Source organism: Saimiri boliviensis, chromosome 4 (genome assembly GCF_048565385.1).
Source record: "Saimiri boliviensis isolate mSaiBol1 chromosome 4, mSaiBol1.pri, whole genome shotgun sequence".
Lineage (NCBI taxonomy): Eukaryota > Metazoa > Chordata > Mammalia > Primates > Cebidae > Saimiri > Saimiri boliviensis.
Window position 1 is genome coordinate 61544496 of NC_133452.1, and position 129910 is coordinate 61674405.

General features: G+C 40.3%; 1 protein-coding gene and 1 non-coding gene across 2 annotated transcripts; one reads left to right on the plus strand and one right to left on the minus strand.

The window, feature by feature from the left end:
• Positions 1 to 23704: 23704 nt before the first annotated feature.
• SEC63 (SEC63 homolog, protein translocation regulator) lies at positions 23705 to 109685 on the plus strand. Its single transcript, XM_039467516.2, has 21 exons — positions 23705 to 24042; positions 55686 to 55785; positions 60298 to 60412; positions 63338 to 63450; positions 68575 to 68636; positions 69233 to 69291; positions 70754 to 70804; positions 72943 to 73051; positions 75326 to 75420; positions 75520 to 75652; positions 77473 to 77565; positions 78882 to 79036; positions 80341 to 80488; positions 84516 to 84598; positions 89143 to 89202; positions 89353 to 89526; positions 93475 to 93633; positions 95329 to 95430; positions 105019 to 105117; positions 108361 to 108465; positions 109449 to 109685. The coding sequence occupies exons 1-21, from the start codon at positions 23919 to 23921 to the stop codon at positions 109590 to 109592; spliced, it is 2283 nt and encodes a 760-aa protein (XP_039323450.1). The 5' UTR covers positions 23705 to 23918; the 3' UTR covers positions 109593 to 109685.
• LOC120363441 (U6 spliceosomal RNA) lies at positions 55058 to 55164 on the minus strand. Its single transcript, XR_005578992.1, has one exon. It is a non-coding gene; the product is annotated as a U6 spliceosomal RNA (small nuclear RNA).
• Positions 109686 to 129910: the final 20225 nt, after the last annotated feature.

Genomic DNA, 129910 nt, shown 5'->3' on the forward strand with positions numbered 1-129910 from the left:
CAAACCATATCCCTCCCCCCACTTAAAAAATATCGCTCAATAATCATTTCCTTCATGAACACTTCCTAAGTCAGCTTCATGTGGTTCTGTCCTTGCGATCACACCCTGTTATCAATCAAGTGCGTAGAATACGTGTGGAACTCTAGGACAGTAGTCTGAATTGTCTTATTGAAATTATAGCACTAAGGGTGGAGGTGAGTTCTATTTTAAGTCACCCCAGGTAGGAGGTGGTTGGTTATAGATCAGCAATGATATTCAACAGAAATGATAGTAAAAACCTTAGAATTAGCAAATTATTCTCAAAGACTATTTTTTTAGGGAAAGTTTCTGTTGTTCTTCTGTAATAGAAGCAATCCATCTTTAAGATACAAATGCTTATTTTAATGTAATTTTCTTAATATTTGATGTTATCTTTTTATAGAATTTGAAATTTCAAGACTAATAAATGTGCAGATGCTAGCAAAACAAACAAACAAAAAAAAACACTGTGAGTGTCCTGTGCCCTGTGGCCGCTGCTGTTACTGTTTATACCGTCTGCCCTATTAGGGTCCAGCAATTCCAAGGACAAGAATGATGTCTTTTCATCACTTGTGACTGCCGGTGATTCTCAGGTGCAGCAGAGATAGAGAGACCTGAAAATGGGAATTTCCAAACAACTCTGTTTTCCGTAAGGTTTCCTAGACCAGACCTTGGGTTGGTCTGACCAGGTGCAGCCTCATCTTAGCAGCAGATTGTTCTCAGTATTCTCATCATGGGGGATCTTAGTGTGGGGGCGAGGAAGACGGACAGTAGCACTTCTTCTTCTTCTTCTTTTTTTTTTTTTTTTTGAGACTGAGTCTTGCTCTGTCGCCCAGGCTGGAGTGTAGTGGCACTATCTCAGCTCACTGCAACTTCCGCTTCCTGGGTTCGAGCAGTTCTCCTGCCTCAGGCTCCCAAGTAGCTGGGATTACAGGCATGCGCCACCATGCCCAGCTAATTATTTTGTATTTTTAGTAGAGATGGGGTTTCACCACATTGGCCAGGCTGGTTTCAAACTCCTGATCTCAAGCGATCTGCCCACCTCGACCTCCCAAAGTGCTGGGATTACAGGCATGAGCCACTGTGCCCAGCCAACAATAACACTTCTGAGTGCCCACCCGTGCCAGATACTGTGCGAAGAGCTTTACCTGCGGCATTTCACTGATGCTCCTAGCAATCTGATGCATTAGGAATTATCATTCCTGATTTTAAACTGCATTAGGAATCCAGGGGAATTTGTATCATCTGTCCTTGTCACTGAACGGGTCTTTCTGGCTCTAAAAAACATACATCCGGGAAGACATGTTTCTTTTTTTCTTTTTTGTTCTTTTAGTAGAGATGAGGTCTCACTGCATTGCCCAGGGTGGTCTCAAACCCCTGAGCTCAAGCAGTCCTCCCGCCTCTGCCTCCCAAAGTGTTGGGATTACAGGCTCCATTGCACGCAGCCAGGGAGGACATGTTTCTGAACAAGTGGTCCTTCTGGCAGAACGTCCCAATTAGAAACCAAAATCGGGACAGGTGCTCTGACAGTGGTGCACAGGCCAGGTTAAGTCTGAACGCAGGGGTCACTATGCCTGTGCCACAGGCTCTGCCACCTGTTTGCTTGTCTAGCCCTTGTGGGATAAGACTCTTCCTATAAGCGATTACTTTAAAATTTTTATTGAATATTTCCTTAAGAATTTGAAAGTCATTGAATCTCTCCTCCAGAAAGTCCATAAAAACATGAAATTTATGAACAACACCAGGGTGTTTGCAGACATAACACTCCTTCCTTAACTTCTATCTTATCAACTTCTTCTGACCTGTGTCTAGAGCCCCTGGTTTAGAGAGACCAACACGTTCTCCTTACTTCTTTCCAATGTTACAGAATCCAGAATATATCACAAGTATACTTTTGAGGACACTACCAATATTAGTTATGTTTCAAATGATGGGCTGTATCAGTCTTGAGTTATTTAAAGATGCAAAGCTTAGCTTAAAAATGGAGACCTGGCCATGTGCAGTGGCTCACACCTGTAATTCCAGCACTTTGGAAGACTGGAATGGGAGGAGGGCCTGAGCCCAGGAGTTTAAAACCACCCTGGGAAACATAGTGAGACCCTATCTCTACAAAAATAAAAAATAAAAAAAATTAGCTTGGGGTGGTGGCATGAGCCTGTAGTACCAGCTGCTCGGGAGGCTGAGACAGGAGGGTCGCTTGAACCCTGGAGGCAGAGGGTGCAGTGAGTCAAGATCTCGACACTGCAGAGTGAGACTCCGTCTCAAAATAAAATAAAATAAAATAAGAGACCTAAGAGAAAACCTAGAGTGTGAAACGACATTAGACAAAGGGCTTCTTGAGAAAATAAATTTAATTATTTTTTCTTCTGGTTGTGCCCTTATTAACCTTTTGTCGCTGCTATTGGTTTTAATCACAACACCATTATCCAGATTAGCCTTCATCCTGATTGTAGATAACACTCTTACTCTGTTTCAGCTTAACTTTTGGACGCACTGCAGCGGAGGCTGCTCTATTTACAAGATGAAGCACCTTTTCAAACAGCAGTCACTTCATTTTCCAGGAAAACTCTTCTCTTTGTAGTTAAGAAAGAAAAAGAGAAAAAAACAGGCAGGCCTTTTGAGGCTGAAGAGTGACCTCTCTCGGTGGAGAGATGGAAGAGCTTCCTTATCAAGCCAGTTTTAACTGGGACAGGAGACCAAGCATCCATAGGTCCAGAGTGTCTGTGAATCCCCTTAAGTTGCATGTAAAATTTGAGAATGTGAAATATGCATTTATCTAGAAAATGGTAGAGCTTTCGTCAGGTCCTCAAAGAATTCTTTGTTATTCAAGGTCCACAAAATTGGGCCCGTGCTTCTCAAAGTGTTTGAGCTCACAAGAGTTCCTGCAGCACAATCACCGGAGAGCTTGTTAAAAACTCAGATTCCAGGCCGGGCACTGTGGCTCATGCCTGTAATCCCAGCACTTTGGGAGGCCCAGGCGGGCAGATCACGAGGTCAAGAGATCGAGACCATCCTGGCTAAAAGGGGGAAACCCCGTCTCTACAGAAAATACAAAAATTAGCTGGGCCTGGTGGCACGTGCCTATAGTCCCAGCTACTCCGGAGGCTGAGGCGGAAGGATTACTTGAACCCGGGAGGCGGAGGTTGCAGTGAGCCGAGACTGCGCCACTGGGCTCTAGCCTGGCAACAGGGCAAGACTATGTCTCAAAACAAAAACAAAAACAAAAACAAAAACAAAAAACCCTCAGATTCCTGGCCAGGTGCAGTGGCTCATGCCTGAAATTCCAGCACTTTGGGAGGCCGACCCTGGCAGATCACTTGAGGTCAGGAGTTCTAGACCAGCCAGCCAACATATAGTGAAACTCCATCTCTACTAAAAAATATAAAAATTGGTATGGCATAGTGGCGCATGCCTGTAATCCCAGTTACTTGGGAGGTTGAGGCAGGAGAATTGCTTGAACCCGGAAGGCAGAGGTTGCAGAGAGCCAAGATCACCCCACTGCACTCCAGCCTTGGGCGACAAAGTGAGACTCTGTTTCAAAAACAAGAACAAATAAATAAACAAAAACACACCTCAGATTCTTGGGCCCCACACTAGATTTTCTGAATTAGTACCTCTAGGGATATAGTCTGGGATTCTAAATTTTTCACAGTTTCCCTGGTGATTTGCTTAAATTTCTGCATTAAATAGGAAGTTCCACATGTTTAACATCATCCGTTAAAATAAGATCAACAATTAATTATAGTGCAGGGAAGTGCTTACATTTACCCACATAGGCCTGGTTCCAATCTCAACTCATGTAACCTTGGCAAATTATAAATCTCACTGATCCTTAATTGCCTCATCTATAAATATGGGCTAAATAACTTATCTGTCTTAAGATAACATTGCCTAATACCAGAAATCCAAAAATGTTATCTATTGTTCATAGCTTCTCTTAAACACTGGACATTCCCCAAACTCTCCAGGTACAATGTTTGTCTATTTTTAAAAGTGTTTTATGAGGCTTTTTGTTTGGTAAAGGTATTGTCAAACAAAACAAAATGAAACAAAACAGGTTAATCATCTTCTACAATGAAATACCAGCCACAATTCAAGGGGTTTTTGTTACGCCATCAAATATATTTGAGCTGTATACTATAAACTAAAATTCTCTTTGTTTCAACCTAACAGAAAAATTAGCAATATTGGCCAGGCACAGTGGCTCACACCGGTAATCCCTGCACTTTGGGAGGCTGAGGTGGGCGGATCACAAGGTCAAGAGCTCGAGACCATCCTGGCCAACGCAGTGAAACCCCATCTCAACTAACATTCAAAAAATTAACTGGGCATGGTGGCACACACCTGTAGTCTCACTGCAGAGGTTGCAGTGTGAGCCAAAATTGCACCACTGCACTCCAGCCTAAGCAACTGAGTGAGACTCCATCTCAAAAAAACAAAAAACAAAAAACAAAAAACAACCAATATTAGCATTCTGTAGACTCGACCACTGGGAACTCAGAGCAATTTTAGCAAATGGAAAACATAGATACCAGTATTCACCAACAAGGACAAAGTCTTGCATTACCCTATTGAGAGTGTTTGATTTAATCAAACACCTACTCACTAGTAGGTCTCCAGAAGCAAAGAGGAAAAAAGAAGAAAAGAAATTCTTTTTTTTTTTTTTTTTTTTTTTGAGACGGAGTTTCGCTCTTGTCACCCAGGCTGGAGTGCAATGGCGCGATCTCGGCTCACCGCAACCTCCGCCTCCTGGGTTCAGGCAATTCTCCTGCCTCAGCCTCCTAATTTTTTTTTATTTTTAGTAGAGACGGGGTTTCACCTTGTTGTCCAGGTTGGTCTCGAACTCCTGACCTTGTGATCTGCCTGCCTCGGCCTCCCAAAGTGCTAGAATTACTGGTGTGAGCCACTGTCATTTTTTATATACCAAAGAAAATGTACCTTGGCTCAAGATGTAAGCAGTAAATCTAAAGGAAATATAATGCCTAAATAAAAAACAATTCTAATTCATCTTTACAAAAAAAACCTGAAGTTTCCATTTGTCTTTGTTTTTGTTGTTTTAGTTTTTTAAAATTACAGATGGGGTCTTGCTTCATTGCCCAGGCTGTTCTTGAACTCCTGGGCTCAAGGAATCCTCCCACCTCGGCTTCCCAAAGTGCTGAGATTACAGGTGTGAGTCACCACACCAGTAATTTCCATTTGATTATCTAAAGAATCTGAGAATTTGTCTTTGGTGACTTTTTTGAGATTAGACATTAATTCCAGTCACTGGTAGAAAATGTGTTTTTTTGGAGCACGAGAAATTGTTGTTCTGAGAACTGATATTCAAGAGGTAGAATACAGTGGTCTGCTTACCTCAAATTTATCATCTAATAATTATGATTCCTTAAAACAAAAAAAATTTGAGGCCAGGCGTGGTGGCTCACGCCTTTACTCCCAGCCCTTTGGGAGGCTGAGGCAAGCAGATCACCTGAGGTCAGGAGTTCGAGACCAGTCTGGCAGACATTGTGAAACCTGTCTCTACTAAAAATACAAAAAAAATTAAAATATGAACTGGGTGTGATGGTGGGCGGCCCCCGTAATCCCAGCTGCTAGGGAGGTGGAGGTTGCAGTGAGCTGAGATTGTGCCACTGCACGCCAGCCTGGCCCACAGAGCAAGACTCCACAACACCTTCCACACCCCCGCAAAAAAAGTTTTGTTGACTCCTGGTTTCAAGCAACCCTCCTGCCTGAGCCTCCCAAAGGGCTGGGATTACTTTGGTGCTCAGCTCATTTTATCATTTTTTTTTTTTTTTTTTTGAGGCAGAGTCTTACTCTGTTGCCCAGTCTGGAGTGCAGTGGCGCAATCCCAGCTCACTGCAACCTCTGCCTCCCAGGTTCAAGTGATTCTCCTGCCTCAACCTCCCGAGTAGCTGGGATTATAGGCGCCCGCCACCACACCCAGCTAATTTTTGTATTTTCAGTAGAGACAGCCTTTCACTGTGTTGGCCAGGATGGTCTCGATCTCCTGACCTCGTGATCCATCCACCTGGGCCTCCCAAAGTGCTGGGATTACAGGTGTGAGCCACCATGCCTGGTTTATGATTCTTAATACTATTCACCAAAATCTTCCTGAATAGGATAAACTCAGATTTTGTATTCCCTGATTGCCATCTGCTGGTAGTCCTCCATACTAGAAAATAAAAATTCCCAGGAAGACTGCAACAACCTGAATTGCTTGATTTAAGCAGTTCTTGCAAACTCAGAGAGAATATTTCTTTTTTTTCTTTTTCAGTTTGGGTTGTCACCAAGAGAATATTTCTTAAACTTTTTTTTCTATTTATTTTGAGACCAGGTTGTGAGACTGGCTAATTTTGTATTTTGGGTATAGATGGGGTTTCGCCATGATGCCCAGGCTGATCTCAAACTCCTGGGCTCAAGCTATGCACCCGCATTGGCCTCCCACAATCCACCCACCTCAGCCTCCCATAGTTCTGGGATTATAGGCATGAGCCACCACACTGGCCAGAGAATATTTTTAATGCCCTCGATGATACAAGAGAGTCGAAGGCAAGGTGAAGAAGGGACGTTAGATAATGATAACAATAGCAATTATGACAGCTAGCTTCATTCAGTCAACAAATATTTATTGAGTATCTACTATCCTGAATAGAGAGGTAAACAGGACAAAATCTCTTGTCTTCATGGAGATTTTAGGCAAACAAATCAATATGATATAAAGTAGTGCTAAGTGTTACTCAGAAAAATAAACCAGGGCAGGGAACTGGAAAGTGATGGCAGAAAGAGGCCACTTTTTAGATAGAGAGGCCGGAGGCGGGGCTTGGTGGCTCCTGCCTGTAATCCCAGCACTTTGGGAGGCCGAGGTTGGGCAGATCACCTGAGGTCAGGAGTTTGAAACCAGCCTGGCCAACACGATGAAACCTCATCTTTAAAAAAAAAAAAAAAAGAAAGGCCTGAAAGGCCTTTAGGAGGTGACATTTGCAGGTACACCTGAACAAAGCGGATTTTGTTGAATATTTGTTTCTTCCTTTTTTTTTTTTTTTTTTTTGACAGGGTCTCATTCTGTCATACATGCTGGAGAGCAATAGTGCAATCACTGCTCACTGCAGCCTCGACCTCCTGGGCTCAAGCGATCCTCCCATCTTAACCTCCTGAGTAGCTGGGACTGTAGGCATGGGTCACCATGCTTGGCTAATTTTTTTTTTTTTTTTTTGAGACGGAGTTTTACTCTTGTTGCCCAGGCTGGAGTGCAATGGCGCGATCTTGGCTCACCGCAACCTCCGCCTCCTGGGTTCAGGCAATTCTCCTGCTTCAGCCTCCTAAGTAGCTGGGATTACAGGCACGCGCCACCACGCCCAGCTAATTTTTTGTATTTTTAGTAGAGACGGGGTTTCACCATGTTGACCAGGATGGTCTCGATCTCTCGACCTCGTGATCCACCCGCCTCGGCCTCCTAAAGTGCTGGGATTACAGGCTTGAGCCACCGCGCCCGGCCTTGGCTAATTTTAAAATTGTTTTTATAGAAACAATGTCTCACTATATTGCCCAGGCTGGTCTCAAACACCTGGGCTCAAGCAATCCTCTCACTTCAGCCTCTTAAAGTGCTGGGATTGCAAGCGTGAGCCACTGTGCCCGGCCTGAATATTTATTTATGCAGGCACTGAGTCCACAGCTTCCCATGCAGCATATCATGTAATCCTCTCAACAACCTATGAGGCAGATGCTACTACTAGCCTCATTTACTGATGAGCAATTTGAAGAAGAGAAAGGTGGAGCTGGTATTCAAACATAGGCGCTGTCCATTTATAACACTATAACTTTTGAAAGCTCTTTCATGCAAATGAAATAACATATGCAGAAATGTTTTGTGGGTGATAAAGTGCTATGCAAATGTAAGTAATTATCACTATCTTAATGTAATCTGATTTGACCTAAATAGTGTCCCTGTAAAGGGGATAAAGTGTGTAATATTATAACATTTTGTAGACAATAAACACACGCAATTATGAAGTGCAAACTGACATGACTTGTCTAAGGTCACAAAGATAGTTCATGGCATATTCAGAATTAGAGCTTATGTTTTTAAGGAGCATTATTTTAAAGATGTGTACGTAGATCTCTTGAGATGTTCAATTATTATACTCAGTATTTTTCTTGCCAAGCTTATTTATAACTGCATTAATCATTGGAGTTAAAAACAGTTTAGGGGACAGGCATGATGCCTGTAATCCCAGAACTTTGGGAGGCCAATATGGGTGGATCGTGTGAGGTCAGGAGTTCGAGACCAGCCTGGCCGAGGTGGTGAAACCCCATCTCTACTAAAAATACAAAAGAGAATTAGTTGGGCGTGGTGGCACATGCATGTAGTCCCAGCTACTCAGGAGGCTGAGGCAGGAGAATCACTTGCAGGAGGTGGAGGTTGCAGTGAGATCTCACCACTGCCCTACAGCCTGGACGACAGAGCAAGACTCAATCTCAAAAAAAACAAAACAAAACAAAATACCTTAGGGTTCATAAATAAATCTTCAAAATATCCCTCCTTCGGTATCTTCAATTCCACTCACTCCACAGTTTCCTTCCTTCTCCTTCCCATCTTCTCCCCATTCCCTAACTCTCACAAACACTGACGCCCCTTGCATACACACTCCAGGAATTGGGGAGGAGCTGTCCAGGCTTCCCATTCCTCTTAATGTAAGGAAGAGGCATGTCTTTTTCTAACAGAATGAGATTGGATCATTATCTATCAAGATAGTCACAGTGCAGTTACTAGGAGAAATCTGGATGTCCTAAGGTGACCAGACAGGGTTTGAAAATCACTCTTGGCCAGGCGTTGTGGGTCACACCTGTAATCCCAGCATTTTGGGAGGCTGAAACAGGAGGATTGTTTGTGCCCAGGAGTTTGAAATCAGCCTGGGCAACATAGTGAGACCCTGTGTCTACAAAAAAGAAAAAAATTGGCCAGATATGATGGCACCTGCCTGTGGTCCCAGCTACTTGGGATCTGAGGTGGGAGGATCACTTGAGCCCAGGTGGCGGAGGCTACCATGAGCCATGATCACACCACTGCACTCCAGCCTGGGCAACAGAGTGAGACCCTGTTTCGAAAAGAAAGAAAGAAAAAGAACGAAAAATAAAATCATTCCTTAAGGTGATAAAATGTGCTTGATTTTAGATGCTGTATGTAGGTCAGAGGAAACTAGCAACATCCCCAAATGTAAGATCCAGTAATAACAAATGGTATCACTTCTTCTCTCCATCCATGGGACCAGAGCTTGGCCCCTCCCAGGCCATTAGGGGCCAACGCCAAAGCTGTGAGACTGTAAAAGTTCAGAAAACCCCTCAGTGGGGACTTGGTTTGTGATTGGTGACCGAGAGCAAAGTGGTTGGGTCAGGGTCTGAGGATATTTACCTTACCTTAAACCTCACCCACCCTGGCTCCCATCCGCAGTGAAGCTTGGTTCTGAACTTCTTTCCTAAATATTTGAGTAAATTACTACTTAAACCTTCCATAGGGATTGGACATAAGATTGTATCTAAAAATAAGACGGCCCCTTGGCAATCAGCCTGGGAACCTCTTGGCAGACCAGGAGGAGCCCAGCCGCAGCGTTGGGCAGGGGGATGATTTCTATAATGTTCCACCCAGGAGAGCTGCTAGAAGCATCCTGCAAGAGACAGAAAACAGACGGGCTGAGAGCACGTTTTAGAAACATGGCAGAAACACACATATTTTAAAAGAAAATAAACCAGGCTGGGCACAGTGTCTCATGCCCGTAATCCCAGCACTTTGGGAGGCCGAGGTGGGCAATTAGCTTGAGCCCAGGAGTTCCAGACAAGCCTGGGAAGCATGGCGAAACTGTATCACTACAAAAAATAAAAATAAACAAAAAGAAAGAAAAGAAAATGAGTCATGCATGGTGGTGTGGGCCTGTGGTCTCAGCTACTTGGGAGGCTGAGGTGGGAGAATCACCTGAGCCCAGGAAGTTGAGGCTGCAGTGGGCTGGGATCGTACCACTGCACTCCAACCCAGACCATAGAACGAGATCCTGTCTCAAAAACAAAACAAAACAAAAAACCCCTAGCAATCAGTTCTTCCTCAGTATCCTCCTCCCATGCCGCTTTCTCCAGCTGTCTTTCCTATTCCTTCCCTTCTGAGCACCTTCGCTCCTCCCTGTCTTTCCTTCCCCTTTTTACCTGACAAACTGGTTTCTCTACTCTTGATAAAGTCATCCACTGGTGGCATGTGTGTTCCAAAAATCTACTAGACCAGCATTTCCCAAGCGTGTTTTGGCAAAACACTAAACCCTTGTTGACTAGGCATGGTGGCTCACCCCATAAGCACTTTGGGAGGTCAAGGTGGTAGGATCCCTTGAGCCTAGAAGTTCAAGACCAACCTGGGCAACATAGTGAGACCCTGTCTCTACCAAAGGAAAAAGAAAGAAAGAAAAAATAATAATTTTAAAAAATAGTTATGCCAGCCGGGCACGGTGGCTCAAGCCTGTAATCCCAGCACTTCGGGAGGCTGAGGCGGGTGGATCACGAGGTTGAGAGATCGAGACCATCCTGGTCAACATGGTAAAACCTCGTCTCTACTAAAAATACCAAAAATTAGCTGGGCATGGTGGCGCGTGCCTGTAATCCCAGCTACTCAGGAGGCTGAGGCAGGAGAATTGCCTGAACCCAGGAAGCGGAGGTTGCGGTGAGCCGAGATCGCGCCATTGCACTCCAGCCTGGGTAACAAGAGCGAAACTCCGTCTCAAAAAAAAAAAAAAAAAAAAAAAAAAAAAAAAAAAAAAAATAGTTATGCCTATTTCGTTAAAAAAGGGAGGCAGTGGTCAAATAATTCGGCAAACCTCACCTCCTGTACTACATCTTAAAAATTCACATGCCTGTTAACATGTAAAGGATTTGGGGGTGTACTTCAATCTCCTCTTTTTCCCTTATTCTCTCTCTGCCTGATTCCAATTTAGGACGCTTCATCTGATACCTGCAGGTGAGGGATGGGTCACAGCAGCTGTAACACCGTGTAAATGACAGCCCCACAGTTCTCTTGCTCACTTATTTCTTAGGTTCCTCTATTGGAGATGGGACCCTATGGGAACTGAATAGCTCAGCTTCAAAATGCAATTCAAAACCGTTTTTTTCCCCTTTTTCTCTTTTCTTCCTAGTCTCAAGATGTAACCTTGAAGCTTACTGTAGAAACCCTTTCTTTTTCCTCCTTAGTCTTAGGATGTAGCCTTGAAATGTACTTTATTTGAAATACCGCACGTCCTCCTTTCTTACCATACACTCCCTTACACCATGCACATGTGTCTAACTGTGCTTGTATCTAATTATGTGTTTACTTAGAATTTCCAGGGTCTAACCTTGAGATAAACCAGACGTGGAGACCCAGCTGCAAAATGCCAGAGCCTGCCTCCAGGCTGTTAGTCTACATTGTTCAGAGGACACCAGCTCACAATGACAGCCACCAGGGAAACAAGAGACACAGACCTTGAATTCAGGCCTGCTCTCGCACACCTCCCATTCCCATTCCCCTTTTTAAGCCCACTCTCCAGCCTGAAGTTGGGAATGGTCTTTTAAAGTCATGAGCCTGGCTATTTTCCAACTGCTAGCATTTGAATAAAGCTGCTTTCCTTTCACCACATCTCACTTTCCTGCTTTCGTCGTCTGAGTGGCCAGCAGCGGGACTTGAGCCGGTCACACTGCGTCTGAAGCACCCTGGTCTGCCCTCATCACTGCTGTTGGAACTCATGTCTGGCAGGCACTGACACACAGCCTGAGCAAATGAACCTGAAATTAAGTTTTTTCTTCCCTTTTGTCCTCCGTATCCCTCTCCATTATATGAATGATATAGTCATAGAAGTTGCCTATAAAATCCAGAAAACGTAGTTCCAGCCTAGCTAATTCACCCAGTTATATGATTAAGATGATAATGATGGAGGAAGTTTGTAAAAGGCTTTGAAGGTCAGACTGAGACTCAGATATTCCTGGAGAGTGGAGGCTGGTAACCCCCTTTACCTTGTAGCTATTCACATTCACTGATTTGCAACAGAATTAAGGAAACCTCTGGATAAAATACTTGAACACTGTACCCGATTAAGGTTAAGACATATACAGACGTATCTGATTGACTAGGGGCCCCAGGTGTTTGGAGAATGAAATGGTCAGTTTGAAGAATCTGGCGCAGGGAACAGAATAGTGAGTGGACACAAAGATGAGCATGTAACTGTGAGAGGCGGCTCATGCCTGTAATCCCAGCACTTTGGGAAGCTGAGGTGGGAGGATGACTTGAGGTCAGGAGTTCGAGACCAGCCTGGCTAACATGGTGAAATTCCATCTCTACTAAAAATACAAGAATTAGACCAGCATGGTGATGGGTGCCTGTAATCCCAGCTACTCGGGAGGCTGAGGCAGGAGAATTGTTTGAGCCAGGGAGGCAGATGTTGCAGTGAGCTGAGATCATGCCACTGCACCCCAGCCTGGGTGACAGAGCAAGACTCCATTTCAGAAAAATAAAAAAATAAAAATATATAAAAATAAACAAAGATGAACATGTTTGTCTTGAAGTCAGAATGACTGGATTCAAACCCCACCTCTACTACTTACCACATATGTGACCCTGGGCCTATACCTTAGTCTTCCTAAACCTTCTTTCCCTCATGTGAAAAATCAATCCAGTTATAATTCCTACTTTATGGGGATATCCGAGGATGAAATCAGCTGAGCTAAGTACTCAGCAAATGTTCGTGTTATCAGCAACAAGTCTTTACCATCAGAGTGGTTAGTGAGCAGTCCGGATAGGGTGGATGTCTACACTGGAACTTCCGCTTCATTTGTGTAATCTGGGGAGAAAATGCCTATGTGTGTGAGGTGAAGGTTCTGAGACCTATTGATGCTCAAGGATCCTTTGTGTAGACTTCTCTCCTGCCACCTGTATTTCCACCCCAATTTCAGAGAATACACTACTGCCATCACCCCATTCTAGACAAACAACATAGGTAATACTTGGGCGTGTCGATTTCACAAGAGCAATGACATGGATTTCAACGAGCAAGATGCAAATGGTCTAGTATTCAGGCTTTGGCAACGTTGGTGGTGAGGGCAAGGGTAATGCCTCTCTGGGTTCTGCTGGTGTCAGGTGAAGATAGTTTAAAAGTGTTTTCCACACTCTTGATAAGACTTATTTGAAATACTTGCTAAAACCCTAACTACCAGGCCTCATTCCCAGCTCACTGCGTCAGGATTACCAAGGGCCTGACAGCTGTCATTTAACAAGCGCCCAGGTGCTCTGCCCCTTCTCATAGGAAGCCTTGGGAAGTACCGTTTTCAAAGACCAGTGGATTAGTAGCCCAAAAACTTGCCAGCAGTTGCCTGCTTTTGTCATCTTCCTGTCTCTGGAAGAGCACCTGATCCTCACCATCAGAAACTACATGGTTTTTAAAGGACAAAAATGGTTTCAGCATCATTCTACAGCCTTTTTTTTTTTTTTTTTTTTGGAGACATCTTGCTCTGTCACCCAGGCTAGAGTGCAGTGGCACAATCTTGGTTCACTGCAATCTCTGCCTCCTGGGTTCAAGCAATTCTCCTGCCTTAGCCTCCTGAGTAGCTGGGACTAGAGGCACCACCACCATGCCCGGCTAGTTTTTGTATTTTTAGTAGAGATGTGGTTTCACTATATTGGCCAGGCTGGTCTTGAACTCCTGACCTTGTGATCCGCTCACTTCGGCCTCCCAAAGTGCTGGGATTACAGGTGTGAGCCACTGCACCAGGCCTCATTCTGCAGCTTTCTTAAGGGAAATGTTTTCTTTTCAAATGCTCAGGCTAACTGTATTCTAGAACCGTGGCACATAGTCTCAATATTTAAGTAAATGAATGAATGAATGATTAAATAATTCTGAAAAGGAGCACCAGAATAGCTTGGAGGAAGGAACCAGAAAGCAGGCTGCCTCCTTGAAGTCCTTACTTTTGACCTTCTGTACATTCAAAAAATCATCATTCACACGTATCCAGCCAGTACATTATACTTTGCTTCAGTGAACTTGACATATGACCAACAGATAAGTTAGGAACTGATTATTCACTGAGCAAAGGATTATTTGATTCACAAAACCGATTCCCTAGAGCAGTGTGGTTTCCAGACTAGGAGCATCAGTATCACCTCGGAACTTGGTAGGAATGCAAAACTTGACCCTGAGGGCCTGAATCAGAAACTCTGGGTTGGGGCCTAACAATCAGCGTTTTAACAAGCTTTTCAGGTGATTGTCAGGCCACTAAATTTGAGAACTACTGCACCAGAGGAGTTTCTTAAATGAAAAGTTTTCCACCTGGTAATACAAAGAATGTTCAAGAACATGCTAAGGTGATCTTAGCTACATTTTATGATCAAGTTCTCCAATGCACCTGCAGAAAAGTTCTAGACTGTAGTTGCTTATTTGTTTAAGTATTTTACGTATCAATATGTATAATTTATTTATATTTCATATATTTCATATAAATAAATATATGGAATAAGAAAAAAAATCACAGTATTTTGCACACGATACTTTTTTTAGGAATACACTGAGCCATAATGTAAAATATATTTATTATGAATAATGGTCAAAAAAAAAAAAATGTGAGGCTGGGCACAGTGGCTCACACCTATAATCCCAGCACTTTGGGAGGCCAGAGGCAGGCGGATCACTTGAGGTCAGGTGTTCGAGACCAGCCTGACCAACATGGTGAAACCCTGTCTCTAACTAAAAATACAAAAATTAGCTGGGTGTGGTGGTGCATGCCTGTAATCCCAGCTACTTGGGAGGCTGAGGCAGGAGAATTGCTTGAACCGGGAGGTGGAGGTTGCAGTGAACCATGATTGTGGCACTGCATTCTAGCCTGGGTGACAGAGCAAGACTCTGACTTAAAAAACGAACAAACAAAACATAAATTAGTTGGGAGTGGTAGTGGGCACCTGTAGTTCCAGCTACTTGGAGGCTGAGGCAGAAGAATCACTGGAACCCAGAAGTCAAGAGTGCAGTGCAGTGAGCCGAGATCATACCACTGCATTCCAGCCTGGATGATAGTGCAAGACTCCGTCATAAATGAATGAATGAATGCATGCATGCATGCATGCATGCATGCTCTTGACTGCTGTGGTCCTGACTCAGATTCAAGCAGTGAGCTTTAGTTGGTTGGTTATTGTCTCATTTTTTTCCCCCCTGAGTGTCTGGGTTTTAGTGACAGGAGATGCAGGTACATGGCAGAATATTGAGACATCTATGCCAGACTACTAATACATGTGTAACTATACTCAACAATGGTTAAGAGTAATTCATTTAGTGCATATCTACCTACAAATAAAGTAAGACCACCTCAGTGAGAACAAACAGATGCTGTTTATTCAGAGCTTGTGATAGCAAGAGATTCTGCCACCGTTCCTTGTGTTTGGCAGACTCAGAGCCAGGCAGGGGAGTGGGGAAGCTTCAGAGTGAAAAAAAAGGGAAGGTTTCTGGTATGCTTAGATTGTAGGTCGTTGGCAAAGGGAAATTGGAGGCAGGCTAACTACAAGCAAGGCATATGTGATTAGTTTATGTGTGTTTGGCTGGTTGATCCTGATTTGGAAGTGGGGCAAAAAATTGGGAAGCTGAGAGTCACTGACCAAGTCCTGATGTTCTAGGCCAGTTGCTGCATGGGCTGTGGGTTGGCCCCCGGGACTGGTTGCTGTTAAGGTTGTGGGCTAGTGTTCTACTGTCATATAGATCTGTTCATTTTCTCACTAGCCATGAAAGCAAGACAGCAACTTAACCAGTAGGGCAAGTTTATTCATTAACACTTACGGTCTTTTGCCAAATTGTCAAAAAATCAGAAATTAAAATGAGAGCTGAAACTAGTCAATCTGTGGGTCAAAGTTTCCCTCCCTCCATCTGATTAGTCAACGTTGGCAGGGATGTGTTCACCACATTAATGTTACCAATGCACTTTTGGTGGACTGGAAATGCCCGTTGATGCTGAAACTTCTTGGCTAGTTATCAAACAGCTTTAGGGCAGATACTCTGATGAGTCTGTGCTAATCTTTTTTTTTTTTTTTTTTTTTTCCCCCAAGATGGAGTCTCACTCTATCGCCCAGGCTGGAGGGAAGTAGTGCGATCTCGGCTCATTGCAATCTCTGCCTCCCGGGTTCAAACAATTCTCCTGCCTCAGCCTCTCAAGTAGCTGGAATTACAAAGTGTGTGCCTCCATGCCTAATTTTTGTATTTTTAGTGGAGACGGGGTTTCATCCTGTTAGCCAGGCTGGTCTCAAACTCCTGACCTCGTGATCCGGCCACCTCAGACTCCCAAAGTGTTGGGATTACAAGCGTGAGTCACCGCACCCGGCCGAATCTGTGCTAATCTGACGTTAGCCTTCAGAGCTGGGAATGCGGTCCCGACTCCAGCTACACACTCCTGTGGAGTTAGGGGGATATATTTATGTTGCTTACAGTTACTTTCCTGTATAGTTGTTGCCACTGCCAGGAATACTCCTCCCCCTATGAGGCAAACTCATCTAGCTTTGTAACATTGTTGCAGCTCAGCTAAAGACAGGGTCCTTGCCCCCACAGCTACAGAAGTTTAGGCTTGCAGACGGTTTGCTGGGTGAATAAAGCAGGGTTTTATTGGTTGAAAAGGGGGAAAAAAAAAGTGGTAGAACAGGGACTCCCCGCAAAGCCACAGTCCCTGCAGGTGAATTTCCGCACTTCCCACCTCGCGTTTGAATCCCAGGTTCCTCACAGGAAAAGGAGGAGCCAGGCTTCTGTGGCTCCACCGCGGTGCGCGTTCCCAGTGCAGGCTGGTGGGAGTTTTGCCAGGGACCCCCTCCCACCTGGCTGTCTCAACAGGCAAGTGTGATCTATCTTGATTCACAATATGAATATATCCCATGGGGCCTGGCACCTGAGGTATGTAGGTCGTGGAGGAGAAGCTGTTTGAAATGTACTGAGTCAGAAACTATGAAAATTCTTCCACTTATCACATACTAAAATTATAAGCTAAGGATTTGGTTCTCTTGATTGAGCTTTAGTCAAATAGAAACGTACTCAATATGTCAGAGGCATTCGAACCAAAGCGACTCCATCTTGAATAGGGGCTAAGTAAAATGAGGCTGAGACCCGCTGGGCTGCATTCCCAGGAGATTAGGCATTCTTAGTCATGGGATGAGGTAGGTTGACACAAGGTGCAGGTCACGAAGACTCGGATGATAAAACGGGAGCAGTAAAGAAACCTGCCAAACCCACCCAAACCAAGACCGCAATGAAAGTGACCTCTGGTTGTCCTCCCTGCTCATTATTTGCTAATTATAATATATTAGCATGCTAAAAGACACTCCCACCTGTGCCATGACCACTTACAAATGCAATGGCAATGTTAGGAAGTTACCCTATATGGTCTAAAAAGGGAAGGAACCCTCAGTTCTAGGAACTCCCCACCCCAATCCTGGAAGACTCAGGAATAATCCACCCTTTGTTTAGCATATAATCAGGAAACAACCATAAGTATACTCAGTCAAGCAGTCCATGCCACTACTCTACGGAGTGGCTGTTTTTTTCACCCCAGTCCCTGCTGGCGAGGCCATTCTTTCATTTCTTTATGTCTTTAATAAACTCGCTTTCATTTTACTCTGTGGAATTGCCTTGAATTCTTTCTTCAAAGAGGTCTAAGAACTCTGTCTTGGGATCTGGATTGGGACCCCTTTCAGATAATATGCAGTGTAGACAATAACAAATGTCTCATATTTTAAAAAACAGAAAATCATGCAAACTAGAATTTATAAGAATTCTGTTTGTAGAAGACAAACTTTGATAGCAGTTAGAATATATTAGAAATAAATATTAACTTCTTTTCTCTCTCCCTCAAATATAACTTTTGTATATAATTTTAAAATCATAATTTATATAGTTTTTCCTTTCATACCTAGTCCCACAGATACATTCTTTTCCTTAATAGGAGACCTCTAATTTTACAAGCTTTAAGACCCACAGAATTTGTTTTTCAACAAAATGATTGACACAAGATAATTGTTATCTTCCCTGAAGCTTGTTTTAATCTTTACTGAGAGTTTTCTTTCTTCTTACTCAAATATATACCATTGAAATTTCCCAGAGTTAATTCTTGCATTTATTTATGACCACTCTCCCAAGTTACATTTTCATCTGGGTGGGAAATTTCAGTAAGTGCCATTTTATACCTTAATGTGTAGTGTCAATTATTTTTTCATTAAGCCCTTTACATATGCAGGTGTCTTAGTCTGTTTGTGCTGCTATACCAAAATACTGGACGCTGAGTAATTTATAAAGAACCAAAATTTATTTCTCATAGTTCTGGACGCTGGAAAGTTCAAGATCAAGGCATTGGCAGGTTCTGTGTCTAGTGACAGGCATGGACTCTGATTCCAAGATGCTGCCTCGTTGCTGCATCTTCCAGAGGGGAGAACTGCTGTAGCTTCATGGCTGAAGGCAGAAGGGCAAGACAGCCAAACACTGAACACTTCATGAAGTTTCTTATAAGGACTTTAATCCCATTTATGAGGGAGGAGCCTCATGGCCTAATCACCTCTTTTTTTTTTTTTTTTTTTTTTTGAGACGGAGTTTCGCTCTTGTTACCCAGGCTGGAGTGCAATGGCGCGATCTCAGCTCACCGCAACCTCCGCCTCCTGGGCTCAGGCAATTCTCCTGCCTCAGCCTCCTGAGTAGCTGGGATTACAGGCACGTGCCACCATGCCCAGCTAATTTTTTTGTATTTTTAGTAGAGACGGGGTTTCACCATGTTGACCAGGATGGTCTCGATCTCTCGACCTTGTGATCCACCCGCCTCGGCCTCCCAAAGTGCTGGGATTACAGGCTTGAGCCACCGCGCCCGGCTAATCACCTCTTAAAGACCCCACTTTTTTTTTTTTTTTTTTTTAGATGGAGTCTTGCTCTGTCACCCAGCCTGGAGTGCAGTGGCGTGATCTTGGCTCACTGCAACCTCGGCCTCCTGGGTTCAAGCAATTCTCCTGCCTCAGCCTCTCAAGTAGCTGGGACTACATGCGTGCACCACCACGTCTGGCTAATCTTTGTGTTTTTAGTAGAGACCCGGGTTTCACCATATTGGTCAGGCTGGTTTCGAACTCCTGACCTCGTGATCTGCCCACCTTGGCCTCCCAAAGTGCTGGGATTATGGGCATGAGCCACCGCGCCCGGCCGGCCCCACCTTTTAATACTATGACATTGGCAATTAAATTTCTGCATCTGAATTTTGGAGAGAACACATTCAAACTATAGCAGTTGGTAATGCATAAAATTAATTCATAAAGGATGACCTGAGTTTGTTGATGCACTTTTGACAACTGGCTTTAGTGTAATAAATTCTCAGCTTTATAATCACAAAAGCAGGGATAGAAAAAGAACAATAGGTTAGCCACAGTTTGTGCCTACAATCTCAGCACTTTGGGAGGCTGAGGCGGGAGAATGGCTTGAGTACAGGAATTCAAGACCAGCCTGGGCAACATAGCGAGGCGATGTCTCAAAACAAAACCAAACCCATAGAAAACAAAAAACAAAACAAACAACTTCCCCCTGCCACAATATTAACAAGTCCAACATACTCATAAAAAGAGAGAGGTCAAAACACAAGCCTGCTTCCAATACCAAAGGAAAACCACAGCCCTCAATTCCTCTTTTAGATTGTTTTCATGGCTGACCTTGAACTAGTGTTGCTGTTTTTCCTACTCATACCTCTCTTTACATTCTCCCCAGATATGAGACTGTGGTTTTGTTGGGTCTGAAGGGCCTTCATGGGTCAGGAAATGAAAGCATTGCAATGATTTAATACCTTTTATCTAGTCAAAGTTCCAACATGTAGGTCATGATTTGAAATTTCAATTGGAATAATGTTTTGGAAGATTTTTGTAAATCATAAGTGTTGTACAAACATGACTTTGTTGACGTTCCTGTTGTTATAAAGCAGGATTGGTTACTTTGTATCAGAAGAGATTTAGCCTCTTAATGAAAAAATCTTGGGTTTAATATTAAAGATAACATTAAAACTCGAGTTTAACCTTAAAGATAATTTTCTAGGCTTTGGCAGCAACGGTTATGATCTACTGTAGTATGGGGGAAGGCAAGAGACTGGAAATAACTGCATGTCCTTATTTAATCATGTTTTGGTTCCTTCCAGTTTCTTTGCAGCTAACTCCACCAGCAGATAATTAAATAATGTTGATTATGGCTACACAAATGTACTTTAGTATGTATAAATTTAAGTTAAAAACAGTAGTATAAAGATGACTGCCCAGGAGTGGTGGCTCATGCCTGTAATCACAACACTTTGGAAGGCTGAGGTGGGCAGATTACTTGAGGTCAGGAGTTCAATACTAGCCTGAACAACATGGTGAAATGTTGTATCTACTAAAAATACAAAAAATTAATTGGGCATGGTGGCAGGTACCTGTAATCCCAGCTATTCAGGAGGCTGAGACAGGAAAATTGTGTAAACCTGGAGGCTTTGCAGTGAGCTGAGATTGAACCATTACACTCCAGACTGTGAGACAGAGCAAGACTTCATCTCAAAAAAAAAAATTAATAATAATAATAATAATGACTGGGTATGGTGGTGCATGCTTGTAGTCCCAGCTGCTTGGGAGGCTGAGGTGGGAAAATTGCTTGAATTGGGAGGTGGAGGTTGCAGTGAGCCAAGATTGCACCACCCCAGGCTGGGCTACAGAGGGATACTCTGTCTCAAAAAAAAAAAAAAAAAAAAATATATATATATATATATACAAAGAAGGAAAGAGTCACGCTAAGGAAAAAGCAAAGTATAAGAAGGAACCCCAAAATAATAGTCAGGCTTTCTACATTTGAGGGAAAATGTCTATCTAGCAATTAAAACAAAATTGATTGGCCAGGCGCGGTGGCTCAAGCCTGTAATCCCAGCACTTTGGGAGGCCGAGGCGGGTGGATCACAAGGTCGAGAGATCGAGACCAACCTGGTCAACATGGTGAAACCCCGTCTCTACTAAAAATACAAAAAAAATTAACTGGGCATGGTGGCGCGTGCCTATAATCCCAGCTACTCAGGAGGCTGAGGCAGGAGAATTGCCTGAACCCAGGAGGCGGAGGTTGCGGTGAGCCGAGATCGCGCCATTGCACTCCAGCCTGGGTAACGAGCGAAACTCCATCTCAAAAAAACAAAAACAAAAACAAAAACAAAAACAAAAACAAAATTGATTAAAATAGTTAATTACAGACATATCGAGTTAATACTAAGATGCCCAGTGCCTTTTTTTTTTTTTTTTTTTAGACATGGTCTCGCTGTGCCACCCATGCTAGAATGCAGTGGCACAATCTTGGCTCATTGCAACCTTCACCTCCTGGGTTGAAGTGATTCTCCTGCTGCAGCCTCCCAAGTAGCTGGGACTACAGGTACCTGTCACCACGCCCAGCTAATTTTTGTTTTTAAGTAGAGACTGGGTTTTGCCATGTTGGCCAGGCTGGTCTTGAACTCTTGGCCTTAAGTGATCTGCCTGCTTGTAGTCCCAGCTACTCGGGAGGCTGAGGCATGAGAATTACTCGAACCCAGAGGCAGAGGCTGCAGTGAGCCAAGAACATGCCACTGCACTTTAGCCTGAGCGACAGAACTAGATCGTCTCAAAAAAAAAAAAAAAAAATCAGTGTGAATCAGAAATTTCGATGGAATTAATTAAAGGTATGATTTAGATTTGCTTTGGAGAATGTTTGAGAGGTCTGAGGTTGTCTGTGTTCAGTAATACTAAGTTCTAGGTAAACAAAATGTATACTTTTGAAAATAGAGGATACATTTTCAAATATTGAACATACTTTGGTTAAAAAAATCCCGTTTTAGATTGGTCAGGGTTTTTTCAAATTGCTCTTTCAGTTTGGTTCAAGGCACTCTTAGGCATGACCCCAAAGCTGCAGTGAAAATATTCCTGCAGAAAGAAAGAAGGGAAGTATTATTCATCAATAACTTATATTGCTGCAAGTTTACAAAACTGATGTATTACCTTTACACAAATGCTGAGTAAAACATAATAGAAGTAATAAAAAAAAGTTCAGCATTATTAAAATCCAGGAAGACTTAATAATATATTCAACGAACAAAAGGAACTTCAGGATCCTGCTCACTTTAGCTGAGAGGAGTCTGTGACTAATTTTCTGCAAGGCAAATTGTTCACTCTGGGTATATCAGCTTTGGGTGATCACAATGCTATGTTGATTTCATAGTCCAATCTTCCCTTCATTTCTTGGTTTTATTTTTTCACCTATAATATAGTTTGGAAACTTTGTGCAGAAAAAAAGGGAGGGGGAAATGCATGGAAATGAATTTCAGAAATTTTCTTTCAAAGTGACCAGATAGGAAATTTGAGGGGAAGAGAGAATACATATGAACACAGTCTATTATGCAAGAAAGTATTCCTGATTACGATAGATACCAGTTTTGAAGACATGAAATAAAAGACAATGAGCAACCCCAGATTTTTTCTCCAACAATGGAAGGAATAATAAAATGCATTTAGTTAACAGAGTATAAAGTATTAAAATGTCTTTGAAACATAGTGTAATATTTAGTATTTGCATATCACATACTTTCTCCTTTGAAAAGCATTTTCACAATCAGTCCTTCTAATGTCTACAACTAGGTAGGCTATCCTTTTGACCCGAGGAGGGGCAATGGACTCTGGGACAGACCCCAGCCACAGCTGCCGCTGGACCGTGGGGCCGTTCCAACATCTGGGCACAATCCCAGTACCCAGCTCAGCTGACACCAGCCTCTAGGGTCCCACAGCCAGGGGAGGGAGGGGCTCCGGAGAGCGACAGCTCCCTCCACCGTCCAGCCTGAAACGCAGGTTCTTGTTCACTGCCTGCGGGAAGAATGCCAACCACTGCAGGAAATGTTAAGGTCCTGGGAGATGCAGGGTCAAGGGCACACTGGCTTTGTGGCGTCAAAATGATGTGGGTCACTCTGAGCCTCAATTTTCTCATTTGTAGAGCGGACACATTTTGCTTTATTCCATGGGGTTTACTGACGATTAAATGACACAAAGCAATAAAGGTCTCAGCCTACCGCCTGAGTTGGTGGCTATAATTAGCAGCTCTGGAATGAGTAGGGCGCCATCTGTAAGGGCTTGGGGAAATCCTCATCTGCAAAATGGGCACAGCGTAGATTCCAATCTTTTAATAGTAAACACTGCTTTGCAAACACAACTACAACCCACGTCTCCCCACCCCCTATTCTAAATGACACTTGTTTCCAAAATATGGGGGCTGGAGGAGCGGATCCAAAACCCAGCGAAGCACGTTCAACTAGGGCAATTAATCGAGTGGGCAGGACAGCTAGGATAGGGATGGAAGAGAGGAGGAGGCAAGCAAGTCAGCTCTTCTCTGAATAGTTGGGACCGCAGTCACAGCCAGGAGACCTGTCCGCGGCCGCTGCTACGCCGGGAAGCCTTCGCTGGGATCCTACAGGCCGACGCCCGGAATCCGGCTTGGGGCGCGGGGAAACTGAGCGGTGGAGGAAGGCGGCGGGGCCAGGGGCGGGGCCATAGGGGAGGAGTTAGGGGCGTGGCTCTGGGTTGGGGGCGGGGCTAAGGGCGAGACCTCTCGGAGTTCCACCGTTGCGCTCGCCACGTCTCCCTTAGCGAGCGTGTGGGGGACAGGCAGGGGGAGGGAAAACGGAGCGGGGCGAGAACTATCTCTTCTCGCGAGAGCTGGCGACGGCAGCGGCGGTGGCGGCGGTAGCGGCGTGTAGGGGAGAGTAGCGTGGGGGCAAGGAGGGGAGGCGGCGGCGGCCGCGGCGTCCAAGCTACGCCACTCGGGCCGGGGCGTTGGGAGCGGGAGTGCAGAGCGTGGTCGTGGCGGCGGCGGTGAGAAGAGCGAGGAGGAGGAGGGGGTGCCATGGCCGGGCAGCAGTTCCAGTACGATGACAGTGGGAACACCTTCTTCTACTTCCTCACCTCCTTCGTGGGGCTCATCGTGATCCCGGCCACATACTACCTCTGGCCCCGAGACCAGAATGCCGGTGAGTCCCGCCAGCCGCTGCCCGCCGACCAGCGCAGGCCCAGCCAGCACCCCCGGGCCCTGCGGCGCCCGCCCGCCCGGCCCAGCCCGCGGCGTCCGGGGTGACACGGACGGCGCAGCCCGGCCTGTGTCCGGCGTCCGCCACTGGCGGGGTCAGGGACCCCGGCGTTTCCCTCGGCGCTTCTCCACCTCCCTTTATTGTCCTCAGGAGTTTCGCTCGCTCCGTCTTCTCCATTGTTCTGGACGCTCCTTGCAACCTCCTCCTGCCTCTTTGTCTTCTCTGCCTCTGCTTTTATTGGGGATTTTTCTTTATGGAGGGCGCGGGATGGGATGGGGAGGATGGGGACTTGGGAGGTGAGCAGAGAGTTGGCCAAGGAAGAGACCGAACGTGCGGGCACAACTCTCAGTCCCTCCAGTTCGCGGCCCTACTCCCCTGACTCCCGTTTTCCTGTTGCAGCTGCTCCCACAGATGTTTTAGGGCATCTCTGAGCCGGGTGGCATGCTTAGGACTCCAGCTGAGCTCTCCACCGCCCACCCCCGTCACTTCCTCCCGTTGCTTTTTCATTTGTTCACTCACTGTGGGGGTTGGAAGCAATGCCGTTATTCCTCTTAGCAAAAATAGGCTTTTTTTTTTTTTTTTTCTATTTCCCTTTCTTCGGAGTTTCCTGTTTGTGACGGAAAAAGTGCAAGTATGAAGGATTAAGTCTCGTTTAATTAATCTTTTAGGGAATTTTGAGGTAGTGGTTCCATTTCCTTTTGGTTCTCAATCTTTTCACATTAAACAACATCGAATTAAAGCACAGAATAACAGATTCTCTTCATATTTCAGTTTAAGTTTGGGTAATGTTTGCATCCATTTGTTGCACTCTGCTAGGACATATGGCAGATGATATTCTTAAAGCTGATGTAACTGCGAGGGCCTAATGGGTTATTTATGGTAGTGTTAACAGTAAGGAGTAGGTTTTGAGTATTAACAACTTAGGGAAAGCTTTCTGTTTCACAAGAGCTGTGATAGCTTGCTTAAATATCTTCTCTTACATTGGGTGTGCTGGAGGTCTAGTTGTCCATGTTATATACTCTGGGGCAGTTGTTAATAGTGAAGCGTTGAATCAGCTCAAAACTTGTTATACTTCCAGACAGATTCAATGCCCTATTAACATTCGTTTTTTTTACCCTCTGCTTCATGTGGTCTGCAGGAAAGTAACATTCTTCAGTTGGAATAGAACTAGAATAAATTTAGGATAAATAGTAACAAAAGATTCCATTATTCTGTACATTTGACTGTAAGTTTAAAAATCGATTAGATGCAAAAATCTGTCCAAAGTTACCAGTCTTAATAGTTTTGTTACTCAATGGGTAGTTTATGAAATTTGGATTTTTGGACTGTGGTACCTTATTTCCTAAGTGCGTTTAAATTGTGTAGGTTCTTCCTCGATGTTGAAAAAGGAAACAAAAAAATTGGGTAGGTTCTTTAGGCAGTGGTTGTATATAAGTGAAGTCTTAATACTGTAATGGCTTTTCTTTTCTGTAAAACCTAGGCCATTCTTCTGGTTGTTGTATTTCAAGTTAAAAGGGTCCACTTTCAGTAGTTTATTTTCATCTAACAACCATTATGTGTGCGATTGGTAGTGTAGAAGACAAAAGGGTATTGGGAGAGGGTAGGTACTTTTGGCTAGAATGTGTTTTGATCAGGCAGAACAAAGGTATAAAAAAAGTGTTCTGCCCTGATTTCAGAAATTAGCCATCATTTTTAAACCTACATTGGATTTTTGAAGTTTTTTTTTTTTTTTTTTTTAAACAGGGAGAGCCTCATTATTTGTCCAGGCTGGTCTTGAATTCAATTCAAGTCATCCTCCTACTTCAGCCTCCCAAGTAGCTGGGCTTATAGACTTGAACCACCATGTCAGGATGGATTTTTGAAACTTGAAAGTCATATTTTCATGGTGGGTTTTATAAAATTCACCTGGTTTCATAGACGAATCATACTATTTATTTTTTGAGACAGAGTCTCACTCTGTTGCCCAGGGTGGAGTGCAATGGGTCGATCTTGACTCACTGCAGCCTCTACCTCCTGGGTTCAAGTAATTCTGCCCCAGTCTCCCAAATAATTGGGATGACAGGCGTGAGCCACTATGCCTGGCTTATTTTCATATTTTCAGTAGAGATGGGGTTTCACCACGTTGACCAGGCTGGTCTTGAACTCCTGACATCAAGTGATCTGCCTGCCTTGGCCTCCCAAAGTGCTGGGACTACAGGTGTGAGCTGCTGCACCCTGCCAACAAGTCATACTTGACCTCCTTCAGGACATAAGTGTTTTTGAAACAGTGGTGGTAGTTTAGGTGGAGGGAATTAATACTATTTGTAAATTGTGGACTTGAGGTTTTATTTAATCCTCTGAAAAACGCAGTGAGGTAGGTTCTATTATTATCTCCATTTACAGATAAAGAAACTGGGGGTAGAGTATGTAAGTAATTTTCCTGTGTGGTTGAGTTTGGGTTAGAACATTAGTCGCTTAGCTTCAGAGCTCTGTGTGATTTCTATACTGCTAGATAGAAAGGTGAACTATGGGTGTTGATTTGCCCGTTTTACATCTGGCTCTCTGCTTCAGGCTTGCCTTAGTGAATACACATATATTGATGTATTTGGTCTAAAAATCGTGTTAAGAAAATTAAGATGAACACTTAAATGCTATTCTAATGATTATGAAAATTGTTGGGCACCACTTGGGCCTTTTTCATGGATTTATCCTAATAACGTGAGTAGTTTCCATAGAATTACAGTTGTATTAAAAGGATGTTTTCATCATAGTGACTTTTTTCTGCAGCCCAGTTGCAGTTTCTTGAATCTCAAAGAGAAATCTTGAACTACTGCTTCATTCAAAGCTCTGAAAAGGAAGTTTTTTCAGAAGTTTGCTGCAAAATAATTTGCTGACTTGTACTGACAGGAGGCTACTTAATAATCTTTATCTCACTTAGAAAAGTTATGTTTTGTTCTTGGAATATTAATTTGTTTGGTAATCGGTGCTGTTTTAGACCCTACAGGGTCTATTTGAGTATAAACACTGGGTTATCTTTCTAAAATCCAAAAAATTCTGAAGCGCATTTATTCTCAAGGATTTAAATAAAAGATGTGGACCCGTAGTACTATTTTGGGGAAACACAACAGCTTATTTATTTATTTATTTATTGAGATGGAGTCTCTCTCTGTCGCCCAGGCTGAAGTACAGCACTATCTCTGCTCACTGCAGCCTCCGCCTTCCGTGTTCAAATGATTAGCTGGGATAACAGGCCTGTGCCACCATGCCTGGCTTATTTTTGTATTTTTATTAGAGATGGGGTTTCACCATGTTTGCCAGACTGATCTTGAACTCCTGACCTCAATTGATCCACCTGCCTCGGCCTCCCAAAGTTTTGGGATTACAGGCGTGAGCCATTTTGCCCTAGCTACAGCAGCATATTTTAATGCTTGTTTCTGAAGCTTAATTTATTTAGTTTTCCTGTAAAACAATTAAGTAGCCAAATACAAAAGTATAGACTTGCATTTGAATTTCAGAGTTCTGACAGTATTTTCAGAGACAGCATGTGCATGAAACCATGAAAAGGTTTTCTCCAGCAGTTATGCAACCTTAAAGTTCAGTTTAAGTAATTTTTTTTTTGAGATGAAATCTCGTGCTCTTGCCCAGGCTCAAGTGCAATGGGATGATCTTGGCTCAATGCAACCTCCACCTCCTGGGTTCAAGTGGTTCTCCTGCCTCAATCTCCCAAGTAGCTGGGATTACAGGTACCCACCACTACACCTAGCTAATTTTTGTATTTTTAGTAGAGACAGGGTTTCACCAGGTTGGCCAGGCTGGTCTCAAACTCCTGACCTCAAGTGATCCACCCACCTCGAACTCCCAAAATGCTGGGATTATAGGCATGAGCTACTGTGCCCAGCCCAGTTTAAGTAATCTTTATTTAGGGTTTTTTTTTTTTTTCCTGCAACACATTTAGGACTTTAAATTTTAAGGTTGACAGTTGTTTCAGTATGGCTCTTTGGAATCAGTGGGCTCTGGAATGCATCAGAAAGCATAACACCATTTCACAGCTTGTAAAGTCTACAGTTTGAAAAATGGAAATAGTTTATTTATTGGCATATTTGACATGTTAATTGAACATACCTGTTATCTAAAACATTATTAATGGAATCCCTTTGCCTTGATTTTTGCCTAACCTGTTTAGCTAAGCATACTTATAATTAATACTCTTTTTAGTAGTTAAAGGGTTCTATCTGTCTTATTCTCTTGGTTTGCAAATTGGCTGAATAAAATGAATACTTTTTCAGACAATTAAGGACAACATCTCTGTATGAGATGATAATGTGTAGGGCTTAGATTTTCTTGGCACGGTGGTTCTTTTTTTTTTTGAGACGGAGTTTCGCTCTTGTTATCCAGGCTGGAGTGCAATGGTGCGATCTCGGCTCACCGCAACCTCCGCCTCCTGGGTTCAGGCAATTCTCCTGCCTTAGCCTCCTGAGTAGCTGGGATTACAGGCACGCGCCACCATGCCCAGCTAATTTTTTTTGTATTTTTAGTAGAGACGGGGTTTCACCATGTTGACCAGGATGGTCTCGATCTCTCGACCTCGTGATCCACCCATCTCGGCCTCCCAAAGTGCTGGGATTACAGGCTTGAGCCACCGCGCCTGGCTGGCACAGTGGTTCTTAACCTCGGCTATACATTAGAGTCACCTCGGAAACTTTTTAGATAGAACACTTGTACCCATCCCCAGATACTCTGATTTATTTGGTCTGGAGTGGGTGCTTTGTATTGGTATTTTTAAAAGATCCCTGTATGATTCTAAATTGTAGCTATGTTTGAGAAGTGCTGCTTAGAGGAGAGCTTTCTTAGTAATGGTCTTTTGCTGTAGTTGTCATTTTGGGAAGTAGTGTATTTGTTTTGGTATGTGCTCTTTGCTAACAACAAAAATCCAAAAAACTAATGTGTTAGCCTTTTTGTTTTATATAGCTAAGAAGCACTTACAGGACAGTATTGTAAGTTCTGGTAGTTAAAAGCCAGATATTTTTGTCAAAACTTTAATAATACAAGTTCACAGTCATCATAGCTGTTTCTTTTTCTTTTTTTTTTTTTTTTGAGACAGAGTTTCACTCTTGTTACCCAGGCTGGAGTGCGATCTCGGCTCACCACAACCTCCGTCTCCTGGGTTCAAGCAATTCTCCTGCCTCAGCCTCCTGAGTAGCTGGGACTACAGGCGCGCGCCACCATGCCCAGCTAATTTTTGTGTTTTTAGTAGAGATAGGGTTTCACCATGTTGACCAGGATGGTCTTGATCTCTTGACCTCGTGATCCACCCGTCTCGGCCTCCCAAAGTGCTGGGATTACAGGCCTGAGCGACTGCACCCGGCTTCATAGTTGTTTCTTAATGGCTTCCAGAATATTTACCATTTTGCTGTGATTGAAGCCTTATGTAATTTGGATATCGTTAACATTTTGAAATAATTGTACATAATTACCTTAGCACTACTCATCTTTGGTATTGCCAGCAATACTGTGCTGTTACTTTTTGTGTGCACTGCCCACTTTGTGCGTTCTTGGTAACTGTTAATGTTTGTCTTGCCTAGTGCTTTTAAAATGACAAGTGTTCTTAATATTTATGTGGAATTTCAATCCAACCATTATTCTTAAGTGCATAATTTTTTTTACTACTTTTTTGATTTACAATAGAAGAGTTATCACTTTAAACATTATATATCATTAGGCTTTCACTGGTATATTTGACAACAGAAAATAACTGATTGCCTGCAATTATTAGAATTTCAAATAATCAAAAGCATGTTTTTATTCTTTCCTTAGGTTGATTATAGATCTTTTGAATTGAGATAAAATGTATCATTTAAAAAAAGTTTTTGTTTGTTTTGACTTCTTCATCTCACTTTTGGGACTTGATCTTCCCTTTTCAAAACTTAATTAACCTTACTCTGACCTTACTTTTTAAAATTGCCTGGTTTTGAAACCTGGCTCTGCTGCTTACAGTGATTTTAGGCAAGTTATTTAACTTCTGTGTGTTTCAGTGTACTCATCTTTATTGGTTACTGATTTAACTTCTTTGTATTTCAGTACACTCATCTGTATTGGTTATACTCATCTGTTATGGTCAGAGAAGATACTTTGTATAGTATCTGTCTTTTAAAATATACTGAGACTTAATTTGTGGCTTAACATATAGTCTCCTGCAAAATGTCCCATGGGCACTTGAGAACAGTGTGTGTGCTGCTGCTGTTGGGTAGTTACGTATGTCTATTAGATCTAGTTGGTTTGTATTTCCTTTTCTTCTGTTTGGTTGCCTATCCATTATTGGGGGTGGAGGGTGTATTGAAGTCTTTTTACTTTTCTTTTTCTTTTTTTTTTTTTGAGACAGTCTCCCTCTGTTGCCAGGTGCCAGGCTGGAGTACAGTGGCACGATCTTGGCTCACTGCAATCTCCACCTCCCGGGTTCAAGTGATTCTTTTGCTTCAGCCTCCCGAGTAGCTGGGACTACAGGCATGTGCCACCACGCCCAGCTAATTTTTGTATTTTAGTAGAGATTGGGGTTTCACTATGTTGGCCAGGATGGTTTCGATCTGTTGACCTCATGATCTGCCTGCCTCGGCTTCCCAAAGTGCTGGGATATACAGGCCTGAGCCACCGTGCCTGGCCTGAAGTCTTAAACTGTTATTGTAGCAGTCTGTTTCTCTATTCAGTTCTGTTTGTTTTTGCATTATATATTTTGATGGTCATTAGATAACATAAATGTTTATAAATGTTATATCTTCTTGCTGTATTGAAACTCTTACTAATATGTAATGTCTTTTATCTCTTGTAATCTTTTCTGTTTTAAAGTCCATCTCATCTAATGTTAGTGTAGTCACCACCCTGCTATCTTTTGGTTACTATTTGCATGGAATATTTTTTTTTCCATCTTTCACCTTCAGTCTGTTTGTGTCTTTGGATCTCAAGTGAGTCTCTTATAGGTGCACATAGTTGGATCAGGTGCTTTTAATCCATTCTGCCAGTCTTTTGATTGTAACATTTAACCATTTACATTTAGAGTAATTACTATTAAGGAAGGAGGGCCAAGTGCAATGTCTCATTCCTGTAATCCCTGCACTTTGGGAGGCTGAGGTGGGAGGATCACTTGAGTCCAGGAGTGTGAACCAGCATGGGCAACATAATCAGACCTTGTTCCTACAAACAATTAAAAAAAAAAATTAGGCATGGTGGTATGCATCTTTAGTCCTAGCTACTTAGGAGGTTGAGGCAGGAGGATCACTTGAGCCCAGGAGGTCGAGGCTGCAGTGAGCTATGATCATGTCACTGCACTTCAACCTGGTTGACAGAACAAGACCCTGTCACACACATAAAAGAAAAAGGACTTCTGTCATTTTGCTGTTTGTTTTCTATAGGTATATAGCCTTTTGTTTCTTATTTCCTGTATTACTATTTTTTTTTTTAAATTTAGCTGATTTTTTTTTTTTAGTGAAATGTTTACATTTCTTTACATTTTCTTTCTTTCTTTTTCTTTTATTTTGTTTTTAAATAGAGACTGGGTTTTGCCATGTTGCTCAGGCTTCTCTCAAACTCCTGGGCTCAAGCGATCTGCGTCTTGGCCTCTCAAAGTGCTGGGATTACATGCACGAGCCACCGCTCACACCTCATTTTCTTTTGAGTATATTCTGTAGTTACTTTTTGTGTGTTTACCATAGGGGTTCCATTAAACATCCTAAATATTGTAATTTCAATTTATACCAGTTTAACTTTGACATATGGAAACTCGGCTCTTTTATAGCTCTATCTCCACATCTTTCAGTGTTTAATTTCACATACTTATACATTGTGTGCCCCAAGGCATAAACTAATCATTCATTTAAATGCATTTATTATTAGAAAACAAAATGTGCATGTAGGGGCCAAGGAAAACTTCCCTTTTGCCCTCTAAGATTTGCTGCAAAATCAACTCAGACAGGGCAGATTAATTGGAGTAAAGGCAGGCCGGGCGCGGTGGCTCAAGCCTGTAATCCCAGCACTTTGGGAGGCCGACACGGGTGGATCACAAGGTCAAGAGATCGAGACCATCCTGGTCAACATGGTGAAACCCCGTCTCTACTAAAAATACAAAAAATTAGCTGGGCATGGTGGAGCGTGCCTGTAATCCCAGCTACTCAGGAGGCTGAGGCAGGAGAATCACCTGAACCCAGGAGGTGGAGGTTGCGGTGAGCCGAGATCGCGCCATGGCACTCCAGCCTGGGTAACAAGAGTGAAACTCCGTCTCAAAAAAAAAAAAAAAAAAAAATTGGAGTAAAGGCATACAAATGAATTTAATGTGTACATGGGGTAAACCAAAAGGTAATTCCTTACACCCCAATGTGGTTCAGAAGCTTATATACCATCCTGCTGAAACACGTATGGGAAGGGGGAGAAGAGGAATTCTGTTGCTAGGATTGCTAGGAGAATGGATCAGGAAACAGAGATTAACTTGTACATTATGTTGTGAAAGAGTCTGTTTAGCTGTGGTTACCTTCTTGATTACAGGAGGAAAAGAAAAGCAGTTGTTCCTTTTGGTGGGTCTGGATTTTAGGCAAATGAAGGCTTTGGGGTATGGTGGGGCGCATCAGGAGGGCAGAGAGAAAACTTAGAGAGACCTTGAGGCTTCTTCAGTTCAGCATGTCAAAATGCCGTATTTTAGGTATCACTGAGCCCCAACATGGAGGTACAAACCAAGGAACCAAAATTGACCAAAAGCCTTCATAATTTACCCCTCCAAGCCTTTCCCTGAAAGTTGCAAGCCTTCAGTAGACTCCAGAGTTACAAAATAGTTATGTAAGATAGATGCTGCCAATGAATTGTCTAGATAGGGAGATAGATTCCTGGTGTTTCTCCTGGAATCCTCTGTAACTTAGACATAGCCCCTTCATGAAGAAGTAAAACCCACTTCCCCTTTCAGTCTGAGATCGATAACCATGGTCTTTCTCATCTAGACTCAGCTCTGCTGCTGTTCAGTGAATGTTTGCTAGCCTGAAGGTGGGTAGGGTGAATGAGCTAGATTAACATATTATCTCATTATATTTATGAGAAAACTGAGTTCTAGAGGAGCTTTCCTAAAGTCATATAGCTACCAGATTGTGTGTTGGACTCAACTCTGTCATATGCCAAAGCATCTCTTGTTAGCCAGTACTCCCTGCTGCCTCCTGTAATTAAATAAGTATAACACATTATGATGTGTGTTAAAAGGGCTGCTAGTGGAAAGTGCTGTGAGAGCACATAGGAAGGAGTAAATGATTAGATTTTAGGATTTGGGCAAGTGTTTCATGAGATAGGTCTTAAAAGGTAAGTGGGATAAGGGCATTATGCAAAAGTATGGAGGTGTTTGGTAAATGGCAAAGATTTGAATGTGATTGGCTCTTGTGACCAAGTCAGCTACTTTAAGAGGGTTATGCTTTATCCTTTAAGTTATGTGGTAAGCAGTGGAGGTTTTAAAGTATGGTAATAAAACATGGCCAGTTTGGCTTGGAGCATTGTGTGGAGAATGGTTTGGTGGGTGGAGGGGGAGGCTGGTGATGGCTGGGTGGGAAACTAGATAGGGAGGGTGTGTCCATTTCAGAGGCTTGTTCCAGTGACAGATTAGGATGTAGTAGAATAGTCAGATTAGAAAGAGAATTCTAAGAAAGCTTGCACTGTTTATTGAATGTAAGTACCGAGGAGAGAATGACAGTGGTGTGCAGACTTGGAATTTTCACTCGTTTCCACCATTACTTATTTCTTGTCATTTTAAAAGCTGTTTGGTGATTGGCCCAATGATCAATTTGGATTAAATGCAGGGAAAAGAATGGAGATGAAATTTTTCTTTTTTTTGAGACTGGGTCTCAAATTGTTACCCAGTTTGGAGTGCAGTGACACCATCACTACTCACTGCAGCCTCAGTCTCCTGGACTGAGTCATCCTCCTGCCTCAGCCTCCTGAGTAGCTAGAACTACACGTGCACACCAGCACTCTCTGTAGAGTTGTAATTACAATAGGATGGGTTATCTCAGTCTCTGGTTGAGTGGTTTGTTTTTTTTGTGTGTGTTTTTCTGTTTTTTGGGTTTTTTTTTTTTTTTTTTTTTTTTTTTTTGACAGTAACCTCTTGTCCGATAGTGTTTTTGTTTTTTGTTTTGTCTTTTTTTTGAGACAGGGTCTCACTCTGTCACCCACACTGGAGTGTAGTTGCACGATCTCAGCTCCCTGCAACCTCTGTCTCCAGACTCAAGCGATCCTTCTGCCTTAGCCTCCAAGTAGCTGGGACTACAGGCACACTGTCATGCTCATCTGATTTTTGTAGAGACAAGGTTTCACTATGTCACCAAGGCTGTGTTTTTTAACATTAGAAAAAACAAGCTTGTATCAGCTTTGTATTCAAAGGGATATGTCTTAAAGTTCATGTTCAGAGCTTATAGTCGATTTTCTTTTTTTTAAGATGGGGTTTCACCATGATGGCCAGGCTGGTCTTGAACTCCTGACCTCAGGTGATCGACCCACCTCAGCCTCCCAAAGTGCTAGGAGTGCTAGGATTACGTGTGAGCCACCACGTCCGGCTTTTTTTTTTCTGAGACAGAGCCTTGCCTGGGCTGGAGTGCAGTGGCATGATCTTGGCTCACTGCAACCTCTGCTTCCCGGATTCAAGTGATTCTCCTGCCTTAGCCTCCCAGGTAGCTGAGATTACAGTTGTCCACCACCACGCCTGGCTAATTTTTGTATTTTTAGTAGAGATAGGATTTTGCCACATTGGCCAGGCTGATCATCTCCTGACCTCAGGTGATGCACCTGTCTCAGCCTCTCATTGTGTAGAGCTTATAGTTTTCTAAGGCTCTTGAAGGAATATTAGATCTGAGAAAAGTTTAAATTGTTTTAAAAAGTCATTCCCTCTTTGTTCTATCCTGACAGAGGGGTGTATCAGACATGCAGCATATACATACTTAAGTCCTACGCAGAGGAAAGCAGTTGGGAACTTGACAGTAGGAATTATAGGCTAGCATGAAGGTTTTACAGATGTGGTAACATTGAATTAATAACTGCATTATGTTGGCCGGGCGCAGTGGCTCACACCTGTAATCCCAGCATTTTGAGAGGCTGAGGCACCTGGATTGTTTTAGGCCAGGAGTTTGAGACCAGCCTGGCCAACATGATGAAACCCCATCTCTACTTAAAATACAAAAAAATTAGTTGGGCACCTATAATCCCAGCTACTCGGGAGGCCGAGGCAGGAGAATTGCTTGAACCTGGGAGGCAGGGATGCAGTGAGCTGAGATCGTGCCACTGCATTGCAGCTTGGGCGACAGAGTGAGATTCTGTCTAAAAAAAATAAAAAATTAAACAACAACAACAAATCCCCCCCCAACCCCCCTGGGTTATATAAAATTGCTTTTGTTTAGTTGCATATCGACTTGATTTTGGGAGGATCTGAGAAGCAGAGATAGGCTTATTTTCTTTTCTTAGATGCTTGTTCCCTTAATCATACTTTTTATTCAGACATAAAGAAGGTGATTACAAATGTATTCATGTTGTGCTTGGACTTCCTTTTAAAAATGTTTCCTATTATTACCGGACTTTATTGATGACAAATGTTGTTACACTATTTCACCATCACATTGTTTCTTTGAAAGGCACTTCTGTTCGTTCTTTTAAAAATATGTCCTTTACATTTTGGAATTGTGTTTATGTCAGTATAGATGAAGGAATTTTCTCATGTAGACTCCACATCTTTCTTTGCTTTAGATTTTTGTTTAGTTCTAGTAGTTATTGATTAAGCATTCACTGTTTCACCATACAAGTACTGCAGATGATATAAAGATGAATGCAGTATAAACATAGTCTTGTTTTGGTAGAATTTGTAACCCAGGTGGGGTGAGAGGATTAGGATTAGACAAATGCATGGATTTATGGTGTGTAGAACACAAGAAAGAAAATGTAAGGGAAGTGAAAACAAGTGCCATGGAGGTTGGTTGGATGAGGTATTTGCATCTAGTTGGCTATGGTAGTGGGGATCTAGAGGTCGAGAAAGGCTTTGCAGAGTAGGTGGATTTTTGACTAGCCTTTTAAGGACAAAGAAGATTTTTCATCTTTTTTTTTTTTTTTTTTTTTTTCACATTTCAGCCTACATCATGTTTTGAAGGGTAAAGATTTTAATGGGTAGAAAGGGAGAGGGGAAGAGGACTGCAAAGAATAAATAGCGTGAGTATGGAACATGTTCAAAGTACATATCAAATTAGTTGGAGCCCGGGTTCATAGAGTGAAAAAATGTGAGAAAAGACCAAAAAGTAGATTTAAATCATGGAAAACCTGGTATGCCCAGCTGAACAGTTTCTCTGCTTTCTTTCCCTGGAAGTTTGTTTGTTCTAGATATTTCATGTAGAATCATAAAAATTGGTCTTTTTGTGTCTGGCATATTTTACTTAGCCTAATGTTTTCGAGGTTCGTCCGTGTTGTAATATGTATTAGAACCTCATTCCTTTTATGGCTGAATAATATTCTGTTGTAGCATATACCACATTTTGTTTATTTGCTGAACACGTGGGCAGTTTCCACCCTTTGGCTGTTGTGAATAATGCTGCGGTGAACATTGTCAGTCAGTTCTTTTGAGAATATTCCTAGGAGTGGAATTGTTGGATTGTGTGGTAATTCTATGTTTAGCTTTTTTTTTTTTCTTTTTTGAGATGGAGTCTCACTCTGTCACTTAGGCTGGAGTGCAATGGCGTGATCTCAGCTTGCTACAGCCTCTGCCTCCTGGGTTCAAGCAATTCTTCTGCCTCAGCCTCCTGACTAGCTGGAACTACAGGCATGCACCACCAACCTTGGCTAATTTTTCTGTGTTTAGTGGAGACAGGGTTTCACCACGTTGGCCAGGCTGGTCTCCAACTCCTGACCTCCAGTGATCCACCTGCCTTGGCCTCCCAAAGGGCTGGGATTACAGGCATGAGCCATCATGCTTGGCCTTATGTTTAGCTTTTTGAGGAACCACCAAACTGTTTTCCATAGTGGCTGCACCATTTTACATTGGTTATTTTTAAAATAGAGATGAGGTTTTCCTATGTTGCCCAGGCTGGTTGTGAACTCTGTGTTATGTTCTTCTAAGCAATGTTCCATCCTCTCCACTGCTTGCTGTTTTATGTTTTTTAGAAAAATTCTAGCTAATAATGTATAGCTATAATATTAGCTCATAACTATATAAAAATTATATATAAAATTATAGCTAATAATTTTTGTTTTTGTTTCTTTTTTGAGATGGAGTCTAGCTTTGTCGCCCAGGCTGGAGTACAGTGGTGCGATCTTTGGCTCACTGCAACTTCTGCTTCCCGGATTCAAGCGATTCTTCTGCCTTAGCTCCCAAGTAGACTACAGGCGCACGCCACCACACCTAGCTAATTTTTGAACTTTTTTTTTTTTTTGAGATGAAGTTTCACTTTGTCACCCAGGCTGGAATACAGGGGCGTGATCTTGGCTCACTAGAACCTCTCCCAGGTTCAAGTAATTCTCCTGCCTTGGCCTCCCGAGTAGCTGGGATTACAGGCACCTGCTACCATGCCTGGCTAATTTTTGTATTTTTGCTAGAGACAGGGTTTCACCATGTTGGCCAGACTGGCCTCAAACTCCTGACCTTAGGTGATCTACCTGCCTTGGCATCCCAAAGTGCTGGTATTACAGATGTGAGCCACTGCTCTTGGCCAACAGCCAATAATTTTTTAAAACTTTTAAAATTGAAATTTAATTTGTAAAATTTAATTTAAAAATTATATATAAAAATTATAGCTAATAATCTTTTTTTTGGAGACAGAGTCTTGCTTTGTTGCCCAGGCTGAAGTGCAGTGGCGCAGTCTCAGCTCACTGCAACCTCTGCCTCTTGGATTCAAGCATTTCTCCTGCCTTAGCCTCCCCGGTAGCTGGGATTACAGGTGCCCGCCACCATGCCTGGCTAATTTTTGTATTTTTAGTAGAGATGGGGTTTCACCATTTTGGCCAGGCTGATCTGGAACGCCTGACCTCAAGTGATCTGCCCGCCTCAGCCTCCCAAAGTTGTAGGATTATAGGTGTGAGCCACTGTGCCTGGCTGAATTATTTTTTTTAATTAAAAAAAAAAATTAAATGATAGATTTGAAGTATATTTCATTATGGTTTGGATTTGCATTTTCCTAATGACTGATGATATTGAGTATCTTTTCATATTGGCCATTTGTCTTTGGAGAAATATCTGTTTAAATCCTTTACCATTTTTAAATTGGGTTATCTTTTTTTAATGTGTTCTAGATATGAATCTCTTATTAGATACAGAATTTGCAAATATTTTCTCCCATTCCGTAGGTTCACTTTTTACTTTCTTGATGATGTCCTTTGATGAACAAACCCAAAAGCTTTTAATTTTGATGAAGGCCGTTTTATTTTTTTTCTTTTGTTGTTCATGCTTTTGGTGTCATATCTGAGAATCCTCTGGCAACTCCAGGCTCATAAAAATCTATTCTTAGGTTTTTTTCTAAAAGAGTTATGGTTTCAGCTCTTATATTTATGTCTTTGATCCATTTTGAGGTAATTTTTGTAAATGATGTGAGAAGGGGGTCCAACTTCATTCTTTCCATGTGGAAATCCAGTTGTCTCAGCACCATTTGTTGAAGAGACTGTTCAACATTGAATGGCTTGGTAACCTTGTCAAAAATCAATTGGCCATAGATGTATATGTAGAATCCTTTTTTGAGGGGGTAACTTACTGAACATAGTTTAACTGTGATGGCCTCTCAATGTTAGAATACTTCAAGGCTGAGTCCTTGACTTTTTCATCACAGTTACACCTTTTGGTGATCTCATCCAATATAATGACTTTAAATATAACCTATATGATGAGGACTCCCAGACTCCCAGGTTTCTGTTTCCAGGCTGGACTCCTTTTTTTTTTTTTTCCCCTTTGGAGACAGAGTTTTACTCTGTCATCTCGGTTGGAGTACAGTGGTGTGATCTTGGCTCACTGCAACCGCGACTTCCCAGGTTCAAGCAATTCTCCTGCCTCAGCTTTCTGAGTAGCTGGGATTACAGGCATATACTACCATGCCCCGCTAATTTTTGTATTTTTAGTAGAGATGGTTTCACCATGTTGGCCAGGCTGGTCTCGAACTCCTGACCTCAAGTGATCTGCCTGCCTCAGCCTCCCAAAGTGCTGGGATTATAGGCGTGAGCCACTGCACCTAATCCTGGTCTTGGACCTCCAGACTTTTATGTTTAAGTGCTTAATCCACATTTCCATTTGGATATCTAACAGAGATTTTTCTATTAATATGTACATAATTGATAGGATTACTTTAACTGCCCCCCCCCCCCTCCACCCCAGCAACCTTTTTGACCCATAACCTTTATCTCAGTTAATCACAACTGTCTTTTCAGCTGTTTAGGAAAGAGGTCTTGGGAGTCATTCTTTATTTTACTTTTTTTATTTTTTGTTTAAATTTTTACCTTTAAGCTCTGGTGGACTTGATTGGAAGTTATTCTTGATTGATCTCTTTCTCATACTCCACTTTCAGACTATTAGCATGTTCTTTTGACTCTACCTTCGAAATACATCCTGTCTTACCATTTCTCCACCAACACTACTGTCCCGGTTTATTACCTAGATTATCATTAGTCTCCTAACTAGTCTGTTTCTACCCCAGTTGAATGTAGTCTTTTCTGAAAATACTAGCAGGGAACCTTTTAGAGCAGAAGTCAGCTCATAGAACTTCTGCTGAGAATTTTTCAGGGCTCTCTGTCTCAATCTGAATAGAAGCTCAAGTCTTAGGGAGTATCCTGTAAAGTCCTTTATGATCTTTTTGATCACCTTGCTGTTTCCATTTTAGCCATAGCTGCCTCATTGCACTTTTGAACACCATGAAGCACACTCTTTCTTTCAGATCTTGACGGTTGCTGCTCCCTTTGCCTGGAATGCTTTTCTTCTAGATAGTCACATTACTTCTTCCTCATCTCTGTTGTTTTTGCTTAGGTACTATCTTCTCTGAGCATCCTATTTAAAATTGCAGTGTTTCTTTCTTAGCCCCTCCTCACTGATTTTCTCTCAACCCTTCAACAACGTGGGTTTGAACTATGTAGGTCCACTTAAACGTGGATTTTTTTTTTTTTTCCAGAAAATATATTAGAAAACTTTTTGGAGACTGGTAACAATTTGAAAAAATTTTGCGGAAGAATTGTAGTCTAGAAATAATCAAAAAGAAATTAGGAAAAAGGTATGTTATAAATGTTACAAGTGTTGCGAATATCTGCTTAAAACGTTGTGTGAAGCTAATCCTCTGCGTGAGCAATTTGTCCCTTTAGTAAATTCCATATCACCATAAATAAATGCATAAAATATATGTAGATAATAGTCTGTTTTATCATTTGGTACCATAAAAGAAACACATATCTATTGTAAAAGGTAAAATTTATTAAAACTTAGGCACACAAAACACTATAGACAGGACATGGAGCTTTTGCAGTTGAGAGAAATGTAGTATTAAATCATAACTGCATAAAATTAACTAGTGTATACTGTACTACTCTAATAATTTTATAGTCACCTCTTTTGCTATTGTGATGAGCTCAAGTGTTGCGAACATCCGCTTAAAACATTGTGTGCAGCTAATCATCTCTGTGTGAGCAATTTGTCCCTTTAGTAAATTCCATATCAGCATAAAGAGGGATTTCTTGAGGTTCTCTTGTATTTTTATTTGTATTTAGTGCAATACCATAAACCTTGAATAACACCATGGGACTCACACAAAGTGCCACTGGTGTGGCTGAAAGTGCTCCCAAGAAGAAGAAAAAGTCATGACAATACAAGAAAAAGTTGAATTGCTTGATATGTACTGTAGATTGAGGTTCGCAGCTTATAAACAGATGACGTAAACTTAAGGTATTAATAAATACAGTATAGTACTGTAAGTGTATTTTCTCTTATGATTTTCTTAATATTGTCTTTTTTCTAGCTTGTAAGCATACAGTATATAATACATATACAAAATATGTATTAATCAACTGTTTGTTATCTGTATGGCTTCCAGTCAACAGTAGGCTATTGGTAGTTAAGTTTTGGGGGAGCCAAAAGTTATATGCAGATTTGTGGCTGTGCAGGGGGTAGAGACAGGGACCCTAACCCCAAGGTTGTTCAAGGGTTAACTATACTATATAATTTTTTTTTTATTGCTATGGTCTTTGAGAGCAGTGTTTTTTATTTTTTCCTCTATATCCTCAGTGTCCAGAAAAGTCCTGGTACATAGTGGATATTCACCAAATATTTGTTAAATAAGGGAGTTCATCATTTTCAAGAAATATTTATATAGTGCCTCCTCTATTCTAGGCAACTGGAAAGAGGAAGGTTGAACACTGTGGGTTGGATACATTCTCTGCCCTTGAACTTTAGTACAGAGGAGTCAAAATTGGCTTTAGTAGTGCCTGCTGAAGAATGGTGGTGCCAACGGGCAAATACTGAAAAGAATGTGGGTAGTCCTACTGCCTTTTTTAGAAAGGAGTTATAAAAGTGCTAAAGCTCTTAAACCTTATACTTCTGTCTATAAGCTCTTAAACCTTGTACTTCTGGGGCTGTGTTCTAAGGATAGAGTGCTCTGAATACTTATAGGACCAAAGATATCCATAATACCAAGAAATTAAGAAATATTTTGTCTACCTAATTGTAGCATGGTAGGTATATTATGGTATCTTTATTCATTTGGTTATTAGTAGTCATTAAGTGATATTTGTAATGATCTAAACATGAGGAAATGTTTAGAAATTTTAAAATTAAAAATTACTGCTAATGCGACCTTAACACAAACTTCAGCTTTTTATTTTTGCCTCTTTCAGTTTGTACACAGATACATCTATAGAATGCTACCCTTGGCCGGGTGTGGTGGCTCACGCCTGTAATCCAAGCACTTTGGAGGCCACGGTGGGCGGATCACCTGAGGTCAGGAGTTCAAGATCAACCCGACCAACATGGTGAAACCCCATCTTTAAAAAATAAAAAAAGAATGCTACCCTTAAGTGGGCTTTTAGGTGCCCTGTTTTTTTCTTTGAGAAGCTCACTTGGGCAGCTTCTGCAGTGGGGATAAGCACCAGGTATCCTCAACACTGCAAAAAGCCCTTCCACGCCTTGATTGAAGCAGCAGGGCAGCTCTCTAATTGAGGGAAGCTCATTCTCTGGGAGGTCAGTTGCTGGAGCTTCCTTCTTCACAGAGCTATTTCTCTTCTGCGGGTGTACCCTCAACTTTGCCAACTCTCCTGTCTCCTTTTCTCTTTCCAGATATTCTTCTAAATAGGACTAAAAAGGAAACATACTAAAATGGTATTAATGGTTACTCTCTGAATGTTGGATTGGTAGATTCTTTTCTCTTCCACAATATGCCAAATTTGCTTTCTTTCTTTTTTTGACAGGGTCTCACTCTGTTGCCCAAGCTGTAGGGCAGTGGCACATTCATGACTCATTGCAGCCTTGACCTCCTGGGCTTAGGAGCTGATTCTTTTGCTTCAGCCTCCTAAGAAGCTGGAACTGTGGGTGTGTGCCACCACACCTGGCTAAATTTTTATTTTTTTGTAGAGATGAGGTCTTGCTATGTTGCCCAGGCTCAAATTTTCTTTTTGAATTTGTATTAACACTCAATATCTTACTAAAACAATCTCTGGCTAGCATTGAAATCTTGAGCAAGACACTCTCTATACTTATCTCCAGAGGCCCTTTCAGCTTAGTGAATTGTTTTCACTTTGGGGTATGTGATGTTTAAAGTTCAGTTGGGACTTTAAACATCCTTGTAAGTGTATTAGGTTGCCTTTCCTTCTTAGCTGGCATTTCTTTTTTTTTTTTTTTGAGAAAGAAAAAAAGAATAATAAAAAGAATAAAGAAGAGGAAGAAAGAGAAAGAGGAAGAGGGAGAGAGAATGGGGGTATTGCTTTATTGCCCGGGCTAGAATGCAGTCTAAATATGGGTATGCCTATAATTGTCCTTAATAATGGAGACATAAAATAAAATGAGGGAAGAGAATAACAAACAAGGAGCCAACCAACATTTCGTTTAAACTTCTAAGTTGATATGATGTGGTACTGATAAAAGAGTGTATATTTTGTATATTTAAAGTGGAGAGTTCTATAAATGTTAATTACGTTTACTTGTTCCAGATCTGAGTTCAAGTCCTGGATATCGTTGTTAATTTTCTGTCTCATTGATCTGTCTAATATTAATGTTGAAGTCTCCCACTATTATTGTGTGGGAGTCTAAGTCTCTTTGTTAGTCTTGTATGTCTGGGTATTCCTGTATTGGGTGCGTACATATTTAGGATCTTTAGCTCTTCTTGTTGTTGCACTGATCCTTTTATCATTATATAATGTCCTTCTTTGCTTCTTTTGATCTTTGTTGCTTTAACAACTATTTATCAGAGGCAAAAATTGTAACTTCTGCTTTTTATTTATTTATTTTAGCTCTCTGTTTGGTTGGTAAATCTTTCTCCATCCCTTGTTTTGAGTCTTTGTGTATCCTTGAATGTGAGATGGGTCTGGATGCAGCATACTGATGGGTTTTAGTTTTTTATCTAAATTGTCTGTCTGTCCTTGGATTGGGGGATTTAGTCAATTTAAATTTAGAATTAACAATGATATATGTGAGTTTAATACTGCCATTTAATATTAGCTGGCTATTTGTCCATTAGTTGATGTAAATTCTTCATTATATTGATGCTCTTTTGGTATTTTTTAGAAAGGCTGATACTGTTTATTCCTTTCTATGTGTAATGGTTCTTTCAGAAGCTCTTGTAAAGCAGGCCTGGTGGTGATGAAGTCTCTGAGTGCTTGCTTGTTCACAAAAAACTTTACTTTTCCTTCACTTAATGAAGCTTAGCTTGGCTGGATGTGAAATTCTGGGTTGAAAGTTCTTTTCTTTAAGGATGTTGAATATTGGTCCCCACTCTCTTCTGGCTTGTAGGGTTTCTGCTGAGAGATCTGCTGCAAGTCTGATAGGCTTCCCTTTGTGGGTAACCTGACCTTTCTCTTTGGCTGCCCTTAGTATTTTCTCCTTCATTTCAACCCGGGTAAATCTGACGATTATGTGCCTTGGAGTTGCTCTTCTTGAGGAATATCTTTGTGGTGTTCTCTGTATTACCTGGAGTTGAATATTATCCTGCCTTACTAGGTTGGGAAAATTTTCCTGAATAATATCCTGAAGCGTATTTTCCAGCTTGGATTCATTCTCTTCGTCACATTCAGGTACACCTATCAAGCGTAGATTAGGTCTTTTCACATAGTCCCATATTTCTTGGAGACTTTGCTCGTTCCTTTTTATCCTTTTTTCTCTAATCTTGTCTTCTTCTTTTATTTCATTGAGTTGGTCTTCGACCTCTGATATCCTTTCTTCTGCTTGATCAGTTCGGCTGTTAAAACTTGTGCAAACTTCACGTAGTTCTTGTATTGTGTTTTTCAACTCCATCAATTCACTTATATTCCTCTCTAAATTGTGTATTCTTGTTAACATTTCATCAAACCTTTTCTCAAAGTTCTTAGTTTCTCTGGATTGGGTTAGAACAAGTTCTTTTAATTCACAGAAGTTTCTCATTATCCACATTTTGAAGCCTGCTTCTGTAATTGGAACACACTTGTTCTCCATCAAGCCTTGATCCGTTGCTGATGAGGAACTGTGATCCCCTGCTGAGGAAGAGGCGTTCTGATCTTGGGTATTCTCAGCCTTTTTTGGCTGTTTTCTTCCCTTCGTTGTAGATTTATCCATGTGGTCTTTATAATTACCGTCTTTGTAATTGGGTTTCTGCGTGGACGTCCAACTTATTGATTCTCAGCGCCGAAATCTGAGCAACCCACTGCGCCGACTAAATCAGCGGCGTTAAGATTGATGGTGCTTTTCTGACTCTGCACCAAGAACCGATGCTCCGAGGCGCTGGCAAAACCGCCTCCCCGGTCACAAGAGTCGCGCTGGCGACCCGTGGGGCTCCTCCGCTGGGAATCTCCTGGTGCGTGCGCAACAAGAATTCATGTGAAGGTGTGGCGTCCTCTCCTTCTTTGCGCTTTCACTGGGAGCTACAATCCTGAGCTGCTAGTGATCAGCCATCTTGGATCGCTCTCCTTAAACTCTTTTTTTAAAGGGCTTAAGTTCAAATGCAGGTTTTACCATCCGCTGACTTCATTTGGCAATTCACTTGTTTTATTTGAATCTTAGTTCTTTACCCACATACTGGGTTGTTGCATACTTCCAGTAAGAAGTTGTTGCGAGGGCCTGTCATCATAGCTATGACTAAGTTTGCTTCCCTCACTCCAATTCTCCTCTGCTCCACTCTGCAACAGCCTTTTGGAGCAAGAGCCACAATTAGACTTGCTGGGAGGAAGTACTTGTTAACTCCAGACCTCTCCTGCAACTGTTTCCTCAGAAGAGGAAATGCCCACTCTACTCCCCAGGAGGAAGGTCGATAAAAGACAACATTTTAGCCCATTTTTTACTCCCGGTAACCCATGGTAAAGAGTGATCTTAATGGTAAAGTTTCAGATTCAGTCATCTTGGGCAGGTCTGTACATTCAAGTATGATAGCATAGGCCATCTCCCCCATTGTCAGATAGGCCCACGTGTTAAGTGGATCCAAATCTGCTTTTTCCGTATCTGAGCCCTCCCCTGTGGCTCTTCAGGAGTTTTTGGTCTGAGCAAGGGAATCATCTGAATAGTCAAACAGCATCAAATGAGTAAACACAAAGGAGTAGATAACATCGGATGTCTTAGTTTGGATTCCTTTAATAGCAGGTCCTAAGTCTAGGATTCCATGCAAGTAGTTTTTACTTTCCTAGTACTTGAGTTTCTCTTCCATTTACTCTTTTTTTTTTTTTTAACCTGCTTTTGGTTAACCTTTGCTTAGGTTATGGATTATCACTGTAAGATTAAGGTTAAAAGAAAAAGGAGAACAGAGCTAAGAGCATGGTTAGTAAATTAATAATGAAGCTCCTCAGGTCGTCCTCTCCTTTCTTCCCTCCCCTGCTTCCAGGTAACTACTCAAAGATACTGCAGTGAATCTTTCTTGTTTATTTGTTTAAATAATACTTTCAGGGGAATGGGAAAAGGTAATTGTTGCCTTTTCATCTGTTTATTCTGCCAACCTTTCCTATCTTTCTTTTCCCCGTGTTCCTGATACGTAGGTTATATTGTTTAACTTGCTTTTCATGAACCCTCTGTAGCTGTGTGTGTGTGTGTGTGTGTGTGTGTGTGTGTGTGATTTAAATCAGGGGCAGTTTTGTGTTCCAGAGGACATTTGTGAATTTCTGAAGATTTTTTTGGTCTCCACTGGGGAGCTGTTCCTGGCATCTAGTGGGTAGAGATCACGATGCTGCCAGACATCCTAAAATGCACAGAAACATTGAATTATGAGAATTGTGTAGTCCAAAATGTCAGTAGTGCTGACATTGAAAAGCCCTGTTTTATAGTACTTATTTCGGTACCATAAAAGGAAAAGAAAAAGAGGTAGTATGTATATGATATAATTGTATGTGGCTCTCCAGTCAAGTACCAGCTTAAGGAAGACAAAACTCTTGATTTATTTCAACTACTTGGTTTGCATTGGTTTGCACTTAGATTGTTCAGGCATTCCTCAGAATCATGAACTTTGGTGGTAGAGGGATGGTTCTGCTGTGATCTGAGGGGTTTTCTTTTGTTGTTGTTGTTTAAGAACATTTTCAGTTGCCTTCTAGGGTCCTTTCTCCATTGCCAGAGCATGCGTAGTGGATAGGTATAAGATGAACCCACATTTCTGTAATTCTTCTGATTTAGGTAATCTGTGATTGTGTATCCTGGGTGGTGGTGATGGTGAACAGTATTTAGTCTTAATGAAGCCTATATTCCAAATCCAAATGGTTCTGAACTGGCCTTGGGAATGACACATTATGGCTAAAGATTCAGATTCAAGTTAAGAGCATAACGATTAAGGTTACTGAATGACTTTTGTTTTTGGTGGTCTAGAGCAGTAATTTCCAATTTTTCACTTCCAAATTATCATTTTCATGCCTTTTATATTTTGAAATATTCTGGGAAACAACCCATGATTAAAGGAAGATTAAAAAATTTTTTAAATTATTTTTATTTTTTACTTTTTGAGACAGTCTTGCTCTATCACCTTGGTTGGAGTGCAGTGGCGTGATCTCTGCTCACTGCAACTTCCGCCTCCTGGGTTCAAGCGATTCTCTTGCTTTAGCCTCCCAAGTAGAATTACAGGTGTCCACCACCACACCTGGCTAATTTTTGTATTTTAGTAGAGACGGGGTTTTGCCGGGTTGGCCAGGCTGATCTTGAACTCCTGACCTCAAGTGATCTGCCTGCCTTGGTCTCCTAAAGTGCTGGGATTACAGGCATGAACAACTGCGTCCAGCCTTTTTTGACGGTTCGATTTGGTTAGTTTAATGATGAGAACTGCCTTTGCCAATTAGGTTACATGGTGTGTATGTTTTCTATAAATCAAATAAACTAATCTGCGGCTTTAGGTTTTGACAAAATATACTTGAAGTATAAGATAATGCTATTTTATCAAAATTAAGCCATACTGGCAGAAGTGTACTTTTTATTTTCAAAAATAAGTGTTAGTTGTTTTTTTTCTTTGAGACGCTTTCTCGTACCATTGGCCAGGCTGAGCTGCAGTAATGTGATCCTGGCTCACCACAGCCTCTAACTGCTGGGCTCCAGTGATTCTCCTGCCTCAGTCTCCTGAGTAGCTGGGACTGTAAGCATGTACCACTATGCCCAGCTAATTTTTAAATTTTTTTGTAGAGATAAGGTCTCCCTATGTTGCCCAGGCTAGACTTGAACCGCTGAGCTGGAGTTATCCTCCTGCCTCAGCTTCCTAAAATGTCAGGATTACAGATGTGAGCTACTGTGCCTGACCATTGTAATATTCTTTCAACTTTTCTGATGTCTTGAACATTTTTAAAACAAAAATTTCAGGGAGAACTTTATAGACACAGGGAATTAAAAAAGTAACTTCAAGAAGCATATTAAGGTATTCTAAGAAATGACTTACTGGGGCTGGCTCAGCACAGTTGCTCATGCCTGTAATCCCAGCACTTTGGCAGGCCAACGCAGGTAGATCACTTGAGGTCAGGAGTTTGAGACCAGCCTGGCCAACATGGGAAAACCCCATCTCTACTAAAGATACAAAATTAGCCAGATGTTGTGGTGCTTACCTAATCCAGCTACTCAGGAGGCTGAGGCATCACTTGAATCTGGGAGGTGGAGGTTGCAGTGAACTGAGATCGCACTATTGTACTCCAGACTGGGCAACAGAGTGAGACTCCATCTCAGGAAAAAAAGAAAAGAGAGAGAGAAATGACTCACTGGGGCTAGATGTGGTGTTTCACACCTGTAATCCTAGCACCTTGGGAGGTTATGGAGGGAGGATTGCTTGAGCCCAGGAGTTTGAGACCAGCCTGGGCAATACAGAACTCGTCTCTACCAAAAAAAAAAAAAAAAAATTATCGAGACATGGTGGCATGTTTCTGTAGTCCCAGCTACTCCAAAGGCTGAGAGGGGAGGATTGCTTGAGCCTGGGAGATTGAGGATGCAGTGAACTGTGATGGCACCATCACAGTCTAACCTGACCCTGTCTCCAAAAAAAAATTTTTTTTTACTCACCAGGATGAAATATATTACATTAGGATAAAATTATGTGGGAGGACTAGAATGAAGGGCTTGTTGATCAATTTTTGTAAATGGATGATGATAGGTATGAAATTACTATGTTTTTAAAGCTTTCTTTGGACGCATTTAAAAGAGATGGAATTATTTTAAAATGTCAACTTTACAGTTGCAGCAAAAACAAGAATTGACAAGTGGACCTAATTAAATTAAAAGAGCTTCTGTACAGCAAAAGAAACTATCAACAGAGTAAACAGACAACCTACAGAATGAGAGAAAATATTTACAAACTATGCATCCAACAAAGGTGTAATATCCAGAATGTGTAAGGAACTTAAACAGTTCAACAAGCAAAAAATAAACAGCCCCATTAAAAAGTGGGCAAAAGACGTGAACATTTCTTAAAAGAACTGTTCTTTTTAAGTGGGCAAGAAACATGAAAAATGCTCAACATCACTAATCAGATAAATGCAAATGAAAACCATAGTGAGATATCATCTCACACCAGTCAGAATGGCTATTATAAAGTCAAAAAACAACAGATGCTAGCGAGGCTGCAGAAAAAAGGGAACACTTACACACTGCTGGTGGGAATGTAAACTAGTTCAGCCACTGTGGAAAGTAGTTTGCAGATTTCTCAAAGAAGTTAGAATTGTGATTTGACCCAGCAAGCCCATTACTGGGTATGTATCTGAAGGAAAAGAAATTGTTCTACCAAAAAGACAAGTGCATCCATGTTCATTGCAGCACTGGTCACAATAGCAAAGACATGGTACCAACCCAGGTGGCTATCAATGATGGAGTGGATAAAGAAAACGTAGTACATAATGCACCGTGGAATACTACATAGCCATTAAAATGAATGAAATCATGTCCTATAAAGGATGAATGCAGCTGGAGGCTATTATTCTAAGTCAATTGTTCTAAGTGAATTAATGCAGAAACAGAAAACCAAATACTGCATGTTCTCACAAGTGGGAGCTTATCATTGGACACACATGGATATAACAATGACAACAATAGACACTGGGATCTACTAGGAGGAGGAGGGAGGAAAGGAGACAAGGGTCAAAAATTGTTGGATACTGTGCGGTAAGCAGACAAACAGGTTTGAAGCCTTTAGCTCTGGCTAACATTCCTTCACCTCTTTGGGTTCTATGATTATGGTGCTAAGAATTCACTCAGTAATACTGCTGACTGGCAGATCATCCAGCATGGACAGAGTGACTGTTATAGCAAAAGCACTCTATGGTTTATGAAGCACAGCCACAGCCCAAATCTGGATTATCCCTGGAGCTTTATTATATAAAGTTCAGCCGCTGACAGCAATTATGACACATTGTTTATATTTTATGATCTTAGGATTTCCTGTTTCTATAAATATGGATAATTTCTTTAAAAATGATATGTTACTGATACTAACATAATTTTTAGTGGCCATGAAAACAATAATTTAATGAACAAGAAGTTTGTAAGTGACCTTTATTTTATTCTGTTAAGTGTCTTATTAAAAAACTGTCTGGAAGAACTTGACTTGTAATAGTTCCATTGACTTGAGGTCATTCATACAGAGATTTGGAATGTATACCATGAATATTTAGTTTTGCCGGAAATCTAACTGCCATTATGTTAATGTATAAACTGGGGCCTGTAATACTTACTGATTGACTTAATACTCTCCTAAAAGGTTAAGATTTCATTTTTAGGTTGGAAGAGTGGGTCATACAAGGTCCCTGCACACATTGTGTTGCCCTCAGGAATAAGGGACTGAAAACCACATGTACTTTCTCCTGGCCAGGAACATTAGAACATCATACCTTTGAATAGATCAAATAGCTTAATAAACAGCCTTTAGCATTGTTCTTACAAAACCTCATCAGATGTTTCCTTGATTTTATACTTGAAAGTGGGAGACTGTAGAGGCTTAATTTAATAAAATACATATTTAAAAATCACAAGGCTGGGTGTGATGGTGCATGCCTGTAATCCCAGCACTTTGGGAGGCCCAGGCGGGTGGATCATGAGGTCAGGAGATGAAGATGATCCTGGCTAACACAGTGAAACCCCATCTCTACTAATAATACAAAAAATTAGCTGGGCATGGTGGCACGTGCCTGTAATCCCAGCTACTCAGGAGGCTGAGGCAGGAGAATTGCTTGAACCCAGGAGGCGGAGGTTGCGGTGAGCCGAGATCGTGCCATTGCACTCCAGCCTGGGTAACAAGAGCGAAACTCTGTCTAAAAAAAAAAAAAAAAAAAAAAAAAAAATTAGCCAGGCATGGTAGCACATGCCTGTAGTCACAGCTACTTGGGATGCTAAAGAAGGAGAATCTCTTGAACCTGGGAGGCGGAGGTTGCAGTGAGCCAAGATTGCGCCATTGCACTCAGCCTGGCAACAGAGCGAGACTTTGTCTTAAAACAAAAATCAAACAAACAAAATCACCAGTGGTATTTTCGAAAGTGTTCATAACTAAACCATGAAAATCAGAAAGTTAACATTGCTGCCACCTTATTATTGACTCCATTTAGGTTTTGTCACTTTTCTCAGTGATGCTCTTTATAGCAAAATATCCAATTTAGAATTGCCTAACACATTTAGTTGATGTGTTTCTTTAGTCTCCTTCAGTCTGAAGGGGTTATTCACTTCCCTATGCTTTAGAGACCAGTTATTTAGTAAAATGAACTTGAATTTGGGTTGTACGGTGTTTTCTCATTGTTAGACACAGGTTATGTATCTTAGGCAGGAATTTCACAAAACCAATTCTGTGTTCTCATTGCATGCTGTCAGGTGGTGTATGATTTTAGGTTGTCTTTTTTTCTAGCAGTACTCACTGATAACTTGATTAAAGTAGTGTCTGTTTAGGTGTTCTATGTTTGCTTCCTATATCTGCTGTTAAAAATTACCACGAAGTTATTGGTTTAAAACAGCACAGCTTTGTTCTCTTAACAGTTCTAGAGGCCGGAAGTCCAAAATCAGTTTTGCTGGGCTAAACTCATGATGTTGGCAGGGCTAGTTCCTTTTGGAGGCTCTAGGGTAGAATGTTTTCTTGGCTTTTTCAGATTCTGTGGATAGCCTGTATTCTTTAGCTTGTAGTCCTTCCCTCATCTTTAAAAAGGGCATCACTCCAGCGTCTGCTTCCATTGTCACATCACTATCTCTGTCTTTGACCCTCCTGCCTCCCTCTTAAAACTACCCCTGTGATTATGGTCCTCCTATGATGATCTTTCCATTTCAAGATCCTTAACTTAGTTATATCTGTAAAGTCCCTTTTGTCATTTAAGATAGTATATTTACTGGTTCCAGGTATGAGGATGTGGACATCTTGGGGAACAGTTATTCAGCCTACCCCACTGTAAAGTCATTCTTTTCCCCTTTGTAATGAGTTTACTTTTTTCTTTTCTTTTCTTTTTTTTTTAAAAAAAGAGACAGAGTCTTACTCTGTTGCCCAGGCTGGAGTGCAATGGCACAATCTTGGCTCACTGCAACCTCCACCGCTTGGGTTCAAGCAATTCTCCTGCCTCAGCCTCCTGAGTAGCTGGGATTACAGACATGTGTCACCATGTCCAGCTAATTTTGTATTTTTAGTAGAGACGGGGTTTCACCATATTGGCCAGGTTGGTCTCAAACTCCCGACCTCAAGTGATTCACCTGCCTCAGCCTCCCAAAGTGCTGGGATTACAGTCATGAGCCATTGCACCTGGCCTCTTTTCTCCTTTGTAATTGGTATTTTGTGGGAAGATACTTGGATTCCTGGTTCCTGTTAGTGGAGAATGGTATTTAGAAGCCAAGATCTGCATGCTAGATGTGCTCATTGCTACTGGGATTTTTCTGCTCCTAGGCCCACTTAGTAGATAGAGCTAGGGAATATGTATGTATATATTTAAAGCTGCATTTGTATTTCTTTATTAAAAGATATTCATTCATAGTGGTATCTTTAATTCCGATTCAACAGAACAGGGTTCATTCTTGTTTTCTATTTTTTCCACAACATTTTTTTGACAGTGGAAAACTGACTCCAGGTATCTCTAATATATTAACTTATTTGATCAGTCCCCCTGCATAATCAGTCTCCTTTTCTGCTACCATACTCTCTCCTACATGGACTCCTCCCTCTTGCCGATACTTGGTTTTGATACCTCTTGCTGGGTAGTCCTCCTGTGTGGATGACTTCATCTAAGCATGGTGATAACAGGGTAGTTGGACTTCTTACATGGTTGTTTTGGAACCTTCTATTATATGCCAAGTCCTTTTACTTATCTATTACCTCATTTAAGGACTGCAGTTTATTTATAGATTTTTTTTTTTAACTTGGTAAAAAAAAATTATAATTAGCCAGCTGGACTCATTTTAGATTATCTCAATTTTGTTGGCAGCATTCAAAACATCATAGTTAGGAGCCAGTTGAACGTACACCTTCTTCTCTCCATCAGGCCTGATGAGTGTGTTTACCTTGGCCATGCCAGTGTCATAGAGCTTCTTCACAGCCTGTTTGATCTGGTTAACCTTGACATCCATAGTAAATTCAAATGTGGTGGTGTCATCTTCATGGCTTACTTAGTGGTCAAGGGGACCTTGGTAATGCATAATGATAAAGCTTGTATTTTGAGAGGTTGTTCTTCCTAGGATATTTGAACTGCCTTTGGAGCTGCATTGTCTTGGGCCACTGGAAGGTGGGTGGCTGGTCTTATTTTGCCTGGTTGTGGATGCCTTTCAGCACTGCCCTCTTGTCCTTCAAAGCCTTTGCTTTGACGTTGGCTTTGGGGTGGGCAAGGGCTTCCTCCTTTGTTTTTGGTGGCATCTTCTTAAAAAGGCAGATTTTTATTCCAAAACTTAATTAATTTTTTTTTTTTTTAAAAGAAGGAGTCTTGCTCTGATGCCCGGAAGTGCAGTGGTTCAATCTCTGCTCACTGCAACTTCCACCTCTCGGATTCTTCTGCCTTAGCCTCCCCAGTAGCTGGGATTACAGGCGTGGGCTACCACACCCGGCTAATTTTTTGTATTTTTGGTGGAGACAGGGTTTCACTCTGTTAGCTAGGATGGTCACCATCTTCTGACCTCGTGATCCACCCACTTCAGCCTCTCAACATAATATATATATATATTTTTAACTTGGGAGAGTTATTCAATCTGAGTGATTGTGGTGAATTTAGTAAAACAATACATACTATTTTGTCTTGGGTTTAATTTCTTTCTTTTCTTTTTTTTTTGAGATGGAGTTTCACTCTTGTTACCCAGGCTCGAGTGCAATGGCACGATCTCGGCTCACCGCAACCTCCGCCTCCTGAGTTCAGGCAATTCTCCTGCCTCAGCCTCCTGAGTAACTGGGATTACAGGCATGCGCCACCATGCCCAGCTAATTTTTTTTGCATTTTTAGTAGAGACGGGGTTTAACCATGTTGACCAGGATGGTCTCGATCTCTTGACCTCGTGATCCACCCGCCTCGGCCTCCCAAAGTGCTGGGATTACAGGCTTGAGCCACCGTGCCCGGCCTAATTTCTTTTTAATTGAACTGTGAGTTTTTCCTGAGGATTAAAATGATAGCTTTTTTTTTTTTTTTTGAGACAGAGTTTTGCTTTTGTTTCCTAGGCTGAAGTGCAGTGGCACCATCTTGGCTCTCTGCATCCTCTACCCACTGGGTTCAAGTGATTCTCCCGCCTCAGCCTCCTGAGTAACTGGAATTACAATTTTGTATTTTTAGTAGAGACTGGGTTTCACAGTGTTGGTCAAGCTAGTCCTGAACTCCTGACCTCAGGTGATTTGCCTGCCTCGGCCTCCCAAAGTGCTGAGATTACAGGCGTGAGCCACTGCACGCAGCCTTAATAGGTTTTGTCACAACTCTTACATAACTTATTTTACATGGAATTTCACTCTGTTGCCCAGGCTGGAGAGATCTCAGCTCACTGTAACTAACTAACCTCTGCCTCCCCAGTTCAAGTGATTCTCGTGCCTTAGCCTCCGGAGTACCTGGGACTACAGGCATGTCTATTTTTTGGATTTTCAGTAGAGACAGGGTTTCGCTGTGTTGGCCAGGTTTGTCTTCAACTCCTGGCCTCAGGTGATCCACTTGCCTCAGCCTCCCAAAGTGCTAGGATTACAGACATGAGCCACAGTGCCCGACCCCATCAACTTAAACTTAAGTTCTTATGGATTTGAGAGACTTTTCCAGCTTAACACAAAATCATTAGAATTTGTGACACTGAATTTTACTCTACCTTTTTTTTTAAATAAAAATGTTAAAATGGTGCTTTTCTGGGGGTGAGGGTGCTCTGAGGCAGGAGGATTGCTTGAGGCCAGGAGTTCAAGACTAGCCTGGGCAACATAGCAAACCCCCCCCCCCCCCCCTCAAAAAAAGTGAATGCTTCACAGATTTGCTTGTCATCTTTGGGCGGGGGCTATGCTAATGTTCTCTATATTGCTCTGGTTTTAGTGTATGTGCGGCCAAAGCATGTACTCTACCTTTGTTTTAACTGCAAGTTGATTTTATGTTACAGCTCCAAATCTTACTAGTTTTATATCTTAAATAAAGAGATCTAAACTTTATTGATTAGAAGACATTTTGATAGGCATTACTTTTATGTTTGAGGGGTATTATTTCTGCTTAGCTTCCTAAATAAACCATGTTTCAACTATTTTATACTTCGTGTTCCTTCTATAGCAGAGGGGAAAGACGGAGAGAATTTCCCAGAAATTACTGTTTATAACTTACTAAATATTTTGGGTGCAAGTCAGTTTTAGTCTCATGTGAAAAATGACCACCTGGTAGCTGAATGAAGTTTTCTAGATAGGTTATTTGTTCTAAATGGCAGAAATTACCTATCTTGTAAAATTTTTGAAGGCTATTAGAATAAGCAGTACTTTCATGTTCCAATAAAGTATTAGCATGGTAATAAAAGGTTAGTATGGTATTAACTCTGGTTTTGCCTTCTTTGGGAAAAATGATTTTTAATTCATCTTATTTTTCTTTCTTGACAGAGCAAATTCGATTAAAGAATATCAGAAAAGTATATGGAAGTTGTATGTGGTATCGCTTACGGTTATCAAAACCCCAGCCAAATATTATTCCTACAGTAAAGTAAGTAATGGATTTCAAGGAGAAACCTGCTTAATGCTTACTCTTTGCTAGGTCATATAAAATATATGTGTAATGAATAAGACATTGTGTCTGTAAAGAAATTGTAACCTATAGTTTGGGTAAGATATGAGAAAACGTGAGAGCAGTCTGAACAGAGTGGTTTAGAAGTTCAAGGAGAGTGTACTATTGCTGGGGATCATGGGGAAGAGAGAGGTAAGTCATATCTTGAGGGGAGCACCTTGTGCACCTTGTGCCAGGACTTGAATTTTATCTTAAAGACTATGGGGGAATCTTTAAAAGATTTCAGAAGTAGAGCAGTGACATGTATAAGTTAGCATTTCATGGTGATAATTAAAGTTTATTGAGCAGATACTGTATGCCAGAATCTGTGCTAGGGCTTTATATGTTATCTAATTTAATTCTGTATTAACTTCAAAGTAGATGGTTTTGGTTTTTCTCAGATGAGGAAACTAAGGCTAAGAATGATGATATAACTTGACCAAAGTCATGTAGTTAGAAGAGTTGGATCAACGACCTAATCACCTTTTATTTTAGCAGGCCCATCTGCTTAAACAGGTCATTAACATGTTTAATTATAGCAGACCAGTTTAATTCTGTGAGGCTGTGGGGTATACTGGTTATTAAGAGCAAGGCTTTGGACATTTATCCTGAGTCATCAATTTAGAGGTAGTAGGTGAAACTGACAGAAGGTGAGAGAGTTACCATTATTGGACAACTGTGTCTTGTGATCACATTACCTACATTTATCCAGTAGATAGGACGAGAAGATGTAGCAAAATAAATTAGTAAGAGTAGAAACAGTTATTTTTAAATCTTGGTTTAAATGATAGTTTTTTCAGCATAATTTCAGGGGGCTTAGTTTTTTTTGTAAAGTTTGACTTTGCCTAGCTTAGTTTCTTTTTGTTTGTTTGATTTTTGTGTTTTTGAGACAGAGTCTTGCTCTTGCCCAGGCTGGAGTGCAGTGGTGCCATCTTGGCTCACTGCAGCCTCAGCCTCCTTGGGCTCAGACATTCCTCCCACCTCAGCCTCCCAAGTAGGTGGGGGAGTACAGGCACGTGCCACCATACCTGGTTAATTTTTTTGTATTATTTGTAGGGTTAGGTTTTCACCATGTTGCGCAGGCTGTTTTTGAACTCTTGGGCTCAAGTGATCTGCCTGCCTTGGCCTTCCAAAGTGGTGGGATCAAAGGCATGAGCCACCCCGTCCATCCAGTTTAGTTTCTTTGTAGGAGGAGGGAAATTTTAGCTTTGGTGTTAAGAGTTCTTTAATGACGTGAAACTAAAGGGAAAGTTAGTCTTGAAAAGAGTAATTTTCTATTCACTGTTTATTCTTTGCTGTTGGTTCTCATTTTAAATTAAATTTTCATAAAACAGTAAGACAAAAAGCAATCCCCCCCTACCATATCTGTGGGTTTCACAGGGGAAGATTCAGCCAACTGTGAATCGAAAATATTTGGGAAAAAAGCAATAAAATTAACAATACAACAATTAAAAGTATAAATAAATAATACAGTATAATAACTTTCCACAATGTACATTGTATTAAGTATTATAAGTAATTTAGAAATGATTTAATGTACATGGGAGGATGTACGTAGGTTATATGCAAATACGACATCATTTTATACTGGGGACTTGAGCATCCATGGATTTTGGTATCTGTGGGGTCCTGGAACCAGTCCCCTGAGGATACCAAGGGATGCCTGTATTTTTGGCCTCCCAATCTCTTGTCTGGCTTTGTTCAACACTTTGTGAGTATCTGAACTTCAGTTTTCAAAGAAACAAACTTTTATGAAGCTCTTTTAGTGATTAATAAACCAATTTACTTGAAGTACAGATTAAGGAAGTTTAGGTAACGAAGAATTAAAATATATACTGTTAACAATTTAGATAAGGTCAGAAACCATTAAAACTTTTGCTACTTAATCTTGAAGCATTCCTTCAAAGTTAAGAAGTTGCTGTGTAATGCTTCTCTTCTGACAGCATCTGTGAAACTTAAGGCATGTCATTTTTGGAAGTTGCTTCTAAAGGTGACACTTCAGGCTGGGCATGGTAACTCACACCTGTAGTCCCAGCACTTTGGGAGGCTGAGGTGGGGGGATCACCTGAGGTCAGGAGTTCGAGACCAGCCTACCCAACATGGTGAAAACCCTGTCTCTACTGAAAAAATAAATAAATAAATAAAAATTAGCTGGGTGTGGTGGTGCGTGCCTGTAGTCCCAGCTACTTGGGAAGCTGAGGCAGGAGAATCGTTTGAGCCCAGGAGGTGGAGGTTTCAGTGAGCCAAGATTGCACCTCTGCACTCCAGCCTGGGAGACAGAGCAAGACTCTGTTCCCCCTCCCAGCACCGCCACCAGAAAAAAAGATGACACTTGAAGTTACTGAAGCCACGTGTGGGGAAAATGCTTATCTTTTCAGAGGAACCAAACAGGTTTAAAAAAAAAAATTGAGTACAGAGCATGATGTGATCCATTATGTTTGCTTTGGTTATCAGGAAAATAGATCATGGCTTTATTAGCTGTGGTAATTTTTATCAGCCTTGGGATTCTCTTATGAGCTTTTCCTTTCCTCGTCTCATTCCTTGGATTGGAGAGCTAGATGCTCCATGTAAAACATCTAACAGGGTTTAGCGTATCCTAGGTGTTTTGTTCCTTTTGCCTTGCTTGGTTTTAAATCTTGGTTTTTTGGTTTTCAGTTTCATTTTATCTTCTTTTTGTGAGCCTTGTTAGCCTTTTGGAGGAGTTGGGAAAACAAGAGGATTTAATTTGTGTGGGAATAAAGCATATTTAAAATTGTTTTTTAATCATATTGAGGCTATTACAAATTTTAGGTTTAAAAATTGTTAAAAAAAAGTTAGCTGTTGAAGGTTGGGCGCAGTGCTCATGCTTAATTCCAGGTGGGAGGCTGAGGTGGGAGGATTGCTTGAGCCTGAGAGGTTGAGGCTGCAGTGAGCCGTGATCATGATTTAAAAACAGGTCACTCAAGTTTTGTTTGATTCGGCCTCTTAAGGTTTATTTGGTGTCTTTGTCTAACAGTTCTTGCTCAGTATAACAAATTGTCATACAAAGGGTGTAAAAAATAAAAGTCGTTCAGTTCGTCACCTAAAACTAGTTATTATTAAGATAATTATATGCTTATTTATAACTTTTATATACATAGAGTTTTGAAAGCTATTTTTTAAATTTAACAATATAAGATAGTCATCCACAGCAAATATTTTTAGTGGCTAGAAAGTATTTTCACTGTAGAGGTTGGGCACGGTGGCTCATGCCTGTAATACCAGCACTTTGAGAGGCTGATGCAGGTGGATCACTTGAAGTTGGGAGTTTGAGACCAACCTGGTCAACATGGTGAAACTCTGTCTCTACTAAAAATAGAAAAATTAGCTGGGTGTGGTGGCATGCTCCTGTAGTCCCAGCTACTTGGGAGGCTAAGGCAGGAGAATGGCGTGAACCCAGGAGGCGGAAGTTGCTGTGAGCTGAGATTGTTCACTGTGCTCTGGTCTAGGCGACAGAGAGAGACCGTCTCAAAAAAAAAAAAAAAAGTCAATTGAAAGTACCAAATAAACTGATGGTACAACTCTACAGTGAAATACTTTCTCTTATTTACATCTGTGACCACTATTTTACACTTTATATACTTAACTCTTTCTAAATTTTTTGAGGTCAAGTGGATTGATAGAAAAAAAGTCTGTATTTCTTTAGGGCTTTTAATACCTTATTGCCAGATATTATTTTACAGTATATAGTATATGAAAGTGTCTCTTTTTCTTTAACCACTCCAGTGCTGGTAGTATTAAACTTTTTCATATTTTTATTCAACAGAACACATTGGAGGGAGCAGAAATTAGCTTATTTTCAAATTACATGTTCTTTTATCTTTTATTTTAGCCTATTCTGAACATCTTTCTATAACTACTGGCTACAAAATGTGGCATTGTGTGGCTGTCTTGTGGTTGATTTAATTAATGATTTCTCTAAAAATGGTATATTAACCCAGTTCCTATGGATGGACACTTAGGTTGTTTCCAGAGTTTTACTACTACAAACAAGGCTATGTATTTATTTTTGCACATGTGACCCTTGTTTTTCCTAGTTAATCTTAATAAAAGTGTAATTGCTATGTCAGAGCAATTGTTTTTTACATTAAATGATTTACGTAGTATTTATATATTTTGATCTAATTTAGTGGGTCCAGTAAGTTAATAAGTTGAATTCACTTCTGTATTTAAAATTGTGCAAATAGCAACTGGGAAAATCTATGACATAATAGACACTGTACTGGATTATAAAGAATGCAGAGGTGAAAAAGACACTGTCCTTGCTATAACAGGAACTTGCAACCCAGCAATTGTAGAATTTGAGTCAGTAGCATAGTGATATGGTACTACTTTAGAGTTTTTGCCTTGACCTTGCCATAATATTTTTAGACTCTTAAAGGAAAGCTATGCAGATTTATTTGTTTATGATTCACTTATCTTTTTCCTAAACAGGAAAATAGTTCTGCTTGCAGGATGGGCATTGTTCTTATTCCTTGCATATAAAGTTTCCAAAACAGACCGAGAATACCAAGAATACAATCCTTATGAAGTATTAAATTTGGATCCTGTAAGTAGTATTTTTATATAATGCACATTAGTTTAATGATTCCATGAAAATGCTAGAGGTCCTCATTCTAAAAGAAATTGTCCATTCCTATAGAAATCAGACTATGGTCAGTTTAATTTTTTATTAAAATAATATGTTTACTCTATTATTCTAATTTTTAAGCAGTAACTGTTGATTATTATGTTATTAATAATTGGTTTTCAATTGCTAAAATATAAGAATATTTGAAGATGAGAGGTTAACGTTTTTTTAAAGGCGTGTTTTTAAGAGAGATCTGTAATATTGGCTAATGCAAAGTTAAAACTGGAAAGTTAATTTGTGTTAGTTGAATGATAAAAATCATATGACCTTGTATTCATTGACACTTAAGCAGTGTGGTAAAGTCTAGGTGAGGGGGTCTTATAAAGAGCTAATAGCCACGGTCAGTGGCTTACACCTGTAATCCTAGCACTTTGGGAAGCTAAGGTGGGAGGATCAGTTGAGGTCAGGAGTTGGGGCAACATAGTAATACCCAGTCTCTACTGAAAAAAAAAATTTCTGGGTGCGGTGGCAACATGCCTATAGTTCTAGCTACTTGGGATGCCAAAGTGAGAGTATAGTTTAAGCCAAGAAGGTTGAGGCTGGAGTGAGCCATGATCCACGCCATTGCACTCTAGCCTGGACAGCAGAGCGAGACCCTGTCTTTTAAAACTAAAGTGAAACTAGTATAATTAATATCATTGACATAGAAATTTAGGTTAACCTTGAGTGTGTCCCTTAGCTGATCTGTTGATTAAACCTGATTAATTGGTCCCAAATAGAAAACTAGTCTTTTGGCCAGCCGCAGTGGCTCATGCCTGTAATCTTAGCATTTTGGGAGGCTGAGGTGGGAGGATTGCTTGAGGCCAAGAGTTTGAGACCAGCCTGGGCAACACAGGGAAACTTTAATCTGTACAAAAAACTAACAAAATTAGCTGAGCGTGGCGACACATACCTGTGGTTCCAGCCACTGTGGAAATCAAGGCTGCAGTGAGCTGTGAGTGCACCACTGCACTCCAGCCTGAGCCACAGATCAAGACTCTGTCTCAAAAAAAAAAAAGTCTTTTGGGTTTATCAGTAGAATTGTTAGAACTGAAATTAATGCTAGAGATCATCTAGCCTTTTATAAAAAATATATAATTTTTTTAACCTGGGAGCATATATTCAAGTTGCCCTGAGTATATGTATGTACTCCCTATTTATTAATTTTTTGAAAAAGAAAATGAGGCCTGGAAAACTTGTGTTTTGTCTGGAGTTCCAAGCTTCTTACTTAGTAGCCAAGCCTAATCTATTGCTCTGTTTTCTCCCCCATACCACTTACTTTTGCTTCAAGTCTTTGCTCAGGAGATGGCTTGATCCAGACATTCATATAGTATGAACTAAGGAGGGTGTGTATCATACAGTTTTCTATTTTGTAGAAGAAAAGTTTGCATATCATGTGATTTTTCTATTGCAATGATCATAGTCATTAAGGGAGATTTTACGATTAAAAAGGTAATAAAAAGTGAAAAAAATTATTAATCGAAATTGAGACTAATTAAAAAACCATAAGATCAACTTATTGATGCTACAATAGATAAGCAGCTGAAACCAGGTATTCCTCAGATTATTCCTTAGAAAGTTAACCTTTGATTTGAGGGTTCTTTGAGTCAGTTTTGATTTATTTTGTCTATTTTTTGGTATTTATTTTTATTTTTATATTTTAAGAGACGGAGTCCTGCTTAGTCGGCCAGGCTGGTGTGCGGTGGTGCAGTCTCAGCTCAGCGTAACCTCTGCCTCCCGGGTTTAAGCGATTCTCCTGCCTCAGCTTCCCAAGTAGCTGGGACTACAGGCATTCATTACCACACTCAGATAATTTTTGTATTTTTTAGTAGAGATGGGGTTTTACTATATGTTGGCCAGGTTGGTCTCAAACTCCTGACCTCAGGTGATCTGCCTGAGTTGGCTTCCCAAACTGCTGGGATTACAGGCTGTGCCTGGCCTATTTTTTGATATTTAAATGTCAGTATTATTTTATGTAAATGTGGCATTGTGTGGTTTCACTTTCAAAATACCAGTGCCTAGTGTACTGTGTACGTATATTGGACAATGTAAGTGTTTTTATTAAAAAATACATAGGATGAATGGCGGGCATGGTGGCTCACGCCTATAATCCCAGCACTTTGGGAGGCCAAGGAGGGTGGATTGTGAGGTAAGGCGATCAAGACCATCCTGGCTAACATGGTGAAACCCCGTTTCTGCTAAAAATACAAAACAATTAGCCGAGCATGGTGGCAAGTGCTTGTAGTCTCAGCTACTTGGGAGGCTGAGGCAGGAGAATGACTTGAACCCAGGAGGTAGAGGTTGCAGTGAGCTGGTATCATGCCACTGCACTCCAGCTGGGCAAGACTGAGACTGTCTCCAAAAAAAAAAAAGTATATATATATATGCTTTTTTAATATATATATAATATATATTTCACATATGTGTATATATATGTGTGTGTGTTTATATATATATATTTATGTTTCATCCTATATATTTTTCCATAAATTTAATCATATATGTGTGTATATATACATATAATATGTGTGTATATATATGTGTGTGTATATATATATAAATATATACATATATGTACATATAAATATATATGTGTATATATACACACATACACACATGTGTATATATGCACATATATATACACACACATATATATAAATATATACTTAATGTATATATATACACACACCTATTTACACACACATATATATGATTAAATTTATGAGAAAAATATATAGGATGAAAATGGATTTTGTCTTTCTCAAAATACTGAGTAGTTGATATTTTAAGTTCAAAATAGGATTGATTATTTCTTTACAGAATTGTGCTTATTTGTGCTAACAGAAAGCTTTTTTTTTTTTTAAGGGAGCCACAGTAGCAGAAATTAAAAAACAATATCGTTTGCTGTCACTTAAATTTCATCCAGATAAAGGAGGTGATGAGGTTATGTTCATGAGGATAGCAAAAGCTTATGCTGCGTAAGTATCAGGATCCATTACAAATTTTTAATAATGGTACAGATAAGCAAGGCTCATGCCTCTAATCCCGGTACTTTGGAAGGCTGAGGCAGGAAGATCACTTGAGCCCAAATTATAAAATAATTTTTTTTTTTGAGACAGAGTCTCACTCTGTCACCCAGGATGGAGTGCAGTGGCATGATCTTGGCTCACTGCAACCTCCGCCTCCAGGGTTCAAGCAACTCTTCTGCCTCAGCCTCCCAAGTAGCTGAGACTACAGGCATGTGCCCCCATGCCTGGCTAATATATTTTTTTTTACTTTAGTAGAGATGGGGTTTCACCATGTGAGCCAGGATGGTCTCAGTCTCCTGACCTCATGATCCGCCTGCCTTGGCCTCCCAAAGTTCTGGGATTACAGGCATGAACAAAAATAGAAGAATTAACCATATGTGGTGTTGTGTGCCTGTATTCCTAGCTACTTGGGAGGCTGAGGTGCGAGCATTGTTTGCACCTGGGAGGTCAAGGCTGCAGTGAGCCATGACCATGCCACTGCGTTGCAGCTTCAGTGACAGAGCAATACTCCATCTGTTAAAGAAAAAAAAAAAAGATAGTTTTCTGTTTTAATAAAATAGTAAAGTAGTTGTCATACACTTTTTCCAAGTGCTTACTTCATGTTGAGTCTGTTATTTAGAGTACTACACAGCAGCCCTAATGTGGCAACTTAATTTATTTAAACTTTAATTTTTGCCACGTAAACTTGGTTTGACTAAATTAAGTGGTGAATGATAAGTTAATTGAGCTATTTTATTAGCATCTCGATTAGAGGAGGGAATACTTAGATCTTGTTCTCATTTCTAGATTTTTAAAAATTAGGCTTGATCTATTTCTCTTGTTTTGGCAATTTGTCGCTTATCTCATTTAAGCTATTTAAAGACAAGTGTAATTTTTACTTTTAAATACTTCGTTTTTGATGTCTTTTTCTTTTTAGAATTTTTCACACAAGATTATTCTTAGTTAATAACTACTGTACTTGTTGAGATGTGGATTTTTAAGGTCTCATTTTTTACTGCTCAGAAACTTTCTTCACGAATCTTTTCAGAACTTCCAAATCGTTTTCCTTGTTGGCTTAGATGCAGAAATAGGTAAGGTGCATTGTTATTGTGAGATAGATATACTCACATACACATTATATGCACACATATATGTCTGTTTATTTGTAAAGTTTGAGGAACATTTGTGCAAACTTTTGAGAAGCAGGATAGAGTATATAAAATTAGATGCAGTGATTTCTTGGGTATTAATCTTCCAAGAGATAAAAATTAATCAGATTCTTCAGGACTCTTGATAAGTACATCCCCACAGACCTCTTATGTTGAATGCAAGAGTAAAATATGAGGTTGTTTTTTGAGGACTCAGTGATGTATACTTTTGTAAACTCATTTTAAACATGTTAGTAAATACAAGCCTACCTCAGAGTTACAGGTTCAGTTCCAGTCTCCTGCAATAAAGCAAATATACAATGAAGCGAGTAACATAAATTTTTTTGTTTCCCACTGCGTCTAAAAGTTGTGTATACTATACCATAGTCTTATTAAGTGTGCAGTAGCCTTATGTCTTAAAAAACAGTGTACATACCTTAATTTAAAAATAGTGTATTGCTAAAAAATGCTAGTAATCTGAGTCTGACAAATTGCATTATTTTTGCTCATGGAGGGTTTTTGCCTTGATGTTGATAACTGTTGACTGATCACGATAGTGGTTACTGAAGATTGGGCTGGCTGTGCCAGTTTCTTGAAATAAGACAACAATGAAGTTGACTGCATCAGTTAGTTAACTTCCTTTCATGAAAAGTTTCTCTGTAGCATTTGATGCTATTTGATAGTATTTTACCCACAGTAGAACTTCTTTCAAAATTGGAGTCAGTCCTCTCACATTCCACCACTGCTTTATCAACTAAGTTTATGTAGCATTCTAAATCCTTTATTGTCATTTCAACAGTGTTCATAGCATCTTCATCAGGAGTAGATTCCATCTTAAGAAACCACTTTCTTTGCTCAACTGTAAGAAACAACTCATCTGTTCAAGTTTGATCATGAGATTGCAGCAATTCAGTCACATCTTCAGGCTCTACTTCTAGTTCTTCTAGCACATCTGTAGTGACTTCCTCTACTGAAGTCTTAAACCTCTCCAAGTCATCCATGAAGATGAAAATCAACTTCTACCAAAGTCATCTTAATGTTGACATTTCAACCTGTTCCCATGAATCACAAATGTTCTTAATGGCATTTAGAATAGTGAATTCTTTCCAGAAGATTTTCAACTTATTTTACCAATCCATCAGAGGCATCACTTTGTCTGTAGCAGCTATAGCCTTACAAGGTGTGTGTATGTATGTATGTATTTTGAGATGGAGTCTCACTCTGATGCCCAGGCTGGAGTGTAGTGGTGTGATCTTGGCTCATTGCAACCTCTGCCTCTTGGATTCAAGCAATTCCCCTGCCTCAGCCTCCAAATGAGCTGGGACTACGGGCATGTGTCACCGTTCCTGGCTAATTTTTATATTTTTAGTAGAGACAGGGTTTTATGTTGGTCAGGCTGGTCTTGAACTCCTGACCTCAAGTGATCTGGCCACCTCAGCCTCTGACATTGCTCAGTGCAATATGTGTATATTAAATAATAAGACTTAAAATTTGAAATTACTTTTTGGTCTGTGGGCTGCAGAATGAATATTATATTAGCAGGTGTGAAAACAACATTAATCTCTTTGTACAGCTCCATCAGAGTTCTTGAGTGACCAGGTGCATTATGAATGAGCAGTAATCTTTTGAAAGGAATAATTTTTTTTCTGAGCAGTAGGTCTTAATGGTGGGCTTAAAATATTCAGTAATCCGTGCTGTCAACACATGTGCTGTCATCCAGAATTTGTTGTTCTATTTATAGAACAACAGAATAGATTAGGCATAGATCTTAAGAGCCCTAGGACTTTCGGAATGGCACATGAGCATAGGCTTCAAGTTAAAGTCACCCATGGCACTGGCCCCTACTGAGAGTCAGCCTGTCTTTTGAAGCTTAGAAGTCAGGCATTTATTTCTCTCCAACTATGACAGTCCTAGATGGCATATTTTTCCGATATAAGGCTATTTCATCTACATTGAAAATTTGTTTAGTGTAGCCCCTTTCATTGTGATCTTAGCTAGATTTTCTATATAACTTGCTGCAGCTTCCAAATCAGCAGTTGCAACTTCACCTTGCACTTCTGTTGTGGAGAGGGTTTCTTTTGGAAAATCTCATGAACCAACATCTGCTAGCTTCTGCAGCTCCCTCACCTCTCTCAGCCTTTGTAGACCTGAAGAGAGTTAGTGCCTTGCTTTGGATTAGGCTTTGGCTTAAGGGAATGTTGTGGCTGGTTTGATCTTCTATCTAGACCACTGGAACATTTTTCAGCAACAAGGCTGTTTCACTTTCTTATCATTTGTGTGTTCACTTTTAAGTTTCTTTATCTTTGAATTCACAACTTGACTGTTGGCATAAGAAGCCTAGCTTTTGGCTTGTCTTGGCTTTTGACATGCCTTCCTCACTAAGCTTAGTCATTTCTAGCCTTTGATTCAGAGTGACAGATGTGTGAGTCCTTCTTCTGTTTGAACATTTAGAGGCCATTTTAGGGTAATTTGCCCAATTTGAGTCTTGTTATTTTTAAGGGAATAGGGAGGCATGAGGAGAGGAAGAGAGATTGGGGAATGGACAGTCAGTGGAACATTTGTAACACATGAGTATTAAGTTCTTTTTCTTCTGCAGGTGCAGTTTGTGTGCCAGCCCCCCAATGATAATAGTAATGTCAAAGATCACAGATCACATATCACTATAATAGATAAAACAACCATGAAAACATTAGATACATTATGAGACTTACCAAAATGTGACAGAGGGACATGAAGTGAGCACGTGCTGTTGGAAAAATGGCACTGATAGAATTGCTTGTTGCAGGATTGCCACAAACCTTCAATTGGTAAAAAAAACACGACTATCTGCAAAGTGTAATAAGAAATTTGCTTGTAATTGGATTCTCAGTTACAATAGCAAATTGTGAAAGTGGCATGTGAATGTCAGAAGTTTGGGTGTTATTACCTTACTTATTTTTGTACTTAGTAAAAGATATTGCCTGTGTCCCTTCTCTCCTCTTGTTTTGTGGCTTGTTATCTGTGTGAATTACTATATGATTCTGTAATAAAGCAGTGCCATTAGGACTTCTGAAGTGTGTACTACATTTTCTGCATAGCACTTGTCCTTGAGATTGCTATCTTTTACCAATTGGTCTCTAAGAATGTCTTCCTTATTATGTTATTGGTCGTGTGTGTGTGTGTGTGTGTGTATAGAGTCTGCCTTACATTCCTTAACTACAGTATAAATTTTTCTAAAGAATTGGGATATTAACATCTTCACTGGGAACTGGAATGAAACCATTCTTGACTCTATACCTTGAGCCATTGTCAAAGTCAGGGGTTATATTTTAGGTGTCTAAAAATCACTCTGACTTTCTTATTGCCTGGATTAGGAAGCTGCTGTTTAGGAGATATTTTCCTAGTTCTTCTGGCAGTTGGCTTAGGAAAAAATTATGATCTTAGCATGGTGCAAATTACCTTACCCACAGCAATGGAGTTTTACATGTGATGTTCATTTGTTTCTTTCAGAATGTGGTGCTATTGTTTTGTAGGGAAGCTACCATTATGAATTAAGTTTATATTTAAAAAAATACATATTTATCATTATTGATGTGTAAACATGCTTATTGAAGAAATTTTAGAAAACATATGAGAGTATAAGGAAAAAAAAAATCCCCTACAATTCTCCCTGCCTTCTTGGAAAATGTAATGGCCTTTAAAGTTTTATCTGGTTGAACTGACTAAGCTTGAGAACCATGGGCCAACCAGGAATTAGTATCAATGTGCAATAGTTAGTATTTTCTGTTAATGCAGCATTTCTTGCTCCTCCCTTTCCCTTTCTTCTGATTTCAGAGAGACTTTTCTTGATTCACAAAATCAGTATCTTCTAAGAAATGAGTTGGTTGGCTAATGGGGTTTGTCTATATGAGTACTTATTTTTCAGATGTGGCTTTCTAATCTTGTGACTTGGTTCTTTTGATGCTAGTTTAACTGATGAAGAGTCCCGGAAAAATTGGGAAGAATTTGGAAATCCAGATGGGCCTCAAGGTGTGGTAAATGATGATTTAAAAATATTGACAATATGGTATATATTTTAAAAATGTTAACCAGATTAAAGGAATAATTTTATTTTCTTACCAAACTTATAATCACCATGGAGTTTAACATAGATAAATTGAGCTCTCATTAATTTTTGCTTTATTTTTTTTTTCTAGAGACTAGTTTAAAAGATATAATTTAAGTTGATTAGGAGAGAAAAGTAATCGCTCTCATTTCCAATTACTAGTTGGTAAAAATTTGGAGGAAAAAAATGTATTTTTCTTGACTGACTTCACATTTTCCCACGTGTTCATAGTGTTTATGTAAACTCAGGACATATAAAATAGTTTATATTTTCTTGAAAGAAGGAATTTGTGCTTACACAGGATTTTCTTTCTTGAAAAATTGGAAGTTTCAGATATAAACTATATCCCTAAACTTTTGTGTAATGGGGACCTACTAAGAAGATAATCTTTCTCAAAGTTTTTTTTGTGTTTGGGGGAGAGTTTTGAGATATATTTATTTATAGATCCCAAATATATTTAATATATTTATTAAAACTGAAAGTAGAGATTCTTCAGAAACTGGTGTTTTTTCTATTTCAGCCACAAGCTTTGGAATTGCCCTGCCAGCTTGGATAGTTGACCAGAAAAATTCAATTCTGGTGAGTGCATTTAAATAATTCACATTAGATTGTATTAGACAAAATTTTTATTATGTACAATCTGTCTTGGTAAATAAGAGCTATTACAAGAAAATACTGGTATGCTATTTATTTATTTGTTTATTTATTTTTGAGACAGAATTTATATTAAAAAATACATACTTATTATTGATTTGTAAACATGCTTATTGAAGAAATTTTAGAAAATACATGAGAGTATAAGGAAAAAAAAATCCCCTACAACTCTCCCTGCCTTCTTGGAAAATGTAGTGGCCTTTAAAGTTTTATCTGGTTGAACTGGCTAAGCTTGAGAACCATGGGCCAACCAGGAATTAGTATCAATGTGCAATAGTTAGTATTTTCTGTTAATGCAGCATTTCTTGCTCCTCCCTTTCCCTTTCTTCTGATTTCAGAGAGACTTTTCTTGATTCACAAAATCAGTATCTTCTAAGAAATGAGTTGGTTGTGTGCCCATATCTGGGCTCTGTTACTGCCCAGGCAGGAGTGCAGTGGCTTAATCTCAGCTCACTGCAACGTTCACCCCCCAGATTTGAGTGCTTCTCCTGCCTCAGCCCCCTGAGTAGCTGGGATTGTAGGTGCCTGCCACCATGACTTGCTAATGTTTGCATTTTTAGTAGAGATGGGGTTTTGCCATGCTGGCCAGGCTGGTCTTGAACTCCTGACCTCAAGTGATCTGCCTGGCTTGGCCCCCTACAGCTGTCTAAAAGCTGTCTTTGAGGCAATAAAAACAAAATCCACACAGTCTGTAATTTGTTTTGAAAATGGCTATTAAGTTATTTTGTGGCAGATTAAAATTGGTTACCTTTAATGAGTATACAGTTGCAGCATAAGCTTGTTTGTTATGCTTCTGGTTATTAGAAATAGTTGAGAAGGAATTGTTACTACCAGATTTAGGATCAAATAACAGGAGAAAAATCAGTAGATAAAAATGGCTAATAAATAGCATTGTGAAGTGGCTCCTGATATTTAGCTAAAGGAACCCTTCACCAGGGACTTCTTATCTTATTTATTTCCAAGGTACTAACTACTTATAGGTTGTGGATATATAAGTACCTGCTGACTGGAAGAGAAATGTAATTTACAAAACTATTTTGCTGCTTTTATCTACGTTGTGTCAGTAAATAACAAAAGGTAATTTATTACAGTGGATATGAACATAGACTCTAGAGTCAAACTACCTGAGTTCAGATCCTGGCTGTACAATTTACTAGCTGTGTCCTAGGACAAGTTATGTAACTGATACGTACTTCAGGTTTTCTACCTACAAAAGGAAGTTAATAATGGTACCTTCTCTTGGAGTTGGAGGATAAGGATTAAACAAGATAATACATGAGGAATGCTTTCAATAGTGGCTTCCCCATTGTAAGTCTCAAAGTAAATTCATGGATGCTGTTTTAATTTACCTGATGAAGGCCGTAATTCTTTTTCTCTTCACTTCTAGGTTTTACTTGTATATGGATTGGCATTTATGGTTATTCTTCCAGTTGTTGTGGTAAGTTCTAGCTCTTTAACAGTTTTTTGGAAAGGGGATTGACATGTTTCCAAGTCTCCCTATAAGATTTTTAATTTGTGTTAGAATATAACCCATTGATCCTTGAATTTAAGAATCTTGCTGGGTGAGACAGCTCATACCTGTAATTCCAGCACTGAAGCTGAGGTAGGTGGGAGGATCGCTTGAGCTTAGGTATTTGAGGTTACAGTGAGCCATGACCCCACAGTTGCACTCTAGCTTGGGCCACAGAGTGAGACCCCAACTGAAAAAAAATTACATAACTGTACTTCTAAAGGTCTTCTAAAGGTGACATTACTTGAGTATGTTAATGTGTGTATCCTTTCAATTCAAAAGTTACCCGCAATTGGCTGGGCGTAGTGGCTCACTCCTGTAATCGCAACACTTTGAGAGAATGAAGTGGGCAGATCAGTTTAGGGCAGGAGTTCGAGACCAGCCTGGCCAAAATGGTGAAACCCCATCTCTACTAAAAATACAAAAATTAGTCAGATATGCTGGTTTGAACCCAGGAGGCAGAGGTTGTAGTGAGTCAAGATCGTGCCACTGCACTCCAGCCTGAGTGACACAGTGAGACTTTGTCTCAAAGAAAAAAACAAAAATCCCAAAAGTTACAACTGAGTTAACACAGACAGATATATATCCATATGTGTATGTGTGTATGTATTTATGTATATATATTTTAAATACAGGAACTGTCCATTTTAATTTTATTTATTTATTTATTTTTGAGATAAAGTCTTGCTGTAGTGAGGTGGTGCAAACATGGCTCTCTGCAGCTTCTACCTCCTGGGTTCAAGCAAATCTTCCCACCTCAGTCTTTGAAGTAGCTTGAGACCACAAATGTATACCCCGCTGCCCCACTAATTTTTTGATTATTTTGTAGAGATGGGATCTCACCCAGGCTGGTCTTAAACTCCTGGGCTCAAACGATTATCCTGACTTGGCCTCCCAAAGTACTAGGCTTATCAGTGTGAGCCACCATGCCTGGCTGACACAGATATATTTAAAGTTTAAAATGAAAGTCTTCCTGCACTACCACCCGCAGCTTCATTTATTTAAGAATCATTGCTAAATTTGGTATTTTCTCTTTCAAATCTTTTTCTATGCATTTATGTACACACATTCACTTAAAAAAGAACCTTTAATGAGATTTTACTGTATGTATTATGCTATTACTTTTTTTGCTTAATATATTGGGAATGCAATATACAGAACAGCTTCATTTTTTGAAATAGCTGTATAATACTATAATATGGAGATGATATACAGTTTATGATTTTTACCATTTATTACTTTTGTGACTTATGTCCTTTCTGATCCTGGAGTTCCTTTTAGTTATGTAGTGAGCCTAATAGTTAAGTTGTTTTGCCTTCTTCAAGGGATTGTTGTGAGGATCCAGTCATATTAATTAATATGAATGGAAGTGTCATGTCATCTGTAAAATGATGCCTACATTTGTTTATTAAATATTTATTGAAGACATGCTATATGTGTCAGGAACCAGCTTGGTGCTTATAGCAGTGGGTAGTTTTATTCCTTTTTTTTGTCTTTAAGGAATTTCTGTCCAAAGTGTAAGTGTTTTAATCTTATATCTGCAGTGACTTAGGTTAGCGTTTAGGCTTCAGACAATATAAATATATGCAAAAGAAACCACTTGAAATATGCAACAAAGAGGTACTTATTGTAAGTCTCAGGTATTTTTATTGGTTTACGAGCATTTAGAAGATTTGACCAGAAACATATTTTGCATCAAACTTAACATTTATCAGGGGTTCGTTTTGCTTTTTTTTGAGACAGAGTCTCCCTCTGTGACCCAGGCTGGAGTGCAGTGGTGTGATCACAGCTACTGCAGCCTTGACCTCCTAGGCTCTAGCAGTCTTCCCACCTCAGCTTCCTGAGTAGCTGGGAGTAGAGGCGTGTGCCACCATGCCTAGCTAATGTTTGCATTTTCCATTTTCTTTTGTCTCACTATGTTGCCTAGGCTAGTCTCAAACTCCTGGGTTCAAGCAGTCCTCTCACCTCAGCTTCCCAAAGTGCTGGGATTATAGGCGTGTGCCACCTTGCCCAGGATAGCATAGTTTTTATACTTTCTTTCTTGTTTAATTTTCTTTGTGTTTTAGGGCTCTTGGTGGTATCGCTCAATACGCTATAGTGGAGACCAGATTCTAATACGCACAACACAGATTTATACATACTTTGTTTATAAAACCCGAAATATGGATATGAAACGTAAGTAAACTTAAGTAACTTTGCTGTTAATCACATTATTTTGTAACTCACTTATGTGGTGGGGCTGACATGTATTTCTTAATTCTGTACTGGTGAAATTCCATTGTTTAGTTTTATAGATAAATTATATAATTAAAACTAGAAAAAAATGCCAGTAGTCTTATCACATTTCTTAATTTGCATTTCCATTATTCACTTTTACTCATGTATTTCATCGGAAATTTTACTATAAGCCTTTATGCGTGTATATTTTGTAATACTAGCTAACATTTATTATTTGTTGTATGCCAGGCACTGCTAGGGACTGTACATGTCTCGACTCATTTAATTTTTGCTCTGCTTCCATAAGTAAGTGCTGTTTTAAAGTACATCTTATAGATGAGGAAACTGAGGCACAGAAAAGTAACACAATCGAGGATACACAGTAAGTGATAATCCAGGATTGAACCCAGGCAGTCTGGTTCTTGAGCCTTAAACCATTACGTCATACTGTATTAATTGTAGTAAAAATAAAAAGTCTTAGGTATGTTGAAAGAAAGCTGCTAGACTATTTCATTCCCAGTTCTTATTTAAACATTTCTTAAGAAAAAAAAATACTATTTTTAGTACTTTCTTTGATTCTGTAAAGCAAACTTTGTAGTTTATCCCTGGGAGATATAGTGTTGCCATTCAGAATGATGACTACAAAAATCACAGATGCTCCTCCATTCTTCCTTTTAAAAAAAAAAGAATGTAAGTTTTAAATTGTGTTTCTGGGACCAAAATGGACTTTTCTGTATTTTGGATTTGGCAGTTTTACTAATTTTCTTACTAATGGTAGACTTCTCATGATCACATGGTGTGTGAACAGATTTTATATTTCTGGATGAGTTAATACTACTTTGCTATAATTGAAAATATTACTCTTCCTAAAGCTGGATTGAAATGTTAATATAGAAACTTACTCCCTTATGAAAATGTTTCATGTTTATAATTTTAAGTGTGCTTTTTGCCTCAATTATCTTGATTTCTGTTTCTTTTCTGATGGTGGTAGCCTTACACAGTTTTGTCAGAGAAGCGTTATTTAGCTGGTGGATTTCTTTACACATTCTTGGTTACTTTAGCTGTTTTAGGAATGGTTGTTATCAAGTAAACATTTGAGGGTAGTATTAGTAATAGCTTACACAAGTACTGTGCTTGCAGTGTGTCAGGCACATATGAAGAAACTGAGATAAACAGATATGAAGAATACTGTCCTAGATCATTTAGCTGGGAGGTGACAAAATACCAAAGTCTATGCATTTAACTTCTGTTCTGTCCTGCCTTTTATGAGTACATTACATGTATTATTATTTTTTTTTCCAAGACAGAGTTTTGCTCTTGTCTGCCTACCAGGGTCTATGCATTTAACTTCTATACTATCCTGCCTTTTGTGCGTACATTACATGTTTTTTTTTTTTTTTTTCTGAGACAAGAGTTTCACTCTGATCTCCCAGGGTGGAGTGCAATGGTGCGATCTCAACTCACTGCAACCTCCGCCTCCTGGGTGCAAGTGATTCTCCTGCTTCAGCCTCCCCGGTAGCCGGGATTACAGGCATGCACCACTATGCCTGGCTAATTTTTGCATTTTTAGTGGAAACCGGGTTTCATCATATTGGCCAGGGTGGTCTCAAACTGGTCTCAAATTCCTTACCTCATGATCTGCCTGCCTTGGCTTCCCAAAGTGCTAGGATTACAGGCATGAGCCACTGTGCCTGGCCTGTGTGTTTTAATCATATGTATTTCCACAAAATCATTTCAGGTTCCATAATAAATTTTTTTTGAAATTACAATGCATATTAGTTTACACAAGGCCTTGAGAAGTCATGTAATAAAGAAACCTTTAACTCTTGTTTACATTATTTTCAGCTTTAACCATAGGGCCCCCTTTTTCACATAAGTTATTAATATAACACAGAATACTAATTTCTACAGAAAGTTTCTGTAGAACATGGGCTGAGGTCTAGAGATTGGATGCTATTTTCAGTGATTTTAATACCTCCAGTTGCTTTGGTGTGCTTTATTTGATGTATACTTCTATTCGCTTATGGTGGTTAATATTGTGTACATTTTAAAAAGCAAGATGTTACTATTTTAGGGAAGAAATGAATACTTGTCAGCAGTGGAGTTCAGATAATTTTTAGCATTGTGCATGTTTAGAAAGGTGCTTCACTTTCAAGCGAATTAAATATCTCAGGAGGGGGAATTAATAAATGAGCATATTTATTTACCTTCATATTTCTTTTGTTTTCTTAGGTCTTCTTATGGTCTTGGCTGGAGCTTCTGAATTTGATCCTCAGTATAATAAAGATGCCACAAGCAGACCAACGGATAATATTCAAATACCCCAGGTTAGGCTAATTTCCCAAATCTACCAATGAGCAGTTAAGTATTAAAGTGAATACTTTTTTAGAAAAAGCGTTTTTGAATAATTATTTTATTTATTCTAGCTAATCAGAGAAATTGGCAGCATTAATTTAAAGAAGAATGAGCCTCCACTTACCTGCCCGTATAGCCTGAAGGCCAGAGTTCTTTTACTGTCTCATCTTGCTAGAATGAAAATTCCTGAGACCCTTGAAGAAGGTATTTGTGATTCTGGTATCTACAGAGTTTTAGTGGGAACAAAGCAGCAGATTTAATTAGACTTAATGATGTGTATTAGTTTGTTCTCGCATTGCTCTAAAAATATATCTGAGACTGGGTAATTTATAAACAAAAAAGGTTTAATTGGCTCCTGGTTCTGCAGGCTGTATAGGAAGCATGGCTGGGGAGGCCTCAGGGAACTTTTATTCATGGCAGAAGGCAAAGCCAGAGCAAGTGTCTTCACATGTCCAGAGCAGGAAGAGGAGAGAGTTTTTGGGGAAGGTGCCACACATTTTTAAACAACCAGGTCTTGTGAGAAATGGATCATGAGAACAGCACCAAAGGGAGAACTCCTTCCTCCACCCCCACCCCCCTCCGCCTAATCCAGTCACCTCCGACTGGGCCCTGTCTCCAGCACTGGGGATTACAATTCAACTTGAGATTTGGGTGGGGCCTCAGACCCAAACCATGGCATGGTGATGCAGTGTTTTTTGTTGCTGTTCTTTTTTGGCCAAATAATTGCTCAAGAACCTTTTTAAAAAGAAATGTATCTGCTACATAATTATTTCACAAATGGTTAGAAGATCTAAGTAAGCCAGACGTTTTGGCAAGTATTAAAATTTAGTGGTTCAAGGTGAGAGAATGCTCTGTATGAGAAATGTTTAGTTAATTGGAGATTATACAAAAGTTCCCAATGATATTTTAAAGGACTTTCTAAGCTTTTGGAGGGAACAAGATGGATTTCATAACCACCACCACCACACTTCACCACCTATATGCTTCCTCCAACAGTTTACCAATAATGTCTGGTTTATAGTTATTTAAAGCTTCATAAGTACTTGAAGCCATGTATTCTGCTTAAAAGAAAAGTAGTTGATTGAGATAACAGTGTTTCCAAGGATGTCATTAATTTAATTATTATCTCTGTTTTACCTGTATTATTTCAATTAAAATTTTAAAAGAAAGTTATTATATCTAGGAAATGTGTTCTTTTTGGACGATATCCTACCATCCCTCACCTCCTTTAAGCCAGTAATGCAATCAAATGCCTCTGAAAACAAGGCCACTTGATGCTTAGTACTTGGACAGGATACTTATGGTAGAATGAAGGAACACTATTTAGGCATTATCATTGGAGTTGCTTTGAAATATTAAATTAACTAGTAATTCTGTTGCTAATGTTCTGTACAGGTACGTAAGCATCTCAATTTTTACTTATTATTTGTAAGAAGCAGAAAATAAATCATTGTTGAGTACCAAATCCAATGGATGCTCTTTATAGTTAACTGTTGTATGCAGTATAAATGAAAGATTCTCTCTGTTTCTCTAAGTTGCCCTCTTCTCTTCTACCTCTCTCATCTCTCCCTCTATATTTAGTTGACATTGATTCTCAGTCTTTGGACTTACTTGTCCAAAGACTTACAGAAGTCTTATACTTCCAGAAACTTAAGTGCACAATAAAGCTAATAAGCACTTAAGCACTTAAGAAGTTAAGTGCTTAAAGGTTTTAATTATGGCAAGATTAAGATTAAATTTAAGATTACAACTGTTTTGGAAAAAAAGATAGGGAGTTAGTTTATTAAGCACAACATCATGATATTAAAAATTTGCCTTTGAAACATCTAATCTAAACTAGGGTTTTGCGGCTGATTTTTGGCATAGTAATACTGAGGAGAAACTCTTCCATTCAATCTGTAAAATTCTGAGCTCATGTGAAGTATTTGTGGCATAACTTTAATATTAGTTTTGGGCCACAGTGATAAAGATGCTTTAACTGTAAAATTAGAATGATTTGTTTCAGATTTTTTATTGTTTTGTAGATCAGCAGTTCATGCTAAAAAAGTGTCCTGCACTACTTCAAGAAATGGTGAATGTAATCTGCCAACTGATAATAATGGCCCGGAGCCGTGAAGGTGAGGAGGAAGTATGATTAATTATGTTATACTTTTTCTTGCAAGCATATACAGATGATACTTCATATTTTAGAATTTATGGAACTCAGTGTAATTCTGTCTACCAGTTCAGTGAGCTTTTTCAATTTTGCCCCTGGTTTTTCATATTTCTTTCCTATATTTTCTATTATTTAAGGTCTTTATCACAGCTCACTGCTTTTTTTTTTTTTTTTTTTTTTTGAGATGGAGTCTTGCTCTGTCACCCAGGCTAGAGTGCAGTGAGGCAGTCTAGGCTTACTACAACTTCCACCTCCCAGGTTCAAGCAATTCTTCTGCCTTAGCCTCCTGAGTAGCTGGGACTATAGACATGAGCCACTACACCTGGCTAATTTTTGTATTTTTAGCAGAGATGGGGTTTCACCATGTTGGCCAGGATGGTCTCGATTTTCTGATCTTGTGATTCACCTGCCTGTACCTCCCAAAGTGCTGGTCACTGTGTTTTTGAAATTAATTCTTTTATTGTTCAACTGTTTGCACAGATTTAAAACTTTCTTTTCCTTTGAATAATTTTTGAGTTAGGTCATTATTTTTTTCTAATAGTGAATTTGAAATACTTAACTGATATGATAGTGATTCACATGTCATGTAATTTTTATAAGTAATTAATTAATTATAGACAGGGTCTCCAGGGCTGGAGTCCAGTAGGGTAATCATAGCTCACACTCCTGGGCTTAAGCAGTTCTTCTGCCTTAGCTCTCCTGCTACTGGGACTACAGGCGCATGCCACAGCACGCAGCTACATTAGAGGTGGGATCTCACTTTGTTGCCCAGACTGATGCAGTCTCGAACTCCTAGCTTTAAGCAATCTTCCCACTTCAGCCTCCCAGAGCCCTTGGATTACAGTTACGAGCCACAGGCCTAAAGGTGCCTAGCCCTTTTTTTTGGATGGAAGGCAAAGAATGAGGGGATTCGTGGTTGGTAATGGAAAGGAATACCCTTGAAAAAGAGGGTAGTTGTTATGGTTTGTTGTTATGGGTGATGTTGGTTCTTGTCATCGTGTCATATGTTTGTGATGTTGATGATGTCTGATAATCTACTGTTATTTGGGGTGAGGCAAATAATTTTTCTGTTAATGTTTGTTGCTGGAAAATATTCATTTGATGAAGTTTGCTTGTTTTTAGTGTCTTCTCTGGTAACTTTTAAAGGAAAATCTTCACAGTGATCCTGAAATTTGAGGTCTTAAGGATTTAGTGTGAATTTCGTTTTTGTGATGAATTGTATACTCCTGAACATGTAAAAAGTCCAGCCCTGTTTCTTTTTTTCCTATTCTTTCTAAGAAAGGGAGTTTCGTGCTCCAACTTTGGCATCCCTAGAAAACTGCATGAAGCTTTCTCAGATGGCTGTTCAGGGACTTCAGCAATTTAAGTCTCCCCTTCTGCAGCTCCCTCATATTGAAGAGGACAATCTTAGACGGGTTTCTAATCATAAAAAGGTAATTCTTTGCTACTTTAAAGTCAGTTTTCAGCAGTTTGTCCTGTCACTTAATGGTAACACAAATAAAAGTTTTCTGGAAATGGTTACTATGCATTTTTTAGATTTAGAATGTCTTAAATATTTTGAAACTTTGTCTCAAGTTCTGTTAACATTTCCTTGACTAGGTAGCTGTTTTATAGTATTTTACTACTGTAAATAGTTTTACAATTTTGGGGGTTGTTGCGTTTAAGCAGTCAACAGTTAGTTCCTTATATTATGTTACCTAAAATAAATGTACTGTTTACTTTCCAGTTATTTTCTTGGCTTAAAGGTTGGGCAGTTGTTTACTGGTTGAGTATGAACAACAAAAACATTTAATAAATAAATAAAATAAAGACAGTTCTTATTTAGAATATGTAATCTGTAGTAGAGATATGATAAAATGTATGACAAAAATTGTATAAATGAAAATCTTGAGGAAATACAATAAACTGAAATTACAATTCTGTTAGGAGATTTTAAACATTTTTTATATAATAGCTAAAGTGAGCAGAGAATAGACATTGGATTTGATAGTATATTAATTTAGAAGTAATAAATGCATGTTGGAAATTTGTATCAGAGTTCTCTGTCCTTTCAAGTAATTGTTTTCCCCTTATAAATTTGTTCATATGCCGTCATAATTTAAGACTTCAGAATCTAAAAGCAGAGATTTTATATGCCTCACAATCTAATATGTGTCTTTGAAAGTGAAAAATAACTGACACCAAACAGCTGGAAAATCCAAGAACACACTCCTGAGTAACCATTCTGCCAAGATGGATATTACTGCAGTAACAGCTGTATTTTAAGAATAACAAAAATGAGAATATTGCATAGTAAAACCTTGAAGGTGTACCTTTGTTGAGGTTTATTTTTACTTTTATTAGGTAAAAGTAAAGGTTTATTATTAAAGATTTGTTAATAGTAAACCTATTAATTGCTAATTAAAGGTTTTTGTTATTAAAGTTGAAAATAAGCTCTGGATACCAATTGACAAAGTTATTGGTTGAGTCAAGATTCTGATTTTTTCCCTCCAGCTTTATTTTTTCTAGTTAAAAAAAAAAAAGCCTGTATTAACTTTATAATTTAAATTTTTTAAATTGAAATTTTCCTGTGGAAAATGATCATGAAATGCTGTATAGTAATTTTATGCTTTGAAATGCACATTAATCGACATTTTTTCTAAAAGTTGCTGGGTTTTGTTGTTAACATGTGAGTACTTTTCTTTTTATGAAAAACTTTGTGAGTTAAGGAATTATGCATTTTCTTTTTTTTATTCAGTTTAAAATTAAAACTATCCAGGATTTGGTGAGTTTAAAAGAATCAGATCGTCACAGTCTACTGCACTTCCTTGAAGATGAAAAATATGAAGAGGTTATGGCTGTCCTTGGGAGTTTTCCATATGTGACCATGGATATAAAATCACAGGGTAAGTGGGAGGTTTCCCTGTTGAATGTTGCTTCTCTTTTGATAGACTGGTTCTCATTATTTGACTCAAGATAGTCAAAACACTTTACTTAATGACATAATTTGTTATTAGACTGTACCTGTCAGATTTACTATGTTGGAAAATGATTTATACCTAATAGTTTGAGAACACTGATAGAGTCCTACTTTCATTATCCTCATAATGGGATGAAGTCTGAGCACTCTGTTCTGTAGTTCAACTTTTAGGAATTTCTTAATTTTCCAAAGAATGTTGAAGATTTCCAGGCATAATAAAACAATAGGATATTTGAAATATATTATTAGTGTGAAAGAAATAGCTGCTTAGTTCTAAAACTAAATTTTAAAAATCCAACTTATTTATGTTAATTAAATGTTGAAAATTACCGTGTTTTATGCCACATTTCATGGGTTTTTCTTGCCCTACTTATATATTTTCTTTGAGGGAAAATTTTCTTCCTATATAATTGTCCTGTGTTTCTATTTCAATATCTGAATGGCTTTAGAATACTGAGAGAATTAGAGACCATCTGCTCCATTCTTTCATTGTGGTGGTGGTCTGAACTTTAACATTCACTAAGTTACTATTATGAGATATTCTTTTAGGTACCAAGAATGCAGGGATATATTAATAATGATTCGTCTTTATTTTATTTATTTATAAATAATTTTTGAGACACGGTCTCACTGTATATCGTCCAGGCTGAGTCCAGTGGTGTGATTTTAGCTCACTGCAATCTCTGCCTCCCAGACTCAAGTGATCCTCCCACCTCAGCTTCCCAAGTAGCTGGGACTACAGGCGCACACTACCATACCCGGCTAATTTAATTTTTTTGTATTTTTGGTAGAGACAGGGTTTTGCCATGTTGCCGAGTCTGGTCTCAAACTCCTGGGGTCAAGTGATCCACCTGCCTTGGCCTCCCACAGTGCTATGGTTATAGGTGTGAGCCACCGTGCCTGGTTTGTGTCTTTAAAGAGAGCTTATTGTCTAGTTGAAGCAATAGGATTAAAAACAAGGTAAGGGCCGGGCAGGTGGTGGCATGCCTTTAATCCCAACACTTTGGGAGGCTGAGGCAGGGGGATCACTTGAACCCAGGAGTTTGAGACCAGCCTGGGCAACGTAGTGAGACCTTGTCTTTATAAAATTAAACACACACACACACACACACATACACACACACACACACGATAACATATACTAAGCATTAAAGTGAATGACACAGACCTTGTACCATTTATTTATACAGCAAATATTGAGTGCTGTATACTCTTTCAGGTGCTAGGGAAGCAGTGGTAAGACACAGCCTCTGGTTATTGAGGTTGTATTCTAATAGGAATTGGGGATAGGTAAATGGATCCCAAAGATTGGCATGTTTGGGAAAGGAAGGTGGACAGTGCAATCTGATTTCAGTTTGACTGGAGTGTAGCATACATGTGAAAACTTGGTTTGTTTTGGTGGGGAGTTGGGGCCATGAGTTTTCAGACTTTAAAAATACTAATCTAAAAGCCGTAGTTAGGACTGTGCTGATTTAATGAAACTGTCCAAATGAAAATTTAGTTTAGGACTTAGAGATCCTTTTTTTTTTTTTTTTGAGACGGAGTTTCGCTGGTTACCCAGGCTGGAGTGCAATGGCGCGATCTTAGCTCACCGCAACTTCCACCTCCTAGGTTCAGGCAATTCTCCTGCCTCAGCCTCCTGAATAGCTGGGATTACAGGCATGTGCCACCATGCCCAGCTAATTTTTTGTATTTTTAGTAGAGACGGGGTTTCACCATGTTGACCAGGATGGTCTCGATCTCTTGACCTCGTGATCCACCCGCCTCGGCCTCCCCAAGTGCTGGGATTACAGGCTTGAGCCACCGCACCCAGCCAGAGATACTTTTCGATACTAAGAACTGTTATAAAAGTACATGCTGCTTTTCTTTTCTTTTTTTTTTTTTTGAGACAGTCTCACTCTATTGCCTAGGCTGGAGTGCAGTGGTGCTATCTTGGCTCACTGCAGCCTCCACCTCTAGGTTCAGGTGATTCTCCTGCCTCAGCCTCCCAAGTAACTGGGATTACAGGCGTGTGCCACCACGCCCAGCTAATTTTTGTATTTTTAGTAGAGAGGAGTTGGCCAGGCTGGTCTCAAACTCCCAAACTCAGGTGATCCACCCACTTCAGACTTCCAGAGTGCTGGGATTATAGGCGTGAGCCACCGTGGCCAGCCACAAGTACATACTTCTTAGAAAAATGAATATTAGAAGAGATTTTCTTATAGGAGGTAGAAATTAAAGAGTGTTCAGTCTCACTGACAAGTATTACCATGTGTTCTACTCCCTAGCGTCTTGTACAGACAGTTTATTTGTATTTTTGCAGTGCTGTGTAATTATGTAATAATAGTGCTATAGTTGATGAAGGAGGAGTAGAAGAAGTGTAGAAGCAGGAAAGAGGCATCTGCATGATAATAATGCTGGGGATGGTGGATCTCCCTCCCCACATTGCTAGAATCTGTAATAGAATCTCCTGTAGGCCTTTTCTTCACTTTAAAGCCCTAAACAGCAGGTCAGCATTCATATAGTGGTTATTTGACCTGACATACTTGTGCACATACAGTCGTGCAAAATGAAAAGTGTAGATGAATATGTGGCCCAGGTTTGATTTTTAATAATGGAGACTTCCATGATGAAGAAGGGATATTATACTCTTTGTTAATACACAGCTGCTGCATCTTATAGCCAGTAATGGAGATAGCAGTTGTAGATAATTGGAGGCCATTTTCTTCAACTGGTGGGTATGTTAGTAAACGCCAGACCAGTATGAAAAGTAAACATAACAAACTTAAAACTGTATGTAAAAATATATTAGAAGAACTATCTTACAGATACAATTTGTAGAAAAAATGAATTAATGCCCACATTTGAATGAAAGGTATATTTGAGTTATTTTTACTTGTTTTGTTTTATTAACTATAAAACAAAGGAGGAGTAGAAGTGTAGAAGCAGGAAAGAGGCATCTGTATGATAATAACGCTGGAGATGGTGGATCTCCTTCCCCACATTGCTAGAATCTGTAGTAGAATCTCTTGTAGGCCTTTTCTTCACTATAAAGCCCCAAAGAGCAGGTCAGCATTCATACAGTGGTTATTTGACGTGACGTACTTGTGCACATACAGCCGTAGAGTTTTTGGGGATATGTGTGGGAAATGTGGTTTTAAAAATTAAATAATTGCAAAAACATTTATTGTATTTGGTACCATTTATTGAAAAAGTACTTTTTAAAGTGCTTTTAGTGTAAAGAGATTATATTGATGTTCTTGCCTTTGAAAAAATAAGTCTCTTTAGTGTGGTTAGGAATACTAGGTTTCCTTATTTTATTCAGACAGATGTTGATCATACAGGTAAAATCTTGTGAATGTAAGCTTTGTACAGTTAATGGGGTGACAGAACCCTATTTTTATATTTTACTTGTGGACCTCAGTTTCTTTTTTTGTTTTTCAGATGGGGTGTCACTCTGTTGCCCTAAAGTGCAGTGGTGTGATCTTGGCTCACTGCAACCTCCACTTCCCAGGCTCAAGCTGTCCTTCCACCTCAGTCTCCTGAGTAGCTGAGACTACAGGCATGGGCCATCGCAACTGGCTAATTTTTGTATTTTTTGTAGAGACAGGGTTTTGCCATGTTGCCCAGGCTGGTCTCGAATTTCTGAGCTCACGTGATCCACCTGCCTTGGCCTCTCAGAATGATGGGATTATACAGGCATGAGCCACCACTCCTGGCTAAACCTTAGTTTCTAAAAGTGGAAATACTACTTTGTAGAGCTATTTGAAGGATTAAATGAATCAGTTGTTAAAAGCATCTACTGGAGAGCCTTATACAGAGTAGTCAGTCAGTTATTTCTTAAACAAATTTAAAATATAATATGCTTGAAATACTGAAGTACCAAACTAATTTGGGTAAGATAAGTTTTGCTATTTGCATTGACATAGAACTTGGTTGTTATTTTTTGCTTTTTTATTCTTTGATTTTAACAGTGTTGGATGATGAAGATAGCAACAACATCACAGTAGGATCCTTAGTTACAGTGCTGGTTAAGTTGACAAGGCAAACAATGGCTGTAAGTAGTCTATCTGTATTTTTATGCTTTAAGAGTTCTGTATCAAAGCTCTTATATTTTATTTCTCTCATTCTCAAAGTCAAAACTGTTGTAATACCAAGAATTTTGCAGTTTCTGTTAACTCTTTTAAATTTTTAAATTAATTTTTATGAGACAGTTTTCACATACACTAAAAAAACCTGGAAAATAATCCTTTGTGTGATAGTTTAATTCTCTATAAAACGTAACCATAACAAAGTAATGTGGATATAGTTCTTTTTTTTTTTTTTTTTTTTTTTTTTTTTTTTTTTTTTTTTTTTTTTTTTTTTTTGAAACAGAGCCTAGCTCCGTTGCCCAGGCTAGAGGGCAGTGGCATGATCTTGGCTCCCTGGAACTTCCGCCTCCCAAGTTTAAGCGATTCTCCTGCCTCAGCCTCCTAAGTAGCTGGGATTACAGGCACCTGCCACTATGCCTAGCTAATTTTTGTGTTTTTAGTAGAGACGGATTTCAGTGTGTTGGCCAGGCTAGTCTTGAACTCCTGACCTTGTGATCCACCCACTTTGGCCTCCCAAAGTTCTGGGATTACAATGGTGAGCCACCGTGCCTGGTCATTGGTATGGTTCTTTTTTTTTTTTTTTTTTTGAGACAGAGTTTCACTCTTGTTACCCAGGCTGGAGTGCAATGGCGCGATCTCGGCTCACCGCAACCTCCGCCTCCTGGGTTCAGGCAATTCTCCTGCCTCAGCCTCCTGAGTAGCTGGGATTACAGGCACGCGCCACCATGCCCAGCTAATTTTTTTTGTATTTTTAGTAGAGACGAGGTTTCACCATGTTGACCAGGATGGTCTCTATCTCTTGACCTCGTGATCCACCCGCCTTGGCCTCCCAAAGTGCTGGGATTACAGGCTTGAGCCACCGCGCCCGGCTGGTATGGTTCTTAAGCTATGAGGTGCTATACAGAAGTTGTTACTGATAAGAATTTCATCACCTATTCCTTTTTAGTCAGTTCTAGAGATAATTGATTCTTACTTTTTATTTCAAAATTTAAGAATTACAAACAAAATAACTTTTTTTTCCTGATAATGTGAAAAATTTATGTTGTCTGGAAAAAATTTAAGCAATGCACAAAAGTATAGGAAGAAATTAAAATTACCTAAAATCCCACGATTTTGAGATGATTCATTTTGAGGCTTATCCTGTATGTAGCCTAATAGCATGTAGGCCTGTAGAACTAAATCATGTTGTCGTGGATCCCTTCTCTCCCTCATATTCATTCTTTTTGTTTATTTGTTTTGGAGACAGAGTTTCATTCTTGTTTCCCAGGCTGGAGTGCAATGGCATGATCTTGGCTCACTGCAGCTTCCACCTCCCGGGTTCAAGCAGTTTTCCTGCCTCAACCTCCCGAGTAGCTGGGGTTATAGGCATGTGACACCATGCCTGACTAATTTTTGTGTTTTTAGTAGACACAGGGTTTCACCATGTTGACCAGGCTGGTTTCGAACTCCTGACCTCGGGTGATCCACCTGCCTCAGCCTCGAAACACCTGGGATTACAGGTGTGAGCTACTGTGCCCGGCCCCTCTGTTTCATTTTCTTTAGGAAAACCCCTTGTCAGCCTCAAGTGACCAGAATGCATAATCTTGTAGTTGTATATATTCTCCTGTCTTTCTTCATGCTCATATTTACCATCTGGATCTTTACAGTGCATATGTGCATATATGCACTTAAATGTAGATTGGTACTTGTCTCATGCTTTTTTGTTAAATCCAGTCCAACCATTTTGCCTGTATTTCCTTCATCTTTTCTTTTCTCTTTCTTTCTTTTTTTTTTTTGAGATGGAGTCTAGCTCTGTTGCCCAGGCTGGAGTGCAGTGGCTCAATCTTGGCTCACTGCAATCTCTGCCTCCCAGGTTCAAGGGATTCTCCTGCCTCAGCCTCCCAAGTAGCTAGGATTATAGGCACCCACTACCATGCCCAGCTAATTTTTGTTATTTTTAATAGAGATGGGGTTTCAAAATTTGGCCAGGCTGGTCCTGAACTCCTGACCTCAAGTGATCCATCCACCTCGGTCTCCCAAAGTGCTGGGGTTACAGGCGTGAGCCACTGAGCCTGGCCTGTTTAATTTTTTTGTTGAGACATGGTATCACTGTGTTACCCAGGCTTGAGTGCAATGATGCGGTCTTGGCTCACTGCAGCATCTGCCTCCTAGGCTCCAACCATTCTCTCACCTCAGCCTCCTGAGTAGCTGGGACCACAGGTGTGTGCCACCACATCGTATTTTTATTAGAGATGGGTTTTGCCATGTTGCCCACGTTTATCTCAAACTCCTGGCCTTAAGTGATATGCCTGCCTCAGCCTCCCAAAGTGCTGAGATTACAGGAATGAGCCACTGTACCTGGCCTAATTACTATTACTATTTAATAGAGATGGGGGTCTCTGTAGATTGCCCAGCTGGTCTTGAACTTCTGGGCTCAAGGGATCCTCCTGCCTTGGCCTCTCAAAGTGCTGGAATTATAGGTGTGAGCCAGCATGCCTGGCTCTGTTTCTATTATATTTTCTCCTGAGTCAACTGGTAGAGACTGTAGTATTTTGATGCAATTTATTCAACTGGTGGTAGATTTCAGCCTCGTGCTCTGAGGTCTTCAGGAAATATATGCCACATTTATATCCCATGCCTAAAACTGCTGGTAGGAAAGTCATATGTATTTTTTTCTTATAGAGATGGGGGTCTCACTGTGTTGGCCAGGTTGGTCTTGAACTCCTGACCTCAAGTGATGCTCCATCTCAGCCCACAACCCCCATCTCATCTATTGGGATTACAGATGTGAACCACCAAGCATGACCTGAAAATCTTATTTTGTAGTAGGATATATTGAATCAAAGATGTTGGTTTTATTATAGCAAGTGATAAGGAAGCATTTGTTGTGGACTGTGAGTGAAAGAGGTACCTCCTGGGAGAAGAGGAACTGAAACCAATGCTAGAATTGGGTTTAGAATCCAAATCTAGAGTACCCATATCCTCTGGACTTCCCAGACTGGAAAATGAGCAAAAACTTGTTCTTGAACTATTGACATTTCTGGAGTAATGGGTAGAAAAAAGAATGGAACTGCCCTGGAATAAAGAAAAGAATTGTTTTTATCTTCTCATTCTTGCATGAACTGTACATTGGAGTAATCGAGAATCAGAACCCGGCTAATAAGTGAAAGGAGGAAATTATAGAATTAGACTAGGGATTAGGAACCTTTTTCTTTAAAGGTCCAGATAGTAAATATTTTAGGTTTTATAAATCATACAATGTTTGTAGCAACTACTGAACTTAAAATGGGTGTGGTCATGTTCCAGAAAAGCTTTGCTTTTGAAAGTACGTGGCAGGGCAGGTAGTGGCACAGCTACTTGGGAGGCTGAGGTGGGAGGATCCTGTGAGCTCAGGAGTTTGAGACCAGCCTGGGCAATATAATGAGCCCACTTTCTTTAAAAATAAAATAAAATAAAATAAAATAAAAGGCAAGTGGTGTGGACCATTCAGAGTTGACTCCTGAATTAGGTTCTCTGTATTGTATAGAGCCTAACAATTATAACTGTTTTTACTCGTTAGCTTTAATAATCCTAGGGAGTTTATTAAACATAGCCTATATGTCATCTTTTAATATAGATGCTTACTGGGATTTAAATCCTAAATTTATAGGTTCTGTACTGATTCTAAGTGGATTAAATAGTTGGTGGTGGATATAGCTTTAGGATATGTAGATTTTCTTGGTGATTTTTTTTTTTTTTAATAGATGTGGGGTGTCACTATGTTGCCCATGTTAGTCTCAAACTCCTGGGCTCAAGTGATCCTCCTGCTTTGGCCTCCCAAAGTGCTGAGGTTATAGGCCTGAGCCACTGTGGCCCAACTGTGAGGATTCAGTTCTTAGTTGCAGGTCCAATGAACAGCATCACTGACAATAGTGAAAAACCAATACAAGTCTCAGTGTTTTGTTGTTGTTGTTGTTATTTCGCATATCACACTGACATATTATCAAGGCTTTAATGCAGAAAATAATGTAATACACGTATAACATTAAAATATTCATGTTTACTTGCTATTAGAATAAAAGTGCAACTTTAAACAAATATGTTTACTGTATGTATCCTTATTGCATTTGTAAATTAGAGTAAGACCGTACTTGTCAAAACATGTTCAAGACAGATGTGAGATACCTTAGAAGGTATCTACCTGCATATGCACACATTCATCAGCTAGCAATTACAAATGTCTCCTCCTCCTTCCTCAATTGTAGCCTGTTAAAAATACTTACTAAAATACATTTTGAAAGATGGCTTTGTTTGTCTGAATCAGACGTCCCCAAACTTTTTACACAGGGGGCCAGTTCACTGTCCCTCAGACCGTTGGAGGGCCGCCACATACTGTGCTCCTCTCACTGACCACCAGTGAAAGAGGTGCCCGTTCCTGAAGTGCGGTGGGGGGCCGGATAAATGGCCTCAGGGGGCCGCAGTTTGGGGACGCCTGGTCTAAATGATAATTATAGGTTGACAGATGTTGTATTTCTCTTCTTGCTACCCCCAGGAAGTATTTGAAAAGGAGCAGTCCATCTGTGCTGCAGAGGAACAGCCAGCAGAAGATGGGGTAAAAACTTAGGTTTTCTGAACCTATCTTTCCTAATGAGAGAAATACTTTATTTACTTCTCCAATTGGAAGAGTAATTCAGCTTAGCTGTTTGACCTTCAGTTGAATGTGTTGCTATGACTTACGAGTGTGACGTTTTATGATTCACAGCAGACTGAAGCTAACAAGAACAGGACAAAAGGAGGGTGGCAGCAGAAGAGTAAAGGACCCAAGAAAACGGCTAAATCAAAAAAAAAGAAACCTTTAAAAAAAAAACCTACACCTGTGCCGTTACCACAGTCAAAGCAACAGAAACAGAAGCAGGCAAATGGGGTTGTCGGGAATGTAAGTTTATTATTATCGTTATCATTATTGACCTAAAATATGCATACACTAAATATTGAAGTCTTATGTGTGCAGCTTCCAAAGTTTTACATAGATATGTACCTGTGATACCCTAGAAAGCTCCCTTGTGCCCCTCTCAGTAAATGAGCCCTCCACCCATCTTCCCACCCCTCCACCTCCCACATTTCTGTCTGTAATCACTGTAGATTAGTTTTGCCTCTTCTTAAAGGTCATATAAGTGTCATATTTTATGTATGGCTGCTTTCATTCAGCATTATGTCCATGGTAACATAATCCCTCTGTATTGTTTGTTGCAGTAGTTCATTCTCTCTCTCTCTCTCTCTCTCTCTCTCTCTCTCTCTGTGTGTGTGTGTGTGTGTGTGTGTGTGTGTGTGTGTGAAGTATTTCATTATTTGAATATACCACATTTATCTGTTCTGTGGTTGTTGGACATTTGGGTTGTTTGTAGTTCCTACCTAATATGAATAAAGGATGCTGTGCTTATTCTTATATATGGCATTTTGGTGGATAGTCATTTTCCACCTGGCAGTGGAATTGCTGGATTATAAAATAAGTGCATGCTTAACTCATTAAAAGAGCCTATTTTCCAAAGTTACACCATTTTGTGCTCCTACCTACAAAGTATGAGAGTCTTTTGTTCTACATACTCACCAATGCTTGGTTTTACCAGTCTTTTCTTTTAGCCATTTGGTAGATCTGTAATGATAACTCTTTTTATGATTTTTATTTGTATTTACCTGATGGCTAATGATGTTGAACACCTTTTCATATGCTTGCTGGGCATTTGGATAACTTCTTTTTCTACTGGGTTGTTTTCTTGTTACTAAATTTGTAGGAATTCTCTATATATTCTAGATAGGAGTCCTTATGTTTTTACTCTCTTAATGGTAGCTTTTAATGGTTCTTATTGAGGTCAATTTCATTAGTCTCTTCTTTTCATCAGTGAGGTCATCTTTCATCAATGGCTAATGATTCTATGTCTTAAAAATTAAGACATCCTGCCTGCTCCAAGGTCATGGTGGTATTTTTCTCTTTTCTTCTGAAAATATTATGTTATTTGATAAACCTATCTTGAATTAACTTTTCATGAATGGTACAAGGTAGGGGATATGAACCACTTACTTTAGCACCATTCATTGAAAAGGTCACTCTTTCCTCAGTTAATTGTAATGGCGCTTAGTTGTAAAACAGATGATACTCTACATGATGTGTAGGTCTGTTTATGGACTCTCTAATTCATTCTATTGATATTTGTCTATTCTTATGCCAGTACCATACAGTTTTAATTATTGTAGCTTTACGTTAAGTCTTAAAATACAGTAGTATAAGTACTCCAACTCTTTGTTTTACTGATTAAAATTTTCTTAACTACTTTAATTCCTTTACATTTCCTGCCAATTTTTGGAATAAACTTAATGATTCCCACCCCTCCCCCCAAAAAAGAACAAAAGCTGTTGAAATTCACATTGGTATTCCATTGACTCCATGGTTCAATTTGGGGAGAATTGACATGTTAACAATACTGAATCTTGTTATTCATGATTGTGGTTTATCTTCATTAATTTGGATCTTCCCTAATTTTTCTCAGCAGTGTTTTGTAATTTCCAGTGGCAGAGGTATGGCACATCTTTTGTTAGGTTTACTCCTGTGTATTTGATGCTTTCTGGTATTGCTGTAAATGACATTAAAATTTTTATTATTCAGTGCTTGTTGCTGGTGTATAGAAATAGTTGCTTCTAAATATTGACCTTATGTCAAGAAGTCTTAATGAATTGCCAGTAATTCTAACCATTTGTAGATATTTTAATAAAGATTTTCTACATATACAATATTGCCATCTGTGAATAAAGACAGTTTTACTTTTTTCTTTTTTAATCTTTACGCCCTTTCTTCCTTCTGCCTCACTGTGCTGGCTAGAACTTTCAGTGTAATATTGATTCAGAATGATGGCAGTAGAAACTTCTTCTTTTTGGTCTTAGGAAGAAAGCAAATATTATTTTACTACTAAATGTGATGTTAGGTGTAAGGGTTTTGTAACTATTCTTTGTCAGGTTAAGGAAGTGTTTCCTTTTATTTCCAGTTTGCTGAGAATTTTCATCACGAGCAGATAGTGAATTTTATTAAAGAGTTTTTTTTTGTTTTTTCTTTTACTTTTTTCTTTTCTGTTGACTTAGATTGATGGATTTAAAAAATTTGGAACCATCCTTGCATTCCTGGAACAAATATCATTTGGTCATATCTTAGTATTCTTTTTTATATTTATCTGGATTTGATAATAGTTTCTTTGGATTCTTACATCTATTTTGAAGAGCAAGTATTGGTTTGTCTTTTTTGTAATATCTTTGTCAGGTTTTGTGTCAGATTTATGCTGGTATTGTTAATCAAGCTAGGAAGTATTTCCTATTTTTCTCAGAATAGTTTGTATAGGCTTGGATTTGTTTCTTTAGTCTGTGGAATAATTCTCTAGGGAATGGAGTTTTTTAAGGGAGTTTATTTGTGGAGTTGATTTCTTTAACATATATTCTGCATTTTTCTTACTGATTTTAGCAAATTGTATTTTTTGCAAGAAATTTGCCTATATCCTCTTAATTATTAAATTTGTTGGCATAAAATTATTCATAAGTTTAACGTCTGTTGGATATAGTTACACCTCTTTTCTTCCTAATATTGGTAATTTTTATTGTTCTTGATCATTCTTGCCTAGGGATTTAATCAATTTTATTAACCTTTTCAAAGAACCAACTTTTGGTTTTATGTTTCTTTTTTCTATATCTCTCACTGCTTGGTTCTGCTTTTTTTCTTTCTTTCTTTTTTTTTTTTTTTTTTTTTGAGATTGTCACGCTCACTGCAACCTCTGCCTCCCAAGTTCAAGCAATTCTCTTGCCTCAGCCTCCTGAGTAGCTGAGATTACAGGCATGTGTCACCACGCCCAGCTGGTGGTTTTTTTTTTTCTTTTTGTATTTTAATAGAGACAAGATTTCACTATGTTGGTCAGGCTAGTCTAAAACTCCTGACCTCAAGTGATCCACCTGCCTCGGCCTCCCAAAGTGCTGGGATTATAGGCATGAACCACCACATCTGGCCTATTTCTGCTTTCTTTGCATTTGATTTCTGTTCTTTTTCTTGATTCTTGAAGTGAGTTAGTATTTTGCTGGAGATAACTGGCTTTCCTTACTGCATTATACCATGTTAAAGAAAGTAATTATATACTTTAAAAGGAGTTCTGTTCGTCTCTCCCCTTCACTCCCCTCCTTTTCTCGTCTCTTTAGAGATAGGGTCTTAACTCTGTCACCTAGTCTGAAGTGCCGTGGCATGGTCATAGCTTACTGCAGCCTTGAAGTCCTGGGCTCAAGTGATTCTCCCACCCAACCTCCCAACTAGCTGGGACTACAGACATGTACCACCATACTTAGCGAATTTTTTTTTTTTTTTTTTTTTTTTTTTTTTTTTTAAGAGATCAGATCTTGCTCTGTTGTCCAGGCTGGTTTGAACTCCTGGCTTCAAGCAGTCCTCCCTCCTCTGCCTTCCAAAGTGCTAGCATTACATGCATGAGCCACTGTAGCTGGCCCCAAAATTATTCTTTTCTATTAACTGCCTGTTTCCTCTCCTTAAATAAAATATAATTGATGTTTTTGAAAGCAGAACCATCTTAGCCTTTGTGTTATTGGACTTCGCAAATAGAAATACTTTTATTTTACAAACTATGAAGAATGAATAAAATAACTAACAATAGACAGACTAGCCCCTTAGTCTTTAGTCTGACTCCCATGTATTTAGGAATATTTATAATTTAAAAAATTATATGTGAATAGAGAAATTATCATTGAATCAGTTTATTTATGTTGACAGTAAGTTAACTTGAGGGATTCAGATTGATATGTGCTCATTGAGATGTGCAGAATCTTTGTGTTTGCTTTTTCCTTTTAGGAAGCTGCAGTAAAGGAAGATGAAGAAGAAGTTTCAGATAAGGGCAGTGATTCTGAAGAAGAAGAAACCAACAGAGATTCCCAAAGTGAAAAAGATGATGGTAGTGACAGAGACTCTGATAGAGAGCAGGATGAAAAACAAAACAAAGATGATGAAGCAGTAAGCCTTATAGGTTGAAGTAATTGAAATTATACCCTGATGATTGCTTTGGGTTTTATTGTTATTGTTCATTTGCTTGCTTGCTTGCTTGCTTTAAATAATACCTGTATATTTTATAATTTTATTACTTTACATTTTTAAGGAATGGTAGTCAGTTATTAAGAAAAATGATTTCTAACAAGGATTGGAAATTCTCATTTTCTTAAATATTAAATTGTTAGGTAGAGTAGGACCTAGGTTTGAGGTTAGGTCAGTTGGTCTCTTAAGAGGATTTTCAGTGTTAGGATATCTCTGGAAATATGACTAAGGAAAGGTGTTTGTGAGATGGTTAGTGCTTCCTTGGAAGGCTGTGTCACAAGCTCCAGGTCATGTTTAGTGTAGAGAAACAGTACTGTGGACCCTGATGTCAAGAGGTAGGTTAAGGGAAAAGCTAACATTTACAGAATACCACCTTGTTTCATGGGGTATATAAGATATATTGAGGACAGGGGAATTTATTAATATGGTGTGAATGTATATAGAAGAAAAATCTCCTGGCGTTAAGTTGCACATGATTTATGGGAGAATTATAGAGAAGAATGTGGTCCTTCGAGCCTCACTGCAAATAAACTACTGGGCCACATTTCCTTTAGGTTTGTTAGGCTTGTTCTTTTTGAGTGGCCATTGATCTAAAAGGAACACTGTACTTTAGGAGAGAAAAGGGATTGCCTGCATAGCCTCAGAGGCAAAAGGAGAGGCCAGAAAAAGAGGAAGCAGTAAAGGGCAAAGGATAAAAGCATAAGGGGGTAATACACTTGTCCTTGGGAATGGTAGAAAACAAAAGATGACTGTTTTTAGCATTTGCAGGGCCTTGGCTGTTTTTGTACTTGGAGAATTAAATTGAGTGCCAGAAAACTAGAATCTGTCAAATAAATTTTATCCCTGGCCTCACTTTGAGAAAGAATTGACCTATTCCTAAGTGTATTAGGGTTAGTAGCAGTGACTCTTAGGGTTTTGACAGACTAGTTTCTTCATATGACCAAGAATAACATTCATTAAATCAACAAATCATTATTTATTATCTGTCACATCCTAAGCTCTCTTAGAGTAAAGAAATGCAAAGCCAAATGTGAAATAGCTTCAGCTTTTGAATGATATGCAGGCTAGTGGGGCAGGCAGATTTATAAATAAATATTATAGTACATATGAAATTATACACATCTTATGCAAAGTACTCAAGGAGGGAGTGATCAGTTCAGACATGAGATAGAAGGAAATTTATGGGAGGCTTTACTCAGGAGTTTATATTTTAGGCTTTAGCTGGTCCTAAAGAATAATGAGTAGGCAGAGAAAGGGAAAAAGTCCAAAGAGGGTTAGGAGGAGTGAAATGGTAAGTTCAGAGAAGTATAGATAGTTTTAAATGTCTAGAATAAAAAGCACAAGGAGGAAGGCAGTGGTAGGCAACCACAGAGAGGCAGGCTTGGGTCCGCTAATGAATGGCTATGGAGTTGATACTACAGTGGTTAGATTTAATACATTAAAAAAGGCTTTATAAGGATGAGTAGGGAGATGATCAGATTTGTGGGACTGAACTTGTTCTAATCCCAAATAGTTAATTAGCATTGTCAGGAATAATATCTAGAAACTCCTCAAAGTGATAAAATACATACTAGATTTCAAATATTTTAAATTTTTTTTTTTTTTTTTTGTAACTAGGAGTGGCAAGAATTGCAACAAAGCATACAGCGAAAAGAGAGAGCTCTACTGGAAACCAAATCAAAAATAACACATCCTGTGTTTAGCCTTTACTTTCCTGAGGTGAGTTATATACAGGCTAGTGTGTTCCTTATTCCATTCACTTTCTCCTCAGGGATTTGTCAGTTGATTTTTATCCCTCTGTCCTGTGTACTAGCTCATATGTGCTAAATGTGGTCTATCCTGAGAGGTCATATTTTTAGAGGGAATATACAATATGTATTACACTTAGTGAACATATTCTTTATAAAAGGGATTGTTAGCTTCTTAAGTATTTCTGTGGTTTTCTGTGCTTCTATCATTTCTGTGCCCTGATTACTGTTACTGAGTGTTATGCATAATGGTGATTTCTCGCTAGCAGATTAGGCAGTCTTCATCAGACAAATGAGTATTTTGCCTTTGACTGCTTAACTGTTGTGAATCTCTCACCCCTGCCAAGTTTTAAATAGGAGGGAAAAGATCCTGAAATTTTTCCTCTGAGAATCCTGCTGGCCACATGGAATCATTAGAATTGCTCTGACCCCGGTCATTGTTGTCCTAGGCCACAGGAAGTGAGCTTGTGGCTGTGGGACCAACTGTGTTCTTGGCTCTAATAAACAAAGTTCCATAAGAGCTTGATCATGAGTGAGCCCCGGGCGCAGGACAGGTCATTACAATGCTATTTGTTGCCCTGTCCTTGTTTACTTTATAGTTGGAGCCTGCTCAACTTTCAATCTCCTTGATAGCCTGGGGTGTTCATCTTTCAAATTACCTTGGGATTGCCTTGACATTTTGCATTTGAGTATGATTCTGGCTGGAGCAGAGGTCAAGAACTGGTTCCCCCAGTTCGGAAAACTGTTCCACAGACTGCCTCACAGCTTTGCCACAGAACCTTCTGCTCACCACTTGTGTTTGGCAGGTGATTTCATGTATAAATCTGCTTTCTCCTCGAGAATGTCAATCCAGAGTTTCTGGGGACTGCTTAAGGCAAATTCCTAAATAATTTGGATCTCTTAGTAATAAATGAGTGGCTCTGCACAGACTGTTGTTTTGACTTGGAGAGAAGTCTGCCCAGGATTCCATCTTAATGCACACGCTGATCTTCTGGCATGTCCTGAACTTTAGTCCATCTGTTAGGGGCATTTTGCCCGTTGCAGAGATAGCCTGCCAACACCAGGCATCCTGAAATGAAGCAAATAAATTCCATTCATTCATTGGTATAAAAAGTGCCTTGCAGTGCTCAAAGTTGCCTACTGTGTACCCATATAACAGACAGTTTCATTTTAGACCACGCTTAGTTAATTAATCAGGGAAACATTCATTCACTCCCTCAGAACATTTTTTTAGTGGCCAAGTGCTGTGGCTCATGCCTGTGGTGAAGCTGAGATTGGAGGATCACTTGAGCCCAGGAGGCTGAGACTGCAGTGAGCTGTGATTGTACCACTGCATTCCAGCTTGGATGACAGAGTGAGACCCTGTCTCAAAAAATAAAAATACCTTTTTCAAATTTAATCTGCATCTGCATGGTAAATATTTCAGAGTATTATTTATCAGATAAAATTTACTTATGGCCAGGCACAGTGGCTCATGCCTATAATCCCAGTACTTTGGGGGACCAAGGCAGGTGGATCACCTGAGGTCAGGAGTTTGAGACCAGCCTGGCCAACATGGCAAAACCCTGTCTTACTGAAAATACAAAATTAGCCAGGGATGGTGGCACATGCCTGTAATCTCAGCTATTTGGAAGTCTGAGGCAGGAGAATCGTTTGAACCTGGGAGGTGGAGGTTGCAGTGAGCCAAGATTGCACCATTGCACTCCAACAAGAGTGAGACTCTGTTTAAAAAAAAAAAAAAAAAAAAAAAAGTACAACAAATTAGCTGGGCGTGGTGGTGGGTGCCTATAATCCCAGCTACTTGGGAGGCTGAGGTAGGAGAATTGCTTGCACCTGGGAGGCAGAGGTTGCAGTGAGCCGAGATTGTGCCATTGTACTCCAGCCTGGGCAACAGAGTGAGACTCTGTCTCAAAAAACAAAACAAAAAAGAACAAACAAAGTTTATTTAGGATTTTCTAGATGCTACCTGTCTGCCTTTCCACGTTTCTTACCTAAGTAACCTAACTACCAAACTACTCACTTAGTAATATTTGACTTACATGTTAGTGAAACTCATCTGTTGTATGTAATATGTTAAGAATGGTTGGGAATCTCACATAACAAAAACAATTTTGTCTAAAGTACAGTTGACTCAGAGAACATCTGTTTCACTTTTAACGTGTACTACAGTCTAGGCACAGCTGTAGTGCCATTAATTGATAATTCACTGGCTTCTTAATAAATATTATTTATTTATTTATTTTCTGAGGCAGAGTTTTGCTCTTGTTGCCCAGGCTGGAGTGCAATGGTGCAGTCTCGGCTCACGGCAACCTTTGCCTCCCAGATGCAAGCAATTCTCCTGCCTCATCCTCCGGAGTAGCTAGGATTACAGTCATGGACCACCACACCCGGCTAATTTTGTATTTTTTGTAGAGATGGGGCTTCTCCATGTTGGTCAGGCTGGTCTTGAACTGACACCTGTGTCAGCATCCTAAAGTGCTGGAATTACAGGGTTGAGCCACCATGCCTAGCCCTTAATAAATATTCTTGAGTGAATCTCATTCTAATTAAACAGGCTAAGAGGTTGGAGGGAAAGGCATTCTCTAAGTGGGGAGGTAAAGAAGTGCGTATTCTTTAACGTATCCCTGTGCTGCTTACATTCCGTATGTGTTGTGGTAATGATGTTTCTGACAAAAATAAAAATGACTTAAGTAAAAGAGGTGTTACTGTACCTCGTGTCATGAATAATCATAACTGCCATTTGTTATACTGCATGTGCTAGGCTTTCTGACATAGATTTTTTATTTGCATAATCTCAGATCATCTTTACAACATGGCCAGAAATAGGTACTGATTGTTGAGAAGAAAACAAGATGTTAGGGAGGTGAAATAACCCAGGTTTCTGTGTCTTTAAAACAGATATTGCCAAACTGCAGTCTGCAGACCAGATCTGGCTCTCTTCCTGTTTTGTAAATAAGGCTTTATTGTAAATAAAGTTTTATTAGAACACAATCACACTCATTTTTTTCATGACGCAAGGGCAGATTTAAGTAGCTGCAACGGAAGTGTTAATATTCCACTTTGAGACTGTTACGTATTTACACACATATGTTATATATACAAAGATGCCTATTGCCGTAGTCCAGACTCTTGGCTTAAGCAGAATTTTTCTTGTTAGGTCCAGTTCATGTCACCATGTGCTTGTGATTTATTTATTAGGCTTATTAATGTTGCAAAGCTTTGTCTCCAAAGATACTTAAACAGAAGAATTTTTAGTTTTGCTTAGTAGTGTTTGATAGATAAATCAAATTTTAATCTATTTTTATAGTTAAAATAGTATAGCAATTTTAGTTTTAAAAACATAAACATTGGCCAGGTGTGGTGGCTTATGCCTATAATCCTGGCACTTTGGGAGCCCTGGCGGGAGGATTGCTTGAGCCCAGGAGTTCAAGACCAGCCTGGCCAACATAATGAAACCCTGTTTCTCCAAAAAATACAAAAATTAGCCTGATGTAGTGGTACATGCCTGTGGTCTCAGCTACTCGGGAGACTGAGGTGGGAATATCACTTGAGCCCTGGAGGCAGAGATTGCAGTGAGATGAGCTGAGATGGTGCCACTGCACTCCAGCCTGGGTGACAGAGTAAGACCCTGTCTCAACAAAGAAAAAAAAACAAAAACAAAACAACAACAAAAAAACCCAAAACCCCACGGTTTTTAAAGTAAACTGTTTCAGTAAGATGATTTTTTAACCATTTTAGACAATTGAGAGTTTAGAATAGTCTTGTACTATTTTGGTTAAATTAATATTTAGAACATCTAGAGTTATATTTTCTTTTAAGCTGCAAAACATTTTTCTTTAAACCGTTTTAGAAAGATATTTCCTTAAACAGGTGTTACTAAGCAGATGACTGAATAGTTAACTGAGGTGTGCTGTAATGGAGCAGTTGTTGCTGAGTTTGCAGAGGTTTGGTGCTTTCAGACTGCTTGGCCTTCTAAAATTGCTATATATTTTTAATACTTTTCTGTCTCTTGTTCTCTCATTTTTCCCTCCTGTCATTATGTACATTCTGGTGATTTTCTTTTTTTTTTAAAATTGTACTTTAGATTCTGGGGTACATCTGCAGATCATGCAAGATTGTTGCATAGGTACATTCCTGGCAAGATGGTTTGCTGCCTCCATCCCCCCATCACCTATACCTGACATTGCTCCCCTTGTTATCCCTGCTCACCCTGTCTCCCACTGTCCCTCCCCTAGCCCCCCACCCAGGTTCATCCATGTCCCAACAAAGGACACGAACTCATCGTTTTATGGTTGCATAGTGTTCCTTGGTGTATATGTGCCACATTTTCTTTATCCAGTCTATCATTGATGGGCATTTGGGTTGGTTCCAGGTCTTTGCTATTGTAAACAGTGTCATGATGAGCATACATGTGCATGTGTCTTTATGATAGAACGAATTTGTAGTCCTTTGGGTATATACCCAGTAATGGGATTGCTGGGTCAAATGGAATTTCTATTTCTAGACCCTTGAGGAATCGCCATACTGTCTTCCACAATGGTTGAACTAATTTACACTTCCACCAACAGTGTAAAAGTTCCTATTTCTCCATATCCTCTCCAGCATCTCTTGTCTCCATATTGTTTAATGATTGCCATTCTAACTGGCGTGAGATGGTATCTCAGTGCGGTTTTGATTTGGATTTCTCTAATGACCAGTGATGATGAGCAATTTTTCATATGTTTGTTGGCCTCATATATGTCTTCTTTTGAAAAGTGTCTATTCATATCCTTCACCCACTTTTGGATGGGTTGGTTTGTTTGTTTTCTTGTAAATGTTTTAGTTTTTTGTAGATTCTGGATATTATCCCTTTGTCAGATGGGTAGATAAAATTTTTCCCCATTCTGTTGGCTGCCGATTCACTCTAATGACTGCTTCTTTTGCTGTCCAGAAGCACTGGAGTTTGATTAGGACCTGGAGTTTTTTTGGTTGGTAGGCTGTTGCTGCCTCAACTTCAGCCCTTGTTATTGGTCTATTCAGGGTTTCAACTTCTTCCTGGTTTAGTCTTGGGAGAGTGCAAGTGTCCAGAAATTTATTCATTTCTTCCAGGTTTACTGGTTTATATGCATAGAGTTGTTTGGAGTAATCTCTGATAGTAGTTTGTTTTTCTGTGGGATTTGTGGTGATATTCCCTTTATCATTTTTTATTGCATCTATTTGATGCTTCTCTTTTTTATTTTTTATTAATCTGGCTAGCAATCTATTTTGTTGATCTTTTCAAAAAACCAGCTTCTGGATTAATTGATTTTTTTGAAGGGTTTTTTTTGTGTGTCTCTATCTCCTTCATTTCTGCTCCGATCTTAGTTATTTCTTGTCTTCTGCTAGCTTTTGAGTTTTTTTGATCTTGCTCCTCTAGCTCTTTCAATTTTGATGATAGGGTGTTGATTTAAGATCTTTCCTCGCTTCTCATTTGGGTGCATTTATTGCTATAAAATTCCCTCTAGACACTGCTTTGAATGTGTCCCAGAGATTCTAGTACGTTGCGTCCTCATTCTCTTTGATTTTGAAGAATATCTTTATTTCTGCCTTTATTTCATTGTTATCCAGTCCACATTCAGGAGGCAGTTGTTCAGTTTCCATGAAGCTTTGAGGTTTTGAGTTAGTTTCTTACTCCTGAGATCTAATTTGATTGCACTGTGGTCTAAGAGACTGTTAGGATTTCCATTCCTTTGGATTTGCTGAGGAGTGATTTACTTCCAATTATGTGGTCAGTTTTAGAGTAAGTGCGATGTGGTGCTGAGAAGAATGTATATTCTGTGGCTTTGGGGTAGAGAGTTCTGTAGATGTCTATTAGGTCCACTTGTTCCAATTCTGTGTTCAAGTCCTGGATATCCTTGTTGATTTTCTGACTTGTAGATCTGTCTAATATTGACAGCACAGTGTTAAAGTCTCCCACTATTATTGTGTGGGAGTCGAAGTTTCTTTGTAGATCATTAAGAACTTGCTTTATGTACCTGGGTGCTCCTATAGTGGGTGCATATATATTTAGGATAGTTAGCTCTTCTTGTTGTATTGATCCTTTCACCATTATGTAATGCCCTTTGTCTCTTTTGATCTTTGTTGGTTTAAAGTTGATTTTATCAGAGACTAGGATTGCAACCCCTGCTTTTTTTTGTTTTTTTTGCTCTCCATTTGCTTGGTAGATCTTCTTCCATCCCTTTATTTTGAGTCTGTGTGTGTCTTTGTGTGTGAGATGGGTCTCCTGAATACAGCACACCGATGGGTCTTGACTTTTTACCCAGTTTGCCTGTCTGTGTCTTTTGATTGGGGCATTTAGGCCATTTACATTTAATGTTAATATTGTTATGTGTGAATTTGATCCTGCCATTTTGTTACTGGTTATTTGTTTTGCCTGTTGGTCAATGCAACTTCTTCATTGTGTCGTTGGTCTTTACCATTTGGTTCATTTTTGCAGTGGCTAGTACTGGAATTTTTTTTTTTTTTTTTTTTTTGCCAGTTTAGTGCTTCCTTCAGGAGCTCTTGTAGGGCAGGTCTGGTGGTGATGAAATATCTCAGTAATTGCTTGTCCGTAAAGGATTTTATTTCTCTTTCACTTATAAAGCTTAGTTTGGCTAGATATGAAATTCTGGGTTGAAAAATCTTTTCTTTAAGGATGTTGAATATTGGCCTCCCCTTTCTTCTGGTTTGTAGGGTTTCTGCCAAGAGATTCGCTGTGAGTCTGATGGGCTTTCCTTTGTGGGTGACCTGACCTTTCTCTCTGGCTGCCGTTAGCATTTTTTCCTTCTTCTCAACCACAGTGAATCTGAGGATTATGTGCCCTGGGGTTGCTCTTCTTGAGGAGTATCTTTGTAGTGTTCTTTGTATTTCCTGTATTTGAATGTTGGCCTGCTTTGCTAGGTTGGGGAAGTTCTCCTGGTTAATATTCCTGAAGAGTGTTTTTCAGGTTGGATTCAGTTTCCCCATCCTCTTCAGTTACACCAATCAAGTGTAAATTAGGTCTTTTCACATAATCCCATATTTCTTGGAGGCTTTGTTCATTTCTTTTCACTTTTTTCTCTAATCTTGCCTTCTCTTTTTATTTCATTGAGTTGATCTTCAATCTCTGATATCCTTTCTTCTGCTTGATCGATTTGTCTATTGAAACTTGTGTATGCTTCACGAAGTTCTTGTGCTGTGTTTTTCAGCTCCATCCAGTCGTTTAGGTTCTTCTCTAGGCTGGTTTATTCTAGTTAGCATTTAGTCTAATCTTTTTTTTTTTTTTTTTTTTTTTTGAGACGGAGTTTCGCTCTTGTTACCCAGGCTGGAGTGCAATGGCGCGATCTCGGCTCACCGCAACCTCCGCCTCCTGGGTTCAAGCAATTCTCCTGCCTCAGCCTCCTGAGTAGCTGGGATTACAGGCACGCGCCACCATGCCCAGCTAATTGTTTGTATTTTTAGTAGAGACGGGGTTTCACCATGTTGACCAGGATGGTCTCGATCTCTCGACCTCGTGATCCACCCGCCTCGGCCTCCCAAAGTGCTGGGATTACAGGCTTGAGCCACCGCGCCCGGCCAGTCTAATCTTTTTTTTTTAAGGTTCTTAGTTTCTTTGCGTTGGATTAGAACATGTTCTTTTAGCTCAGAGAAGTTTGTTATTACCCGTCTTCTGAAGCCTGCTTTTGACAGCTTGTCAAAATCGTTCTCTGATTGTTTTGTTCCCTTGCTGGTGAGGCGTTATGATCTCTCTGTGGAGAAGAGGTGTTCTGAACTTTGTTTTCATCGTTTTTTGTGCTGGTTTCTTCCCATCTTTGTGGATTTATCTATCTTTGATCTTTGAAGTTGGTGATTTCGGGTGGGATCTCTGAGGGGACGTCGTTTCTGTTAAAGTCGGGATTATTTCTCCTGTATGAGACTTTTTTTTTTTTTTTTTGAGACAGAGTCTCACTCCGTCACCAGGTGCCAGGCTGGCGTGCAGTGGCGCAACCTTGGCTCACTGCAACCTCCGCCTCCTGGGTTCAAGCAATTCGCCTGCCTCAGCCTCCTGAGTAGCTGGGACTACAGGCGCCGCCACTATGCCCAGCTGATTTTTTTTTTGTATTTTTAGTAGAGACGGGGTTTCACTATGTTGGCCAGGATAGTCTTGATCTCTTGACCTGGTGATCCTCCCGCCTTGGCATCCCGAAGAGCTGGGATTACAGGCGTGAGCCACCGCTCCCAGCCGACTTTTTTTTTTTTTTTTTTTTTTTTTAAATGCGGTTGTCAGTGTGCCGCTTGGGACTGTCTGTCCACTGCCTGCCTGTGGAGGCGCTGCTGGGCTGCCTCGGTCTCAGCCAGGCTGCTGTGTATTCTTTGCCTGGTTTCCACATATGCGGGTGGGAGTAGCCCCGCCTTCCCAATGGCAGGCTTCTTTCTCTCGGTCGAGTCCCTCTGCTCCCAGATGGAGCTCAGTCTGATGTGTTAACTGTAAAACTCTCCCAGGAGAGGGATTCCGCTTGCTGGATCTTGTGGGGGTTGGACCTTTCTGGCCGTATCCCCCTCCCTGCTTTCAACTCTGCCTTCTTATGTGGGTCAGGCAGTTCCTTCTCGAAAGCCTTCTCGTTTAGTCCAAGTCTCCGCCCTGGTCTGCGCCGCAAGGCACGGGTCTGGCAGGGGCTATGGGCTGTACCCGCGTCTGTATTTCTCAGCCAGACGTTTCTCAGCCAGGTGGTGTTTTCCTGGGCTGTGTGCTGTGGAAGTCACACGGAGTGAAGCGCTGTATCTGAATTGGAGTACCGAGGAGGTGAAGCCCCTCTATCCTACGTGCCAAATACATTTTCGAGGTGGGGCAGTGCCTCGCCTTGCCTTGGCTCACCCCCTTTGGGCTGCTCTCGCTGGCTTTTTTTGGGTTAATCCTGCTGTTCACCAGTCCCTTTGAAACAAACCCTGCACCTTGTTCGAAGATACAAATACCGCTCTGGTTCTGTGTCTCAGTTGCTGGGAGCTGAGCTCTGGAGAAGCTCCCATTCGGCCATCTTGGTCCCTGCCCCACACCCGGATTTTTTTTTCTTAACCCAGCTCTTTTTTCTGTTTCTAATTTTTTTGGAGTTCATCTGGAAATGCCAAACTTGGTAAAATTATGGACAGTAGAAAGTATAAATAGGCTCTTACATTCTGAGATATTCTTTTCAAAGTGTATAAAATATTTAATGTATTGATTTTTTATTTGGCTGCCCAAGTTCCTTCCACTACTGCTTTGTGGCTTTCGCTTATTATTAGGTAAGTTTACTAAGATTATTTGCTACATACTAGTGCAATAGTTATATATATTTAGAATAATGCTTGTTACTTAAGGTAAGTCAGGGGTTTTTAATATGAAGGCCAGTCAATAGGCTTTAAGGAGCTATTAAAATCCCCCAAATTGTGTATGAAACGCTTTTAGACAATGGATCTACAAACGTTAAGAACAGCTTATTCTTGGGGTAAACATTCATTTGAACGCCTGTTCTGTACCAAGCACTTTGTCAGCTAAGAGAGGCCAAAATTATGTTCTCCCTAGTTCCTTCTGATTATTTATACTCTTCTTCTTTGTTTTTCTTTCCAGGAAAAACAAGAATGGTGGTGGCTTTACATTGCAGATAGGAAAGAGCAGACATTAATATCCATGCCATATCATGTGTGTACACTAAAAGATACGGAGGAGGTAATTACCAAACAACATTATTTCAGTATTTAACAAAGCACAGCTTACTACCATCATGCTGCTTCATTAATCTTTTTTAAAAAAGCAGTTGATCATGTTTGACATATTGTGTTCTATTCGTTGCCTGCATTTTGTAACTGTTCTCTGAATGTTTTCGGGGTAAGCTCATTGGAAATTTATAAATGATTGTTATAGGTAGTCAACTTAGTGTTTTAAAAACTTGTTCTCAGCTTGTTTTGGGAGTCTTCACTGTTAGTATCTAAGAATATATGCCTTTCCTCCTCCTCCTCTCCAGAATTTAGTGATACAAGTTTTGTTCTTGCCGTATTAGTGCTAAGTATTGTATCTTTTGTCTTAAAAAAAAATCTAAGAACTGATAGTGTGGATTTTTTGAGTGAAATTTTTGATGGGCCGGAAGCTCTGTATGTTTGTAATTTTGATCTATATTGCTAGATACTTATTTCTCTATAGAAAGAATGAATGTCTAAACATGCCCATTGCCTCTTAGCATGTCAGACATTTTGAATGTCATTGCTAGTTGGAAAGGTGAAAAATAGCATCTTAGATCCTAGTGTTATTTATTCCTCTGATTTTTTTTTTTTTTTTTTTTTTTTGAAACAGGATCTGACTCTGTCACCCATGCTGGAGTGCAGTGATGCAATCTTGGCTCTCTGCACCCTCTGCCTCCCAGACTCAAGTGATCCTCCCACCTCAGCCTCCCAAGTAGCTCGGACTACATACGTGTACCACCATGCCTGGCTAATTTTTTGTATTTTTTGTAGAGACAGGGTTTACTCATGTTGCCCAGGCTAGTCTCAAACTCCTGACCTCAAGAGATCCACCCTCTTTGGCCTCCCAAAGTGCTGGGATTATAGGCATGAGCCACTGTGCATGGCCTCTCTGATCTTTTAAGTTTTAAAACCTACTGAAAAATTACAAGCACAGTATCATGAAGCTCCCTGGATTCCCACCTATATTTACCAGTTGTTTACATTTAGCCGTTATTAGTTTTAATTTTCTCTCACTGTATGTGTACATACAAAACATGCACGTGTATGTATATTTTCCCCTGAGCCATTTGAGGTACTTGTAGACATCATGACATGACACCCCTAACTACTTGACATGTATCCCTTAGGAACCAGGACCTCTGGCTGGGCATGGTGGCTCACATCTGTCATCCCAGCACTTTGGGGGGCTGAGGCGGCTGGATCACTTGAGCCCAGGAATTCAGGAGCAGCGTGGGCAACATGGGGAGACCCTGTCTCTTAAAAAACAACAACAACAAAAAACCCAGGACCTTCTCCATAGGCCCACTACAAAGATTATACTCAGGAAATTTAACATAGATATGGGATAATTATCTAATATGCAGTCTGTATTCAGACTGCAAAAACGATCCCACTAATATCTGTTACAGTTTTTTGTTTTATTTTTAAAGTCAGGAGCTAATCAAGGATCACACATTGTAGCTGGGCAAGGTGGCTCACACCTGTAGTCCCAACCTAACTCAGGAGGCTGAGGCAGGAGGATCACTCAAGCCCATGAGCTTGAGGCTGAAGTGAGCCGTGGTCACACTCCTGTACTTCAGTCTGGGCAATAGGGTGAGACCCTGTATTGAAAGAAAGAAAAAGTGATTTTACATTGTATTTTGTTGTCATACCTTTTTAGTCTTGAATACCTTCTTGTCCTTGTTCTGTTTTAATCTTTCCATGCCACTGATATTTTTTATGACTCTAGGCAAGGTATTTTGTGGAATATCATTTAATATGAATTTGTCTCATTGGTTATTATTATGTCCATCTTACATGTTTTTGGCAAGCACCCTATGTTGGTGATGTGCTTCCTAGTGCATTCTGTCAGAGGTACAGTTAATCACTTTGCCCTCTGTTCATGATATTAAGGTTGCTCATTTAGTTAAGGCTTTTCTCTATTGTGGAGGTATTTTTCTCCCCCTCTAATCTGTGGGTTGATATTTAGGCCGTGTGTGAATGTCCTATTCTCCAACATTGTTTTACCCAGTCATTTTAAGCATATATTGATGACGCTTGTCTGAATCAGTTTTTACTCTGCTCATTCTATTCAGTGTAGTTTTTATTTCTCTGAAGAGTGAAATTTAACACCTTCCTTGTGTTTGAGTCATCTTTTTTATGTGTCTTTTTGTGACCATTGTTCACTTTGGTTATCTTAAAAAATTGGTTTGGGGCTGGGCGCGGTGGCTCACGCCTGTAATTCAAGCACTTTGGAGGCCAAGGCGGGCAGATCACCTGAGGTCAGGAGTTCAAGACCAGCCTGACCAACATGGTGAAACCCTGTCTTTATAAAAGATAATAATAATTCATTTTTTAAAGTTATTAAAATTTTTTAATAAAAGTAAAAAATTGGTTGGTTTGTTTTTTTTTTAAATTTAAGAAGTTAGCCCTTTGTGATACATGTTGTAAATATATCTCCCCAGTTTGTTTTACTATCCTGGTTGTTTCTACCAGACAGAAATATAAATAGCTATTTTTTTATCCATTTTCTTATTTATTTTTTGTGGTATCATTTAAAGAGTCTTTTATAATTTCTAGATTTGTGTTATAGTTAGGCCAAACTGAGATAAATTTTAAGAAAAAGATTCCTTTGTGATTTTTTTCTAGTTTTTAAAAACTGGCATATTTTAATATTTAATCTTGTCTATAAAATATGGATTTTGGAGATTGGAGGCAGATCACCAGAGCATTCAAATGTTATTAAAAAAAAATTTTTATTCTTTTGTCCAAGTGGAATAGAAACTTTTTTACTCTTTGTATTTGCAGTTTGTGGTTTGTTGGTTAATAAAATATTTTCTTGACCTTTGGCATTAGGCATTTATTCTAGAAATGAGAAAATTTGGCGAGAAGTGTCTTCTATCTAGTGAAGTCTTGTTGTTTTATTCCAACATTTAATTGTTGATGCTTTTATAGCTACTAAATTTCTTCAGGGTGCTAGCGTAGAATTTGATTGCTTTAAGTATTGCTTTCTTGAATTGTAGAGATACAAATTAACCTCATCAGTTATGCATAATTTGATTTTGTCTTTGTGAGGTATTTATAATATGTTCGCTTTTTAAATTATTTATAACGACTTTAATAACATTTGTTAGGACTTTCTGTATCATCTCAGTAAACACCTGGCTGTTAAATACTGTGGTCTAGGAATTTTAGGGAGTGAACTGTTTCCTCCCCAAAATACAGATTTTTAAGTGCTGATTTTATCTTCTAGGTAGAGCTGAAATTTCCTGCACCAGGCAAGCCAGGAAATTATCAGTATACTGTGTTTCTGAGATCAGACTCCTATATGGGTTTGGATCAGATTAAACCATTGAAGGTAAGAAAAGTGACTCTTTAGTAAATAATAGTTTTCTGTATAAGTGTTTAATACACTAGGAAAACATTTCTAGTTTTGAAATGTAGAGTCATGGAAGAAAAAAGAAGTCATCTCATACTTTATATGTGATATACTTGATGGACTACTCTTGCAATAATAAACTTAAGGTTTTAGGTTTTAAGGAATATAACAATTTAGAACATTGAAATTTAAATTACTTTAGGGATACATTTTAATGTGCTGTAACTTTATAAGGCCTGCAGATGGGTTCTGTTTCTTTAGAAAAGCATATATATATATATTTATATATATATATATATATGCATATATATATATATTTACCACAGATTCTATTTGGAATGTTTATTATTTCTGAAGCTAATTTATTTTTATCATATTTGAGCATATACTTTCAGTATCATTTGCAGCACACTCTAATCTTTGTTTACCAATTCACTTGAGCTTTTGATAAAAGGTGTCCTATTAGAGAGATGGTGCTAAAAGTATTATTGAACTATAAAGGGTAGAAGTAGCCAGTAAAGGCGAACCTCTTTTTTTCCATGAGGGTTCCATATTTCTTTTACTAACTATGGAAGTTTACGTCACAAGTCTTGAGACTGCAAAATATCTCGGGGTTTTCTTCCTTCAGCAGAAGGCTTCTATTAAGATACAATTCAGTGTTCTTGCTCAAGAATCACAATTATTTTATGCCACAGAACTACCTTCGTAAGTAGTATAACATATAGAATCAAAATACCAAACTTGTATTAGAAATTTTACTACATTCACATATTGTTAGATTTAGTTATTTTATTTCTGGGATGAAGTGTCTATTCTAAATGAATAAGTTGAATTTAGAATTATATCCATAAAAATCTATTTCTTTATAATTGCTGTGGTTAAAGAAAGCCTTTTGTTTACCAGGATTTCTTCCATTACTTCTCCCCAAATTTCTGATGTCTGTATTTAATTCTTCTTTCTAGTTGGAAGTTCATGAGGCTAAGCCTGTGCCAGAAAATCACCCACAGTGGGATACAGCAATAGAGGGGGATGAAGACCAGGAGGACAGTGAGGGCTTTGAAGATAGCTTTGAGGAAGAAGAGGAGGAAGAAGAAGATGATGACTAAGCCGTACTATGAAAGGACCACAGTGTTCGCAGATACTTGCAATTTGTTGCCGTTTTGGAAGTGTAAAATAAACCAGAAACAGTACAGAACTGATGTTGAGGGAGGTGTCGTTTTTTTACTCTAGAAATGGGTGCGTAATAGAACTAGGCAGTGGCGGTGCCTTGGTACAACCTGAAAAATGTTAGGCTTGTTGAAACCCTTCAAGTATGGGCTGGTGCATTTATTTCACCTGCAATGAAAATAAATCCTTTGTTATTATAACTGTCCAGAAGTGTGGGCTATGTATTATCTGATCAGTCTATGGTCCCAGTAAAAGTAAAGATACAGGAGACACAGTCTATAAACGAGCGGCTTTTCTTTGTTTAGCTTTAGTTTTAGCAAACATTCAAGTATGTTAAACACCACAAATATGTTTTAAGTAACATCGCTCAAGTTTATAATCTCTTGATAAGCTCTATTATTGACATTTTGCAGTGATACAAGACTGTAACAGCTCCATTCTTAGATTTAAACTTTTATTTTTACTTCTCTTGGTCATAAGTTGGCATTCTCTCACATTCCACATGATATAGAGGGCTACGTTTTGGAATTTTCCTTTTCTTAATTGCCCAGAGTTATCAGACAGATGATAAAAATGGCTTTTAATGGCTTAAAACATTTCTAAACCTCTTAGCAGATCAGTGCAGGATCTAATTCTTTTGATAAGCTGTAGGTCTAAAAGTGATAGTGGGACCGTATGTTTTCTCATACTGGTGGTTTATGTTATTAAACCTTTTTAAAAAAAGGTTCACTATAAAGGCTGAACACATCCTTAGTTTTCAGTCTACCTGACTCTTTCAGAAGCTTTTTAAGGAAAGTAAGTATAACATGCAAAGGAAGCTTTTTTTGTATTCATTTTGGACTTCTGTCAATAAAAATAGAACTTTGTTGACTCGTTTTATGTTTCAATGATGTGTGTCTTCTTACTGTCAGAGAAAGGACATAAATAGGGCGATCCACTCTTTTATTTTTCAACTAAAAATTGAATAATTATTGTACCATTACTGCTAAAGTGATTGCTATTTCTGTATGCTACAGAAAAACCCAGGAGTGAGAGGGATTTCCCCTCATAGTACAGCTGGAAGGATAGTACTTATAAAGAGTAGAGATGTGTACATGATGAATCATTGAGGGAAGATGAATATTTTTCTTCCTAGGTATGGAGGAAGCGTAAGTCTGTAGTATTACAAAACTGATTGTAATAATCCTCTCCTATCAAAATTGCCATAGGCCAAAATACCGTTGGGATACTAAAATTTGCAACGTTGTTTACTTAAAAGGTTGCCACTTTCAGTGCAGAATTACCACTGGTATCTTGTGACTGCAGTAATTGGAAATAAAAGTTGAAAATTACCAAAACCATGAATGTTTTTTTTTTTTTTTTGGTTCGAAATGTAGGATGTAGTATTTCCTATCAAATGGTCAAAGGAATTTTTTTCACTGTAACTTCAGTCACCAGTTTAGTGAGACCCTTTCTTGGCAGGCAGGAGGCAGTGTCACTGAGGATTTTTTTCATTTACTTCATTGTACAAGTTAGAGGGTGGGTTTAATTTTCAGATCAGATTTTGCTGTGAAGCACCAGTGTCTTGAGGCAGCTACTGATTACCTAAATGTGGTGGCAGGGCTGAGCCAGCTGACGTCAAGTGAAAGGAGGGATTAGAGAAAACAGGTGTGGCACGAAGGCAAGGAAAGTGAGCAGACAAGACACAACAATGTGTAGAATGCGCATTTCCTAGTTTTCTTGAAAGATTTCAGGAAAAATACTTCTTTTCTAGTGGCTATTTTGCCTTAAAGAGGCTTTATAAGTCCATTCACACAGCTGGTTTCTCTCTGGCTTTAAGACTCTGGAGAGGACGGTAACCTAGTAAATCACCACAGTGCTTAAAAAAAACAACCATCACCAGAAGATTCCACCAGTTTGCTTTCCTTTTCTCTATGTGTATATACTTCCCAACCAAGTAAACTTTCCTCTAGTGAGTACTTTAGGTAACCTCTTTCCATATTGCAGTAGTGGAAGAACTGAGCCTTCAGTGGACAGTTCTTATCTCTCCAGCAAGTCACTGAACTCCACGGCCCTTTTTTCCTCTCGAATGAGAATAACAAACGACTCACCCTGGTTTGCATTTAGTCTAATGGAAACTTGCGTGAAGTTTCAATTTTCTTCCTATTTAAACAAAAAAAACCCTTTACTTTGGCTCTCCCAGCTTGCACTGAAAGCTGGAAAAGGACAGACCCGTCCAGCTGTAGTGTTCCACCGTGTGCTGGGAAGCTCAGGCCTGGTGGAAGCAGAGGGGCGTGGATGTCAACTGATATGGAAGCAGGAGGGGAGAGATACAAGGAGGCTCCTGGGCACGTTATTTTTGACCACAAGCTTTATTGTTTGCTTCCGCCAATCCAAACCATTTACTGGAATGTTTTGTAGTTGCAATTGTTATTTCAAATGTAATTTGGCACCTTATATAATTTTTGAGGGGATATCATTCATCATGTATTTACTAAGTTTCTATGTGCCAGGCTCTGTGATTGGATACTGGAGCTATCAAAATGAAAAAAATTAGTGTTGAGAACTGGCTTGCTGGTATTAGATCCGGTAGATGAGTGGCAATTCATTTAAATCCATTTGCCTTGGCTATTGTTTGGAATGCCATTTTTTTTTAAGTCTGTAGCCAGAAAAATTATATCTTTAGGGGCTAGCTATTTAATTTGCTGGCTTTTTTTCTCTTTTTCTTTTTGAGACAGAGTCTCACTCCATCACTCAGGTTGCAGTGCAGTGGTGTGATCTTAGCTCATTGCAACCTCTGCCTCCCAGCTTCAAGCGATTCTCCTGCCTCAACCTCCTGAGTAGCTGGTACTTACTATAGGTGCATGCCACCACACCCAGCTAATTTTTGCATTTTTAGTAGAGACGGGATTTTGCCATGTCCAGGCAGGTCTCGAACTCCTGACCTCAAGTGATTAGCCCTCAGTCTCCCAAAGTGTTGGGATTACAGGCGTGAGCTGCTGTGCCCAGCCTGTTGTTTTTTTGGGGGCGGAGGGGGAAAGGCAAATCATCATCCTTTGCTTTTAAATGTTTCTTTTAAACAATTTTCCCACAAATAGTCTGATTCAACTCCATGAAATCCCCTATTTCGTCTGCCTTACAGTGAAATAACTATTGGTGAACCATAACATGACATTTTACCAGCTATGTAGTGATTAGTCCAAAAATGTCTCAAGAAGTTAGCACCAAGCATTCTCATCCATTTAAACTTGATGCTAGGGCTATTTTGCAAAACTTAAAGATGTGATCTTGTACCTATTTCTGTAACCTGAGCTGAAAACCCAAATAACAATCATTGACATACTTTAGGGCTATTGTTTTAGGTGGGGGTATATACATCCCAGGGGTGTGGAAACGATCAATCCATTGAAGAAGTGTTAAAATGATTATTTGTATCTAATCTCATCCTTTTAAATTTCTATTTTTATGTGTTTTATAATGTACATAATATATTGTACAATTGTACACTTCTATTATTTATAAATAAATATACATTTATTGGTGCATTATATATTTTTTTCTGATTTGGGTGCATGATGAAAACATTTGGGCACCACTGCTTTGTGGTATTGATAGGGCGACATTTGACACTCACCATTTGAGATCACAGAGTGATATACTCTGGAGTTGGAGGGTTGGCATTCACTGTGTCCAGCCCTACTGTAGCTCCCAAGGGCACAATGAGACTTTCGAGTTACAGCTGAGTAGGTCTGGAGGTGGGATTGATAGGCATGGGGAGGGTCCTGCACAGTGGTTGTCTGTAGAATGCAGGTGGTACAGGTGTGGGGCAGTAGTGCTGGGGCCGACTTGCTGAGACCTGGAGCAAATCACAGCCTATTAAATCAGTGACTGCAGCAAATGAGAGGTGTGCGTGGGAAGGACTCGCCACTGTGTTCAGCATGAGGTTGTTCAGTGTTAACCTATCAGCCTGGGTACACAGAAGGAGCTGTATGCTTCTTACCTTACAGAAACACCTGAGGTTTACACTTTAACATCTGAATAATAGCAGCAATGGACTTCACTGTGATCAGATTCCATAAAGTGTTAACTTCAAGCTGTTTCTCTGTATTTTCCAACCTTGTTCCGGTAGAGGGCGGTAGGGCTGTAATTTTCTTTAACAAAGAATGTTGTGTTTACTTTGAGACTAAAAACCATGATTAAAGAAATGCCTTGAGATTTATTACTATCTGCACCTTCTGGGATTACCTCCTTCTCTTTTGATCTTTTATGTTTCCCCCAACCTTTGTCTTCCTCACGTGTCCTTTGTTATTTATTATTTTTTTAGAGGCAGGGTCGTGCTCTGTCACCCAGGCTGTAGTACATTGGTGCAATTATAGCTCACTGCTGCCTCAACTCCTGGGATCAAGTGATTCTCCAACGTCAGCCTCTTCCGAAGTAGCTAGGACCACAGGTACTAACCTAGCTAGCTGTATTTATTTAGAGACGGGGCTTGCTATGTTGCCCAGGCTGGCCTCAAACTCCTAGCCTCAACCCTTGGCCTCCCAAAGTATTAGAACTATAGGTATGAACCACCACACCTGGCTGTGTGTCGTTTAACCCATTAAATTTACTGTCTGGAAACATTAAGCCCCTTTGCAACCAACTCCAAAAGACAATCCTATGTATTCATTGTGCTGGAATTGTATTTGTTTGCTTGAGAAGAGTGGACAATCAAATAGGGCATGGACATTCCTTAACTCTACAAAATCTAATTGTTTGCCTGCTTGGTGCCAACTATTAAAGAGTCCAAAGTGTTTACATGCAAGCTAACAAGTTAACCTGCCAGTGTCAGGGATGCTGACAGAACACAGAAAACTCCAAAGACAGAAGCACAGCAGGCGGCATGAGCTTCATGTTTCCCATCTGTTCCTGTTGTCCTCCAAGTTCGTATGGAGGCGATGTGGAGTGGCCAGGCTGATGCCGCTCATATCACAGCTGAGGAACTCCAAGCTTCAGACCTCACGCGGTCAAGGGCCTGCAAGCAAACCTATCTGGTCTTATTTTCCCGGATAGCAAACAAACGTGCCCTCTTTCTGGGAGGTAGACACTGCCTTCCAAGGCTGTTGGCTATACAGACACCCTTGAAAAGATAGTCTAGAACAAAAGCTTGTGTGCCTCTGATCACAGGTGTACAGAAACATAAGAAACCCATGGAAAATTGTCTCTCAACAGTTGGAATTCAATCCATACAATGCCTGTATTTACAAAGAGATATAGAACACTGATTTTCGGGCCGGGCACAGTGGCTCAAGCCTGTAATCCCAGCACTTTGGGAGGCCAAGGTGGGTGGATCACGAGGTCAAGAGATCGAGACCATCCTGGTCAACATGGTGAAACCCCGTCTCTACTAAAAATACAAAAAATTAGCTGGGCATGGTGGTGCGTGCCTGTAATCCCAGCTACTCAGGAGGCCGAGGCAGGAGAATTGCTTGAACCCAGGAGGCGGAGGTTGCGGTGAGCCGAGATCGCGCCATTGCACTCCAGCCTGGGTAACAAGAGCGAAACTCCGTCTCCAAAAAAAAAAAAAAAAAAAAAAAAAAGTTTGTTTAGAAATGATGCATAGTAGAGGGGGGGCTCAAATTCATTGATAGGTATTTTGATTTAAAAAATAAGGCATGTGACAAAAATTCAATGAGAGAATTAAAAAATTCCGATCTTCCTACCAGGTCTGATGATTCCCGAGGAGACGTCACTCGGTAGTGTTCTTGGGATCGTGATAGCCTCCCTCATTCCTATGCATTAGCCTGCATCTCTGTCTTTGTCCGATTCATCTGCGTCGTTTGTAATCACATCCAATGCTTCCGCAGCCTTTTTATGCCCCGATTCTCTGCCACGTTCTTGGACTCCAGTCACTGGCTAGGTTCTACGTCACTTTCCAAGTTCCTCCCAAAGTTTACTGTTCCTCTTGTTGCTCTGACAGCATCTATTAAACAGGGAGAGAGCCAGGAGAGGTGGCTCAAGCTGAAAGACGGCAAGGCACCCCCTTTAAAGTATGTTAGAGTGGCTGCTCTTCCTGCAGCCACCTCCTGGTTCAGAACTCAGTAGTCAATCTGTTTCCCACCATCTCAAGGAAATCTTGCCCCACCTACCCATCCCTACTCACAAAACACTGATCTGGGTCTATTATCATGGAAATTATAAGTATTAATGTGATTATCAGCAAAGTGCTTTTGAGAATGGGGGATGAAACTGCAGTATTATGATCCTCAGCATTATTTCTTTATACACTGAAAACTCCCACATCTTTCAAGTCTGCTGTCTTAATGACAGGGTATCACACTAAATGTCAGGAGTGACACTTCAGGAACAGCACATTGAAGATGGAGTTTCGTTTGATAATACTAAAACTGAGTTTTAAGTAGAATTTGGAATATTTCAGTGTGTTAAAAGGAATTCTTTTCAGTGAGGAAAAAAAATCTTTAAAAGAAACAGGCATTTCTCTATCTCAGTATGATTTCTAAAGTTTTCTTTGCACTTGCATCGGACTGAACCAAGTCCTTCCTCCCTAATCCCCTCCACAGCCCAATAGAAGCAGGGCTGGAATGTAGGGATAGAAACAAAACCCCTGACTTCGGTCTTGAAAATGTTGCCTGAGGAGGTCGACTGCATGGGGTAGACTACTACCTCCATGGGCACCATCATCACGGGAAGTGAATGAAAGCATGTGTGTAAGTGCCACATGCTTGTATGTGTGGGCACCCCCTCTGCAGCTCTGATGTGGAGCAAATTGCACTCCTTATTGTGCCCACAGAGTCAGACCTTGATATGAAGGGGTGATAGGGAAACAAAGACCCAGAGATGAGGAGTGACTTGGCACTGCTGGTGAATGGGAGCTGAGACTCAGGCATCTTTCCCTGCACCATGCTGCACCCTGTTCAGCAGCCCTCATTCTCAGTCTTTCCATTTTAGAAGGCCAGGAAGGAAATCAGCACACACACATACATACGCACAAACACACACACACACACACAAACACACACACACACGGCCCTTATTAAAGTGGAAGCTGGCAGGATCAGGTCTAGCGTGACCGCCTACTGTATCATAGCCCACTACAGCCTCTAACATTCTTGGAGAATGGGCCCATGGTTATACTTGAATCAGATCCTCCCCTCTATCTCAGAGCCCCCATTCTGTGTTGAAATGAAATCCTATTGTGCCAAGATATGTGGGGTGCCAGGTTAGGTGACTCCATGTTAGCCAAAAGGTTGAAGGGGGACTGGGCATGGTGGCATGCACCTATAGTTCCAGCACTTTGGGAGACTGAGACGGGAGAATCACTTGCGCTCAGAAGGTCGAGGCTCCAGTGAGCTGTGTTTGCACCACGGTACTGCAGCCTGGACAACAGAGCTAGCCTCTGTCTTTAAAACACACACACACACACACACACACACACACACACACACACATACGCGTTTGCACATGTGCGTGCACGCAAAGGGATCCATCCCAATCTAAAGTGTTGTAGCTTATGCTTGCTGAAGAAAAATGATTCAAAGTGTTACACTTCTAGGCAATTGTCTTTACAGAAGCAATAAATTCTTCCCTATCCTTGAATGTGATTACCTTGAGGTAGAGCAGGGCTTAACTCCCTGGGTGTCCAATCTTTGACCTTAGGAGGCCAAGATGGTGGCACAGGCTACCCAGTCTGGCTTCCTTGCATCTCTTCACCCCCTTTTTTCTACTGAGTGAGGATTCTAAAGGATTTGTTTGAGGTTCTAATTCTAAACCTTAGCAGCCTTCTTACCGGGCCAGATATGTGTTTCTTGGAGACTTTCTTTGATTACATTTAAATATTACTTTTTACGTCAGGACTGAGGACTGAAGCTGAGGGAAAGTGAGGACACACGTTCTGTGAAGAATGGCGTAGAAACGACGATTAGGCTTAACTTTGAGCACTCTAAAATTTCTTCTTGCAAATCATTTCTGCTGCCATCCAGTTACTAAAATGCACCCCAGCAATATAGCAACATAAAATAAGATGAAAACGCTTTGGAATTTTCCAGGACGCTGCTTACAAGCTGCGTGAATTTCTTGCATTTGCTTATTTTTCCCACCAGTGTGGGAACTCTGAAAGTTGCTGAAGTCTAACTCGGTGCATGGCACATATTTATTGAATTGAAATTTGAGCAGGTATTCCTAACTAGCAGAATGAATATTTGAAGGTTAGCTTCCTCCCATTGCTGCCAGTAAGCCTTTCCCATTCAGTCAGAGCTTCTACTGTTTATTCACATGTGCACCCATGGTGGAATAATTGATGGACAAGGACCTCATTACAGTTATATCTTGGATGTTACCTCTGGAGAGAGAAACTTGCTGGGAAGTGCTCTTCTCCCAAGAGCAGGCAAAGTTTCTGCTTCAAAGCGCAACTGTATCATGGCCGAGTGTCTGGGGTATAACCTGTGGCTTTCTTCTGCCCAGGCAAGACAACCTAGCCTAGTGACCCAGTTGGTGTCATGAGCATGTCTCCAGCCTACTGAGTACAAGTCATCTAACACCTCTGAAGCTGAACCCCCTGACACCTGAGAGCCAGCACATCCCTGCTGCTGAGCAATTAAGGAGGGTACAGAGCTGGGGCAGGGTGGGGAGGAGCCTGTGGTACAGTTGAACACTTGCGTTTCAAATTAGCATATAAACCACAGCAAAATTCAGGGATGTTGGTGAAAGAACTGATGCTCTTTCTCTGATTTCTCTAAACCTAGCGGACCATTTACAGACAACATTTTTGCTGTGAGACCAGAGACCCACTCCAGCATGACTCTAGGTGCCTGCTGATTGCAGAAAAATCAACCTGAAGTTAATATTGTTAGGCCTTTTTTTTGGGCCCACTAAGTGGGAGTAAAAGTGAATGAGAATTAATAAAACCAATATATAAAAATACAAAGCGAACAAAATGGTCAATGGTGAAAGACTGAAAGCTTTTTCTCTAAGGTCAGGAACAAGGTATGGATGCCCACTTTCACCATTTCTATTCAACGTACTGCTGGAAGTTTTAGCCAGAGCAATTAGGTGAGAAAAAGAAAGAAATGGTATCTAAGTTGGGAAGAGAGAAGTGAATCTCTGTTCATAGATGATATCACCTTATATGCAGAAAGCACTAATGATTCTACACACAAAAGGAAAAAACTGTTAGACCCAATACATGATTTAGCAAAGTAGCAGGATACAGAGTCAACCCACAACAATTCAGTTGCATTTCTATACATTGATAATGAACAATCAGAAAAGAAAATTACAAAAATTATTGATATGGTTTGGCTGTGTCCCCACCCAAATCTCATCTTGAATTGTAGCTCCCATAATTCCCACTTGTTGTGGGAGGCACGCAGTGGCAGATAATTGAATCATGGAGGCAATTTCCCCCGTCCTGTTCTTGTGATAGTGAATAAGTCTCATGAGATCTGATGGTTTTAAAAAGAGATGACCTCTTTCTCTTGGCTCGAATTCTCTCTTGCCTGCTGCCATGTAAGATGTGCCTTTCACCTTCCCCTATGACTGAGGCCTCCCCAGCCATGTGGAACTGTGAGTCCATTAAACTTCTTTTTCTTGATAATTAAACCTCTTTTTCTTTATAAATTACCCAGTCTCAGGTATGTCTTTATCAGCAGCATGGAAATGGACTAATACAATTATATTTAAAGTAGCATCAAAAAGAACAGCAGGTGGATCACTTGAGGTCAGGAGCTCAAGACAAGCCCTGCCAATATGGTGGAACTCCGTCTCTACTAAAAATACAAAAATTAGCCAGTCATGGTGGCAGGCACCTGTAATCCCAGGTACTTGGGAGGCTGAGACAGGAGAATCTCTTGAACCCAGGAGGCAGAGGTTGCAGTGAGCCAAGATTGTGTCACTGGACTCCAGCCTGGGTGATAGAGCAAGACTCCATCTCAAATAAATAAATTTGTCTGAAAAAATAAAAAGAATAAAAAAGAATAAAATACTTAGGAATCAAAGAGATGAAAGACTTATACAATGACAACTATAAAACATTGCTGAAAAAAAATTAAAGAACACGTAAATAAATGGAAATACACCCAACACTCATGGATTGAAAGACAAAATTGTTAAGATGTCAATACTATAAAAAATATCTGAGATTCTTGCAATCCCTATCAAAATCTAGTGACTTTCTTGAAGGAGCTGAAAAAAATCATATTAAAACTCATATGGAATTTCAAGGGACCCTGAATAGCCAAAACAATCTTGAAAATGAAGAACAAAGCTGGGGGACTCACGTTTCCTGATTTCAAAATGAAATGCAAAGCTGTATAATCAAAACAGTGTGGTACCATTATAAAGACAGATATACAGACCGATGGAATAGGATAGAGAGCCCAGAAATAAACTCTTGCATATATGGTAGAGTGGTTTTTCACAAGGGTGCCAAGATCATTCAATGGAGAAAGGACAGTTATTTTAACAAACGGTGCTAGGAAAACAATACTCACATGCAAAGGAATGAAGGTAGACCATTACCTCAGACCATATACAAAAATTAACTCAAAATGTATCAAAGACCTGAATGTAAGACCTAAAACTATAAAGCTCTTAGAAGAAAACATAGGGCAAAAGCTTTATGATGTTGGATTTCACAATTGTTTCTTGGATATGACATAAAAAGCACAAGCAACAAAATAAAAAATAGACTGGACTTCATAAAAATTAAAAAATTTTGTTCATCAGAAGACACTATCAACAGAATAAAAAGGCAACCCACATAATGGGGGAAATATTTGCAAATCACCTATCTGATAAAGGATTAATATCCAGAATATCTAGAGAACTCCTAAAACTCAACAATCAGAACAACAAGAAGTCCACCTGATTAAAAAATGGGTAAAGGACTGGAACAGAAATTTCTTCAAAGAAGATTTACAAATGACCAATAAGCACATGAAAAGATGCTCAACGTCACTAATAATCATGGAAATACAAATCAAAAGTACAATGAGAAAACATCTCACACATGGCTACTACAAAAAAAATTTAGAAAATAACAGGTGTTCATGACAATGTGGAAAAATTGGAACTTTTGTGAAACATTGGTGGAAATATAAAATGGCGTGCCTGCTTTAGAAAATAGTATGCCAGTTGCTCAAATAATTAAAATTAGACTTCTTATATATGATCCAGCAATTCTACTTCTGAGTGTATACCCAAAAGAACTAAAGGTAGAATCTCAAAGAGATATGTGTATACCTGTTCGTTTAGCATTATTTACAACAGCTAAAATGTGGAGTAACTTGTGTCCATTGATGGATGAATCAATTTAAAAAAATGTGATATAGACATACAATGCAATATTATTCAGCCGTGAAAAGAAATTATGATACATGCTAAAACACAGGTGAACCTTGAAGACATTATGCTAAACATTATGTTAAGTAAATACACCAGTCACAAAGAGACAAATACTGTATGATCCCACTTATATGAGGAACTTAGAGTAGTCAAATTCATAGAGACAGAAAACAGAATGGTGGTTGCTGGGATGAGAGAAGTAATGGGTAGTTAGTGTTTAATGGGTATAGAGTTTCAGTTTCAGTTTCACAAGATGAAAAGAATTCTGGAAGTGGAGGTGGTAATGATTGCACATTATGAATGTATTTTATGCCACTGAACTGTACTTTTTATTTATCTATTTATTTGAGACAGAGTTTCACTCTTGGTGCCCAGGCTGGAGTGCAATGGTGTGATCTCAGCTCACTGCAACCTCCGCTTCCTGGGTTCAAGTGATTCTCCTGCCTCAGCCTCCTGAGTAGCTGAGATTACAGGCACACACCACCATGCCTGGCTAATTTTTGTATTTTTAGTAGAGATGGAGTTTCACCATGTTCAGGCTGGTCTCAAACTGCTGACCTCAGGTGATCCACCTGCGTTGGCCCTCCAAAGTGTTGGGATTACAGGCGTGTAATCCCACTGCACCCAGTCTGAACTGTACTCTTAAAAATGGTTAAGATGGTGAATTTTATGTTATGTGTATTTTACCACACTTTTAAAAATTGGAAAAAAAAACCCAGTGGGTGTTGGATAGCGTAGTATTGGGACAAAAGCAGACAGATAGGCCAATGATACAGAATGGAAATCCAGAAACAGATCCACACATGTGGGCAGACTCACACTTGATGTATGGGACAAGCTGGCACTGCACCACTGGGGCGGGAAGGGGGAGAAGGCATTTTCAAAATATTGTGCAGAGGCAACAGTATAACCTTTTGGGAAGAAAAATGATACATGGTCTCAGCCTCATGCCTTATGAAACAATTAATTCCAGGTGGCGTACAAATGTAAACCTGAAAGGCAAAACAATAAAAGCTTTTAAAATATAATATAGAAGAATGCATTCATAACCTTAGGAAAATATTTCTTTCTTTCTTTTTTTTTTCTTTTTTTTGAGATGGAGTCTCACTCTGTCACCAGGCTAAGGTGCAGTGGCACGATCTTGACTCACTGCAACCTCTGACTCCCAGGTTTAAGCAATTCTTCTGCTTCAGCCTCCTGAGTAGCTGGGATTACAGGCATGTGCCACCACACCAGGCTAATTTTTGCATTTTTAGTAGAGATGGGGTTTCACCATGTTGGCCACAATGGCCTCAGTCTCCTGACCTCGTGATCCGCCCACCTTGGCCTCCCAAAGTACTAGGCTTACAGGCATGAGCCACCACTCCCAGTCAGGAAAATATTTCTTAAACAGGATACAAAGAGTATATATAGAAAGGAAATAAATTGATAAATTGAATTACGTCTAAATGAAGACCTTCTGTGCTTCATAATAAAGTAATTAACAAGGCAAGACAGGTATCAAGAGAAGATATTTGCCCCACACATAATTGACAAAGGACTTGTATCCACACTAAACAAAAAGCAGCAAATTGGTAAGAAAAAAAAGACAATTTCATAGGAAAATGGGCAATAGACTTTTTTAAAAAAGGCACTTCACACCGCAGATGGAGTTCTTCAGAAGCAGACCCTGAAAAGGAGTTTGCAGTGCAAGGTGTTTATTAGGAATGAAGATATTTATTGTGAACAAACGGGGAATGTTAGAGACAGAATGCTTATTAAGGAAAAATCAGCATTCAGACAAAAAGCTTTCTCAGTAAGGCAATCTACTTTCTGCAGAAAGGGTGCTCCCATTAGCCATCTTGCCACAAGAGTACAATGAACAAAGGAAAACCGGGCATATTTATTTCTTAGGCATTGGGTCCTTACTGCTGTGTCTGATCTCCATTGGTTGGAGCCAGACCTCAAAATCTAAAAGTAAACCCAATTGGCTAATAACTTAAAGCTTTTCTAAATAGGTAAAGGGAATGGAGAGCAAAGGAAAAGAGGAAGTCCAAATAAGGAAAAGGCATAGGCTACGAGCTGGGACATGCCTGTGAGCATGTCCAGCACAGATATCTTGGCTAAAGTACAAGGACACAGAATGCACTGTGTGCCTGTGAGCATGTCTAACAGCTACATAGGATAGGGCTTAACAAAGAGTTATTAGCAAAGAGCAAGAAGGCTTTGAAGAAAGTCTTTAAAATAAACTATTATTTCCAACATTTTTTATTATTCTTTAACAATAAGGAAAACTTTGAAGAGGAACATTTTACTTTCTACAGGCAAGAAACAGGATTGAACAGAGAAAGGAGTTGAACTGCGATGCAGCCTAGAACAGCCTGGGCCAACCTGGGGGGCTCAGGAGTGGAGTTTCTTCTCAATCTGTCCCATTCTGGCTGAATGGCTGTGCTTCAGCCTTCCCTTGCTTAGTCAACACTCAGCCATACTCAGGAAGAGCGTGACCTTGGACAAGGTGATTCTCTGCAGTTTGGGCAGACCCTGAAGGAGCTGAAGACCGTCTGCAAACCACACTCCCCACAGCTGGGCTACAAGTTCTTGCTTGAAGGGAGCCTTGAGTGCCCTAGCTCCATGGCTACTGCATGTCCCAGGACTGCATATCCTAATGGCCAAGAAATACATGCAAAGCTGTTGAAGCTCTTTATCCATCGGGGACATGCAAATTAAAACCACAATGAGGTATTACTTCAAGCTCACCAGAATGGCTGAAGTTAAAGAGATGGATCGTATCAAGTGGAATTGAGAACATGTAAAACAGCTGGAGGGAGTATAAATTTGTGGATCACTTTGTAAAACAGTTGGCCATTAGTTTCTAAAGTTGAATTCATGCATAGACATGACCCAACCGTTACACTTCTAGATATTTACCCGAAAGAAACGTGCGCATGTATGCACCAATACACATGAACAAGAAGGTTCACAGAAGCTCTGTCATAATAACCACAAACTAGAAACAACCCAAATGTTTGCCAATAATAGAATGGATACATTTTTCTATGTTTATCCAAGGGTTCCTGCCTTCCTGGTACTCACGTCTTTGTATGGTTCCCTCCCATGTGGGCCAGGGTTCTCCTGTGTGATCAGTGGACAGCAGTGATGGTGTGCCACATGACAGGTGATGTGACATTACCACTTCCATCTTCAGAGCTCTGTCACTGGTGCTCTGTCCCTTGGCTTATTTGCTCTGGGGAATCTGTGTCATGAGCAGCCCTATGGAGATGCCCAAGTAGTGAGGAACCAAAGTCTGTCAACAGTCTTGGGAGTGGGTTTGGAAGCAGCTCCTCCAGCCCTGGTGAAGTCTTCCGAGACAACAGCCTCAGGCGGCAGCTTTGCTGCAGCTGCATGAGAGGAAGGACCCTGGGCCAGAGCACCAGGCTAAGCCACTCTCAGATTCCTGACTCTCAGAACATGTGTGCGATAATAAACATTAATCTTAAGCTGCTACGTTTTGTGGGTAATATGTTATACAGCAGTGGATAAATAATGCATTAAGATTCTATAAAGTAACAAAAACAAATGAAATGCAGTTATACATGTTGACGTGGGTGAATTTTGCCAACATAATATACAGTGAAAGAAGCCAGCCATGGATGACTCCTTGTGTTATTGCATTATCTGAAGATCAAAAAATAGGTAACAGCCAGGTACGGTGGCTTACACCTGTAATCCCAGCACTTTGGGAGGCCGAGGTGGATGGATCACTAGGTCAGGAGTTTGAGACCAGCCTGGCCAGTATGGTGAAATCCCATCTCTACTAAAGATACAAAAAAATTAGCTGGGTGTGGTGGCACATGCCTGGAATCCCAGCAAATCCAGAGGCTGAGGCAGGAGAATTGCTTGAACCTGGGAGGCTGAGGTTGCAGTGAACTGATATCATGCCATTGCACTCCAGCCTGGGTGAACGGGCGAGACTCCGTCTCAGAAAAAAAAAAAAGGTAACAATGAAGTACAGTGTTTAGGGATGCACGCCTAGATGGTACAAATAAATAAATAAATAAATAAATCAGGGAAGTGATTTTCATAAAGGTCAGGACGGTGGTTACCACTGGGGGCACAATGGGGTGGACACTGGGTGGGGGGAGGGCATGAGGAAGGCTTCTGAACTCTTGCCAGTGTGCTATTTCTTGATCTGGTTGGCTATTGTAAGGGCTTTGGAGAAATCATCAAGCTGTAGTTTCTGGTTTTGCCTTTTTTCTCTGTGTGCGGTATTTCACAATAAAATGGCAAACAGAGAATGGGAGGAGAGAACTTGGAGAGGGTACAGACTTTTTAGAGGAATTTTTTTGCAGACAGGGCAAAAACAAAAACAAAAACAAAAAACAATTAGTAGCTGGAAGAGAAGTGGGATCGAGATTTCAAGGATCAGAGAAACAACAGTTGTTTCCTGCAGAAGGAAATCACCCGCTGGAAAGGGAAAGTGGTAAGACAGGAGATGGAGATTGCAGAGCCGTGTTCCGGAGTGGGCGAGGGGAATGGGCCTGGGCGAACTCATGCCAAGGCCCTGGGTACCTTCAGTCAGGGCTCTCCAGAGAAATTGAACGGACGGGAGATTAACACACACACACACACACACACACACACACACACACACACACACGGATATATATATGTATCTATTAGTAAATCTGCCTCTACTCTTTAGATGGATAATCTCTCCATATAGACATATACACGTCCCTTTTTCTATAGACAGATAGTAGATAGATGGGTAGATCTATCTTTCTTTCTATCAGTAGAGACAGGGAAAGATTGGTTGATTTTTAAGGCACTGGCTTCTGTGATTGTGGAAGCCAGCGAGTCCAAAATCTCCAAGGCAGATCAGTAAGCTGGAGGCCCAGGGAGGAACTGATGTTGCGGTCTCAAGACCAAAGACATTCTGGAGGCAGAATTCCCTCTTCCTCGGAGAGGTCCATCTTTTTCCTTTCTTAAAAGGAAAGGAATTTTAACTGATTGGATGAGACCCACCCACATGATGGAGGGTAATTTACTCAATCTACTGGTTTAAATGTCTCTTTCTCTCTCTCTTTGAAGACAGGGTCTCACTCTGTTGCCCAGGCTGCCAGTAGTGTGAGCTTGGCTCACTGCAGCCTCAACCTCTGGGCTCAAGTAGTCAACAGCTGGAATCACAGGTGCAGCCATCATGCTTGGCTAATTTTTAAAATTTTTTGTAGAGACAGTCTCATATGTTGCCGAGGCTGGTCTTGAATTCCTGCACTCAAGTAATCCTACTGCCTCGCCCCCCACCAAATGTTATTCTCATCTGAAAAATACATTCACAGCAACATCCCGACCAGTGTTTGACCAAATATCTGAGTACCTTAGTCTGAAACTGACAATAAAATTAGACCCCTGAATACAGTGCTGTCTCTGACCGCTCTGCCCTTAACTTGCTTGTGAAGGGGCGGGATGGAGTGGGGGTGGGAAGAGCCGCTTGGGGCGTAAGGACAACTCTCGCCCGTGGTTTTCACTCAGAACATCTGAGTCTGGATTCCTCCGCCTGTTGGAGAACGTTCCCACAGCCCTGTGGAAGGGAGAAAGAGGATGAAATCACTGTGTGTAGACCAAGACCTCAGACCTCGATCTTTTTTTTTTTTTTTTTTTTTTTTTTTTGAGATGGAGTTTCGCTCTTGTTACCCAGGCTGGAGTGCAAATGGCGCGATCTCGGCTCACCGCAACCTCCGCCTCCTGGGTTCGGGCAATTCTCCTGCCTCAGCCTCCTGAGTAGCTGGGATTACAGGCACGCGCCACCATGCCCAGCTAATTTTTCGTGTTTTTAGTAGAGACGGGGTTTCACCATGTTGACCAGGATGGTCTCGATCTCTTGACCTCGTGATCCACCCGCCTCGGCCTCCCAAAGTGCTGGGATTACAGGCTTGAGCCACCGCGCCCGGCCCTCGACCTCGATCTTTTTATTTTGGGTTAGCAGCAGGAGCCTGAGAATGTTACTGCTGAGTGAGGAGGATGTCCACATGCATTTTTCTTACAGCTTGACAAGTCTTATATTTGAAAAGATGAGATTTCCCTATCACACAAGGTGCCAGGAAAGCATTCAGTTGCCTAATGGCCTAATGCCTGCAGAGGGGGTGGGCGAAGGAGCGCTCAGGAGCGGCGGGGCGTCTCCCCCGGACCTCAGCCAGAGGCTCTCTTCTGCCACCAGATTTGGTGACCCGGTAGACGCTCCGTGGGATTCACAGCTGTGATCGCTTTGCCCGTGGCGTCTTCGGTGGAAACGGTCTCTGTCTTCCTCCTGCCCCATGAAGCCCTAGCTCCCCCGAGGACTCTGTCGTACCCCTTCCTCCCTCCTGCTCCCTCCCTCGGTCCCGGCGCTCGGTCAACTCCAGCGGCCGCAGGAGAAAGGAGCGGGCGGCTTCTCCCTCTGTGGCCACCAGGGGGCGCGAGGCGGCCGACGAGGCCCGGCCAGGCTGGGCCGGGCCGGGTCGGTGGAGCGAGGCTGCGGTGCCCCCGGCGCCCCCGGACCCCTCGCAGCCAAGTCCCGGGCTCCGCCGCTCCGGAGCTCAGGGTGGCCTCCGGCATCCGTTGACCTAGACCAAGTCCGCACTGTCTCCCCTTAGACCCAGCTGCTTCTCCTCGGACTCAGACGCAAAAGAGGGGTCCCTGCCGCTTCTCTTTCCAGCGCCTTGCCTCCTGCGGGGGCTCCCCCGGTGTCTCCAAGCCCGACCCTCCAACCCCAGTCTTGCGGGAGGGGAACATCTGCAGCCATTGCCTCGGAGCCTCTGGCGGGAGCCTGGGGGCAGATACAACCGACCGGGGCAGTCAGCCCGACCCTCATTAGGACGCCCCTCACACCCCTTGCGCTCCGGCAGAAAGAGGGTCCCCAGATTCAGCACACCCCAAGAAAGATACCCAGTTAAATTTGCATTTCAGGTAAACAACAAATTAGTTTTTAGTATAAGCATGTCCCATGAAATATTTGGGATGTCCTTAACACTTTGAAAAAGGGTTCCTTGTTTTTCTTGAAATGCAAATGTGACTAGATGTCCTGTATTTTTTTCTGGCAACTCTAGCCGGGAACGGATTTAGGTAGAAGAAGGGAGGGGGAAGCTTGAGGAGAGGGAAAAGAACGTGGAAGCGCTCACTGTGCAAGGCACTTATTTCGGTTTGGTTTTTGAACGTCTATCTCTATAATTCCATTTATAAAAACCCAGCCAGCTTTTTACACACCTTGCTTCTGTTTTGTTTCAGGTAAGCTCAAGTACAACTTTGCCTGCGACTTTTCTTTTTTCTTTTTCTTTTTTTGAGACAGGGTCTCACTCTGTCACCCAGCCTGGAGTGTAGTGGCGTGAACACAGCTCACTGCAGCCTCAACCTCCCCAGCTTAAGCGGTCCTCCCATGTTAGCCTCTGGAGTAGCTGGGACCACAGGTGTGCATTACCATGCCCAGCTAGTTTAAATTTTTTTTTTTTTTTCTGGAGACAGAGTCTTGCTGTTACCCAGGCTAATCTCAAACTCCTGGGCTCAAGCAATCCTCCTACCAGGGACCCCAAAGTGCTGGAATTACAGGCATGAGCCACCATGCCTGCGCCCCCCACCAACTTTTTTTTTCATCAGCTTTCTTAACAGATTTTTAAAAGAAGCAACTGATCATTTAAGTCATGGCACATAGCTAAAGCTACTGCCCTTCATGTCTATGGAACATTTTCTTCAGAGGAGCTGAATATATTAATATCTCTTTATCGGCAAATCTATATTTTGCTGGTTTTGGCAGGAAGATTTACTTTTTGGCTGGGGTCCACACTGAATAGGAATGATTCTGTGGGGTACAAATAGAAGAGTCATGATACAGATGATACAGGTGCCACCTGTACACCACCCCGAGCAAGACCTTGTTCAAGACACGAGCCTCCTGGGGACCTTAACTCCTGGTTAACCATTTCATACCCACTATCCTATGGGACACACACACATGCGCACGCACTGCAAACATGTAATATGTTTTTATTACCTTTAGATTTTGGACCAAGGTATGCAATCTGTCCTAAGGAACCCAATCACCTGTAATATTCCTAGTAAGACAGCTGGCCCTCGGGAGCTCATTCCCCTCACTCTGAAGATGGACTGGCTCAGATGCAGATATGCTCCTCCTTGGACCTGACCTCTCTGAGTCTTGGAGGAGAGGAGGCCAAGTGTATTCATCTGCTAGCGCTGATGTAACACATGCCACAGTTGAGGGGCCTTGGACAACGGAGCTTAATTGTCTCACCGTTCTAGAGGCAGAAGTCCGTGCTCAAGGTGTTAGCAGGGTTGGCTTGTCTGAGGCTGGCGAGGGAAAGATCTGTTCCAGGCGCTCCTTGCCTCTGGGATAGTCCTTGTCTTGCTGTGTCTCTGCACGTCCTCTTCCCTCTGTGTGTCCATCTCTGTGTTTGTCTTCTTTATGAGGACACCGGTCACATTGGATCAGAGACCACCTAATGACCTCATTTTAACGTCATTACCTCTGTAAAGACCATGTTTCCAAATCAGGTCACCTTCTGAAGTACAAGGTGTCAAGATTCCGGCATTGCTTTTTTGGGGTGGACACAGTTCAACCCATAACATCGAGAAAACTATGATGAATGGAGGAGGAGTTCACTGGTGCCTGAGAAGGACCCTTTTTGAGGATCCTATCAGCTTCTCAATGAGCTAACTGGGAGAGGTGAAATGCACCTGTAATTCCAGCTACTCAGGGGGCTGAGGTGGGAGGATGGCTTGAGGCCAGGAGTTCAAGACCAGCCTGGTCAACACCGGAAGACCTCATTTCTTAAAAAAGAAAAGAAAAAGTAGAGTTGTAGTCACCACCTTTCGAATAGGTTAACATTCTTCCCCTTTTCATTCAAAAGTGGTTTCAAGTTGGGAATCAGCCAAGTACTGTTTATCCAGAGGTTCCATATGCCAGACCCTG

Bases quoted from the DNA above. Each gene is read 5' to 3' on its own strand.
- SEC63 (XM_039467516.2), top strand. From the start codon at position 23,919: ATGGCCGGGCAGCAGTTCCAGTACGATGACAGTGGGAACACCTTCTTC. The intron at 77,566-78,881 runs GTGAGGAGGAAG...ATTCTTTCTAAG, and splicing joins AATGGCCCGGAGCCGTGAAG to AAAGGGAGTTTCGTGCTCCA. The intron at 105,118-108,360 runs GTAATTACCAAA...TTTATCTTCTAG, and splicing joins CACTAAAAGATACGGAGGAG to GTAGAGCTGAAATTTCCTGC.